This window comes from Balearica regulorum, chromosome 1 (assembly GCF_011004875.1).
Source record: "Balearica regulorum gibbericeps isolate bBalReg1 chromosome 1, bBalReg1.pri, whole genome shotgun sequence".
In the NCBI taxonomy this organism is placed as follows: Eukaryota; Metazoa; Chordata; class Aves; order Gruiformes; family Gruidae; genus Balearica; species Balearica regulorum.
In genome coordinates this window covers 115411411-115555589 of record NC_046184.1, presented here as the reverse complement: position 1 = coordinate 115555589, position 144179 = coordinate 115411411, and the positions used below count along the sequence as shown (strand labels likewise).

General features: G+C 42.6%; 3 protein-coding genes across 8 annotated transcripts in view; 1 reads left to right on the top strand and 2 right to left on the bottom strand.

Annotated features, from left to right (window-relative positions):
• Positions 1 to 61669, bottom strand: part of HUNK (hormonally up-regulated Neu-associated kinase) — a 61714-nt gene extending 45 nt beyond the window's left edge. Inside the window, exons 1-10 of one of the 2 annotated variants that reach the window (XM_075770910.1) lie at positions 61064 to 61669; positions 40106 to 40398; positions 29813 to 29868; positions 24205 to 24340; positions 21619 to 21746; positions 15936 to 16071; positions 10755 to 10923; positions 9569 to 9652; positions 4022 to 4202; positions 1 to 1673 (exon numbers count right to left, since the gene is read on the bottom strand). The exon at positions 1 to 1673 is cut by the window's left edge and continues 45 nt beyond it. In XM_075770910.1, the coding sequence (XP_075627025.1) occupies positions 1027 to 1673; positions 4022 to 4202; positions 9569 to 9652; positions 10755 to 10923; positions 15936 to 16071; positions 21619 to 21746; positions 24205 to 24340; positions 29813 to 29868; positions 40106 to 40398; positions 61064 to 61336 (2103 nt within the window). In that variant the 5' untranslated portion in view covers positions 61337 to 61669 and the 3' untranslated portion in view covers positions 1 to 1026. The remainder of the gene's footprint in view (positions 1674 to 4021; positions 4203 to 9568; positions 9653 to 10754; positions 10924 to 15935; positions 16072 to 21618; positions 21747 to 24204; positions 24341 to 29812; positions 29869 to 40105; positions 40399 to 61063) is intronic. The other variant, XM_075770921.1, reaches the window with a different exon arrangement.
• A 26863-nt stretch (positions 61670 to 88532) lies between these two features.
• SCAF4 (SR-related CTD associated factor 4) lies at positions 88533 to 136506 on the top strand. Of its 5 annotated transcripts, none has more exons than XM_075770593.1 (21): positions 88533 to 88839; positions 100392 to 100475; positions 101081 to 101125; positions 102001 to 102162; positions 104042 to 104177; positions 106686 to 106825; positions 107376 to 107552; positions 107917 to 108017; positions 108513 to 108560; positions 109715 to 109823; positions 110176 to 110343; positions 111777 to 111862; positions 113330 to 113520; positions 115366 to 115466; positions 116511 to 116624; positions 117345 to 117501; positions 119047 to 119201; positions 125209 to 125371; positions 125512 to 125592; positions 125690 to 125878; positions 133739 to 136506. In XM_075770593.1, the coding sequence occupies exons 1-21, from the start codon at positions 88810 to 88812 to the stop codon at positions 134578 to 134580; spliced, it is 3279 nt and encodes a 1092-aa protein (XP_075626708.1). In that variant the 5' UTR covers positions 88533 to 88809; the 3' UTR covers positions 134581 to 136506. The 5 variants fall into 5 exon arrangements, with proteins under 5 accessions (XP_075626708.1, XP_075626715.1, XP_075626735.1 ...); XM_075770600.1 differs by having other exon boundaries at positions 107920 to 108017; positions 133739 to 134946; XM_075770620.1 differs by lacking the exon at positions 133739 to 136506 and adding an exon at positions 127909 to 129266.
• Positions 136507 to 138095: 1589 nt separating this feature from the next.
• SOD1 (superoxide dismutase 1) lies at positions 138096 to 143632 on the bottom strand. Its single transcript, XM_075770626.1, has 5 exons — positions 143478 to 143632; positions 142486 to 142579; positions 141911 to 141980; positions 139569 to 139683; positions 138096 to 138650 (listed from the first exon to the last, which is right to left on the bottom strand). Exons 1-5 carry the CDS (start codon positions 143550 to 143552, stop codon positions 138540 to 138542), a joined length of 465 nt encoding a protein of 154 aa, XP_075626741.1. The 5' UTR covers positions 143553 to 143632; the 3' UTR covers positions 138096 to 138539.
• Between the last annotated feature and the right edge of the window lie 547 nt (positions 143633 to 144179).

The window sequence follows — 144179 nt, the reverse complement described above, 5'->3', positions numbered from 1 at the left end:
ATGGTGCCTTTTAAGAAAGTTAAACTTCACTGCTCATAACAATACCAAATTTTTGGTAACCACTGCATTACCAATCTTGCAGTATAAAATGGCATTGGTACAGGTTCATGTGTCCTTTATTAGTCTTTTTAATTCACTGCAGTCTCTCAGAATAGCCTTCAGGTGTGTCCAGTGCTGCCGTGCTGCAACGGGCTAACGCAGTCCTGCACGTAGGAGCGCCATGGAACTAGTACGGCTGCAAAAATCAGAGGTGACTGGATTGTTTCAACACAGTGTGTCGCAATCTGGATAACTGTTTGAAGCATCCACTTGGAGACCCATCATATGAAAGGAACAGGCCTCTGGTGCAATGAATTTCCACGTGATGAAACCTATGAATCTGTTATTAGCTACTTTATGTAATTAACAGTAAAACCTGATTTGACTTCCAATACTCCCACTTTTCTGAATGTTTAGATCACTTGTGTCTTTATTCAAGCTTCTACCAACTTCATCTTTTTGGCAGTGTTTGTTAGCATGTTGACTCTGGACATAGTATGTTGAGTTTTTCCACTTGTCTAGCCACGTGAACAATGCCCGTAGCAGGACCATGTACTGCATGGCACAGGCAGATGGAGCACGGACAGTCTTACCACAGATCCCGGATGGGATCGGCATTCATGGCACCACGCAGATTATCTTGATGAATCAAATTGTTGATGCTTGCTGCTCTTCCAATCAACCTTACTGCAATACTAGATGAGAGCAGTGAAAATACATATTCACATAGCTCTTTCAAGACATGTTTTACGGTACAGTCAGATGCCAAACGCTAATATTTCTTAACAGCACAAGCAGAGCCCTTTTCTCTGAACTTTAATATGTAGGACAACACCTTCCTTACAAGCAGACCTCTGATTTTCTATGTTGGACCACTGTAGTGTATTACGTAGTGACAGTAACGTGCCTGTGGCTTTCCCTTCTTGTTAAAAGTAAAAAAAAAGGTTAGTTCTCAGAGAACAGCAGTGCAAATCCTGGGATGTCAGACTAACACTGGCCGCTGACAGCATCTGCTGCATTGAAGGAAATCTGCGTGGGGCTCATCTGCTGCAGCTGAGGCATCCTTGCTTCCAGTGGCTTGTCGCTCGCCGACTGCATCGTCTGGTTCCTCTTCCGCAGCATCTGTCCGATCCCCATCATGGGGAATCTACCTCTGCTTTTAACACAGTTAGGGCTGCCCAAGGGGTTGTTGGAAACCAGCTGAGTAGGGGACACTGCTTCTTCCTTTGCTGGATACGCTTTTTCTTCATATGTGAAAGAGACTTGGGTGGGATGGATGGGGGACGTACTCCCTGGCTGAAAAAGTGGGGACAGTGTCCTTTCACTTGAGCTTTTGTAAGGAAAATTCATTGGCGAGCCTAAAATCCTGTACTGATGCGAGGGGGAAACCTGGTCTATTTGGTCCTCTCTGTCAACCGACTCGAAGGAGTGCACAATATTCAGGATGAGAGGGGAGTCCTTTGCCCGGCCACCGATCCGGGCTGGCTCCTGCTGTGGAGACTCCTGCCTCTTGAGGAGCCGAGGTGTTCTGGGGGGCGGCTGCTGGACTTCAAGGTACTCCAGGGAGCTAGAAGTGACGCAGCCCGTCTTGGTTGCCAGGGGTTCATGGAAAGGGCTTACCCCACCGCTGGAGTCTGCAAAGCAATCAGAAAAGGAACCAGAAGAGCAGATTGCATTTAATAGCACTGCCTGCTCTGCCTTATGGCAGACAGCGTCCAACATCACCTTTAACAAATTTTAGAAGAGCGTGACAAATGCACTAGCTGAAACAAATGGTCTTAGGGATATACTCAGAACCTAATTCCCTGACGCTTTTCTTAATACTTATGTTGCTGTTTCATGGGTAATTTATCTGCCCCTTTCCTCAAAGGCAGGAAAAGTGCTTAGACCGAGTAAGACAAGGACATGAAATGGAAAACCACAGATGTCTTCAGCTGTTTGCATTAATTATACCCTCTAAGGCCGTGTCTGAGAAATCTCACATTTCTCCTTTCTTAGCACAACTTTGCAAGGTTTTAACTGGGTCTGCATACTGTATTCACTGACATACCTAGAGACACAGGGGACAGCAGTGAGTTAATCACTAATGTCTTTCCTTGCATGTTGGAACAAGATCTGTTCTTGGTTTCACACATGTAAATATGGTGTAGCTGCACCGGCCAGATTCAGGCTGTTACAGTTGGAACAGATTTGCTGCATCGATATCAGTGAGAATCTTCCCCCAGCAAGGACCGAATATAAATGGAACAATCTTTGCAGGATTTGGCCCAGTAAAACAAAACAGCTCGAGGAGGAGATCTGCTTGGTTTCTACAGGATGCTGGCACTCGCTTATGCCAAGCTAGTTGCAAGAAAACACGTTTTGCTGGCTTTAGGGAAAGCTGTCCAAGGAGCCTACTTTGCTAGGTTCCCCCTAATTAAAAGAATAGTGGACCAAGTTCCCTTGGTCTCAAACCATCTAAAAGGGATATAAAATAATATAGGTCTGCCAGTGCTCAGGTCACAGCCATAAATCTCACATATATTTCTTTTGAAAGGGATGGTCTTGGCAGGGCTTGAGACCTGAATGGATGTACGGGATGAAATAACTCGCATTGAGAGTTGTCTGGGAAAAGCAGACCAGGTTTAATCTCACTAGCTTCTTTGCAAAACTGGTCAAAATTATTTGACCACTTTATTTAAGAAGTGTCAAAACATGGTTTCCATAACTAGAGAAATGCTTTAGCTGAGATCTGAATGATTTTGAGGTTTCAGTTTAAAAAAGGAAAGAGGAAAAAAAGTTAACTAGGTTTGCTTCCCCTGTGCCTCCCTCACAAAAAGAATGACAAATTCTGAACAAAATGAGCATTTTAAAATATTTTTTACACTTCTCGCAAAAAGTACATCCCATTTCTGACCAGCTCCACAGACTACTGCTACCTTGCAGCACAGGTGCCTGTGCTGCCAGACAAACACCGTTTTGACTTTTTTTTTCAAGTAGAAAGCATCAAACGATAACTTATCATGTCATGAGAAAGAGCATAAAACCACCATAAGCCACCACTCTAAATAACCGCCTGATACCACAGTAAACATTTTATATCGCCATATTCCCCCCTCTGCTCTGTAATGACCTCCTTTCGTTTAGCTCCCTCATTTAACAGCCGGCTACATCACCTTCCTGCTCCTCAATGTCTCCCGTCCACGTGTGCGCTACTGACACCCCGTTTTCCCTGCTGACTCCCCTTGTCCTCCACTCCTTTCTTCTGCCTCCTTCTGCGAGCAGCTCTCACCCATCCCTCCCAGGCTGCCTCCTACCCCGTGTGATTAATGCTTTGCTCTCTTCTTGTTTTCTTGTCTTTTCCTTTCCCTGTTAATGCTTTTCCTCCTCCTTTTGCTGCCTGAAACTTGCTGGGGTTGGCAGTCCCACCTGCGTTTCCTCTTGGCTGCCTATTTCCCCTTCCTCCAACCATCAGCTGCTGCCCACTGCTTCTCCCAGGGATGCCACCGTCACCGGCGCTCTCCTCAGGGTCAGGGATTTCTTCCCGTGCTGTCCCTTATCCCCCTCTTAGCAAAACACGTTCCCCAGTAGGAAGAGGCATCTTTACTGGCTTTGGTTTGTCAGTGATCTGGGGTGGGTGTTGATGCTTTCAAAGTGCCAGTGTGAAGTCCAGCTGATTTTGTAGATATAAGTAGATATAAACAGGGAAAGAAAGCTTTTTAAAAAAAAAAAAACTGTGGGGATTCTATCAAATAAAAAGAGAAGTAAAAGTGAGGATTCATGACTGCTGAACATCATCATGGTTTCCTCAGGACGTTTCGTTCAATGTTTGACTACATTATTCAGTCCTCTTTCACATTCCACCTCCAGAGCAGACAGCGAATGCAAGCCCACGACTATTTACTAACGAACACACAACACACGAGACACTCTCATTAATATCGCGCGTACCCACACATGCACATGCACACAGAGACACACCACTGGCATTTCTCCCACTGACCTTTCTCCGGACCTCCAGCCTTGGTGACTTTCCGGTCCTTCAGCAGAGCCTTGGTGTTCTGTATCTGCGAGATAAGACAGGAAGAAGGCTGTCTATATGAAACTGGACTTTTCTCAGTTTTCTTTGGGAGCTGACGGTGAAGAATCTCCCCTTTCTTTTCTTGTTCTTTGAGTTTTTTGTCCTTTAGGTTGTAAAACAAACAAGAACAATTTGGTTTACTTAAGGGACGTTTAAATGACCCCCAGACTTACAAGCACACCACTTACCGAAGCCAAATGAAAAACTATACATGTACAAGGAACTTATCCTGGCTACTCGAAATAACTAAATCTTCCATGTCTCATCTTCCTGTGATCTGCTTGACATGATTTCATGGTTCCCATCTGCTCTGACACTCATGCAGTGTGAAAATTGGTTTTGGAAAATTAAAGGAAAAGGAAAGCTTTCTCTTCAGAGGCCATTTGTCCTAGGAGACCTCGTTGGAGCAAGTAGAGGCAGGTTCGTGCTCCTTCATACCTGAAATTTACCTCCTCATTTAAAGACCGAACAAAGGTCTTTGATTTCTCTTTATTGCACCTCCTCTGACATTTGAAAAGGTGAGCTGCAAAGCTTTAAAGAAGTTTAAACTCTTTGAGTCATTTATCTTCTGCCCGAACAACATCCAGAGGAATACAGCCCTTGCTCTGCAACCGCGGGCTCTGATGCTACGTGCGCGTTAGGCTGCAATGCTGGGGCTGCACCCGTGAAGGAGCGCGAGCCCAGTATTAAACCAACCACCCGGGTCTAGTAGTCTTTTATAGCATCTCTGCAACTGCGCAAGACACAGAGGGTGAGAAACTTACTGACCCAGTCCCTCACAGAGCCCTAACGCCTTTTCGTGCTGGGGAAGGCAGCTGAAGGTGGGACTGCAAATGCATACATCCTAAAAGAGAGGTTTGATCTCCAGTGATGACAGAGGAAAAACAGAATTTGGGAATGTGACTCTGAAGAGGAATCCAATTTTCAAAGCACTGTTTTACAGTGAAAATTCACTGTATCTTTTTTCAACTTGAATCACTAGATTCTGCAAGCTGTGTAACACTTTTTACCTGCCACTGATGTCAGGGAGAGCCAAAAATCTTATTTCGCTTCTAAAATTCAGGCATCGAATTTGTGGCCCATGTTTTGCTATCCCTCAAAGACTTCAAGAATCCCTCACTTTTCCGCAAGGAAGCTGTATGGTCTGGTTTTAGATGTCAATCTCAAAGAAGTGGGGCTTTTGTTTGGGTTGCTTTGGCACTGATTCTTTAGAGCAGCACCTACATGACATTCTTCGTGTGGTTGTAATTCTCATTTAAGCAACATATTTCATTGTGTCTTATTGAAAAGACACCGTAACTACAAGTTTTTATTTTTAAAATGCAGGAAAGTTTTTTCTTTTGAAAGTTCATTGGCATGAAGTCTATTGAAACCCTCAAATGCAAAGTAACGTGCATACGTGTGAGAGAGGGAAAGACGCAGAAGACAACTCGGGTTCTCTCAGGCCACTAAACAGCTCTGGAAACATATTAAGACACCTAAGAGGAAAAGAACCTGACAGCACCCGTTTTGATGATTCCCAGCTCGGACAGAGTCCAGCCACCCGCACAGACGGTGTCTGGGCACCACTGGGCTCATTAACCTTTGAATTTTCAGAAGTTACAGAGTCGGAATGAAGAGCTTCAGTGAATCATCAACTAAGGTTTTTAGTTTTATGACACAAGTGGTTAGGGGAATTGGGAGAGCGAGAACCAGAGACCCTCTCTGACCTCCTCACTGTCTTCTCCTCAGTCTCCCTTCACAAACATGTTTTTTGTTCTTGGCCTCTCTCCATCCGTCCCTTATCGCCTCCAATTTCTTTCCCTTTAGCTAGCTAAAGCTGGCTAGCCCTTCCACAGAAACAAACCAATGCATTAGGAAGCCGTCACCACTTTGCTTGCGTGATACCTCTTTGTCCACCTGATGTCTTTCCCCTTGCCTTCAGATGCTGTAAACACCTCGGGCAACAAACATTTATTCCTCCCTGCCAGTGCCGTGCTTGGAAAAATGCAACATCTGATGGGTCCCAAGCACTATCTTGGCGAGCACAGTCACCACTGACGACGAAGAAGTAATAACAACAGTAATAACAACAATAGCAGTAATAATAACAACAACGCTGTGTGAATAACAGAGTCAGTGGGAGCTGTACAGTTAATTTTGAGCCCACCACACTATTTTTCCTCTTCAGGCTCTGAAACTCTGCTGCCAAGTTCAGCAGAGACTGGGCTCTACTGAGTATCTTTTTTTAAAAGGTACTTGTGAGGATGAGACCAAGTGGTAACTATATTAAGCCTAAAGGAGCTGATCAAGATTGTTAGCGACTTTCTGCTATTTTGGATAGGTGAGGAAAGAATTTGCATGTCGGTTGCTGCAGCATCTGTCAGGATGCAGGACGTTTCAATGCTGCAATATTTTTAGCCTAATGGTGCAAGAGCCAAGCCACAGCTCCTCACCTGCCAAGTGTTCCTGACTTTTTGCCTTCACACTGCTGTAATGTTTTCTGAGCAGCATTAACACAGTCATACTGTACAAGTAAAGCTCCCCCAAAAAAGGAAAATTCAGATATCCGGTGTTAGCAATGAATTACTTTACCCTGGATGAATGTTGCAACTAGTCTTTTAAGTATTTTTAAAATTTACTGATTGTTTCTCTTAGATGATGGTTGTTGAAGGGGAAACAACCAAAATCCTTAAACTCCCAAGGTGCCACATACCATTATATTTCAAAAGGAAAGGACGATTTCCTTCAGGGGAGTTGTAAAAGTTCACTCTTCACTGTACTGTGCGCAGCAGCCATGTAATGGCATGCTGTTGCACAATGCAGGAGTTGTACCGGTATGTTATACTTGAATAGGTTTGGCATTACATCATCCTCTGCTATTTCCTGTCCTGACCTCGACCCGAAAACCTACTCTTAGTCCCAGCAACGGATTTGAAAAGAAGATAGAGGGTATTTGCCTTGGCCGTGTCTAAAACAGCGATAGGAGAATGACACAAGTTCTTAAAAATTGCAAATTCCCCGAGTCTGAGCCTACTGGCTACCCTGCGGGAGGCAGGTACTCCCAGCGCTGGTCCCCTGCATCTGCTGCAGGAATGACCTCCTCATCACCTGAGGCCTCTCCAACAGAAAAAGGAGAGATGGAGAGAGAAAGACAGACTACTGCCTCCCTCCCTCCTCCCTGTGCTGCCCATCCACCCCGAGCACTGAAATGAGATCAGCCTGCCCAACAGCCTGGTTACATAGCACCAACAGCAGCTCTCACCACCCTCAGTCCTGGCTCGCTGATCCCACCACTCCAGGTTAGGAAACCTAATGGGGAAGAGGGGCTGGGCATCACCCCTGCCCATTGCCCTGCTGCCTGCCCCAGCAGCAGGCGGTTGCCGCTGGCAGGTAGCTCCCCCAGCCCGAGGCAAAGTCCTTATTTCACATCGCTGGAGTGAGGTGGAAGAAATTCAGTCGGCTGCTGAAGCTGAAGCTGACCGGCTCTCTCCCTGCTATTCCCATGGCAACGCACAGCTACGCTCTCCGTGCAGCATCTGCCTAGGGACCAGTGCCTCCCAGTTCCCTGCTGGAAATGGGGAGGTGATAAGGCGACTCTCTCTGCAGCCCATGAACCTGCCTGAGCTTACAAAATCCCTACCCCTGAGTCCCAGTGGCGCCCACTGATCCCAATGGCATGAGCTAGACACCAGCAAGGCTGTGTTCCCATTCACATGAAGGCATTTTAGGAGAGAAGTCTACCATAGTTACAAATGGCAGTAGCATCTCAGGGTCTGTATTCACCCACGTGTGCTGCTTCAGCTGTCCTGGTACAGTAAGGGTACACAATCCCCTTGTATTAATCCAGCTAAAGTGATATAAAGCATGCTTTATACAGCTATGCCCATGCAGAAAGAGAATATACTGTATTATTATCGAAGTGTCTGCACTGTGATTGCATCAAGGTAGCTATTTCAAGACAGAAATGACACCCCCTCATCCTCTAAATAGCTACACTGGGACTAACTCCGAGTGCAGGAGAGGCTTTGGAGGGAGCCTTTATCCCTAAGCATGCCTACAATCCAAACTGGGGTCATACAGCGGCGCTATCGTTAGTTTTCAATTACCCTTAGGGAAGTCAAATGTTCCCCTCTAGGGGCGTGGAGATTTCAGGACCACCACCAAACCAGACCATGTATTCCTCTCTCGGCTACACACAGGTGCACAGGCAGGCCTTGCTGCAGACTCCCCTGCATGGGGTAGGTATGCAGAAGCTGTAAGCTAATGCCTGGATGGCAGGCAGAGCACGCCCGTGGCACTCCGTCACTGCACACAGAAGGGACACCGGCAGCTGGTGTCACCACTGGCCCAGGGAACATCAGGGTGCACCATGCAACATCTGCAGCATTCACCTCCAGGTACCTGCCTGCGTTTCCAGGGGAAGGTTGCCCTGCAACAGCTTGAAGTAAGCTGTCAAAGAGCGTTTTGAAATATTATATTCATTGAGTCTACCCACTGCTGATACATTTTAAGTAAGGTGGTTTTTGATTTGTGTAAGAAAAGAATGATAAGTACTTTGCCCTGATATTTCCATCTGGCTTGCAGTTCAACTTGTCTTGCAAGCAGTCTTTACCATAAACAAAACCAGCCATGATACAAATCTGCCCCTGCAATTAGATCATCAATCCAGCGCTGAAGAGTAGCTTTTGAAATAGGTAGAGTCCTCAAGAATACTGCTCTTTGTGTTTGTAAGTAAGACTTGCACAGCTCATATTACTCTTGTAATTTTAGTGCTTGGCAAAGAATCAGCCAGGGAAGAAAAATCCAGCCATAAGAAGACTCCTATAACCTGATATGTATTCTTTTAATACAAACTACCTTCTCTGCAGGCAAAAAGACTGGAGACCAACAAAGAAAAAGGTAACCCAATCAAAACTCTTCTCTGGCCAAGGAAAGTCCCTCACAATGCAGTGAGCTAGTTCTGCATCACTTCTGCTAAGGGGCAAAAAATACTAACCTGGGCAGAGTTTTATGCTAATGCAGTTTCATCATTCCTGGTAGTCAAGCCAGGGTTGGCCCAGGACACCAGGAATGTCAAGTGACCAGGGAAGGTCATCTCGGCTGTGACTCAGCTCTCTGCCCTACACCACCAAGGTCTCGAGACTCAAGGCAACGCAATTATGGTCTTCTTACAACACCAGCAACTTGCGCCCCAGAATGAAACTACAGAGCCCCCGAAGAAGGTTGCATTATTTTGCTAAACAGACCATTTAAAACTTTTAGTTTCTTCATAAAAGCTGAAAGTTGCTTTTACACTTCCACCCTAGGTGGTTGCTATTTGTTCCTTCCAAAAGAAAACTGAGGGAATTATTTGTCCTGCACAGGCAAGACCACAGGTCTTTTTTTTTCTCCACTGGTCAAGAAACGCGTCGCCTTAATCACAATCACCAAGGATCCTCAAATTCAGTCTGCTTTCGAAGTACCTTAACGAGTTTTAGTAAGCTTTACCTCATAGGAGTCTTTATTCACCTTGTATTTTTCTATCTGGTATAGTTGGCTCTTGTGGCAAATATTGTCCTGGCCTTCAGACTTCTGTGGAGAGAGAAGCACAGAAAAGTACAGTATGTAAGATAAAGAAAACTAACATTCAAGTACTGCCTAATGGACTGTATCCACTCTTGGCGTTCAGTTGAGGTGCATCAGCTTACAGAGTTGGTGAATTTGGTCCATTACATTTTAAATATCATTGATGGCATCATCATTAAAACAAGCTTGCTAAAAGAACTGAGAAAAGAAAAAAACCTAAGAAGCTGTTGGGGATAATTTCTCTAAGAAGCAAACACGGTAAGAAGAAAACCCCACACAACCCACCCTCCTGCCCCTGCAGTCACGTAGGAGCCTACAGACCCTCAGCTAGTTAAGACTCCTCACCAGACCACAGGCAGCTGCATGGAGAGGCCAAGGGAAGAGAGCGTGCAGCTTGTCTTTGTGCGCCGTGCCCGTCCTAGCACTTCAGCAAGCACCACGCAGAGTGTGGCCAGAGAGCTCAGCTCCCCAGGGTGTCCAAGGAAGGATGACGTGTGGCAGCAGACTCATGCCCTAGAGCAAGCTGCTGTGCAAAGCTGTCAGCAGTGTTTCTGACCCCCAAGCCGTACTCAGTGGCCAGGAAGGTGGGCAGGAGATTAGGAGACTTTACATTCATGTTATTTCTCATCTAAAACTTTCAGCTAAGTTTTCACTTAAAAGCTAAATAAAATCTTAATAGGTCTTAAGCTTCCTCTTGATTTCCTGAATCAAATTACATTGTGTTATTGATATTTCAAGTGGCAGAATTATCTCAACATACAGACACAGTACACCACAAGTCACAAGTAAGACTCTGCATAGCAACAGTTTGCTTTCTATAGGGTAACTGCCTAGCCAGAGGGGATCTTCTATGGAAACAGGGACTTGTGAGCTACAAAGCCTATCAGCAATTATCGCTGCAACCTGGGGAACTGTTACCTTAAATAATGTTATTACTTTGCAAGGAATACTTCCCCTTCATGGTTGCTGCTACAAAATTAGAAAACAAACAAACAAAACCCCTCAGGTAAAGCCTTGAGATCAAATGCCAGCAAGCAGGGAAACTTTTAGCACTTTTTTTACCCTCCTCACCCACTCATCCAAAGAATCAGCATCAAGCAGTACTTACTCTAAGGCTTGCCAAGTAGCGCTCCAGCTTCTTATTAAGTAGAAAGTAGATGGCAAGCGTGTGACTTGCCCTGTTTGAGAGCACAGTGTTGATGACGTCGCTGTTCTTGTAGCCAAGCTTCTCGGTCATATGAAGCAGCACGCTTTGGCTGAGGTCCTCAAGGTGAATCCTGCACAGGAGAGAGAGGCAGAACACACTTTTTGTACCGTCCTTCCAGCAACAGAGCCTTGCCAGCCATGGGGGATGTGGCAGAGCATAAAGAAGAGGTCTGAAAGGCTCACTAACATGGGAGTGATTAGCTCTCTCCTCCCGTGAGCAGGCATGAAAAGGGCAGACTATTCGGGAACCACAGGCACTGCGGGAAGCCACGACAGCTGAATGAACAGCTCTCTCCCCACCATGTCCTACCCTGATGTGAAATGGCACCGTGATGCTCAGGGCACCACTGTTACCTCACATCTGACCAGCAAAGACCATCAGGATCATCCGGCTGGTTTTGAAGGAAAAGAGGTAAAATCCCACTCAGGTAGCTACATTTGGCTTTCTGAAACGGCCCTTTCCTTGTAATCAAACACCACTGCATTCAGGTTCACCTATTACTTGGTGCGCAGTATTCATGCACTAAGTAGGTAGAGAATTTCCAACTGGAGAAAGGGGATGTACAGCAGCTCTCAAAATGGTTAAACGGCTGCTGTAGTGATGTCAGCTGAAAGCACAAGTACAAGACATGTTTATGTATGTGCTCGTCTATAAAGTCCGTAACAGACTTAGCCAAGGCGAGAAATGGAGTACAGCAGCCTTGTGGAAATGGCAAAGCATCTTCTCAGTCTTAAGTTAAAACGAGATTTTTCCGACAAACTCTGCTCCTATTTAGACCTCTAAATGCACTGGCCGGCTTCCCAGATGTACCCGTCAACTCCCATCCACCTCCAAAGAAATGCTGGGTTTCATTTGGTTTCTAAAGCATATTCCTTGCTCCTAACATCAAGCCTAGTATCTGGCTCAGGCAACTTCAGGGAGCTTAGGTTGTGGGTTTTTTTACAACCTTCCCCCTTCAAAAGGACCATTCTCCAGCTTTCCCACTTCTGCCCTTCTGTTCCCCTGTCCTGTGCATCTGCGATGCGAGGAATGCCTGGACAGCAGTCTGGGTCTGACGTAGAGAACTTAGAGAAGATGTAAAACACAGTCTGGAAAATCTCAAATAACTTTTTTCCTTTATTCGCCATGCTTATTAACGTTCGTTCTGCAGCTAAGGAATGGATGGGGTTGGGTTTTTTTTAAGTTCAAAAGCAAAACTTATCTTGGCCATTGCCCGTTAAAGCATCTAGACAGCAAAAGAAATTCAAGCAATTTCTACTTTAAGTGCTCAGGAAAATGGGAAACTTTTGCTTGCCTTCAGGGAATTTCTTTAATGAAAGCAAGCTTATAAAAAGCCTGGGAGAATATTCTCCTGAAAATGCAGTTTCTCCCGTTCTTCTGCCTTATCTCCATGCTCTCCCTTTTCCTACCAAGTCCTTGTCTTGGTAGCAATGGGTGTTATGCCCAAAATGGTGGAAGAGCACTGCAAGAACATAAGACAGCTTCTTGCTTGTGTTATAAAAAGCATGACTGACAGAGGAAGTAATTGCAAATTCAGTAGTGGATTTTTCAGAACTATTGCAACACATCTTACCCACATCTGCACACTAACAAAACCTTATGAACTTTCTACAGAGTATTTTCCCTATAAGGCTCCAGTATGACAAATTCTAGGTAGGTCAAGCTTGGGGCATCAACTAATTAAACTCAAGAAATATTATGCAAAAAAATGAAGTGAAAGAAAGAATCTGTATGGCTTTTATCCTTTACAGCTTCAAGTAAAATGTGGGTTCAGATAGAAGGAGTATCTACTTTTCTCATTTTCAGCCCAAATGATGAGAAAAGCAGCGCAATGAGAAAGAATAAAGTAACTGGTTTTATTCAATAGCAAAGCATAGCATTCCACACTGATGTTCCCTTTAAAAGCGCTTATAATAGGAAAGGATTGTTATCATCACCATAAACACATGTATGCATGAGTAAACATATGCCCTCTCTGTAGTTCGGCACTGCATTTTCTTCTGTTCTTCCATTTGATTCACTTGCCTTTAGGAGGGAATGATTAATGGGCACTCCAAAAATAAAGAGCATTGCACAGCTCATCTGTCTACTAGAGGCCAGCCTCTTCTGTAAGTCACCTACCTAACTGCACCAATGAGCGGACTCTAGAAGGGATGCTTCCACCACAACCTGGCTAAAGCCTGACAACTGCGAGCTAAGAAGTCAAAAATAGAGGCATGAAAATGTACCTACGAATGCAAAAGAATTGTGAAAGCACATTCAAACCCTATTTCTGTCTTTTTTCCTGTTTTCTACAAATCAAACACACACAGCAAGAAAATTAAATTACCCATACAGCTCTCAGTTACACTTACATTCACTTAACAGATGCCATATTTAGTAGATTGATTAGACTCATTATGACAGTGGTTTCATTAGCTTAATGACTCATTCAGTTTACACTTGTTTTCCCTTTCTTTACCATACAATGTTCATATGTACCATACTTCAGCACAGTCCAACGCACCACGGAAACTCAGATTTCCTTTTGTTGGACAGCACACTAAGCAAATGAACTCAACTGCCCTTAAATTTGGGGCACTAATGTCGAGATAACGTGTCTGCCTGTTCTCATTCTTATTCCTTGTGAAACAATTGTTCGTAGGGGCCATCTTTATATTCTGTCCGCGCAAATCTGGGGATTGCAGACAGCTAGCCTCGCATTTGCCCTCCCTGTTTCAGTGGATGGCTCTAGTGATGCCTCCAGGCATCCAAGCTGCTCAACATCTATCCAAGCATATTTTGAGAGCAGATCTGTTATTTTCCTCCTCAGGTCAAAGAAAGGCATAGTCACAGTGATTCTCCACAACGCAGTAGTTGAAAATTGAGACTCTACCTCTGGAAGGGAAATGCTTGCTGCTGAATTAGGGCACCTCTGTTCACTTTCATTGCAGAGGAAAAAGGGAGGTGACTCAGGTAGGAGCCTGTACCGTGCAGGCTGCGACCCATAAGCCAGTCAACAGCAATGTGAAAGGGAAAGGTTTCCAAAAACTCCTAAAGGCTGTCCCAAGATTCATTTTCTCAAACTCATTTCCTTTGCCCACGTCTCAGCATGATCAAGTGGTGGCAGCACTTGTCACCTGCTTCAGCAGTAAGATGGGTGCTGCAGGTGCCTCTCGGCCCCACCAGGGTTGGACCCATGGCTCTGAAACATACCCTGTTCATCTGGCTAGCAGTGGAACAGAGGAGAAAATGGGTGGGAGGCACTCTAACCAGCAAAGCTGTGACCTGGGCTGAATGCTGAAGGCTGGCTGCATACACGGATTGAGCATATGGGACTGAGTCCTTCAGGGCACGGACACAAAGAGGTGGCCTGGTTGGTGAACACCAAATCATTTTTGGGTGGAGGACAGCGGTTCAGATGTTCAGACAAAAGTCATCATGCCTCTAGGCATACGCTACATCTGGTATCTCGCAACTGAGTAAACTGTATGGGGGGAAGTTAGGATCTTCACTTAGGGACTATGCCAGTTTTGGCTGGGACAGAGTTAATTATCTTCATAGTAGCTAATATGGGGCTGTGTTTTGGATTTGTGCTGGAAACAGTGTTGATAACACAGGGATGTTTTCGTTCCTGCTGAGCAGTACTTACACAGAGCCAAGGCCTTTGCTGCTCCTCACACCACCCCACCAGCGAGGAGGCTGGGGGTCCACAAGGAATTGGGAGGGGACACAGCCGGGACAGCTGACCCCAACTGACCAAAGGGATATTCTGTACCATATGACATCCTGCTCCATACATAACTGGGGAAGCTAGCCAGGAGGCAGGATCATGGCTCAGGAATTAGCTGAGCATTGGCTTTGGGTGGTGAGAAATTGTGCTGTGCATCACCTGTTTTGTATATTCTTTATTATTATTATTACTACTACTACTGTTGTTGTTATTGTTGTTCCTTTTCTGTCCTATTAAACTGTCTTTATCTCAACCCATGAGTTTTACTTTTTCTTTTCCTTTTCGATTCTCTCGCCCATCCCACTGTTGGGGGTTGGGAGTGGGCGAACGGCTGTGTGGTTGTTTTAGCTGCCAGCTGGGTTAAAGCATGATAGGAACTTTCCTCTTAGCAAGTTAGGACAAAAATTTTGGGGCACCATCAAATTTGAAGCACCAAAATCAGGCTTTAAGTTGCTGTCTTTGCCTCAGTGTTGCTTAGGATCTTGGACTGCAAGCTAGTAACTCATACAGTGAATGCTCTGCAGATACTAGATTGTGTATGAGACACAGCTGGAGGTTTTATATGATCAAATATAGACTCTGGCGAATTGCCAGAGTCTCCATTTACAGGCACTGGAGAGGAACTCAGGTCTCCTGGGCACAAAGTCATCCTACTGCCGAATCAAAAAGAAGTTAGATCAATCAATGTGTAAAAAGTGCCCTTATTTCTCTCCATTGACTCTAATGAGAGCCCAGGCTGGCTGGCTCATGTGTTGAAAGTCAAGCAAGATTATTTCTAACCAAAGGAGACCACAAGTATCTGTCTGTCTTTTTCCCTAGATGGATGTTTGACTGGCCATCTCTGTTTGCATTTAGTCATGCATTCAGCATTGCAAGATATTCAAGATCAACAACCAACAAAGCAATATCATTTAACTCTGACCTTTCTCACCACAGTTTGCATATTTACCTCATCCACAGAACCTCACGTATGTATCACAAACAGGCATAGCCTCTACTGAAAAAGCAGCTTGGCTTTTACCAACAGACAAGGAGAAGATCACCACTACCTGTCACTCATATCCATTCCAAGGTCTGGAGCCAATAAATCACATGATCTGCATCCTGGACCACCCTGCAAATAATGCATCATATACCAGCTTCTAATTTAAGGTATTGGTTTTGACCGTTTTAAGCAACACATACTCAATGTGTCAATGTAGTCAACACAATGGCCAATGCTAACAACTTTTAGGATGGAATCACAAAAGCAATCCCAGAAAATGCCGTGGGATGCTGTCACACAAGGAATGAAACTGGAACGCCAAGAGTCATTTACATTTTAATGTATATACACCCTGACAGGCTTTCTCCACTCTTTTACACAGTACCTGTTTGGATATGTGACATTAGGTGGAGCTCTCCCAGGGTAATTCTCATTAAGCCATCGATTTGCAAGCGCTTGCTGGATATTTGGTCTCTTTGCAGGATCTGGCTCTAGTAGAGATCGTAGAAAGTTTATGGCCGCTGTGAAGAAATCAAGAAAAACAACAGCTATGTCATATGCTTTACGACTTAACACAGTAGTTCAGTTACTACAGGCGTGTAGCCTGACAAAGAGTATACTAAAAAGAAACGTTTTCCTTATGGTATGCTCTAATGTCCTTGAGGAAAAGGAAAACTTGATAAGGGATTAGTAAGTAAAATAAACAATGATTTATAGTCACAGTGATTTATAGAGTCATAAAGGAGAGGAGAAAAGGCGCCTTTTGTTTCAGAACTTGTTTGAAGTTTCCAAGCAGGTTAGCCAAAACTTGATTTTTGAATGAGGACAAGAGACTGGAGTCAGGTCAGAGGTAAATCACTCAATCTGTGTGTAAAGTAGAAGAAGATGGACTGGGGGTGAGTGGAGGCACGGGATGCAGAGCTTGGAAGGAAGACATGGAGAACTGGGCTCCCTTTCACATTATAAGGACAAATTCTCTCCTGACTTCCACCCAAGCTACAATCAGTTGCAGGAGGTTTTAGCCAAATTAAAAGAATACGGTAAAATTAATGGGCTTCGTTCTGCTTTCAGATACTGAACCTTCAACTTTCAGTGGCATTCAACCATTCGTCGGGAGTTTCTTGCAAAAACCCTCAGAAGTACTTTTCTGATATTTTGAAGTCATGTGCTTCTTATATAGTTAGGACCAATGAAATTAAGTGATTTGCATAAAGACTCACAAGAAGTGCATATCTGAGCTGAAAATAAACTCTGTTTTCACTAGGTCTGGTCTTTATTCCTCTAATTATCAAGGCTAGATTCAGTTTTTCGGCTACAAGGTAGTAAAGCGTTAACTATGTTCTCTACAATTCCCCGCACAAAAGATAAAGAAACTTAATTCTGGGAAAAACAAGATTGGAAAGATTTTTAGAGGAGATATAGTCAAGTGAGATGATGCCAAATGAATCCCGAATGAAGTCAATGGCAAGCCAGAAGCAGAAGTGATGGCTGCGGCACAGTGTTCTCCAGGTCAGATAGACAGGACCATGGGGGGTTTTTTCCCACCTTCTCCCATAGCAGAACTGAGGTTCCCCTCCTATGCTCTCCAGAGCATGTCGTGTCTACTCATCTCCTTACTAGCGCAGGTGCCCTGGGCAGTGGCAGCACAGGACCACTGTAGCACGGGACGGTGTCCTCTGGGATGTGTCTCTGGGTAAGGCGCAGTACAGCCTTGCCAACACAGCTACTTCAGCTCAGTGCAGGCAAACCAAACCCCTTGAAGGCCTGTGTTATAAAGCTGATCAAACTGGATGTGCTAACACCCCAGTGCTAGAAAACTGAAATTACGAGCCAGTCCTCCCATTTGGCTTTAAAGGCGTTTGGTCCCACCGCCACAGCATGCTCACTTGGCACCATGCCATCCCCTATTCTAAAGCGTCTTCTCCACCAGTAATACAGCGAAACCCTCATGGATCCCCATTCCCGCATCCAACTTGGGAACAATATGCCTGCCCGTGAGGCCATGAAGTCCTCATCTGAAAAGGGCAGAACTGTTTACCTAGGCACAGTGCTGGTGCCCTTCACAGATTCTCCTCTATGAGACTGCTGCCCTCCTTTGCATTTGCTTGGCCATCCCCTCAAGCATTTTTATTTCCCCGAGCTCACCCACATCACCTCCCACCCGCAGTACGGGACGGGACGGCTGGGCTGACGCAGCAGGGCAGGGTGGCAGACGAGGGAGGGAGGGAGGGAGGGAGGGAGGGTTGCTCCTCAAATAAATCAGGGTTAGACCTGATGGGTGCTGACTCCTAACAGCTTGGGTAACCTCCATGTTCAACATCTTGCAAAAGTCAAGTATCAGCTGGAGAGGGCCCTGAGAGGCTATCTGTTTCAATGCAAGCCTACCGTCAAGAAGTTTATATGTGGAAAAGGGAGAGTTACAATTATGTGTTTACCAGTTCAGCAAGGCATTGGCCAGGGTTTTTCTAAGCTCTGTTTTCACAAATTGCTGATTTCAGATACTTTAAATCTTTCCCAACGTTTTTGGTTTTTTTCCCACGACAGCAATATTGAGGCAACAGCAGGAAAAGCCCACATCCAAGTTCATAAACCTGCTGGAAGCTGATGCTATGACTGCTCTCTGCATGCCCTGAGTACCCCCCCATCACGCTTCTTGGGCACAGACCCCCACCGTTATGGGAAACAACAAACTCCTTGTTCTTCCATTTGATCTCCTCTCTCTCCAGTACTTCCCCTGTCTCAGAAACCACATGCATCCCACGGGTTCAGAGCAAAGTAAATAACCCTTTCTCAAACCAACACCCGCCCCCCACCATCACCACCACCACCATCCTCAGTCCTCAAATCAGCTAACATCTCCTTTAAAAATCCTTTTCTTTTTTTTTTTTTTCCCTTGAGCAAAAGGCAAGCTAATTAAATAAGGCTTGTGAAGCACCACAGAGATCAACGGATTGAGACCGGGAGAAACTAATTCTGGAGAGAAGATTCTCCCCCAGGGGGGTCCCCGGCTGGCCAGACCCAGGCGACACGGAGGAGATAAGTAACAGTGCCACGGCCGATTTGAGTTGTCAGATGGTACGGGGAAGAGAGAAGCCTTTTCGAATTAGCGCCGTGGCTGTGGGACACCAAAATTAAGCCCCCAGGAAGCAAACACGGAGCTGCCCAATTGGTTTTGGGATGCACTGCGCCTGAAGCCAGTTCTCCTGCTGCACCAAGTAGTCTGGTGAACAAAGGGCGCTGTGAACCACCCTGCCAGGACCTCATTATGTGAGGCCCTGTTTATGATGAGCTCAAGGACAGTGCTGATCTGATTAGCTGGTGACCTACACTCGGTGGAATTTTGTTCCCATGCTGTAATTTTGGGGCAAACTTTGCTCTTTTGACAAATGAGAGACCGGCGTCATGAGAAACTATATTTCTCTCTCAACTTCCTTGAACGTACTGAGCTCAGTGATGACCAGAAATGGAGAGTGCTTCAGTGGGCACTACAAGACCTCTGCTGTCTTCGTGTTCCTTGTCATGAAGGAAACCAACTTAGTGTCTCACTCACGCTGTGAGGGTGTGCCTGGTTAAAGTGAGGTGTACAGGTGTTGCTTAGAAAACCAGCTGGAGAAAATGCAATGAGGTCATTTCACAAACCACGAGCAAGGTCCACATAATAAAATCCTTCCTCCAAAGTACAGACATGGATAGACAATGGCTCTTCTTCTCATCTCTTCTTCATTTCTCTGCTCCAGAAGGAAGACCACGGAAGTGGTAAATTGAGGATAAGAAAGGAATGTGTGCAAGGTGAATACCAACTTCCTGAACAACTGAACTCTGCTCACCTAAAATCAATAATCAGATAGCTGTGTTGTTTAAGAAGCTTAATGAAAAATGGTTTCCTAAATGGGAAAATTAAACACTAACTCCACATTTTCCCTGTTGCTGCACAGTTGCTTTGGGTGCTCACAGTCACCCAACAATTTAACTAATACAAATAAAATATAACCTTGCTTAGTGATAAGATTGGCTACTTTTACAATGGGACTGTGTGTTCAGTAGCTGAGAAATTAAATATTGGAAGACAATGTACTGAACAAGCAAAACAGACTCCTACAAAAAATCTCTATATGTGAATTTACAGAAAAAGAAAACCCGATTAAAAAATAAGATCCATAAACCTAAGAAGTGAATGAACACAACAATTGGCAAAGCAGAGGAGCAGAATTTCTACCTACTGACCCAAAGCCTAACCGTGGCAAGAACAAATGTAATCTTAAATCACAGTTTGCCATGGCAGTGAACGTGCAAGGCCGCTAACTTAGATCAGGAACTGAAGCGTACCTTTGTTCACAGTGAGTAAAGGTTAACACATTTAAATCTATTCCATTCATTTGCCATCATCTCTGAAAGTTCAAGCTGCTATCACTCTCACGGGATAAACAAAATATCATTTTCCCTGGAGACCGTCGTGTCAGTGAGCTACAAATGCTACAGAGACTCATTTGCGAGAAAATTTGATCTCAGTTATAAAATGGTAGGATGAATGAAACAGTAAAATGAAAACTGTCAAAAATAATGTTATCTTTTTTGCTACCCAAGGTCTGGTCTTCTACAGGCCTTTCCTGGGTGATTCAGCCTTTAACACAGGAGTTGTCCCAGTGAAGTCAGTGAAATCTCCCACTTAAAGACGACTGAAAGAAAACAATGATTGGGGAACCAGCCCATTGGTTCAAAGACACTACACAGCCATCATATAACTGCTCTTTATTGGTAAAGGCCTCACTCAGGGAGGTAAGTTTGGTAAATTTTTTGCCAAACTTGGAAAATGTTTACTATGACATGCAAGTCCCTGAATTTGAGAGTAACTTTGCAATTCATGTAGGATTTGGCATCTAGATCGGTACAGCATGAAGCAGTCAGTATAATCTTTCTTTTAATTTACACGGTGGGACTTTAGAGCATGTGCTAGAACATTAAAATAGCCATTTTATGCAACTGAATCCTAACGGGAAGTCTCCAGAATAGAAATACCAAACATTCTAATTGCATCAAATAGATGGCAAGACTTGCAGCATCCCAGCTCACTTGTAAACCTACCACTTTACAACATGCCAGCAATATGAACTGCTGGCAGCAAAAGTGTACTTCATACAGATGCTGAGTGAACAAGGAACAATATACTCCACTTGATCCACAGATAAGCTGTGTGAGAAAACCCTTAACTACCTACCTCTTCCGTATGCAGGTAAATCGGTACTTGGAGAATTCATCTTGTGACACAACCTCCAAAGGCTTTCTCTTATCCCCCATGACAGTGGTTGCCATCCTTAGTGTACTGAGTAAAAATGTACGCTCTGTTACCCTTTTTCTATTTGCAATCTTTTAATTTTATTGAATGTCCCTTGTAATAAGGAGAACAGAAGCTCTCCATCAGCAACAAATTTAGCGTACAAAAATAAAACCCAACTACAAAATGGAGTTTGTTCCAAATGCTGACAACAGTCTTGCTATAAGCTGAAAAATAATTCTGTTGCCTAGTGACATGGCTTTGAAGCAGGAATTAATATTTCTAATACTAATACATCAACAATTTTGCATTTTGTGAATACACAAAGGTTATCACAGGCCATTGTCCCAAAATAACTTTCTGTGTGCATGTCATTATTCCATAATAAATGTGAGGTCATTTGAGGTAGCTTATAACTCAACCTTAGTCATGCTAATGCCCAGGAATTTGTTATTCCAAAATAATGTGTTCATGCATCTATACCCTACGCTAAAATCTTCTGAACATGCAAAATTGACCAACTACTCTACAAAAGCAATTTCACAGATTTTCAGATTTGTTCCTCTCTCATATTCAGCAAAACTTGGCACTTCTCCAGCTTAAATACAGAAGTCAAAGCAAAAGGAGTTATACTACAGCAACTCCCGCAGATCTTCTGGAGGCTAAAATGAAAAAAAAAAGGAGTATTTTTCCCAATTAGCGTGCCATGTCGGCAGCGTGACTCACAATCCAGAATTCAACGCAATGGTTCTGACCGACTGGATCTGAAGAGGTCCCAGCACACTCCCTTGATTACCTGCAGAGAGCTGGGTGGGAAAAGGGTTCATTTCTTTGTCCACCATTTTCTGGTATAAAGCTCTCAAGCTGAATGGCTCCACGGTAAAAGGTAACGTTCCAGTCAACATTGCGTACATGTTCACCCCACTAAAAGAAAACATAGAGAAAAACAAACCAAAATGATTAGGAACAAGGAAAAACTTAAGCTTAGGTTTTAGTGACTGTACTTCATCTTTAATGTCTGACAGCTATAAACCAAACTCTTTCTTCCATTGCACACGATGATTTGGGTAAGTATTCCCAGAGGTTTGCTCATGGAGGGTCCCACAATGTGCACGGCATAAGCTGGGAGCCACAGAACCGAGTCCAGCTCTTAGGCAACTCCTTGGCTAAATGCCACACCACAATTAAGCCTCTCCTCAGGCTGCATAAACATGCCGCTTTTGGAGGCCTTGTCCTGGTGCTGCCCTTGGCTATGGAATGGCTGTCCGCACCAACGGGGACATCGCTGGTCCTGGTTCAGTGCCCAAAGGTCACCTCCACGGCCTCTGGTGCAGCTCAAAGGTTAGGTGTGAACAATTACATTTTTTCAGAGCAGAAAACTTACTGCTTGTTTATGCCCAGCAAAGTCAGCGATGAAAAGTGGGTTGGGCACTCTTTTTCTCTTTTTCCTCTTAAAAGGGCTTTAATTTCAGTGGAATTCTTCCCTTTTGGGAATTTGTTTCCCCAGACTGCTGAATACATGTATGTGAACAGAAAGAAACTAAACTGGTGTGCTATCACGAACTGTGACCACAGGCATAATTTGTTCAGCTATGAGGAAGTGTAAGAGTTAACTGTATTTTTTTTTTTTTTTAATTAAGAAAAAGAGCAGGACATTATTACTGGAGAAATTTAAATGGTTTACAATCCAAGGACTGTGCTCTGTTTGCCTGCTGTCCTGGTTTCAGCTGAGAGGGTTGATTTTCTTCATAGTAGCTAGTGTGGGGATACGTTTTGGATTTGTGCTGGAGACAGCATTGATAATATAGAGATGTTTTTGTTCTATGGACCTATTGTTGAGCAGTGTTTACACGGGGCCAAGGCCTTTTCTGCGTCTTGCACTGCCCTGCCAGCGGGATGGCTGGGGGTGGACGAGAAGTTGGGAGGAGACACAGACAGGACAGGTGACCCAAACTGACCAAAGGGATATTCCATACTATATGACGTCATGCTCAGTTTATAAGGAGCTTGGGGGAAGAGAAGGGGGGGGGGCGGCGGTGTTCGGAGCAATGGCGTTTGTCTTCCCAAGTAACTGTTACGCGTGACGGAGCCCTGCTTTCCTGGAGATGGCTGAACACCTGCCTGCCCATGGGAAGTGGTGAATGAATTCCTTGCTTTGCTTTGCTTGTGCGTGTGGCTTTTGCTTTCCCTATTAAACTGTCTTTATCTCAACCCACGAGTTTTCTCACTTTAACTCTTCCAATTCTCTCCCCATCCTAATGGGGGGGAGTGAACGAGCGGCTGCGTGGTGCTCAGCTGCCAGCTGGGGTAAAACCACGACACCTGCGTTCCTCAGGCCTTGTACTCTCTCCCTTGATGTGTACAACTAGCCCACGGCTGGAGTGAGAAATTCAGTAGCCATACAATGATTTAGCTGTGGGTCCCCTCAGAGGACAAACTGCAAATTAAGTTTCAGCAGGGGAAGTTCTACAGAGCCTTGAAGTGCAACAGGGGACCCACTGAGTCAAGCTGAGAGATGAATTTGACCCAGGTCCTAATCTAATAAATAAATTCTGGCCAGTCTTTCTTAACAGTAGTAGTGCTTATACAGTACTTCACATTTTCCAAGCATTCCAAATACTTCAACTTGGGAATTACCATAATTCTGTTATTTCACTGAAATTTATACAAATGTTATTATCCCCACTTGGTGAGAGAAAATCTACTGATACTAAAGCAAAAGCTAAAACTCAACTGATTTCAGCTAATTCCTCTCCAGGAGTGACAAGGATAACCAACACCATGTCCATGGCCAACAGGAGGGTAGTGGGAGTTGCACAGTCTACAACAGTACTGCAGACAAATTCATTGACTCCAAAACATCATTGTAGCTTCTTCCACTTCTGGCACCAGGGACTTCTGTCTGTTCTTTTGTCTGAACACTAGTACGCTCACAAAGGCTCACAATTTTTCTGGCCGTTTTTATTTCCCCTTTAATGACTGTGCTTTCTATGTGATGACTTGACTCGATATCATATTTCCGGTCAGACTTGACTGTGGACAGTGCACAGAACCCACGTGAATGCTTGAGGATCCTTCAGGGAAAACAAAATAAAAGCTGTTTGCCCTCTTGTGCCAGAGCTGTGTCTTCTACTATGTTTGAGCACCACTGATCAACAGCTGTGCTTTACTACAATCTCTCTACACTGTATGTTCTAGCAATCCATATACAGGTACCTAAAAGATCTATTTCAGAACAAAATATCTGTGCAATTTAGTTCAGAGTCTCATGCTAATTAAACATATTTTCTTGCTCAGAGTAGCCAAATAAATGAATGTTTCTCATTTGAGCAATGGGTAACGATGACAGTAATAACAATTATAAACTAGAGAAGTAACTCACATGGACCAAACGTCTATTTTGGGCCCGTATTTTTTCCTTGCCAGAAGTTCAGGGGCTGCATATGCTGGGCTCCCACACTGGGTGCTGAATGGATCAGAATAACCCAGGATGCCTGCACAGTTGCTCAATCCAAAGTCTGTGAAAGGCACAGAGATAGAGTTATGAAAGAGACAGATACAGTAAAACCATGCTAGAACACAAGGAAAAAAAAAGCACATTTTTTTCTCAAAGCTAAGCAATGAACTGCCTAAGAAAAAAATCATCCACATGGAAAAAATTTATATAATTTGTTTCTCTGAGGTGCTAAATAACCAGAGATTTCCACAAACAATAAAGTCTTAGAACATGCACAATTATCAATTTCATACACAAAGCAACTACATTTCACTGGGAACTGGATGGCAACAACTGGAGTTGAGCTTGTCCCAGGCACTACGTGACGTGCATGGGGCAGAAAGCCACCTCAGGTGGTCATGGATTCCATACTGCTGCATTATGTTATGTAGAGGCCAAGTTTGAGTGGGACTTCTTTAACATTTTCCTCTAAATTGTGTAAATGAGCCATCAGATGTAAGGGGCGGGGGGGGGAGGGTACTTTCTGGGACTACTGTGGTGATGCACAAATGCACCGGGTTGCAGAGTCAGCATTTCAGCTCTGAAATAACACAGGGAGATCTTGGAGCAAGAAGGGGAATGTGTTGATTTGGCACCCCCTCCCCAACTTCTGCCTCGAATTATTGTGTTGCTGGCCCCTGGGTGTATCTGACACTCTTTCACTGGCAATACTACCACGGGATTGGCAAAGGTTGGCACCATGAGCTGACTGGAGACAAGAGGCAGCCTCTCCGCACTGAAGGAGGCTGCAGTTTCCCAAGGGCTCACCATCAACGCCAAAGGGTTGGTATGGCTGCAGATTGAGCTGGGTTTAGGGAAAGATCTTAAAAGTTAAACCACTAAGCAAGGAAAGAAAGGCAGAGTCGCACCAGTGGCAGAAGTGGCTGGGGGCAACATGCAGCTAGGCGAGCACAAGCCCACCCTGTCTAGTGGTAGCCCACACTTGGCTTGGGAGAAAGCGATTATGAAACCACAGCTGACATAGAAAGTGAGGAGAGGTTGCAAAGGGTCTTGAGAGTGAAGTCAAACAACTTGACGTGGTAAAGGGAAGAAGCAAGATAAGCTTGCAAGGAGGAAGATGACATGGGGAAAGCTGACAGGCAGGGAGAACGGCCTTTGCTGCAGGGCAACATATCCAGGAGTAGCGGATCTAGGGAGGTCACAATCAAAGATGTTCCCATTTATTAATAACCTGCTATTGATGACAGCTGCAACAACAGAAATAGTGCTGTTAAGAACACTGATATCTGTTTTGTTCCTCTTTTTTTGATCCAGTCTTCTTAAAAATTCCCAGAATGCATGTGTTTTTAAAATGAAAATTGTCTTATACATAAATGGGGCAGCCAAGAGAAGCAGACCACTGAATCGTCTTCCTATAGACTTGTGTCTTGCATCCACGTGTCTTGTAAAACACCATAGTTCTGGGTGTGCTACCCACCTGTCTGGGTGGGCTAAAAGCCCATCTTGCAATCCAAATATAGCAGGCAACTGTTGAGCCCACTCTCTCTCTACAGAGTCATTAATTTGGGTCTCTCTCCCTTATCTACCCACTTATTTGCACAAGACTTGAAGCAATGGCCTGCCCTTTAGCTTTTACCCCATGTTAAATTTGGCTGAAATCAGACAGGAGTTCCTCAAGGTATTAGAACTGCCCTGACACGGTGGTCACATAAGCCTTTTACCCTTACAAAACCAGGCGAAAAAATAATAATGCTTCAAAAAATGCAATTATAAAGATGACTATGTGAGCTGGAGTGCCCAAATGACTGCACAGGGCTTTCCACTCGACTGGCTGCATCTCCGAGAGCAAGACAAGTACGAGAGAGACAAGAATCACCATATTTAAACAACCAAAGAGGCTCAAAGGGGTTTTGCTGGAGAACATTGTCAAAACGGTAGGAAGGATCAAGACAACTTCCTTGCCTCTGATGGAAAACAATTGTCTCTGGACACTGCTTAATCATCTCTGCTTGATATGTATTAACCCTGGGGCTTATACAAATACTTTTGAGGATCCACTTACTTAATTAACATATTTATTAGCTATGGGTTATATCAACTGTAAAATACTTTTTTAAACTCCTAGAAATAATACCCCCACACAGTATTATTCATGGTCTTTACCCTACTGTGTCATACCACCTCAAAATTAATTGACTGTAATATAAGGCTTTACAATCAAAGTATGTAAGGGCTATATTCTGCGGTGGTGTAAATCAGCATCCTTTTATCATTATTAATGCAGGTATACTCTAGCAGAGGTTTTAATTATCTTATTTGCTTAAACTATAAACATCTTATTCACTTTTTCAGCTCATTCATTTAATCTAGGCTGGTATACTCTTTTTTTTTTTTTTTCCCTAGTGCCTGTTGAAATGCAGAATGTGCACAAACACATGCAGATTGAGGACAGGGATTTTATGGCAAAAGAAACAGGAATATTGTTATTAACACTGTGGCAGCACATCGAGATCAGAGTGTGATTTTTATTAAGGATGTGCTGCTGATTTGATAAGAATGGTATTACCACCAGCATTGATAATTTTCACTGCCATTCCTGCTTCTTGGGTTTCCTTTCAATAAACCGAGCTAATTACAGAATTCAGATCAAAGGCCACACTTGGATTTCCAAAGTAAATATTATGACATGGCAATTCCACCACCCCCACTGCTCATACTATCAAAGTATTGCATTACACTACTACTCTTTAACGCCTCCAGGAAATCAACATTAAGCTATGGATATATAGCCATCTCTGAACCTGTGACAGTTGGAAGATGGAAAGATTATTAAGTAACGGAAGCCTTAGCACCAAGCAGGAGCTCGTGGACAAGTCTGACCAGCAGACCACCACAGACCTCAGCAGAGCTGGCAGGGTCCTTTTGGTGCCATAGGTCCTTGAGCAGGATGCCAAGAACCTCGCGTGGCCCGTGAGTGGCTTTTCACAGCATCTTTATCAGACACCTACCACCACAGGCTGGTAGACGAAGAGAAGTGAATTATTTCCAGCATTTCCAATCCTGATGTTCTTAGATTTGAGACTTAACAGGCAGCTAAGAATAAGTCCACTTAGCGAAGAGAATTTCTCTAATAATACTATCTAAGAACATATTATAAGCCACCTTATCACATAGCTAAAAAGAGTAACAGAAGCAAGGTGTCATTAAGCAGCTGGGTGAAGGGACTCAAGGGATTCAGTTCTCACTGAAATGCACGAACAAGTAGGGAGTTTCAATGTAATGTCACCTTTTTTTTTTTTTTGCCTTTATGGTGGGGTTTGGTTGGTTTTTTTCATTTCACAGTTATCACTAGAGCAACATTTTTTATTAGATACTAGTGTGTTTGCTGCTGCGCAAGACATGGAGACCAAGCTCCCACCTCAATGTTAACACCACAGTTAATGTGATCTGGTTTTATAGGTCAAAGTTTCTTCTCCCAAGCATGAAAAGCAACACATAATTTCTCAAACCATGCTCTTTAATCCTCGAGAACCTTCCTGTGATGACACAACCGATCCATCACGTTCCTACAAAGACAGACTACCTAAAATATTGCACTAAGTGCTGAATGAGCTGAGTGAAGGAATAGGAAGGGAGGAAGAAGAGGAGTAAATTGTTTGGTCTATAGATTATCTGGTCTATCCACCAGTCACAGACAGGTGCTGAAAAACTTCCCTTGTCCTGGGAAGGCCTGGTGGCAACGGAAAGCTATGTGGCAGCTCAAGCACTACTTCTGCTACCACCGGGAAAAGAGGTGTTCGTGAGGAGAGGTTGCCCAGGAACCTGAGGCCAGTTTCTGCAGCCCCCTCTCCAGCTTTCCCTGCAAGCGCAGCAGACAGAGCATGAAGAATGGAGGCACTGCTTCTTCAGGGTGAACAACCAGAGATCACCAGTGTCACTAGCGAGATATGGCACGAGCTGACTCTGATACTAAATCTGGTTTTACTTGCAGCAAAATTATTACTAATAAAACAACCTTTATTTGTCTGTAACATACCCAGCTGGACGGTGGGATTTAATTGCTTTGTTTTAAAATACGCACTGTGTACAATCTGCTTTGCTTAAAACATCAGGCTGCAGACCTGAGGACAATTTATTTCAACGGTAGCAAGGCTGCAGAAGATCGAATTGTCTCTTTTCTCTATTCTTCCCACACCACCCACTGCAAGGAGACCTTTCTATGCAACCGAAGCAAATGAAACTGCAGGAACAGTTCTGAAGTAATTTTTTGGCATGGGAGTTTTAATGGTACACATATCATCTGATTAGGTCTGGGTTTGGATGTCAAGTTCACATACTGTTGTGTAATCAAACACCAAATAACGGGAAAGTTATAAGAATTTTTTAAATCTATCAGATGTTCATATAGCACTGTTGCAAACCATCTGGTCTCAGTTATCTGCTAAATCAAGATAATGGGTGGTATCCATCATTACTGATGAATGATTCATGGTAACATATCAGTATACTCTTGACCCGTAGCTGAGGTAATGCAGAGTTCTCTTTTGCTATTATCTTCCCAGAGTCGGTTGATTCGCTACGGAGTAAAGAGTAAAAGTCATGGTAATATTTCCAAAGACTGAATTCCCTAAGTTAAATTTTGAGTATATTTCAGATTTCGTTAACCATCCTCCTCTGGCTTGTTTGGAGATGCATGTGCTTTACACGTTACAGTGACTGTCCATTTGACCTGAATGTTAAGTGTTTTTCATCACTTTTCAGATCATGAAACCTTTTGAAGAAAGTCAGTCAAGTTTTTAAGTCTGCAACCACAGACACTGCTTTGGCAGAAGTGTAGGCATGGAGATAAATATAAACAGATGTTTGGGGTTTATTTTATGAAGGGAATATTTTCTTTTCAATGCCCACATTAACATTAGTGGGAGTTACGCAAAGGCAGTGAGAGACTATACCCACCGATGATTAATCTAAAATGTCTGCACAACTTGAATGAATCGAGCGCTGCGTGCAACTGATACCCGAATACAATCAAGACTCTGTCATTGATCTTTTTTATTTTTTTAACAGCCCTCCAAACCAATTTTGTATTGGGTGCTGGGAGCAAATGTAATGAATATAAATACAGGACCAAATTTTGCCAGCTGCTAAAAATGCGTGCAACTCCCACTGACTTCAGTGGAAGCATGTGCATATGGGGGCAGAATCCAACCCTTAGTAAATATGAAATGATCAAGATAATAAAATAAGTTGACGCTGTGGTGTCAAATCTTTAATTCTTTTCAAAGTTCTTGATTTGAATATGAAAGCTGCTGATTAAAAGATGCAGGATTATTCCCATACCCAGTTAAAGCTGAATTATTTGGAACATTTTTTTCATAAGATGCTGTCAGGAACAGCTTGATTGCTATCTATACTCTCTCAGCTCCTCTCTGAAGCAACATTAGCAGTTGTCACATAGAGGATTATGAAGTCTCAAAAACTCTTTATAAAACCACCAATTTCAATTACTGGAATTGCCAAACTAGTTTCATACCAATAAGCTTGATATTGTTGTCTTCATCTAGCAACAGATTTTCTATCTTCAAGTCTCTGAAAGAAATAAAATATTTTGAGTGAGCCTCCAAAATAATGAAGCAGCTTCCCATCACTCTCATCAGTGTATTTACAAGATTCATATATAATAACATGTATAATGCAAGCAGTGCACACAGTTCCACATTCAAAGCAGAAAGCCCCATGCATTGTCTCCTCTCCAAAATTACCAGTGCTTTCACACACAGTTTCACACCTATTCTTCAGGCACAAAATGACTTTATAAACATTCGTCAGAACATCCTGTAATTAATCAGGTTCTTCAAATTTCTCATGTACTTAAAAGTTTGCAGAAATCTTATAAATTGGAAACATTTCAAAAATATGTTTTTGGAATTGGAAATCACTTTCTCTTTATTCTTCACAACCAAAGGCTCTTCACTGGCCGCAGCTGAAGAATAAACCTTCTTCTGCAGAGACCCGAGGAGTCAAAACGTCTTTCTTCCGCTGTTGTCTACAAGGGAGACCAGAATCAACCTTCCCTGGGGATGAAGCATCCAAACTCCTTACAGAGGTGGTCAGCATTGGTACTCCCATATGCTACAGATGAAAACTGAGGCTGAGGGATTGAAACGACTTGCCCAATACCAGTCAGAAGGCCAGTAACAAAGCTGAGAGAAGCCACACAGGTTGTCTGAGTGCCACTTTAGTGCTTTCTCCACTGTGCCTCCCTGCCCGACCCCACAGAGCCCATACAGATCAAGACCTGGACCAGTTTTGAGAGAGAGAGGATAAAAAGAAAATGGTCTCTTTCTACAAGACGACCGGCCCTTCTTCTGATAGGTATGTCAGCACATTGTTCACTTCACACGTGCGCTCTCATCATTTAAGAATGTGGTTGCGCTTTCCTAAATCATGTTCTACCTAAGAAAAATATCCCAGAGGTTACCCCCTCCAAAACCACCCCAAAACATCAAACTGTACAGACTAGGCATTAAGTATAACATGAAAAAAATCCATTAAGTTGCTACACGACTTGTCCATGACTCCTAGCAGTTGGCTGTGTCTTTATCACAAGAATTCTTCCCCCATCCAGACTGTGGTGGGTTGACCCTGGCTGAGGGCCAGGTGCCCACCAGAGCCACTCTATCACTCCCCTCCTTCTATAGACAGGGGAGAAAAAGTGCAACGAAAATCTTGTGGGTCAAGATAAGGACAGGGAGAGATCACTCACTAATTATCGTCACGAGCAAAACAGACTGAACTGAGAGTAGGAAATTAATCTAATTTATTACTAAGCAAAACAGAGTAGAGGAATGAGAAATAAAATCAAATCCTAAACCACCTCCCCCCACCCCTCCCATCTTCCCGGGCTCAACTTCACTCCCGGCTTCAACCTCCACCCCCCTCAGCGGCACAGGGGGACGGGGAACGGGGGTTATGGTCAGTTCATCACACATTGTCTCTGCCGCTTCTTTGTCCTCAGGGGGAGGACTCCTCTCATTGTTCCCCTGCTCCAGCGTGGGGTCCCTCTCACGGGAGACAGTCCTTCACAAACTGGTCCAACGTGAGTCTCTCCCACGGGCTACAGTCCTTCGTGAACTGCTCCAGCGTGGGTCCCTCCCATGGGGTGCAGACCTTCAGGAGCAGACTGCTCCAGCGTGGGTCCCCCACGGGGTCACAAGTCCTGCCAGCAAACCTGCTCTGGCGTGGGCTCCTCTCTCCACGGGTCCACAGGTCCTGCCAGGAGCTTGCTCCAGCGTGGGCTTCCCACGGGGCCACAGCCTCCTTCAGGTGCCTCCACCTGCTCCGGCGTGGGGTCCTCCATGGGCTGCAGGTGGAATCTCTACACCCCCTCATCCTTCCTCCATGGGCTGCAGGGGGACAGCCTGCTTCACCATGGTCTTCACCACGGGCTGCAGGGGGATCTTACTCCGTCGCCTGGAGCACCTCCTCCCCCTGCTTCTGCACTGACCTGGGTGTCTGCAGAGTTTCTTACATCTTCTCACTCTCTCTGGCTGCAAAAGCGCTCTCTAAGTGTTTTTCTCTTTCTTAAATATGTTATCACAGAGGCTCTGATTGGCTTGGCCTTGGCCAGCGGCAGGTCCATCTTGGAGCCGGCTGGCATTGGCTCTATCAGACCCAGGGGAAGCTTCTAGCAGCTTCTCACAGAAGACACCCCTGTAGCCCCCCTGCTACCAAAACCTTGCCACGCAAACCCAACACACAGACATAAAGCATTTCTAACAATCAGCATGCCGGGCTATCAATAGCTCAGATGGGCAGCGATGCTTCTCCCAGCACGCTTTGGAAAAATCTGGATAATAAAGCCATCAGCTATAATTATGGGAAGTCAGTGACATCCATGGTATTTTGCCTTTGTAAGGCAAAGGGACTAATGAAGGATGCCTCTATTACAGATGAAAATATAAAGCTTAATAAAATAAGACAAGTAAACCAACCAAACCAAACAAAGCACTTCCACAAGAAAGGATCTGGGAAAGAAAGAAAAATAACTGTGACCAACTCCAACCTTTTTTAAAACGTTCCTCTCCATTTCATTTTATGCCCATGCTGTGTCAAATTGACCTGAGGCAGAAGAGTACTTGCAGGTAGGATGCCACTCACTTCATCAACACGACCACAAGGACCTTCTCCAAACAGATGTTTCTACACTCCAGTAAGCATTTCTTGCACATTTTCCTTGCTTCGCATGTGAAAAGAAATAGGGGAAATACTATATAGATCTACCAAAGGAGAGTATTTTGCAAATTTCAAGTATTTGGGGCAATACCCAGGCTTTCCTAGAGCGTTCAGCTGAACATGAGGCTTCCCGAGGAGAGGACTGCCTTCTGCACCAGTCCTCTTTGCGGGGAAGCAACGTAACTCGGTCAATAAAGCACAAGCCTGAGAGACAGAAGGACGGGACCCAGTGTGTTAACTTGAGGAAACCAGCCACATTAAAAGTGACAGCTAATTTCAAATACCACAGGAAAGATGTAACCACATTTGGCCGTGTTTTGACTAAGACCCAGCCTACAAAGAGCCTACTCTCCAGCCCTGCTCCCGCTCTGAGGGCGAGCACCAGCTTTGGGCCATGCACCCCATAAGCCTGGCTGGCAACCATGGCATCCTTCTCCTCATCTGCAGGAGGCTCCATGTGCCACGACGGCGCTGCAGATACACCGCTCTGCGTCCTCCAGAAAGAGCTTCCCTTGTAGGGCAACCGCTGCCACTGACAAATGGCTTCCTTGTAGGAAGATGTGCCCTGCCAGATGGATCTGGATCAACCCACTTTGCTTCCCTCTACTGCCAAAAAAGGGCTTATTTCTTCATGTCTTGCATCTTTATTGCTTGCAGGTGGAGGTTTTCACAGACAGCACGATTAGCCTTTAGAAAGATATCAGGGCCGGGAATTTAACAGGAGAGACTGCCAAAAAAACATTATGGGAAAGAGGAAAAAAACAAACCAAACCCCACAAAACTGAACTGAAATCAGCAGAAGCACATGGAGCTTCAAGTCACACACTGCAATGCTCAGTATGATGTCTCAAAGCAAGGAGGAAGATCATTGGGAAGCTCTGAGTATACTGAACATTAGCTAAGAAGAGGTAAGACTTTAAAAATAAAGGCAAGGGAACAGAAAGATGAAAGCTGTAAGTTGAGGAGAAGAGACATGCAGGCAATTAGAATGATAAATGAGTGACAGGAAGGCTAAAAATAAACACAAGAAAAGATATTTAAAAGGATTCAAGGTTAAAAAAATAAAACTAAAGGTAAATATTACAGGGCATTTTAAAGCTAACAGAGGAAAAAATAAACATTTAAATATAGCCTCAGTATAGAGTGCAATCAGACCTGGTTAATTAAAGATGTTTACCCATATGTCTATTCTCAGCAGATTTGCTGGTAAGTGGTAACTGATCTAATGGTCCATATGCACCACATTTTTTTCAAACCATATCAATACAGAAGTACTTTTTCTTTTGGTCTGACACTGTGAGCTAGGACAACAGGTTTTTACTCCTTGATACAACCTAACAAGAAGATTCCACGCAAACCAGCCTTCGAAATGCAAAGCTAAAGCCGTATGACACCAAACCAAAAATCCCCAGACCAAGCCATAGTTTGAGAACTGCTGCTACACAGATGTGGACCTTAGGGTGGGCACCGGGCAGGACCCCTGGGCAGCCTGATCCTCTGCAACAGGCTGGCAGTGGGGCACAGAGATGGCAGCGACCTGCAGCCAGGACAGAGCCCGTGTGTCTGGACAAGACCCACTTCCATCAGGACAGAAGGGTTATTCAGTGAACACTTTAAGAGACTTTAACAATGCACCAAATTACCCTCCCTTTAACAAAAAAGTGCGGTGGTACAATCCAATTATGTATCTGCTCATCCTACGGAGATGATCGGACAGGACCGATTTCCTCAAAGTTCTTAAATGCTTTGGCAGTTCTGTCCAATTCAAATTTAAATTATTTTTTACAAAGAGAGGCTCACCTGAGTTGCTGCTTTGTTTAAATGTTTACATTAACTCATTGTAATGGAAAAAGTAGCACCATTACACCCAAAAGTGTTAGGGAACCCTGACTTTCATGCACTATATTATAATCATAGAATCACAGAATGGTTTGGGTTGGAAAGAACCTCAAAGATCATCCAGTTCCAACCCCCCTGCCATGGGCAGGGACACCCTCCACTAGACCACGTTGCCCAAAGCCCCATCCAGCCTGGCCTTAAACACTTCCAGGGATGGGGCCTCCACAACCTCTCTGGGCAACCTGTTCCAGTGCCTCACCACCCTCACAGTAAAGAATTTCTTCCTTATATCTAACCTAAATCTGCCCTCCTTCAGTTTAAGGCCATTACCCCTTGTCCTGTCGCTCCATGCCCTTGTAACCAGTCCCTCACCATCTTTCCTGTAGGACCCTTCAGGTACTGGAAGGCAGCTAGAAGGTCTCCCCGGAGCCTTCTCTTCTCCAGGCTGAACAACCCCAACTCTCTCAGCCTGTCTTCATAAATGGTTTAACAAACAAAAGCAAACACTCTGCCTTATTTATTTTAGTCAGCGGAATTTTTTGCATGTTTTTAATAGCTGGAGAAGAAATGTAGTTGCTGGAGACCTTAAGTTTCCCTCCTCGAGGTAAATCTGATCTTCTTCCTTACTGTCTTGGCGCCTCAAAAAATAGGACTAAAGGATTTATTTTTTTTTCCCCTTTAGCAAATTTTTGGCATTCATTGCTGAAACACTTCAAAATACCAGAGTGCACCCTCAGTGATTAAATATCAGAAGAACAAAAAGGTTTACCTTTTTCTGAGGGCTTAGCTCCATGACGTTGAGAGCGTTTAACTATGGTACACGATAGTCAAATTTATTAATACTGAAGACACTCAAGAAAGATCAAGCTGCATTACTACAACATGAAGAATCAGCATATATTTATGCCTTGTCAGTGTGCAAAGCTAGCAGCATACAGCCATCGTTCCCCGTATTTGAAATCACGCCTTCTTCATGGGATTGCTTGTTTGGGAGTTTGTTCTGCTGTTGATGGGGCTGATTTTTCTCCGGCTTTGCTCGGAGTTTCAGAGACCACTTTGGAAACCCCAACTGCAGCCGGTGACTCCACCAAGCAACACGAGCCTGCTTCACTGAGTGAGCTACCCCAGGCTTCCGCTGTCGGCTCAGCGTGCTTTGGAAAGAAGCTTGTTCAGTGCCATTGCAGGCATCAGGCAGCAAAATTGAAGTTTTTGCATTTTACATTTTATTTCTTGTCTGGGGGAGCAGCGATGAGAAGGAAGGTTTTACCAGCAAGCAGCTGCAAAGCAGCAGTGGTTGGCTGCTGTCTCCAGCATCTTATTTTTAATCATAACAGCATCATGAAAAATCAGTCCTTAACTACCAACCCACAAGCCTGCTTTCTAGCCCCATGTAAGAGCTGGAGGTGAGCCGGAAAGGTTGCAGAGATTTGGGTTCATCATCACATCAGTATACATTTCATAGGCTTTGTTATCAAAATATTCTTTATATTCTGATTCTTTTATCAGTCACGACATCACTGAATTCAATGCAGTTGCTTCTGCAAAAGAGGAATTCAGTCCATTGTCTTCACTAAAACAATGTTTAGTTTGTTTACAGCTGAGTACTCCAAGACAGAATGCCCAAAGGTAATTCTGAAATCTGACATAAAATAGAAAGACAAACCAGCTTTGCACTTCAAAAGGAGACTTTGTGCTGCAGTGCAGGATCTGTCATAAATATTGCATCAGCAGACAGACTATTGCCACTTAAAATTAATAGGGTGGAAGTTATCAAAGCTAACATGTCAAAGTAGCAGATACCAAGGCAGGAATCCCGTAGCACCCTGAGCAACTGGATCATATGGCACCACCTTACTCTGCTTGGGAAAGAGATCATGGGAAAACATACAAACTCCGCGCAAAATCTCAGGGGGTTTTTGTGTCTTTCAAACTCCTGATCTGCTTTTAAATACAAAACGGCAGTGGAAGGTATGAATATGCTGCCACGAAGACGGAAAAAGGGGGAATACAGAGAGCTATCTTTGCTACCAATACATTATTAAATTCTTTTCTTTGACATCCTGACAGTAATTGCACTGAATGCAATTGAATTTTGTTAAAATTACTTTAAAAGGGTTGTTGAGAATTTCCTGTGGGATGCAGTGGCAAGCACCAAGGCTTTCACTTCATTTTCTCTGTTGTCCTTACGCTCCCAAGGGGCTTATTGTTCATCCGGCTTTTTGACAGCATGAAGGCCTATGTAAACACCCTCTGAAAAGAGAAAGCTTCACCAGATACTGCCATTTGGGTTTGTTTTCCTCTGTCAGAGGGAAAGATAAATATTCCTACCTGATTCACAGCTGAGCTTGTTGCAAGTATATTTTTAGCAACCAACCAGCTCTTCTGATAGAAGGAATGAAACACAAATGATTACATGAAATGATATTTAGAATAGCGGCATTTCTTTTTTCGGCGAGCGGCCAAGGAGTTCTGAACCCTGGACACCCCTCACCAAAGATGTAGGTTCTGCACTCAGGAACTTGCAGTCTTCATCCATCGTGGGAGATTAAATATTTGTAATTTAAAATACATCTATACAGTCAAACATGAGGTTTTGGGCTTTTTTTACCTCTCTAAATAAAGTGAGGTTTCTTGGAGTATTTTAGTTTTAGGCTGTTTGCACATGAGTGCCTCTTAACAGATGCATTTCCATTGAGTTCTGGGTCCCAGCTCTTGTCCAAAGCTCAGAGTGCTTTTCTGCCATGCCAAGTCTTGATTGTAAGTCATGAAGCTTACCAAGTAATATTCATCAAATAACGTAATCAAATTTCATATGACTTATTTCATCTGGCTTTTTTTCATCCTGCATTAAACAACAGGGCAAGTCATCTGTATTACTCCCTGAATAACGCAGACAAAAACGCTGGTAATAAAATAAGTCAGTGAACACTTTTCAGTGTCCTGCCCCATTCAACATGAACAATGAAAGTATTTGGAGAGAGACAAACAGCAGACCATTTTCTGGTCTAGGATGCCATGTTTTGTTCCACACGCAGTGAACGCGAACACCCACAGATCACCACATAGATGAAAGTGCTGTTATTTTTACCTGCTTTAAAAATAACAACAATAACAACAACAGAACATTGCCATTTCATCCAGGGTGAGAATGAATCAGATTTCTGCGCTATTTTTTCCCCCCTTTTCAGTTGCCGATTGAGTAGTCTGTTTTTAGAGTCGCCACGGTCAAATGCCAAGATGCTGAAGGACAACTCCTGGGGTAACTATTATTCTTTCTCCCTCTCTTGCTCGCGGAGAGCCAGGAGAATAAATATGGATCACACTGCCAGTGTTTTTCCTGCATCTCTACACTGCTCTACATACCTCGCTTGCAGAAGAAGTCAAGACATTGAGTGCTTAAGCTAAAGAAAATAGTTGCCGATATACTGCCTGTGATTCTGTCAAATTTTATCAGTTTAAGCAGAATTGGACCTGCTCATTATCCAGATGGAAGACTCCCAAGAACGAGCTCTGTGCCATGCTGTGATTTGAGAAATGGAGTGGATGGAGTACGCTGCCTTCGGGGTAAGGATTAATCCAACACCATGGGGCTGGACGGAGAGAGCTCAGCTGCCAGATGCAGCAGAGCATGTCAGTATTTGCAGGGCTGCTTCCTTCCTCCGCTCACGAAGGTCCCTCACACTTCAGTCTCTGTGAGCTGCGCTTATGGTCACAGAGACAGCAGAGAGAAAGAAGGGGTGAGGGCTACATCTGCTGCAAGAGTGCAGCATCCATATGGGAACTCGTGCTCACATTCTCTCCGGACCCCAAAGCCTTGCCTTCTTCCCACCACAGTAGCCTGTGAATTCTAGCTTGTACCTAGAGAATGAGCTATTTTGGTACAAACTGTGGGTTTGAGTCCTCTCTGAAAAAGAAGGGAATCAAAGCCAAACCCACCAACCTCCCATAAGTGCTTCAGACACTACGCAGAGGGGCAGTTTTTCAGGGAGAGGAACTGCTGCTGAACTCAACACTGCCGTTAAAAGCTAAATGCATTCATCTTGTTCCTGCCAGGTTTTCCTCTGCCCATCTCATAAACTTTGACCTTTTTCCTTCCTCTCTCTCTGTATATACCGGATATCAATTGATCCCTTAAAGCAATAAGTAGACTTCTTCCTTTTCCATGCTCTAAACTGTGGGGTTAATAATTTAAAGAGGTCAGCAGTTTATCTGCTGATAGCGAACCTGCAGAATAGACCTGGTGGCTGCTCAAATATTTATACTACACTGATACCAGAAATTTAGCTCGAGATAAGACCTCAGTACAACCAAGGTTGTATGTGCACGTAGCACCTATCCCTAACAGATCACAGGGAACATGCAGACTCAAGACAAAAAAAGCAGTTTTCAGAGCGCATGGAGTTCCACCAAGCCAGATGCACCCGACAGTGCTGCACAGCGGTAGGCAGCTCAGCGCGCAGCTGGGCACAGCTGGAGGAGCTGGCTGTTGGCTGCCTTCAGGCAGTCTGCCAGCTGCCTGCACAGCAGCCCTGTGGACGGGTGTGCACAACAGCTCTCCATCAGAGAGTCATACAGAGTCAGCACAGCCAAGGAAATTAAGAACCAGATCCTCAGAAGTATTCAGGTGTCTAGCTCCTACTATGTGCCTGCATAACCTCAGAGGATGAGGCCTACACAACTTGCTCATCACCATATGGGAAGTATGTAGGAGTCCAGACTTAGCACCAGTTGGCCCAAATTTAGAAAGCGAAGCCTCCTTCTTAGACACCACCCTATAAATACACCTAAGACAAGAAAAGGAGACATACTGGCTCGGACCAAAGGTCCACCCAGCCCACTGTCCTCCTGTCTCCATAGCAGCCAAGAACACGTAAGCGGGGAAGGGAACAGGGACAGGCGATCATGTGTGATACCTCCACCTGTACTCTCCTAGCCTCTATCACTTGCTGCTCAGGGACTTCAGGCAGAGGCAGCTACTCCTTATTCAGCAACTCTCTGCAGACTTCTCTCTGATGAACTTGTCTTCCTTCCCGTCAGCCCAGGTAAATCTCTTCCTCCTGCAAGGAGAGCCACATCCTGCTTGTACACTGATTGAATGAAGGTCCTAAGGAAAGAAAGTGATGTATCACCACAGCTCTGGATCTCTCCTGAGATAACACTGTGAGATGAACTGAACAGTTGCATGCTCTGCATTGTACTTCACAGTATTCAGACTTGTGAGGTCCTGTTGGGGTGATATAACCAGTGGGAAAAGCAGAAGAGCAGAAGCAAGGGACTTCTGTGGTTCCATTCAGGCTTTGTCCCAGCTGTGTCTCTGTGAGGCTTTGGGCAAATCAGTTCTTCTCCCCATACTGCTGTATTTCCACCAGTAAAACAACAGACGCAACCACCTCCTCAAAGAAATAGTGAAATGATTCATTAGTTAATGTTGGTACAGTGCTCTGAAGAGGCAAAATAGTGGAACTTGCAGGGAAAGAGCCCTACTTTTGCAAAGCGCAGGCTTATCTTTAAGGACATGGAGTCAGCACAGCTGCTGTGCGCTCACCTGAAGTTGCGTGCTTACTTAAGTGCTTTCTGCAGATACTTTCTAATGTCTACAATAGGAGCATTTAAACAATATCATGAAGATTAGCCAAAAAAGCTGTCAGGAATAAGATTTTATAAGGAAGACTCCTTACTATACAAATAAATGCCAAAATACCACTTAGATGCTCTGAGATAAATTTTAACCGGAGAGGTTTTTTAAGATTACCTGTGAACTACTCCTGCCCGGTGAAGATGTTCAACTGCCAGGATAAGCTGCCGGATATATTTGCGCGCTTCATGCTCCTCAAGTCTTTTTTTCTCATAGATCTTATGCATCAAGTTGCCACCAGGGCACAGCTCCATGACAAGGTAGTAGCTGTTCTCAGTTTCCAATATATCCAGCAGCTGAGCAATATTCGGGTGGCGGATCATTTGCTGGATCTGCCCTTCCCGTCGCAGATTCTTGGTGACATAGGTGTCCTTTTTGGCTCTTTTCTTGTCAATTACTTTCACTGCCACCTAACGAAAAAATAGAGGAGAAGGGGTTGTTAGCAGTCACACCGATGATTTATGGCTTTAACCTTGTATAAACAATGTCATTAACCATACCCAAACACTTAGCACACTTAATGGTGGACAGTTATTTCATTTATTTTCTCAGAAAGTCTTCAGGCTGGCATTTAAAAGTGTCATTTTTGGCTGTTCCTAGCTTTCGACATGAGACTTGAGATAATATATTTCTCAAACTAGAGCCAAATGTTAGTTTTGCATTATTAAAAAGAAAAAAATAAGTAAGAAAACCAAAATTATTTTGGTATCACTCTCCCGGCACCTTTCTTTTCCTTCTTTTAAAACGTACATGAAAGACAACCCCCCTGCTACTTCTAGAACCGAGCAACTCTGCAAAATTCAAGAAGGCAAAACTTTTTCTTTTTTTAATGCAAGTTCTCAGTGGCACATCTGCTCAGATGTCCAAGTCAGCTGCAGCCCATCGTGAAAGTATGTAATAAAACTAAGGAGGCTCCGTACCACAACCTACAACACAGCACGTGCTAGGGCCTATCCAAGTGCTTTCCTTCTCATTGCTGGTGCACAACGCCACGTGAGAACAAAAGGATGGGACCAAGTAGGATATTGCTCTTCTCTAGGCTTAAAGAGTCTGGTTCCTTTTATTGTTTTATTGGATTCCCTGAATAGGCATAATAAAAGTATCTGCCTTTTTCTGCCTCAAATTTATAGGCATTTATTTCTTTATTGAGGTTTCTTATTTAGACCGGGTGCTGCAGACTTCCAGGTCATCTGCGCCGGACAAAGATTTAACAGCTTGTGCCAGCTGAGCAACAAAAGGCACCGCGAAATCCTCCTCCGGGCTCCTCCTTTCCTCAGAGCTCTGCAACAAAGGAAGTCCTTCACCGCACACACCCCAACCCCGCAGCTCGCCCATCATTACCCAAGTGACAGCTGCTTGTTTGTCAGGATGAGGGCGGGGGGGAACGGTGCTTGGTATTTCTGCCCGACACTGAATTTTACGTGATGTGAAAGTGCCTTGTTTGCACGGGTATAGGTTCAGCAAAACGCACAGAAAATGCCATGATCCCTCTGCCTCCCCTACCCCCACATGGAGGCACAAAGATGCTGCAGCTGCATCTTTGCTGTTTGCCTTGATTTGGGAGAGTCTCCTGCGTTACCTTACTCCGACAACAAGAAGGAATAACAAATGTGGGGAAAACCTCAGAGTTTTACTTACCCTAGCCTTAACACCCAGGCAACAGCACAAGCCCAAGAGGCTTCCCTCCATCTCCGGCTTGTACAACATCCCTTCTCACGGCTGACGAATTAACTACTCGCAGCAAAACTCACTTTCAACTACAGCCAAGGACATCGTTACAACCCACAGCACTGTGGGCTGGTGGGCTTCGGCAACAGGGAGACAAACTTACTCAAAGCATAGCTGGCTGCCTTCCTAGCTTGAGAAAGTGCCAAGCACACGTCAAGCACATGACAGCTCCCAGTCTGACTAGCCTTACCTTTATTTTTTCTGCAAGCAAAGGAAAGGTTAAATTAGAGAACATCTGGGTTTTCCTTTAGAGAACAAAAGCCATGAAAAATATGGTCTGGAAATATGACAACCAAAATAGATCCAGACCCTTTGACACGAACACCTTGAACCAAAATCAAGTTTTATCAGCAGAGGAACTGAAGAATAAAACTACAGGAGCTGGGGCTTCATAGCCCGACTTAAGGGCCAGAAGTCAGGATCGCTGAGCATGTTATTAGCTGGATACATTTCTGCTGCTAAAAGATCATTCTGATGAAATACCCTTGATAAAGAGATAAGGCTGAACACCACACACGAGACAGCTGCTTGGGTGAAGCCCAGAGCAGCATCAGGACCATAAATGCCTGGAAGCTACATTCCTGACTAGTCACATTAGAGAAAGATCACTTAGTCTTAAGATAAAACAACAGGCAAATCAGAGCTTAACTTCACCATTTTTGAAAGCCTCAGGTGATTCACCAAGGAAACAGTCTTAAATTAGAATGTTCTTCCATCTAATGAGATAGGACCGTGAACACAGAGGCTTGCATAGATTATTTAGACTGCAAACCACAGAAGTTATTCTGGTGAGGACAAACAAATTCAGGGGTTACAGAAACATGAGATGCCAGTTTGTTTGCTGGCAACACAATACAATCTCTGCAAAAGTTTTAAAAAAAAAAAAAAAAAAAAAAGCTGATATTTTCCACAGCTGCAGGATACAAAACATGGAGTATTAACAGTATGGAACAGTAATCTGTTATCCATATCAGTAAGTCATCCCTGATTCATTGACCTTAAACCCCCCCCCCCCCCCCCCATTACTAAACACAGGCCTGTTTGCTGCCCAGGCTGAGCATGGCTCTGGGGAGCAGGGGCAATCACCTGAACCCAGGAGACAGAGCCAACTATGTGACTACTTGATGACTTTTCTACTATCACAAAGAATTAGCTTTCTGTACCTTAAGGACAAATTTTCTCCTCAATTTTGACAGATACTTGGTCAGGCACCCTATCTATCCCAGCAGAGAAGCAAAGCTGCTTTCAGACCCACCCCTGACTCCGAGGTACCTTTCCCCCTTCAACACCTTCGGCATCAAATCCGAGAGACCCACCAGCACAGCTGACAGAGCTGACAGTTTTGTTTCAGCAACAACTTTGCATAGGAGAAAGAGAAGAGTAAAGCACTAGGTAAGACTACGGGACACTTGCATCGGCACAGGAGAGAGGCAGGAAACTAGCTTCAGCGCGATAGCGCTTGCTCCTGGGACAGATGCACGTGGGACCTTGCCTCCTTGCCTAGGTCTGTGCTGCAGGACAGGGCATCCCGGCAACATCTCAGACAGATGCTCCTCTTCTTTGCCTCAGGAACTACTCAACAGCCAGGGTCTTTAGAGAAACCTCTATATAGCTAAAGAAAAAAAAATTGTAGTTGACCCGAACACACAAGCAGCCTATCCACTTTCATATGGATGTTCTCCGTAATAGCTTTTAGCTTTTGTTCCTCTGTTCCTCGTGGGTCTTTTTCCTTACTACTCCTTTCACTTACTCTCCTGTCCTCCTAGGCAATGCCCCTTCTCTTGCACTGCTCTTGTTGCTTTTGCTTTCTTGTAGGATCGCTCTGCTTGACTAAATGAAATGCACCCCACAGTACAAGGGTTGTGCAAAGGGGTGAGCACTCTCAAGCAGAGTCCCTGTCAGGTTTTTTTTTTAGCTTGTTTGGGTTTCTTGGATTTTCCTCTGATTTACAATTTTCTCTGAAGCATACAGAGGAAATTTAGGGATCAAACTCTGCATTCAGTTACTCCAGGGTTGACTTAGTTCAATATCCCTGATTTTGAGTTCATCCAGAGTTAGACCAAGGTAAATGAAGATCAAATGTGCCCCAATGCATTTAATATACACAGCCTCCTGTACGTGTATATGTGTGTGCATACACCTGAAACTTTCATTCATGCAGAAGGAAAAATCATTCAGTAGAGAAAATTCTGTAGATGTTAGGTAACCATAAAACAAACACATTCGAGCTTTCATAACCTACTCAAGACATACCAGTTATTCGGTTTTGCTCTCCCAAGTTTTAAGTAGGGGCTCTTTGTCTCTGCATCGTGCCTATCTCCTGACTTGAACTCTTGACCAATATTGGCACAGAAATAAAAAATAAATGACAAAGCAAGTAATTACTCTGAATATGTAGGAACAGTGGCTCTTGACATTCAACACTTTGCTTTTGGCTAAACCTTTGCTGTGTAAATAAATAAATGGTTTAGGTTATTCTGTGTCATGAGCTACAAAGATGAGTAATAGACCATATTTTTGGTTCCCGAGTCCTACAATTATACCGTTGGAATGAATTACTTTCCTGAAGTTTATGGTGTGACACATCATATGAGCAATTGCTGCTTCTCTCGATCGTTGCACTAAAATAGCTCAGGTTGGGCTAAAGCATAGTGGAGCGGAGGTGAGGGGGAAGTGCAAGCACCACTCTTCTCCACAGATCCTTGGAGGAGACGGTGACATTGCTTACAGAACCAAGCAGCTAAAACACCATCAGCAAATACAGGCACGTGTCATCACCCAAACAAAGGCACGTGTTTGACACACACGGGTGGAAGATTTTTGCCAGCTAGTGCTTCAGGAGGGTTTGTGAATTTGCAAGAGAGAGGCGGGGAGGGTGGAGCTCACCGGCATCAAACTGCACAAAAACAGTCACAGCAAGGCCCTGAGAAAAAGCAAGAAGAGCTAGCTTAAAGGACCAAACGTTGGCTGAAGAGATCTGGGAGCCAGGGCTTCGGTTGCTAGATCGCTGCTGCATCCACAGAAAACACATTTTGCATCCTCTTTGCAAACAGTCGTGCCTCGAACTCTAAAGCTGCAACAAAGCATGGAAGGTGGCTCACACACATCCTGAGTGTGCCCCAGTGTAGCATCTGTATGTCCGTGCAAGAGGCACGTTTTGCAGTGGGCAGTTCCCCAGACCTGCACCCCAGCAGCACGCTGAGCCCACGGAGCCGGTGATGGGTCTGCTGTGCCAGGCAGGAGGAACCTCCAGGTGCTCAGTGGGCAGATGTCAAAGTCGTCTTCTCGCCCTCCCCTTCTGCTGGCTATTTATAACCCTGACAGTGACATTTGGAAAAATCACAGGTCAAGAAGTAGTGCTTTTGTCAGTGAGGGAAAGATGTTTGCTTACCCAGCGGACATGCAAAGGTCTACTCAGATCATTGCCCGACTGCTCCGCAGCAGTGTCGTTTTGTCAGAGTGTGGCTCTGTCTGAGACATTTTTTTTTTTTCTTTGGACCAACCCTCCGTAAATACTCTTCAGTGATGGAAACTTGCTTTGAAATTTTGTATTTTTCAGCTTCTGTTGTGCTTCAATAAGAAATCCAAGGCATGGTATGCCTGCAGTGTACTGCTGATGGGAAACCAAATGTTGGATACCAGGATGAAGCTAAACACAAAAACATAATAATATTGGGGGGGGAAGGGCAGATCCAAGCCTGCTGTAGAACCTATTTTCAACTGCATACAAAATTGATGGAAGGAAATCAGGTTTCTGGTTTTTGGTTGTGTGTTGTCCCCCGTCCCGTCCCCCAGCTGCACAGACCTTTATTCAAGCCATGGTTTTATAGTAAAAACATTTATTCCTCGACCTAACTTTCCCTGGTGGATCTCAAGCTTCAACCAGTTAAGACACACCACGATTCCACTTGAATAAAAAGCAAGTAACCGTCTGACCAGCAGCAACTTCAGTCACACGGTACATTAGCACTCTGGGAACCCAGGTCTGAGTTCAGCCTCCGGCTTCTTGCTTGCCAGATCGGATGTCTTTGCACAGGCCGTCTCTTGGCAGAAGGAAGCACCTCAATGGCAGCAAGCTTTCCTGTTTGCCAGAAAACGGGTTTTCTCAATGGCCTGTTTGCCGAGTCAAAGTCAAGAGGTCTTGAACAACACTCACGTCAGACGCTTGCAGTAACACCTAGAAAAACAGCTTCACAGTAATGACCCTGCCTGGCAAATAATGTTATAACGTGTTTAACTTTACAGAGAAGAGAAGATTGCACGTGGCCTTGCAAAATCAGGGTATGACATTTTGAGGATTTTTATTTAAGAGTTTTCTCCACTTACCCAACCACTTGAATTGCTTCCTTCTGCAAATTCTCTCCTAACTTTAAATAAGAGGAACTCAGTTACTGCAGACCTCTGCCAAAGGGAGCTCCAGCTGAATTGAGAGGAAACTGGACTGAATAAGAATCCAGCAAGCACCATGGGATTTGGCCAGGAGACCAACATAACACAAGACAAGCAACTTCAACTATTGGAGGGACTATTCAACTATTAGAGGGACAACCCCCTGCCTTTTTTTTTTTCTCCTCCTTTTTTTTTTTCTCCTCCTCTTTTTTTGCCAGAGTGTACTTCCAGCAGACCTGCTGGAGATGATGCCAAGCCAGGCAGCAGCACCGACTCTCAGCACCGTCCTGGGCCGCGGGCCATTGGAGGCCTGATGCACCCTGACCATTCAGATGAAGTTCAGAGCCACAGGCTACAGGGTGCAGCTGGGGGTACAGTCAATGGGAAGACCCGAGACCTGGACTTCTGCACCTAAATCCACAAACCTTTACTGTCTGGTTTAAGCTTAGCCAGGAGAACGAGACGATGAGCCAGACCACGTAGATATTTTATAGCCATTGTTAGTGCAAGCCCATCTCCAGCTCTTTTTTGAAATGCCTAAGAAGGCTCATGCAATGAATTCATTTTCTTTTCTTCCTTCCTTTCAGTGATAGCTTTCTGGCATCACTTGTAGCTTGCTTTGCATTTACCACTGTTCTCACCACAAAAATCTGAGCTTAGTTTTCAAAACCGGCTGGTGATTTTGGGTGGCCAATTCAAATCATATTAAACAGACCTAACTTTGAAGCCTGCGCAATTGTCAGCACAGTCCTGAAAGCAATCCCTTCAAGAGCACCTCAGTTTGGGCAACCAACCAGCCAGGCATATAACAAGCTGTTTTTTACAACTGAATCCAAGGATTAGAAAATGCCAACTTCATTCACTGGGTAGTGTTTATCCTTTCCTTTAGCTGTTACAGCTTAGCAATTTTTATAGTACAGCAAAAGATTTAATTTTTTTTTATATAGCAAGTTCCAGTATCTTAAGAAATAAAACATTAAAGAAACGGATCATCCAAGCAAACACATACCAGAAATCAGTAAACTGTACACCTTCAGCAAGGACCACACATGTCCCCGCTCAGGATAGAGAGAAATCACAGCTCTTCCGTTCGGACTGTCAGACACAGATGAGTCAAGACACCACCACAGAAACGCAAACTTAACTTCCACCATGCGACTGAACACAGTGAAACCATAAGAAAGGTAACACACTTGATGTTAAGCATTTGCCAAATTACCTTGTGGCCCATACCACCCAATACAGAGAAACTGTCTGAAGAGGCTCCCAGGGTGGCATTTTGGTGGGACTCCCTTCAGCTATCCTGCTTGGCTTCCCAGTTCCCTAACAAATGTTAGAATCCCGTTCACCTTTCAAGAACTGCTTTCAAAGAAGAACACAGAGCACTTCTGAGAGTATCACAAGAAGGTAACCACTTGCTAAACATTCTGCTTACAGCTTAGCCATTCACTTCAAGGAAGCCAGCAATCGTCCAAACCCACAGCAATGTGTAAAGGCAGACTCTTCCAGAAGAATAAGGCCTGTCCTATTTATCAAGGATAGAAAAGGACAACCATTCAGTGATGGCCATCTGATACCTTTCATATTTGCCTTGTATGCTTGCTACGAATGGAATGGAGGGACAGAGGTTGAGTTAAACATGTGCATGCACGTGCACATGTATGCACTGTGAAAGGTGGAGAGAGACTGTTTATCAGGGAGCGTAGTGATAGGGCAAGGGGTAATGGCCTTAATCTGAAGGAGGGTAGGTTTAGACTAGATATTAGGAAGAAATTCTTTACTGTGAGGTTGGTGAGGCACTGGAACAGGTTGCCCAGAGAAGCTGTGGATGCCCCCTCCCTGGAAGTGTTCAAGGCCAGGTTGGATGGGGCTTTGGGCAACGTGGTCTAGTGGAGGGTGTCCCTGCCCATAGCAGGGGGGTTGGAACTAGATGGTCTTTAAGGTCCCTTCCAACCCAAACCATTCTGTGATTCTGAGGCTGCTCAGTAGCTATACAATTAGAGAGGCATTAAGGTTTTCTTAAACAAGCAGTATCGTCTCTTTGCTTCACACTTGAGCGGCAATGTTCAGTCGTTGATAGTTTTTGTACCTGCTTTTTGTCAGACAGCTGAATATGTAGTTTTTCTTTTGTATTTGCTCTGACATTAGTAAAATCAGCAATCAGAAAAGGTAGAGAGGAGTCACTACTGTTGAAGTATTCTCTTTTCTTCTGAGTCTCTGACAGTGTAAGCCAAGAGTTTTCAGCTTAGCAATACATAAAACCAGCTGCTGTAGAGACGAGTACAGGATAAATGTCTCAGTAGGCAGGAGGCCACTCTCTCTGTTGGCAGACTAGACACAGTCAGGAAAGCTTGAAATCAGCCCCCGAAGAAATATAAACTCTTCTAAATAAGAAAGTAGCTCTGAGTATGCTCACTCAAATACTTCAGATTCAAGGTAGCTTGAACTGAAAGAATCAAATCGCCAGGGGATAAAAAGAAAAATCTTACCATTACCTACAACCCAAAGACGACAGTATCCAGCAATGCAGAAAAGGATTCGGGAGTACTTTAGATAAGCAAATGAACATAAGCCCTCTTGATGCCACAGCCAACTTAAACATAATCCCTCAAAGCATAAGCCGGACGTATTTGTTAAAGTAAGAAAAGGTATTAATTACACCTGTCCAAGGCACTGGGGACTATTATTACATTACCGTATCCAGTTCTGGTGCCACTAATTAAAGAATGATCTTAAAAATTTGGAAAGAGTTCTGAAAAGGAACAGTCTGAGGTCCAAGAACTGTTTGTTGTAGTAACTGACTGAAGCTCAAAATATTTAATTAGGAGAATGTTAAGCACTGACTTGATGATTTTCTGCAAGTACCTACACGAGGAAAAGACTTCTGATAACAGAAAGTTCTTTAATCTAATAAAATAAAAATTAACTTCCCAAAAGGTAATTTGGGCAAACTCAGGCTATAAACACGATCCACGTTTTTTTAGGTGCAGTGAAGTAATGATAGAAACATCTTATCTTACAAAGATGAATGTAGATTTTGCATTTTTCCTCCCTCTCTTAAAAGCATGCAATAGCTCAACAAAACATCAATACAGATATTCCTGAAGAGAATACTGAGGCTTGCCTTCTGTAGGAAGTCAGGCTGGATGATTGCTGTGATCCCTTTGGGCTTCAGCGCCTGTACATATGCAAAGAGTCTCTGGTCCCTGCAGAGAGCTGCAGGGGACAAGGCACAATGCAGGAGGATGGGGGTTGACCTAGGCAAGACGCTCTGGGAGCCGTCAGCAGTCCTATCAAGGGATGTAAATTTTGCAAGCTCTCTCTGACATCCTTCCTGAAGCTCCCCAGAGCAGAAGACATGAAGTGTCACAAGGAGTCATGCAAGTACCGATGCTGCTGCAGACAGCCCAACTCACCCCCAGCTCTGCTGCCAACTGTATCGGCACAGTTAAAGTAGCGTTTCCATGCGGAGACGGAGTTTTCATGTGTCAAGCCACCGGTGTTTGTAAGGACATACTATGGGGCTGCTCCTGTTATGCAAGGGCAGACCACATGAAGGTTTTAAGGCTGCCAATATTGCAAGGCTGTGTGCACAGGCTCCTTGGGGCTTCCTCACGCTCTACCTTAGCACCCTTCCATGTGGTACGGCATTCCCCGTACTTCTGCAGTTCTTCCTTCCCTTTACTCTTACTTCAGTCAGGAAGCAGAGGTAATTGCTGATTTAACACACGACTAATGCCTTGTCCAATGTGGTCCATTTCCATAGAGCAGCTCAGCTTCACTGGAGGAGAGCCATTCTTGGCTGTATTTCTCTTCAACATGCTTTTTACTTCACATTTTATTTTTGGGTAACTTCATGCCATACTTCATGGGCAACTATTGTTATCCTCTCCTGGACATACTTTCGCTTCGCTGTTTCCACAAAGCCGGCTGCCCCCTTCCCTCTCATCTTCCGCTTCACTCCCTTTTCAAACAGCTGACAGACAGACCTATTCTTATCTGCTAGAGTCTCTGCCACCTGAAACGGCCAGATCTTTAGAACACAGTGAGCAGCAGAAGATGGTTTTGAAGCAAGGGGAGTGCCACAATTCTGCCCCTACCCAGCCGCTCTGAAAAAAAACCTCCCACGAATTATGTTTTAACTTGGTGTTATAGGTCCAAAGCAGCAGGATTTGTACAAGGCACGGGTGCCACAGGGTCAGAGCCCAGCCTGGGAAGCAGGAACCTGCGCGGCTACAGCACAGCCCCATCCATGGGAAGGAACGCATGGCTTGTCTTAAGCGGGTCATGGAGGGGATCTATCTCGCCTTTGGCGGAAAGAAATTAATTCCAGTGACCTTTCAATGCTCTCTTGGTAAACTAATTAATGGGGTAGCCATAACTGCATTCCCTGAGAGAGAGGAGCACATTTTTACCTCCTTGGCCTCTGAAGATATCTACACAAGTCAAGAGAGATTACGCAGAGACTGATGGAAGTAGTGGCGGCGGAAAGCCAGACTCAGAGATACATGAGGACGCTCTAAAGAGGTTCCAAAAGAAATCCTTATGAGCTTGTCAAAACCAGCCTCTGGGCCAGAGACATCCCTTGCAAGGAGAAAGCATGTGTCTAAATGCCTGGGACAGATGGGTTTGCCTTGCCATTGACATGTAAAATATTCCTCCAGTATCACTTTCCAAATATTAGTTGTTTTTCAGAAAAGGGCTTTTTGACCCCAGCTCATAAGGTAAGACTGACACGCTGAAACACCGTCCAGCACTTAATATGAAAACTCTTAGAACTCAAGGTATAATCAGCAAACAGGAAAGACATTTTTCAGAGCCCGTGACACAAGCGCGTGGGGACCCTGACGTGCAGTCAGATGGAAAACCTGTTCAGACCAGCAAGGCCCTTACTTGACATCGACGGAAGTTGATGGCTACTCGCAACTCCTCCCGGAGGAGGCCGGCGTGACAACTGGTGGAAAACAGAGGTGCTCTCCACCCAGACCTGGTCCTAATAAGCTATCAGGACAAGAAGCAGTCACAAGAAGCACAAGAGGCACAGCAAGGCACAGTTGATGCGAGTGAACCGTATCCCATCCAGCTGTTTCTGATAAACCATAACTTGCCTTCTTCTGTCACAGTGAGATGGATGAAGATCTCAGGTTACGTGTGGGGAAGCAAAAGCAGAGGAGTGATTCCAAATGACATTCCTCCAACATCGATCCCTACAGGAGAAACCTAGCGGCTAATGCCGCTTCCCATTTTCCTGATCACAGATTCGTAATGTGTTTCATATTAAACAGTCCCCGTTTCACATTTTATTGATCAAACACATGACTAGACTTATGGAAGACTAAGTGTTCCTGATTTAAAACGCTTTAATACCAATATAGCTTTATGGCTTTAAGGAAGAAAAAAACCCCCAAACAAACAAAAATCCAAGAGTACTGCTTTTGAGACCGAGGTAATACCCTCCTTTGTAGTGATTTAAAACAGAGTAGATGAAACATGTACAACTGTTGGGAGCCGAGAAAAAGGTGTCTCCAGTAAAGTTTTTATATATAAATAATATGTTCTCTCCCTTAGCTCTGTGGACATTATTCACAGAAAATAAATTTATTCTCTGGGAAAAAAAAAATGTTTCCATGACAATCTTCCACAACAGGCAGAGAGCAAAGGAACTTTATTATATATAACTTATCTTTTTTTAGTTCTCTTTGTTGCAATGATTTTTCTTTTAGCACTAGTAGCACTGATCTTGCACTGCAAATGAGAAGTAGTCTGTTGGGCTGAGCATTAAAGGTGATGGACCTAGAGCTCGGCAGTGCAATACTAGAGTAAAGCATTGACAGCAAAGCAGACTTTGGTCAGAGCAGCATCAGCTTTCTGTTCATTTTTTGCAGGTGGTCTCCTTGGGGGGCCACGGTAACTCCTCCCAGACTCTTTCTGTGAAGATGAGGTTTGATCCTGCTCCCTGCAAGCACTGGTGCTAAACACAGATCAACACACAGGTTTGGCAGTGATTCACCTCATCAGCTTAGAAACAGGTACCTCCACCGTAGTGAGGGCCCCAGAGCCATGCTCATGATGGTGGCTTCTCTCTCACTCCAGTAAAGCTTACTGGAAAAAAATCTACCCGGTTCTCTTTATCAGCATGACCTCCATCAGCCCACCAAAGACAGTGGCACCACGAGATTCATACCCTCGAGGAGATCAGCCAACAAACAACCCATGGGGGAAGCACAACAGAAGTTTCACAGAGCCACTGAGTCAAGAGGTTTGGGTTTTTGGCTCTTTGTCTTATCTGAAAATAACAGCTAAGCCAATCTGGAATGGGAGTAATGCAAATTGTGGCTATATGGCAAGCAGAAGAGTACTCGAGATGGTCTGAATCTAGCCAGTACTGGTTTGCTTTGGCTCAGTCATATCCCGTGCTGCTAGGTGAGCACCAACACAGCAATCCACCTTAATTCTTCTTCTGTCCGGTATCTACCCAATCATTGGCTTTGGACAGCTTTAGATGCTTCTCCAAAACCTTGAAGAGTAGCGTAGTCAGCAGTAAACTCTCAGCTCATTTTTATACTGTTGTTCATACAACACAAGAGCTCGATTTTAGACAGACTATTACAACTCAGTCACCAGAAGATTCTCACAACTGCTTTCCTTCAGGGGTTATATCCTTGTGAAGGGTAAGTGCTGCTCATTAATAACCTCCATTTTCCCCGAGTGCAGGCTAACAAACAACTCCCGAGGGCAGAGGGGCAAAGATGCCTAATGTGTTACGTCCACTGGAATGCATGAAGCTACGGCAGCATTCTCCAGCTCACTGGTGCAAAAGGAGATACGGCAAACTGCAAGATGTAGAAAGCAAGACGTGTTTTAATTACCAAGACATTTATAGGTAACACATGCCTAGAAAAACAGGCACACAGCTTTACGCATTGTTAAATATGTTAAAAATACAAAACTTGCAAGTACAACAAATACAAGGATCCAGATGTGAGCGTTGCATAAGAACTACACCTGGTGTCAATTCAACCTAAACACTCGGCTTCCCTCAATCCTGCATATGCCACTAAAATTATAACAGTCTATACGAAAAGCAGCACATTGCTGACATGCACTGTTAGTGACATCCTTGAAACTGCTGAATGCAAACTTGAAAGCAGATTATCTCAAGTGGATAAGCAACTGCCACATGTGCATTAATTCAGCTCATTGCAGAACAAGTTGCAAGCTACAGCTGAAAAATATTAAAGCAATCTTCCTAGAAGACAGGCTGCACCGATGAACAGGCTCTCTTGCCTATTAAAGCCTATTCCTGCTTATGCCCAGCATGCAACATAGAAAAAGATAGAGAAAAGAGCGTGGCTTTGTAACAAGTGCCTGACGCAACTAGTTATTCTCCAGATGAACAAACTGTTAGCAGGTGATCATATAGCAACCTGAGCAGGTAGGTGCACATCAGCAGTTTGGCATTTATTCTGCTTTACGCCTAAATTCTCACACGCTCCATAACACGTATCAGGGAATCCTGTGCTGACACAGCAACCAACCTTCTGGTCCTGCTTCCAGCCAAGTCCTCACTGATGCCATCGCAAGCATGATACTGTCCTTCAAATAATTTTCTGAATTATCGTACGTTAACAAAAGCATATGTTTAGTAGCTTAGATACAAATTATGCATCTGTGCACACACAAACCTCTCTGAGAATAGTGTCAAAGCTGTGAAAGCAAACACTTAGAAGTAAGGAGATGTCAAAATTCAGGCTGCAGAAACACCCTCATTTCATTCCCTTGGTTCATGTAATTAAGAGCAGCGTATCATCCAGGTGCAACAGTTGGCAGCTGTTAATAAAAGTGAACAGCATCCTGGGAGAAAGCCACCGTGCAGATTTTGCAGCAAGCACTTTTCAAAACAAGTTGGTTGGGGTTTTTTTTGATAGAGATAAAATTTAAAAATATGTAGAGGAACAGGTAAGAAGAGAACTACTAATTAAATGCTTATAGTGAAAGAACAAATGCTTCTAGGAAACTGATATACAAGTATCACTAGAGGAAGAACAAAAAATAACAGATCAAATTTCAAATTAAGATCCTGTGGCTTTACCCTCTGAGCCACTGAAAGCAACAAAGGTGTTCCAAGTTTCACAGTTTTACCTACAACCTCATATTTGGGGGAGAAAAAAGGAAAGGGTTGAACTGAAAAACTAGTGACCACCTTAGAAACTCAACTTTTGTTTGCAATGAAGTAACTTCCCAGCCTATTTGGTTGCAAGATTGTTTGAAAGTGAACACACACACACACTCACAGCCCCCCAAACTCAGAAATCAGACACAGATAAAGATCCTACGACTACATATGAGTATACACCAAATTTCCCAGGTTTTAAGCCAGTACTACAACTACTTGGGCAAGCCTAGATCTTGAGATACGGACATGGTTGACAATGGCAGATCCCAACACAGAAGCCCTCAGTGGAAAGCCTCCACGAGTGTTGGTTTCTCTGATGAAGAGCAGCAATGTCACAGGGGGAGGCCCAGTTACCAAGGGCAGTAATGGGGTGTCCTGGTTTTGGCTGAGATAGAGTTCATTTTCTTCCTAGTATAGGGTATACTGCTGTGTTTTGGATTTAGGATGAGAATAATGCTGGTAACACACTGGTATTTTGGTTGTTGCTAGGCAAGGTTTACACCAAGTCAGGGACTATTCAGCTTCTCATACTGCCCCACCAGCGAGAGGGCTGGGGATGCACAAGAAGCTGGGACAGAACATGGCCAGGACAGCTGACCCAAACTGGCCAAAGGGATATTCCATACCATATGACGTCATGCTCAGTATATACTTGGGGGAGGCCAGCCAGGGGTTTAGACCGAGGCTCAAGAACTAGCTGGGCATCAGTGGTCTGCAGGTGGTGAGCAACTGTTCTGTGCATCAGTTGTTTTGTATATCCTATTATTATTATCTTCCTTTTCCATCACACAAAATTGTCTTTATCTCAACCCACAAGTTTTACCTTTTTTTTTTTTTTTCTAATTCTCTCCCCCATCCCACTGGGGGAGCAGGAAGTGAGCAAACAGCTGGGTGGTTGTTTCAGCTGCCTGCGGGTTAAACCACAACAGGAGGCAAGATCTCACCTGCCAGCACACCCAAAGGCTTTTGGCCACTGTTGTGGTTTAACCCTAGCCGGTAACTAAGCACCAGGCAGCCACTCGCTCACTCTCCCCCCCGCAAGGGGACGGGGAGGAGAATGGAAAAAAAGAACTTGTGGGTTGAAATAAAGACTGTTTAATAGGATAACAAAGGGAGAGAATAATAATAACAACAATAACAACAACAACAACAATAATACAAGTGATGCACAAATGCAATTGTTCACTGCATGCAAAAAGAAAATAAAACAACCCGATGCCCAGTCTGTTTCTGAGCAGCAATCCCACCTCCCAGCTTGCCTCCCCAGTTCTATCTGGATCATGCCGTTCCATGGCAGGGAACATCCCTCTGGCCAGCCTGGGCCAGCTGTCCTGGCTGTGCTCTCCCAGCTCCTTGTGCACCCGGCAGGGCACGGTGAGAAGCTGAAAAGTCCTTCACTTAGTGTAGGCACTGCAACTGCCTAGCAACAACTGAAAACATCAGTGTGTTATCAACATTATTCTCATCCTAAATCCAAAACACTTCTACTAGAAAGAAAATTAACTCTATCATCTCAGCCGAAACCAGGACAGCCACCAAGTTCAGTCTCCACTCTCTGCAGCGTATGGTGGAAGACACAGGAAAACAGCCAGTTTACTAAAGGCAGAATTAACACCATGACATCGTGTATGGCATCATAACATCTGCTGTTGTCTACTGGCACCATTTTTGTCCATGTTTCTCTGCGTCCGCTTGCCTATATTCTCTTCAACAGTTGCTAGAAGACAGAAATTGTGCGTAATGAGTCGCTCCAGCCTTTGCTTCAGGTAAGGGGTCCTGACGGGCTCAGATGAGAGCTGCCATCTCCGTCCTACCTGAGGAGAGGACGGAGGGCTCTGCAGCGGGAGGGGGCCTGCAAGGGGAAAGGGCAGGGACTGATACCGCTGCATACGGACTTCTCTGTACTCTCACTTAGGTGAACGCTGCTTAAACTGACAGCCCGTGCCTAATCACGGGAGGCATTTTAGGAGGCTCGGCTGATGTAAAGCAGTCACGTAACCCGCCCAACCACCGCTCCATCTCGCACGGACTCCCTGGCAGCGCCTCCAGCCCCAGTCGCTCCACACCCTCCGAAAAGGCTGCGGAGCCGCACCGCTCCTGCCGTGCTCACCGCAAAGCGCTTCAGAAGGCAAAGGCAGGGCACGAAGTTCACACAGAAACGCGCCCCGGCGCCGGCGTATCGTTTTGCAAAACGCGTGCAGCGCAACGTGCCGATAACGGGTGACAGCCGTGCAGGCGCCCTTCGGAAACACCTCCCTCCTTCGAGGAGGGCGCGACGGGACGAAAGAGGCTTTTCCAGCTCTCTGCAGGGAGGCTGTTCGCCCCACCTACCCACCCCAGCACCTCCAGGGTGCCCAAATACATTTTTCTTTTTTATTTTTACTTCTTTAATACAGAAATGCATTCTGAACACAAACCATTCTGTGAAAAGGCCACTTGTAATATTCATTGCTTTGCTTTCATAGAAGAACCTGGTACCTTGTATTTTTAGCCCCTGCTTCCCACTGTTGCAGAAAGCCACTTGACTAACTGTAACTAAAAATGTACCTTTATCAAGCTTCATAATAGCGCTAAGGAAACCGATAAACCCATTTTTTGGTGGATGAGAAATCAAATTATTCGATTTGCCTCAATGACTCTTTTTCATAGTGTTAGAGATTGTACCTAAAAGAAGTTAAATGTAACTTCGGTTCAAGTTTGTTTATAAGAACTTTGGTTCAATATATTGTCAATACATTGTCACTTCGTAACGTTACACGGAGTTATTCGGACATTTCATCGGGGTCCATGGCAGATAACACAATCTATTTGGTCTATTAATAGAGCCTCATACCACCCCCACCGCAGTGATGGCAACATAATCTCGGCTGTCTAAAAATGCAAAAAATCATCATCTTGTGATATCTGCCCTTGCCCAATTCCCACCGCCCCGCTGATTGACCCTTCTGAGCCCCAAGCAGAAGGTTTGAAACAATGAGACTATATTGTGCACAGGCTCCCAAAGTTAGCTGAATAACAATACAACTAACTCAGCGGGGTTTCAGAGCCACAATTTAAAGCTAAATTGGCTTGCTCTTCATACAGGAACTAGGTTTCCTTAGGATTAGCAATAAAGACTGCCTGAGCTGATCTGACAAATCAGCCTTTTACCCAAAAATGTCAGATTATAGGCTGCGATATTTTTATTCAAAAGCAATGGAATGAATAATCTGTTCAACATTCTCCTGCGCTCAGCTAAAATACACTTAATTGCATCAGGCACCACCAAACGTTTTTCAAGCCCAGAAAATAATAACATGCCTGACATGATGGCAACATAAACCACAAGAAGTACCATAAAAGATTTGATTTAAAGTCCAACTCTAAAGATGTTCGTGGGGAAGGTTTTTAGCAATTTCACCTTAGCTCACCCTCTTGTGCTTAGGTGCTGGAAGGAGCTGCTGGTTCCTGTCCCACACGGGTCACTCAAAACGCATCGTCCATCAAACTGCCCTCGAAGCAGCTGGTAAAGTAACTAGCGTTTGGCCGGCAGTATATAACGTCTCATGCTCTCTTCGAGACCTCTTTAGCTTCTAGCAATTTCAGGGTGAGGTAATGGCAGATTTTTGGCATCCGTTCCCCACTGCCTTGATTCTGTACAATGCATTGTGTCAGTGCGATGGATCCGAGCCTAGCTGGGGGACTCATTAATCCACAGATTTCATTTCTAAACACACAATTTTCTGAAACAATAATGCGCATTAACTCCTCCAGAGTTGCTAAAGTCTGCTGCAAATCAAAACCTGCTTGGGCTCCCCTTACTGAAGTTAGACATTTCAGTGACCATAAGGGCCCAGCCTCTGCCAAAACAGCTACCAGGCATTAGTAGCAAGACCCCTACTTTACACTATTATGGCAATTTTATTGAAATTTAGGCAATGCCCTTGCTCAACAACAGCTTTACAAGACAAAAATCAGATGCCAATTATTTTTTATTTTTTTTTGCTTTCAAAATACATGCAGGCACTAATCCTGGAATAATAGGCTCATAAAACATCAGCTTAGAAAAATGCAGCAATTACACTGATCCAGCGAACTGTCCACGGGAGACGGCTTTGTTTCCACATTTTGCTTCACTGAACTCCACTTGCAAGCGCATTAAGTATACGCTCCTGCAGATTAACTTTTCCTCTGCAAGTGAACGGACTGGAAGACTATACTCGGCCAATTTCTGGCTCACCTCATGGAAGGGGGGACAACACTGTGCAGCGTCAGGCCCTTACGGAGCAATCTTCTCCCCAGCCTCCGGAGGAGCACAGTGTCGCTCTTGGGCCATTTCCCCCCCCCCCCGAGACAAGACAAGTTTAGGGCTGGAGGTGGGTAGGGAGAGATGACAGGAGGTAACAGTCACAGAGGGCTACTGATGCCGTGTCTCAGACACCTCCGTTCACTCCAGCCTGACTTTGGCCACCCAATGTCTGGAGGAGGAGGTCTGTGCTGAGCGTCGGTGTCACCCGGGCTCAGCTGCTGGCACCGTTGCAGCCAACTCTGCAGCACCTGGCCCGCTGTTCACTGACATTTCTCAGAAGGCACAAATATAGCTTAATGAATGGGTCTGGCCCTTCATGTATCGGGATGCTCTTGTGGAAGTACTTTGCCATGGAGATAAACCATTTCTTATGTAAAATATCCTCTTCCCACAGCACATCCTCCCATGACCTGCTGCTGCCTCGTGGTTTCGTTCCCGATCCCGTTCCCACCCTTGCCAGCCTCAGCCTCCTCTCCGGCACAGCCTTGCGCTCCGAAAGAAAGGAGCCCGAGTAAGCAGATGTTTTTCTTCTCTCTTCCTCATATCACAGGCAGAGCTCAGTCAGCCGTGGTGGGCTCCATGTAGGCAGAGCTGCCGGCAGCTGTGAGGCAGAGCCAGTTTGGGCACATTTCAGCTGCCTTTGGCTGGAGGCCACGCAAAAGCTCGGTAAAGGAATATGCCCAGAAGAGCTGAGTGTCCATCAGCTTTCTACTCGGGGTGAAATTCTCACGGGGGTCACGCTTGGGACGGAAAGCATTCACTTCTCCAGTTAGAGGGAGGAACTTCGCTGAGACAGGACCTCACCTGAAGCAAATCATTAATTACTCTTACCTCCTATCCATTAACTCAAATTGCTTATCCATAAATACCTGGAATTAAATAGGTGGATTTTCTGGAAGATGGACCTTTGATTAGTCAATTTGTAACTATGCAACTGATCTTTCACCCAGTGAAGTCAACAGCAAGAGCCTCCTTTGATCCCATGGTACAAGATCAGGTCAGATGGAGCTCAGAGATCATCATCCCTGTCCGCTAATACGGATGCGGTGGCTCAGCAGGAAGGAAGTGTGATTCTCCTAGAGTTTCTGCTTATCTCTTTGTCACAGTGTGTGCTATTCCAGGCATTGAGGGGGAAAAAACAAAAAAAAGCAGCAGGCCGGGAGCTGAGACAGAGGGGTGTGTGGTGGGTCTTTTTATTTTTTTCCCCTCTTAACAGACTGAGATAAATGTAGCAATCCAAAAACGTGGAGGTGGGAAGGACGTGTGTGTGCATGTGCCTTTTATCAACTGGAGGATCATTGGATGTATCTGTTACCAAGGAGAAGCACACGCTTGGTAACAGAAGAGAGCAACATTATTTTTTTGCATTCCTATATGATAATAATCACTAACCTTATCATTTTTCTCATGATGAAATTCAGAGCCCTATATTAAATTTCACTCTGTGACAAATTTACTGGAATGAAAAAAAGAAAAGAAAAATATCTAAGAGCGCAGGAATGCAAGCTACCAAGATGCAATCATAACAGCAGCACGTTTATAGTGCTGCGAGAGCTGGAGGAAATTACACTGTACTCAGCCCCACTGGTCCAAGGAGCTTTCAGTAACAATAAGGCGTCCCGCTTTGGGTAGCCCTCTGTTAAGGATCTGGTAAAGCAGAGGCAGAAGTCAGACAGCTCAAACAAGAGCAGCGCAACTCCTCATCCAAATCCTCATCAGAGGGCTCTAGCGGGCTTGTCCTTGCTCTGTTTACCACCCAGCCAAGCCTCTACTACTCTTCATAACGTTGTGACGTATCCTGATTGATGGGTAAGAGCCTCCACCGAAGGGTTCCAGATAATAAACAAAAAGCAGAGACCCTCCGCGGACTTTCCTTACCAGCTCCTTGGGGAAAAAAAAAACCCCAAAACATCCAGGGTGCATCTCGTATCTTTTGCCGAGCAGTGATATCAACAACTTCTAATCGCCGGACTGTACCCCCTCTTGCAGACACACGCAGCATCTCCTATCGCTTTGATGAGCAAAGAAGTACCTGTACGTACCTACACGCGAAATGTCGCGACTAGACCGCACACAGTGACTGGTCCTCAGCAATACAAGTCTCACCGTTAAAAACACATTTCTGACCAAAAAAATAAGCAAAAAAACAGGTAGGAAAGAAAAAAAAAGACGCCTCAAGGCAACTTAAGTGAGGAAAGCAAAATTACAGCCACGGAAATCTCAGTATGCGAAGGGGAAGCGCCGGCAGCGCTGCGGGGAAGTTGGCAGACGGGCGCCGAGGGGACCCCCACGCCGCCCCCGGCACGGCGCCCCCCGGGCTCGGTCTCAGTCTCGGTCTCCTCCGTGGGGCCGATCCTCCCGGCCGGCAGAGACCCTGCACACCCATCTCACACCGCCAGCCCCCCCAAACACACACACACTCTCACACCCTCACTCCCCGGGGTGCCGGCAGCCACCCGCGGGGTGCCTGGCGGCCCCGGTCCGGGCGCGGTACCTTCTCTCCGGTGAGCACATGCAGCCCTTCGCGGACCTTGGCGAAGGAGCCCTCTCCCAGCTTCCTGCCGATCAGGTAGTTGCCGACCCGTTTGGTGTGTTGGAAGTCACGGAGTCGCTCCCGCGGCGCCGCCGCCGCCGCGCTCAGCCAGGCGGCCAGGAAACTGCCCTCCGCGCCCGCCGCCGCCTTCCGCGCCTCCCCGCCGCCGCCGCCGCCGCTGCCCGCCACCGCCGGCGGCTCGCTTAGGAGCCCGTCGCCCGCCGCCGCCGGCATGCCCGGCCCTGCCGCTGTCCCTGCTCCTGCCGCGCCGCCTGCCCCCGGCCCGCGGGGCGGTCACCGGGCGGGCAGGAAAGTTGCTCCGGGGAGAACGCCGCCGGCCAGGCTGGGGCGGAGGGGCCGGGGGGCGGAGCGGGACTGGCGGGGGGCCGGGGCTGGGGCGAGCCGGCGGCGCGGTGCCCTGGGCTGCCGCCCCTCATTGGATCCGGCGCCTCCCCTCCTCCCGCCCGCCGCCGCCGCTCTGCCCCGCGCCGGCAGCGGCTGCGGGCGTGAGGCTGCCGCGCCGAGCGGGGAGGAGGGGACCGGGGGAGGGAGGGACCGGCGGAGGGAGGGGGGAAAGGGCTCATTCAGTTTGAATTTGCGGTAATTTAATCCGCTCGCACGCGGCGGGAGCAGATGCGATCCAAACCCGGCAGCCTGGGTGTTTTCAAATCCGGCTGGCCCCTCCTCCCCCCCCGCCCGGCACCCCAAACCGGGGGTGGCAGCGCATCCCTCTCTGGAATTGAACCGAGGGTCCCGGCTCCCGGGCAGCGCCGTGACTTTGTCTGCGTGTGGCCCTCTTTATTGCCGCCCGGGAGTATCTTTTGTGCTGCTTTTCCCCACCTTCCATCCCGAGCACGCCTGAGCTTTCCTCACCCCCGTGTCGGGGAAACGTGCTACTGCGACGCGATCGTGACCGCCCCGCCCGCCGCTCCCGCTGCTCCGGCGGCGCCGGCGGGCTCCGCTCCCCGCCCGCTTCTCCATCTTATCCCTCCCGGCGCTCGGCTCTCCTCTGCCGGCGGCGTCCTCCTCCTCCTCCTGATTTACAGCGCAGGGTTCGGGCCGCGCCTCCCCCCCCCCCCCCCCCCGCCCCGCGGTCTGCATCCCCCAAATGCTCTCCGAGGCTTGGTGGACCGGGAGAAAGGAGGCGAACCGGGCACCCATCCGCCGCAGGCTGCGTCCAGGGATCAGTCCTTTCCCAAGCGATCTCCCTCACCTCGTGGAGAGGGAGAAGAAACGGGTAAATTGCCATTTTCACTGCCCAGCCCCCTTCCACCTAGCCGGAGGTTGCACTGGCAAACGGGAGGCGCAGGGAGGGGAGATGAGGCAGAGCTGGCAGAGCTGCTTTGAGCTTCCGACGGTCAGGGATGCTCTACCCTCCTTTAAGTTTCCGACGGTCAGGGATGCTAGCAGCCTTCGGCTCATGCTAATAAAACGGTTAATTCGTTGAAATGTCTCAGGACTCATAAGGATTTTAACCTAAACCCTGTCTTTAGCATGGTATCAGCTAGAAAGTAATCAGAGACCCCTGTTTATCTTTAAGCTTAATCTACGTCTTCAAGTTTTGCCCGCGTAGCTGTGTTAGTTAATACTTTGAAAGAAAGAAATCACGCGCACCCTAGCAGATGCGAGCTATGTCAGCAAAGCCTCCCATGAAGATGCAGTTGTACCTGATAAAAACCGGCTCAGAGCTTTGCTGCAATCACACTCCCGCCCCATGTGAAGCTGGTTTTCCCACTAGAGGGCTGGCTCGCACTGCTCTCCCCGCACACACTCTGCCGCCTCTTTTTAGGCTGTTCTTTTACTCCTGAAAAATGTCAAACCCATTTTACACCACGCTGCCCTCCATTAGCCTTTGCTTCTGTCTCGACTCCACTTGGATCACTTCGCTGGGAGAGCTGTACCGCTCTGGTCCCTTCCGCCAGCGTAGACTAACTGCGTTGCTAATCGGATTTTAGCTGGCACAGGTGTTGATGAGCCATATGCTCCTTCCACACCACCTTTCGTTGACATCACCGCTTCAGTAAAACTTCCTAATTTAAGCCAGAGCTGAGCAACGTCATGATTTTACCGTGTCAATTGTAATGCATAACAATTTGTAGTCTCCGCCGTGTCAGTCCAGGCTTCCCAGACAACTGATAATCAGATTAAAACAAACCTGTGGCTTCAAGCGAAAGGTGAGCAGCTGCCCAGGGAGGCTGGTGGCGAGGAGCTCTGGGCTGGCCAGAGGTGCTGAGCCCTGCCACCTCCTGATGACCCCACGGCTGGGCCTGGTCGGGGTGCGGCTGGGGTACAAGCCCTCTCCAGCCACCTTGTCAGCCCTCTTGGCCCAGCCATGTCAGGAGTCATGGCAGTCTCCTCCCGCACTTAGGAGCAGTCCTTATCCAGACCCCTTCTCTTTCCTTGCAGGGGAAGAGAGTGTCTAGTCTGCTGGGAAGAGAAGAAGAGGAGATGGAGGGAGAGGAGGAGATGGAGGGAGCACATGCTCATGCTGCGTGGAGGTGGTGGCTGATAGCTGTGTGGGATGAAGGCCCTTACTTCAAGGTGGAAGGAGAACTGGGGAAGAAGACTCACACTACAGATTTCTGGAGCTCAGCTGGCCACTTTCCACCATCTGACTTCAAGTTCCCTGAAACTTTTACTGACCCCTCCAAAATGTATTCTCTATGGCTGAATACAGAGCAGTTCCATTGCCGAGAACCTTGGGACCAGCACCACCACACTCAATGTTATATATGTTTTCAGATTAAATTTCAAACAAAACAGAAATCCAGCACTGTCCTAGTAGGCAGAAATTGGAGAAGTGAAAGCTTCAAAGCCAATAAATAATATTTTGGTTTTAAATTATACAGTCATCCCATGCTCTGGATACATTTACAAATATTACAGTACACAGCCACCTAAAACAAAAGTCGGCACATTCTCTGACCTACCACTATCCCGGGAGCAGTTCGGTGTCCCGTGAGAAGACGTAGGGACACAGGACCATGATGCGCTGCCTGAACTGATGGCTGCTGTGCTGAAGTTCTGCTCCTCGTAGCCGGGGTGCACTTTGACATGACACGTCCCGAACAGCAAAACTGGTCCTGCCACCGATCTCCTCCACGGTGCAGAGCTGTGCCAGCGCGTTCATACTGCTGTGCTATAAACAGCGTTGGTGAGGTGATCCAGTCTTTTTAAAAGTGTCGGGAAGTTTAAGACAACTCCTCTGCTGACCTGACCACCAAAGAAACATAAGGTACAGCGAGGCAGCGCAGGTACACCTGCACCACGCTGTGTCAACATCATCCTCAAATTACCTCCGTTATCAGACCTTCCTGTCCCTCCTGATTCAACTGGGCTTGATAAACCTGGCTCCCACCAAATCTGAATGGTCCAGGAGAGAACTTTATTGGTGCTTCCTAAATCAAAGCTGGAAGTGGGAAGATGCCGGGAGCATCCTTGTGTGTTTGCAGGGAAGGAGACCCAATCCTTGCACAGGTCAGGACAGTGGCAAGGCTAGGTCGTTCAGTGGTGAGCCCAGGCTGATGTCAAAGACTTCTCTGGTCAGTGTGATGTATGTGAGATTTTTAACAATATTGTTGTGTGGAGGCGGGGGTGGGGAAGAAAGAGCTGTACTGCAGTTACATTGGAAGAATAAAAAGTACACGTTGTTTTCCAGTTGTGGAAAGGCTATCTGCCATACTATTTAAAGATATGACAATTCTAAGAGGTTTTGCAACGATATTTGCTGTTCTTGTAATGGACTGAATACATGTTTCAGACAGCCAATGCATAAATTCCTAAGTGTTTCCTAAGCAGGAAACTGGAACAAGGAAATAGAAAACGTGGCCGCGCAAGAAAATGCTGGAAGTCGTGCTCGGATGCAGCTTCTGGCTAATCCTTACACGCAGCGATGGAGCGCAGAGGAAAGACATAGCACTGTTTCAACAGGGGCAGCGTGCCCTTGGGTGGGAAGAGCCGTAAGGTAGGAACGCGTTCGTTAGCAGCAGGAGACCAGCTCACAGTTCAAATGGCAATACGCGCTACGTAGCAAGAGATGCTTAGCATGTGCAGGCCCACATCTTCCGCTCCCTGGCTATAGAGCCCGTCTCAGCCACCCCCCGCCGGCCTCTGCGTCTGTGTAAGCATGGATGCCCAAAAAGGGGTGCACATCAGCATCAACAAATCCTTACTGGCATAGGAGAGGTGAGCTGAGACCCTGTGCCTTCATCGTCTGCTTCCCTGCTGGTGCCACCTGGGGAAGGGGGCAACCTCACACACCGCGAAACAAACCGGACCCTTCCCTTGCCCAAAGGAATATGCTTTCAGACAGACGGACGGACGGACGGAGGTATGTGCCTTTGTTTAGGCTCACAGCTCCCACTCAGCTAACAGAAACATGGTTTTGGCCACCGTGATGATTAAACAGATGTTAATGGTATGTTTTCCAGTCAAACACCTGAAAATCAACTTCTTTTAAAGATAAAACTGGCAAGAAGTGTCCATTGCAGCAAACATTAGGAGAGCTCTGAAAGAACCCAGTGAATTATTTTTTTTTTAATTGACTCAACTTGAGGACTTAATGAGTTGACAGTATCCTTTTAAACAGGCGAGACTGCTGCCTTCTCACGATTTCTATCCTGTCCAGCTGTGCCCATCAGGGTGCAGTCTGGATGGAAGGGGGATCAAAGGCTGCATTCATTTCTGTCCATGCTTTAATTTAAATTTAACTCCAGTGTGCTTTATTTTGAGCTGCAGTCTTTCTAGGTAATGACATTTTCTGATTAACTGTTGAAATTACTAATGAATTAAAGGCAGTAGTCTGTCTTCAGGTTGCAAAACCTGTAATAAAAAGCTACTAAAAATAATTTAGAGCTTGATTTAAAGCCATAAAAGCAAAGAAATTCAGAGTTACCCTGACAGTATTGTCCTTTGCTATCTTCAGCATTTTAAAATAGGGTAGTAAAACGTATTATCGGCTCGCAGACTGGGATTTCTGCAGCCATGAGGAAGACCGAGGCCCCTGAGCCCAATCCCCGATGTCAAGGTCTACCTCAGCTGAATCCTTCAAGGGGTCAAACACCGCAGCCACGTTCCCAGGCTGCAGTACCACGTCCAAGGAGGATGTGGCTGGGGACAGAACTGGAAAACGCTGGTCCAGCAGCAGAACGTGGCACTGCAAAGGAAACGTTTGCGAGCCTGAGAGCCCGTCAGCAAAATGCTTGGCCTTACCGTGCTGTTGCCTCCCCTGGTGCAGCCGGTGGCGGCAGCTTTCCAAGCACTTCTCGCGGGAAGCACGCGGCTGCCGCCTGGGATGGGAGAGTTCTCCTTCCGCCTCACCTGCCCGTGCGATTCACGCTAATTGCTCTCGCTCATCTTTCCGAAGAGATCCGAGGTCCTTGAGTGAAGGAACGGTGAAATCTCAGCTCTCTTCAACAGGATGATGGTAAATGAAGACGCAGGTAAACTCGTAATCATGCTGCACAAGGGCAATGAGTAAATTCTGTTCTAGTCAAACTAAAAGGGGCTAAATTACTGTTTACCTGCCACGTCACCGGGCCCTTTGAAGGCAGTGGTTAACTGCTGACTTCAGGCACGTTGTAGGAGAAACCCTGACTTAGTACTGATATCTTAGGTTAAAAAAAGTCATCCTGTTATCGCTTATGCTCTCTTTGGCACTTTGTTCTGCTTTAAAATAACTGGGGTTTGGGGGGTTTGTTTTTTACAGCTGTCTAGTTTTGTAATATTTGGGTTTCAGATATTACAGGGATAATAATTTAAACCAGTTGGCTTTATTATATTTTTTGAAGTGAGAATGTATTTGTATTTGTTCTTAAAGAATTTATAAGACATGTTTTTTTATAGTGGTTAAATCCCAGTCAGATTGGTTAAACAGGTTAAATCCCCGTCTGAGTTCAGAGTGACAACAACCTAAATTTACTGGCACTTCCACGCTAGCAGATGATGCACCCTGAACAGCCAGAGTGTCTTTTCTCCCCTGTGCTGCAACACGGATAGCAGTGAAGATGACAACCCTTTCAGTACGACAGTCATGTCCAGAGTCAACTGATGATAACGTTACGACTTACGTGCCTACATATGGGTACTGCAGATATCATTCAGCTGACAGTGACAGCGGTATTTCTAAATCTATATATTCTTGTGATCATAGAGAATGAATGTACTTCACCTTTGAATGGCTGCTGGACAAGGACTTCTACAGTTAAGCTTTCATAAGCTTAAAACTTGTACTTGAAAAAATATTGAACAAATTTTATCCTCAAAAATATTCTGAATATATAAATATATATACATATGCAAAAGTACCTACATAAGCATTGAAACTATTTGATAACTTTTACAGACATATGTTGGCAGTGGGGTTATCTGTCACTGTCTGTCCGAGCCCCAAAAGCTCTGCTATTCCCGTGCTCCCACCAAAATCTCCAGTTTGCTCTCTGCCCTGCAGCTTCTGTAACACAGTTCTCTGCAGCCAATATAGACATCGAGAACGCGTGATGACTTGGAGGTATCATAAACCAAATTGAATTTAATATCAAAGTAAATAGCAGGGGGTTGCTGTATTGATGTTATTATTCTTTTTCACATTTCATTAATTAAGATGTCCAATTTTTGAATTTAAATTAAACTGCTGTGAAACCCTCCTTGTAGTGCATGGTGTCATAAAATTTAGGACCTTGAATTTAAGTTTCATTTACATATGACGGAACACAAGAGTATTGTATAATTATGCCTATGTGAAATACTTTGTATTTTCAAAATTTTTTAGATATCAGTGATGGATGACATTTAAAGAAAAAGGAAATCAGAATTTTGTGAATTTCTGGAATTAGTGTATCACGCAGAAAAAGGCGTGAGGTATTACCAATGCTGACAAAGCCCCTTCAGTGAACTTCTTGGGTCACTCCATGGTGCCACACTGGCACATTGTTATTCTGCTCTAAAAGTGATTTAAATGTGTAATGACAAAGAAGATGAGTGTGTATTTGAAATAAAGCTTTACATTCAAGTAGGGACTGATGCTAGTCCAAACTATCCTGCTAACATCATGCCAGACAACATTCAAGGAAGTAACCTGCCACAATGGAAATTCAGAATTAAGATGCCCTCAAGCTGTAAGATCGTACCTCCTTACTCTTCTCCTTTTTCTTGGTGATAAATCAGAAAATATTCCAGTACCACAGGGTCTAATACGGGACTGGTGGTTTTCCTGTTGTTGCTGCAGGCTGAGCACCATCAGCCCGTGTCTGCTGCGCGCTTGCATCTTTAGTAATTGTTTTTTCAGTCAAAGCAAGCCAGCTATTTCAACGCTTTCTTGCAAAAAATGTTCCAAATGCCTTGTGCTAAAATGTGAACAAACCAGTGATTCACTCCTGAACGAAAACTTTTATGTTTGGTTTACGCCTGAAAGAATTTTTGATGACTGAACGAATTGTTGGAAAGCAGAGTTTTACAGGGGTAAAAGTACGCTTTGCTCCGTCACAAAACTATCATCTCAGATACATACGTTATACCTACGGGCTGCGGGAGGGCGGCTACTCAGGGACGAGATCTGAAGTGCTCAGGTCAAACCGCTCACTGTCTTTTCTAGCTGTGCTCTAGCCCTGCTGCAGGCTTTTCCTCCGCGGACGAGAGCAGCAAGTTGTCTACCCTCGTCAGCCAGATGTGCGCGGGGACTAACTCGGTCGTGTTCCTTCCAGCTCCAGCCCTTGCTCCTTCCTTTCAGGCAGGTACAGACCGCTGCGCAGCGGGGTACAGCAGGCGCGGGCACGCAGGGCGCAGTCGGCAGCACTGTGTCGAACGCCCGCTTACGGTTCAGCTCAGACTGCCTTTAGCTTCAGTTACCTGGATGTTACGTACAGCGGCTCTGCACATCTCGGCTCTGGACCAGGCTTCCTCGGTTCTTAATAGATGCAGAGAAACAGCTCCTCTCCAGACTGTCAATAAACAGGTTCCCGCAGGCTCATAATATACTAGGTACGTAGCCTGCTAACTTGGGGAGCACTTCACCTATGAAAAATATAAAAGGAACGATACATCTTCCCGATTGCATAGCGTGGCAAGGAGAAACAATAAAAAAGTTCAGCCAGCCATCATTCTGACTGCTGCACACAAATCCCATCATAAACCTGCTACAAATACAAATCTTGTTAGTATATTTAGTGTTAATTAGAATTTGGGAACCCTTATACATTTAATTAATAAGATTAAAAATCTTGAAGTGATTGCAATCCTGTAGTAAGCTATGAAAATTCATCCTGGTGCTTTGCAACTGAAAACATTCATTTTCCAAGTGTCCTCCTCTGTGTACGGGTAGACTTGCTGCCTGATTACTGCAAATCTCATTTGCAAATCATGGTTAACTTGCCGCAGTCATGTCTCTGTATGCAACTTCCTTTTAACTATTGAAACCACATCAAAAATTCAGAGCTGGGAAACCCAATTATGAAGCGCACAATTTTTTTACAGGTGAATACTTTGGCATAAATTCAGGACCCGGCATAGTCCTGAAACATTTCTAAGGTGATATGAGCCTAATAATAAATGAATTCAATTTTAAATTATGAGTCCTGTTTGTGTGATTTTACCTAAATGGGACTCAGTATCTGAAATCTCTAACAATTCACAATTAGCATTAAAAGAAAGGGATGCACAGCGTTCTGCAAACGTGAAAGTAAGTACGGGACCGATTCCCAGGTTCTTTGTTTATGAGATTTATGTTTTAATAGGACAGCTCATGCAAGTAAGAAAGCAAAGATCTGGGTTTTGATCCTTGCTTCCAGAGCTTTGCAAACATTGAAAGGCTGAAGCAGGTGTAGAGGGAGAGCGGCGGAAGCAGAAACGACGTAAGGAAGGATGTCACGCTGCTGCACAGGAAGCAGGCAGCCATGCCGAGCACAGGTGAACGGAGGGATGATTTGGAGGAATGCATCCGATTTCAAGTGGAAACATGATTATGCAGAATCAGAGGTTTTTGGTTGGAACATAGTATGATCCCTTTGTGATCTAGGGTACTTTCTAACAAGTTTTTGACATCTAATTCCCACCAGACTTTGTACCTATGGCAAAAGCCTCTGTGAGTTAATTAGTACCCATTTCCCACCCTACATTTAGTCCGTAGATATTCCAAACAACAGGTATTTCAGCTTGATGCCAGCCTTGCAGACTTTTTTCCTTTGCATGCTTAAAAGGACTAACTGGGCTGAACTAAAAAAAAAGAAAAAAGAGAGAAGAGAAAGAAAAGAAGTGTGTTTCTTTGTTACCTTGAAATTCTTTCAGTGTTAATAAGGGCTTTTTGTCACATGGGTTTCTTCTGTTTAATGATTCAGTGTTGGTTTAATCCTGAGCATATAATATGTGCCAGTCTGTTGTCATTGAGGTAGCTGTCACACACTTTCTTTGCAGGATCAAGAACGGATGGTCTGGGAGAGATCACTCTCTCACTCGAGCATGAAGAACCCTCATAGCACAGTTACCAAAATCCGAGAGGTTTATTTATTTTAAAAAAATTATTTATTGTAAGGTAAAATGATTGCGTTTAATTTCCCTGTAAAAGTTTGGAGACATATACATTGTTTAAAAAACCAGATACATATCAGGCTGGCCACTGTTATCTCGCACAGACTCCCACAGGACAAGTTAACCATGAGTCTCCTTGCCAGACCCTCCAGCAAAAATTTCAGAAAACAGATGGGCCTTACATTGTGCCCTGAAGGTCAATGGACGTCGGCTCTGCTAGGCCACTGGGAGAAGTAAATTCCTGAGCTGAGGATGTTTCACAAAGAAAGCAGAGCTTACACTCTCCAGATGTTCAAATTCAGGGTGTGTCAGTAAAAGCTCTCTGGCTGGTCTCAGCTGTCAAGATAGGGCTTAAAGGAGGAGAAGAGGAAATTCCTCGGGCAGCCTCAGTCCAAGCTACGCTGTTTCACTGGTCCAAACTGGTGGTCTTGGATTCGCAGCATCAGAAGTGACGCGCGAACTGATGCCTGGAAACAAATGTGGTTTGCAGGTACTGTGTATTTCATAAGGAACCTCTCTCTCAACAGTGTAGCTCATACATGACATTCTTGTGTAATTATTTCATAAATTACCTGAAAGTTTCCTGCTGTATGATTTTTTAACCTTTTTTTTTTTTTTTTTTTTTTTTAACCACACTGTTTTGGTTTTCCTTCCAAAAGCCTGGGGATGCACTGTGCAAAGCCTTTCTTCCAAAGCTCGTTTGCATCCCACCCGTGCTTTAGTCCACAACTGAATCTCTCAACGTCGCACTGTTCCCTTTCCACATGGCTACACATCGCCCTCAAATCCCGGGTTCTGGCTTGGGCGCCTGAGACTGCCACGCCGTGGCAGCAAGCAGCAGCTTCTCCAGAAGCCGCCCCCAACTCCCTCACCGGGAACTTGGCCAAAACGAGCCTATCTGAACGATGCTCGCTGCATACTCAAAGGGATGTTCGCTCCCATTCATTTTCTGTTTCTCTCCAGGTTATTTTTTCTTGCTTGCTTATTTTTCAGTCTCAGAAGTATTAGCGACAAGCCCAAGTCCTCTATCATGTTGGTTCAGACAAAGAACACAAAATAGGAGGAGCTTGGACTACTGACGGTTTAGACCATTTGCCCATGCCTTCAACTTCCCCCTCAAAAGGAAAAACCAAACCCAAGATATGTTGGTGAAATAACCTTTTCCACAAGATTTCGTTGCCCTTTCTGTTACTGCTGGCCTCAGTACAGAGATGGGTTTCTTGCCCCCAGCTCCCACTTTGGCTGCTGCTGCAGGCTCTGGTCCCAGTGATGCCAGGGGAGGATTTGCTTCAAACGCTTACAGAGAGATAGGATAGGAGTTGGCCAGTGTTAGCAGAAAGAAAGTTCCCCAGACTTTTAAAGTGTCTGGCAGACTACCAAGCTCAGCAGAAAACAGCAGTTTCTTCAACAGTAGCCTGCCTGGCAGCTGTAACTGCAGCCGGTTCAGCAGGACACGGTGCTCAGCAGCTGGCACTGCACAACACTCCCCTGCTGCAACTCTGGGATCTGGATAAAGCGTTCAAGAAGCCCTAGATCTGGCATCACCACCAGATGCATCTTTTCAAACCCTTCAACAATGGGCAGCTGGCTCTGCCACCAGACAGGCGATGTCCAAACCATCTTCATAATCCCGGGCACCCCTGCTGCAGTCCTGAACCTCCAGTCTACTGAAATAAAACTCCCGAGCCTCAAGTCTACTGAGATAATGGTTTTGGAGAGGGCTTTGTTTGGCTCCAGCCTTGTCTCCACATGAAGATCCTGAAGGTGCAGACCAAACCCAGCCTCGCACCACCACTGGGAGGGCTGGCTTTCACACTCCCATCTGATTCCTCAGCCAGCTCACCTGCAGAGCCTGTGCTCAGGAGGCCCTCATTCAGTAACGCTAATCCGAGCATCTAAAAATCATTACTCATGCCTCCCAAAACCCATGAAGTTGTCTTGAAAATAAGTCTTAGCTCTTTTTCCTTTCCCTTCTGGTTTCTGGCTTTTTTAGGTTAGTGTTGTACAGGTCATTTAGTCGAGCTCTAAGCACACGTGGTCTCTCAAACATTTGTTTACATAGGCAATCCATGCTCAAATGAACACTCCTGTTTAACAAAATCAGACTAGTCCTAGTGAGGAAGTTTTACAAATTTGGCCCTAAATACATATGGAATCCATTTTGGGTGTAGAAAGTGCTATTTAAAAATTTTCTGCAGAGAGGTTACAGTCAGCACATCCTCGTAAGTCCTCCAAGGGAAAACTGGAGGTCAGTTCCTGCTGGGTCCAAATAAAGCTTTTACATTTTTTACTGGCAGACTTTCTAGAGAAATGGAGAAAAAAATTACAGATAAAAAAAAAAACCCAAACCAGTTCTGGGTTTGTATATTTATGTGATTACAGCATCACTCAAAGATGTGGTTGAATATGTCAGGATATCAGGTTGATTATTACAAAACCCAGTAGGTTATTAATTTCTGCACCTGTTTCTATAGCAAACACATACTTTCTCCCTTGAATCAGCACTGATTTATCCACCTGGTTGATGAACATGAAGTATCATGAAAGATTTGGCAGGGAAGGGGAATTATGACAACTTTGGCTTTGGTATCACTTTCAGATCCTACTACTCCCTGTCTGCTCTTAACTTAAACGGCCAGAAGAGATAACATGACTGAGGCACTGGGTGGGTATTCTGCCTATCAAAAAGAAAATCTCAGCCCATTTAAAACATGGCCCATCAATACATACACAAAGGAAAGAAAAAAGAGTAAAGAAAAAAGCTGCTAAATGATCAGAGTATCCTGTACTCTTGTAACCCGTATCCGGAAAACTGCATCTGGTTCTGCTCTCCACAATTCAAGGAGTAAGTTGGTAAACCGAAGACAAGTCAGAAAAGAGCTATGAGAGTGAAGAAAGACCTAAATAATACACTTTACAGTGGAAGAACTTGGTCCTTTTAAGCCCAGCAAAGGGAGGGGGTGATTGCTCATAGTCTCTATGTCTAAGTATGAACACAGGCTCACAGACAAAGCTATAATGAGATCCAGTGGTTGGGAGCTGAATCTAGACAAACTCAAGCCATAAAATAAGACCCATATTTTTAACAGTGAGGGTAATTAACCACCACAGCAACCCAGCGAGGCGTTACGGCAAAGTTTCCTCCTTTGGAATTCTTTAAATCAAAATCAGATGTTTTTCTAAAAGACATTGTATTTCAAACAGGAAGAAGCCCGATGCTGTGTGTCAAACAGGAAGGCGGGCTGGAGCATCGCAGTAGCCCATCTGGCATTATGAACCATAAACTAGAATTATCCTTTCGTAATGAAATAGATTCTCTGGGGAGAACTGGGAGAAAGTTTTGCCATCAGAATTGGAAGTTAGGTCGTTGGAACAGGGAGAGCAGAAAGGGGAAGCAAAGCATAATTTATAGGGAGAGAAACTATCTTTTATTCAATCAACTGATACAGTTTGATCAGCTTTCACTAGCTTGACTGGAAGTTTTTCCAGCTATAATCATTCATCTAATAAAATATTTTATCTCCTGACAAACCCAGCTTCATGTATCGTGGAAGGTGATTGAAGGACTAGTCACAAGATTGTCATTAGGAAACGCAAAGGGAGAGAAAAGCAGACTTACAATGAAGATGAGAAGAAGCTGTAAGACATGGAAGGGTGAAGGACAAATGAGGCAAAGTTGTGTTTATGTGATGAACCTGGTGATATATTCAAATGCCTAGTGATTAGCTGAACAGTCAAAATGCAGAAAATCCTGGTTTACACATTACAAAGGTGCTGAGCTCCTGAGTGTGTGGGGAATTTGGCACAAAAATTTAGAAAAGTGACAATGGTTCAATTGCTTTATCTTCCTTTCAATTAGGGATATCTATCTCATTTATGGAAAATAAGTGATCTAACCTCTGATGACCTTGTACTCCTCTTTACTTACGTATGTTTTGTATGGCATTAGGAGGGGCCTGGCAAATCGGCTGGAATATCTGCTCACCCTCTCAGTCAAGTAATTGACATTTCACAAATCCTTAGATGCAGTGACTTCTGTAATACAAACCATCAGAGCATGGAAAGGTGTTAAGCTGAGTGGGCAGCAGAGTCATAAATGATTTACAAAGAGAAACTACGGATGGCTCCGTAAAACATAAGGCACACCCTATTTTTCTGAGGCAGAGCTCTCCTGTACCCACATTATATTGCGTGAAATTCCTAACGCTTCAGAACGGAGACTACCACGGCTTAAAATTGCTGCTATGGTACGAGCCATAGTGTGATGAGTGCAGTCATACTTCTCACCGTCAGCTTGCTTCTGATGCCAATAATCCTGCAAGCCCCTCACATAAACAGCAAAGTGTTTTACTGTGCCAGGCAGTCAAAGTGGGTATGAAAAACCAATCAACTGACTGGCAGACAGTGAAGATTATGTAGCAAGAATATTATAATGAAATACCTAGTTCTTAAGTGCACTGCAGCATTCTGAATTACTTACAGTTATGATATAAGCACTCCTTTAGTCTTTCCCCTAAAGTACAATAATATAGTATAAGAAATAAGGCAGATGAAAAAATAGATCTTTGTCTTGAAACAAATAGAATAAGTAGTTTTAAGTGGATCAAAGCCATTCATAAATATATTTAAAGCAGTCTTACAGAAGTTTATTTTTAGAAGTAACCCTGTTGATATAACAGGATGATTTTTACATATAAGGATTACTACTTGAGGGGGTTAAAGGTTTTGACTCTCAACAGCCAAGGTTTTACCCAATCGGTTAAGCAATAACAACAAATACAAATACGTCATCCTGTGACAGATTAAAGCCTGGCTTCTCAAAAACCCAGAAGTGTGTACAAAAACCATAATTACATGAGCTTCATTTTCTTAGGATTCTAAATAAAATGCTACTAAACTTCATAGTCATTCAAAGCATAATGCATACATCTTCACCACACATGCCAAACGCATCTCATTTCCAGTTGGTTGTTTTCCAAATAGTGTAATATAAAAAATACAGAACAGTTCTAAAAAACCTTTCCAAAATATCTGAAATAATTACTTCTGAAGTATGTCTCAATCACTGCAATCAAGCAAATTATTTAAATAAAAGTCTTTAGAACTACATGTACTCAACATTAGTATACGTTTCCAACTATACCTGTATGCTTATGACAAGATATTTTTCCTATAATCCACCATAAACTTACCTATATTTTTACAGCATATGTCATATTTGTGGATATAGATTAATTACAGGAAGACAGAATAAACTAATGAATATATCAGAAAATATCTTTGCAATGTATGTTTCTCATCACACATAAATCCCCAGGCATGTAAACATTAGTAAAACAAAACACATGCATACACACGTGCAGGACAAGGATCACGCTAATGAAGGCACTGTGGCTGCAACTAACTTATCAGTAGAGACCTTGCAAATATATTAAAACTAAAAGACAGAGTTATCAATTTATTCTGGTTTAACTTTAGGATAACATGTTTTACATATTATGCTTCTATTTATCTACCCACTTATACAGTATGTCACCAGAAAACAATGCACTAATCTCAAATAAATATTTCACTTATGCTAATACATTAAGAATCCTCCTTACGGAAACCCCTTAGTGATACTCCAGAGTACGAACGGCACCTCTAGAAGTGCAAAGGATATTGCGAATGGCCTGAAAAAAGATGCCACAAGCCAGAGCCCACCTGGAAATGCCGGACAAAAATGATGGAATCAATGGCCTAAGGGCTGCTTCCACCTCTGAAAATCCACCCTGAGGATTGCGCTACCCCCAAAAGGATTGCCAGAGAGTTACATGCCACAAAAACACCCTTAGATTTCACAAGTGTTTGAATTGCCAATGTAGTGTCCCAAAAATTATTGTTTGGTTTTGTTTTTTTTTAATGTAGCCTTCTAACTTTCAGTTGTGTATAACGGCTCATCATACAAATCTTTGGCCACACTCACATTTTATGTCCTTGAGTGTTTTTATGTTTTCAGTAAGTGAGGACAACCTCACAGCACTTACACCCCATTTCTGCCAACGTTCAGTTCTTCCATGCTTCCCAATACCAAACAAGAGTAACTCAAGAGGTAAGCAAAGAGGAGAAGGTTGGTTGCGAACAGTCACATCACCAGCTACAGCTGGCACTAATTCCTGCATATTAATATCATCTGAAGAAAGGGTCATGCAAATTGCTGGTGGTGGCTGGTCGCATAGCAACAGCAGAGCGAGTGCAAAAACCCAAATATTGCCAGGCTTGGGAGCCACGGGAAGCTCTCAGAGTAACAGGACAAAGTAGAGGAACACTGCTCTTTTTAACAGGAAATTAAAGACAAAAATCTGGAAAAAAACAAATTACTTCTCTGCTTCTATGAGACACAGGAAGGTTTAGGGCTAAACACCATCTGCACTCGCAACTGTCGATGAGCTGGGCTGCACCCGGCCAGGAGGGTGATGGAGGGAGGGAGGGAGGGAGGGACTCTGCAGCCACTCTCCCACTGCCACGCTGCCTGTGGAGCCACAGGTGGTATTACCAGGTGGGTGGCACTGGGATGTCTGACAAGGCTCCCTCTCCCAGATGCCCGTCTTGGCTCCCCATACAGGGACCTGGGCACAGACACAGGGCATCGTGTGGCCACCTAGCTCCTGTGGACTCCTCCGGGACGCAGTCTTCTGAGGGTTTTCATAGCTTTAGCAAATGCTTTGGCATTTAAGTCTCTGCTGCTTTTTGAGGAGAGCTTTGAGACTGCCCTCAAAAATAAAGTTTACCATCCCTGTGAACAGCAAATGCAGCTGAAGGGCATCCTCCAGAGTTTCTTGCACCCTGCAGGCTTTATCATGCCTGAGAGCTTAATATGCTGCCACTCAGGCCTGGGACGGTTGCCTCTAGTACCTGCACAAAATAACCAAGGATCACTCTACATTCACAGTAGGATTTCAAGAGTGTCTTCAACTATTTTAGGAGCTTCAGCAACCAAAAAAACACCTTCCTAACTAGAACCTTCTGGTTGTCCCAGCAAAGCACATAGGCTGAATTTCCACCTCAGCCACAGTGACAGGACACCTAGGTGCGCTATGTGACATACTGGAAGGAATTTATGCTGACGCCAAACAGTCTATTGCTTTTCTGCAGAAAAACACAGGGCTTCCATCTGCAGACCTGATCGACAAGTACCCTGCATGAGTGAGTGCTAACTTCACATGCACACAACGGGATTTTTTTGTGTGTGTAAGTAAAAACAACCTACGTACGTTTTGTAGGAGGCTAAGCAATTAGCTGAAAATTTCACCTCAACAGTATATTGCTATTTTGGTAGACTTAACTTCAGTTAATGGGTTCAGAAGCTGTTTTTCTCTACCCAATGAAATGTAAACATATCTCATTTCACTTACTGAAAACATATTAAGCAGAGTCAAATACAAACTGATATGTATTGATGTTTCATGTCCTCTTGTTTTGCAATGGACTGCTTAAAGTCCTTTACTTGCTTCATAAATGCTAATCCACCCGGGACCTGAAAGCAAGCAGTGACTTCTCCTGAAAGGCACCATCACCCACATCTTACAGAAAGGGTGCCACAGCCAAGCTGCTGAACAGCATCACAAGGGAGCCGTAGGACGGCTACAAAAAGAAGCCAGGTCTCCTGACTCCCACAGTACCTTACGTCCAGATCTCAGTTATCTGCAACTCAGGCTCTTACAACACCCCCTTCCTAGTACTCGGGTTTTCAAGAGTAGCACATGAAACAACGTACCCATCATATAACTCGTTTTCTCTCTTTAAGTAGGGGAAGATTCGCACAAGCAGAAAAACGTTTATTTTGGCAGGGTCTGCTTTGCTAATTATTTATATTTGAAATGACTGTATTTTGACTTTGCCAAAAAACCCCAGTGAGTTTTGCAAATGAAGCATGTAACAGTTCAACTAACAGTGCACGGTCAAAGAAGGCACAGTATTACACATGCATTTAGTAGCAGGTACGCTCACACTGCCATGAGCTGCTCAAAACCTCTGACCCATGCAGTTGGACAGAACAGCAGCAGAAGGCTTACATCTCACTGCCAAGCACCTGTAGCCATCCAGTCAAAGAACTACCGAGATGTCGTTTCCATACAAAGAAAATAATAAATGGAAGCACGCGATCTGGATAACAACTTTGCCTTGTTCCAGCGAGGACTCTGCTCCGGACAATCGGTGAGCCAGGGCTCCAGCACTTACACTGCAGCCTCCCCAAGGCTGGTTTGGATGCAGCCAGCCCACCCCCAGTGCTCCTTGCGGTCCTTCCTCCTTTCACAGCTCCTAGTCTTTTATCTCCCGCCAGCAGTCAACTATTTGACTTTGGCATACAATCGACACCAGAGGTATTTTCCAACTGCTTTCCCTTCCCAGACTGTTGATTGCAGTCTTAAGACTTCATAAGGCCCAGGAGCCCCTTTTGATTGCTTAGGGGCTTAGCACTTGGATTTGGACCTTCCAAGATGGGGTTGAGGTTTGATATGGCTTAACATGGTCTTGAATCACAACAGCTACCACCAGATCCAGGGGATGAACCATCCTCTGCAAGGATCCTTCTGCATGCAGTGTAGAAAATAATCTGGTTGTCAGTGGCCATGGTGCAGTTTGCATGTGTGGGGGTGTGTGCGTGTATATATACATATCATGATTTTCTTACCAAGAGACATCTGATGAAAACACAAAACAGGTTTTCAAGTTGTTCTCACACTTCGTTTTTTGACTGAAACAGGACTCAGGGGCTAGGGAAGTTTGGATGCAAGCTGGCAACTCCCCTCTACAATGCTTACTGCTTTTATAGAGAGCAAAGCAAAATGTCTGGAAGTGAATCCTGAAAACAAATCAGTCATCAAAAAAGGTAGTGTGAAGAAGGCTGTGGGCAACTGCAAGTGAAAGGGACAGAAGGTCACAAAGAGTTAGTGACTGTGGCTGTCGGTGTGATGAACTGACAACAGCAACAAATGCCTGACAGACCCTGATAAAAGGTTTATTCGAAGAGCAGGGCTACAGGGGGGCTGGATCCCAACCCCATGAGAATGCCGCAAGCACAAGTCCAGGGATTTTAGGCAGCACTACCCTGTGCACAGCAGGCCAAACCACTCTAGTTTCTGCTCCAATTTAGATGGGCCCCATGATCTGCACAAAAATATGCTGACAGCCTTGGGAAACTGCCTGGATGAATTGCAGCCACTTTATGTCCTCCCCCCGCAATCTCTTACGTGCAAGTTAAGTGTTCCATCCCTCCAAACTTGGCCACACAGAAGAGCTGCATTGTTTTAACAAGAGTCATTTAGAGCAATATCCCCGATGTTTGACAAAGTTATACTGGGATAAAAAGGTTCATGTTGAGATGGCTTATCCCAAATGGGTATAGGAAGTTAGTTATACTGGAGAACAGTACAACCCAGTCTCTGTGAAGGATATAAATACCATAATTTGGGTAGGAAGGGCAAGTACAAAAAAACTTAGGTGATAAAGCTTTTCCAGAGGAAAGTAATTCCTTAGACAAGGCCTTAATGTGCAGCACAAAATCTCAGCTGGAATAGAAAAAAGTGCTAGAAACTGCTTTTAGATTCTTCTCCTTTAAAAGAGCAACAGCCAAGATTTTTGTTTGATGGCTGCCTTCTGAATTCAGGGGCATATCAGATCCTTATTACTGAATAAGGAAATAAAGAGTTTCTATGTGGAGTAACAAGTTCCTGGACTTTGTTCTTGAATCTGTGCCCCTCATGTGCTAAGAGATCAAAGTGATCTTTTATCCTGTGAGTTATCATTTGCCCGAGATATTTATTGCCATCTCACAGACACTATTTCAGCAAAGATAAATTATATTGGTCTTATTTACCCCTTCTTAGTGCGTACATAAGTGCCATCTTCTGGCCACAACAGGGACTGTAAGAGAAGCAAAAGAGAAAAAACAAAACCAAACCAAAACCAAATCAAACCAACTGGTTTTAGACCTAAGGTGTCTGTGAAGAATTACTTGCTCCAGAGATAGTATTGGAGAAAGAACAAGTACATACAGATTTAATGTGAAGGAACTTAATCTGGAAGGTGAAAGCTTCTTCCTAAAGTTCAGAACTTTTGACATTTGCAAACATCCTAATGTTGGTAGAGTGGGGAAGGATAGACACAAAGCTCTGCGTTAACCAGATAAAGTCTTTTGCCTCAGTTGGAAGCAGCTGCAAACAGTGGCCCAGAAAGTCCTTCTTATCCTGCATTCCCAACATCAACATGCTGGAACCTGAAAAGCTAAATAGATGCTGCAAACGAGGATTGTGCCACCGCAACTTCTCAATAGTACCAAGGAAAAGCATTCAAATCCCTCTTAGGGCACTTTAGTGGAATTTCAGGGAATCTGATGTTTGTCACCCCTGTACCGTGTTGTTGGGCTGCAGCAGTGAGACAGAACCCTGCTCAAGTATGCACCTGAATCAAGGGAGTCTCAGCCATCTGTCCACGCATCACCCATGAAGACTGAGACGCCTACTTATTGCCACATTTTATAAACGTAGGCATGAATTGTTGTCTCTTGCACAGGCTTTCTTTCTCCTCCCTCAAGCATAACCTGACTAGAAATTCTTACCAGTATATTGCAAAAACAAAAATGCTTATAGTTACGTATTCCTTCTTAGTCTTAAACACTTTGTGGTTAAACCCCATAGTAAATCAAGCATCACTGCTAGTACCCAGAATTTTATTGCACCCCATGACACTTAGCTGCCTTAAAATCCCACCCTCTGAAGCAGTGACTACCTGAACATCTTGATGTTAAAAAAACCCTTAATTTTCTTATCCGCATGAGGAAGAAACACCAAAAAAGCCAACTTCAAAAAGCTAGAAAGCAAATAATTATGAAACACTTCTACTGTTCTTGGTGATTTTTAAGTCTCCTTCAGTACGGGGGAGCAAAAAAGGACTGAACGTGGTTTTTTGAATGCCTGACATACACAATATAAAATAAGACATGTTAACACAGGTTCAGCAGAATGGGTTACTGTAAACATAGATTATACAATATACTGCAAGCAGATTATCCAAATATATATATTATGTATATTAACAACTTTAAAATCCAGAACCCCTTTTGCACTAGATAAGATGGAAAGGAGAAAGGCTAAAAGGAGCAATAGGGAGCTATTTACTGGTTCTGTGCAAGACATTTGGCCCAAGCTTTTGAGACCTAAAGTGAGCTTAATGGTTTTTGTGATCATCACAAAAAGACAAAGCCCCCAATGCCTCAGACCTACTGAAGGAGGCTAAGTGCAGACTAAGGGAACTGAGGCCTGCAGTAGCATACCACCAAAACCCACTGCAACCCGTTGAAGACTCATCTTGGTGAAATTCAAAAGAACAGAACTGAAATAAGGATATTCAAGGTTTGATCCTATTTAGAACTGATTTTGCAAAACAGGTACCAGTGCTAGAAGAGGTGAATGATCCCAGGTTTTACTCACAAGAAACACAGTAAATTGAAAGCTGGTTTCATAGAGACAGCATTTTCTGCTTCTGTTGACTCTGTAATCTGTTTTTTCTTCTCCTAAATAAACAAGCAAACACAGAAAACCAGAAACATAACTCCTTTCCAGTTAGACACAAACAGCTTTTTGTTTCTTCTCAGCTCACTTACGGAGGGGGTGGGAAAATCTCTCTGAAGTCAAATTTAATTGAATCCAAAATAAACTACTTTGTTTTAAAATACCTAAAAAAAAAATAGGATAAAGAATTAGGACCACAAAGTTACCAGAAAGAGACAGAGGTTTTACAAGTGGTGAACAGTTTCACATTTCTAAAATTTTTATTGCTTTTGGCTTACATACATGCCTAGAAATTAACTTAAACTCAGAATGGTGACTGCCTTAGAAGTGCAGGCTTTTTTTCAAATAAATGACTCACTAAAAAATGTCATTCATGATTCCCAATTAAAAAAAACCCACAACAGTTTTTCTAAAGCACTGAATAATTAATTTTAATGTGATGATGTGAAGACATTTGTAACAGTTGTTCTTATAAACCCCATATTATGCTAGAGAGATCATCACATATATGTATTTCTGTATGTTTCCTTGCCTCATGTCCTAAATTCCGAATGTTCACATGATCTCTTAAGCCACAGTTAAATAACTGAATTTTTCAAAAGAATTACTTAGTCTTTGTTTAATGGCTGTTAGCTCTCAGTCGTCTCTGTGCCTCTGATGGACACAGGAACAGCAGTACCACAGCATTACCAGAGAAGGAAGTAATTTCTGACATACTTTGATCTTCAGTCTTGCACCTACAATAAAACCTTGTCTAGTCTCATCATCTTGCCAGCCTCCACATCAGACCAGAAAGAGGATGGTTAGGTAACTACGGAGGAACAAAACGGGAAGTTGTTCTCATGCGTCTACTGGCAAAAACAAGCCTAAATTGCACAGAAAAACTAAGCGGTGGTTTATCTTCTACCAAGTTAATAGTCTACCCCATAAGCTTTCAAGTGCAAAATCTCCATCCACTTAATAAGGAGTTGCACAGAGATGCTGCAAAGCGGGCTCCTTATTATCACTGTCGTGGTTTTACCCCAGCCGGCAGCTGAGCACCACGCAGCCGCTCGTTCACTCCCCCCCATCGGGATGGGGAAGAGAATTAGAAAAGTTAAAGTGACAAAACTCGTGGGTTGAGATAAAGACAGTTTAATAGGTAAAGCAAAAGCCGCGCGCACAAGCAAAACAAAAGCAAGGAATTCATTCACCACTTCCCATGGGCAGGCAGGTGTTCAGCCATCTCCAGGAAAGCAGGGCTCCGTCACGCGTAACGGTGACTTGGGAAGACAAACGCCATCCCTCCAGACGCCGACGCCGCCCCCCCCCTTCTCTTCCCCCAAGCTCCTTATAAACTGAGCATGACGTCATATAGTATGGAATATCCCTTTAGTCAGTTTGGGTCACCTGTCCTGTCTGTGTCTCCTCCCAACCCCTTGTCCACCCCCAGCCATCCGGCTGGCAGGGCAGTGCAAGAAGCAGAAAAGGCCTTGGCCTCGTGTAAACACTACTCAACAATAAGTCCAGAGAACAAAAACATCTCTATGTTATCAACGCTGTCTCTGATACCTGTGAATATTGAAATATTAAGATCAATTCAAGCAATTAGAGCCATTGCTCAGTACATGTAACCAAACAAAAGGGAAACCATTGTAACTTAGAAAATAATTAGTTGTAAGATAAGAAGCTCTGGAACAATCTCATTTTAAACAGCTTGGCCTTGGAAGAACAGATGCGCAAAGATAAGAAAGTCACAAGGCGACCACAAAACCAGCCTTGAGGGATAAGGTATATGTGATACCAGGACTGAGTCTGAAGACCCCCGAGGACCACCCGGAGGTGCCAACAAACATGGGCGAAATACATTAGCGTATGCTAACGAGTTCCCAGAAAATCCATGAATGTGATAAGCACTACTTGGAAATATACTGAATATGTATATTAACATAGCATAAATACTTGCTAGTTTTGTCTTTTAGGTGTGCACATTAGGTGGAGTTATCCCCGGTGCACCCAGCGCTGCAATAAAGAATGCCCGCTTTCTAAAACTTCAAAATAAGTCTTAGAGAGTGAATTATTTTGCCGCTTTCCGGTAACATCTCCAGCACAAATTCAAAACATATCCCCACGCTAGCTACTATGAAGAAAATCAATCCTCTCAGCTGAAACCAGGACAATCACCTTGCTGTAGGATTTGGAATCTCTGTAAATACTGGAGTATGTGCAAACATCCAGCTGTCTGCATCAGAGGGCTGCCTGCAGAATGATCTTATTTCATTTTGGTCACTTATATCACTCCAACAGCGCAAAGAAAGAGAGTTAACCTCTAAGGTCACCAGCTGTTAAACTTTACAAGGTTTTCTAGGTTAGAACCCAGGACACGAAACTATACCTGTGTACTTACGGTGGAATTTAAAACCAAATTGAAAGCTAGCTCTGTCCAAAGCTTCTGCACACTGATTCACTCCACTAAGCAGGCAGGCAAAATGCTCCCTGTCCTAAGAACTTTCCAAACAGATCAGCAACCATAAACACCAGTCTAACTCTCAAGTATAAAGGTGCCAGACCTACAAGTTTAATCCTGCCAGAGTACAAACAGTGAGGGAAAGACAAACTCTTCCTTCAAAGATTTATTGATTTCAGGGATCTGATTTTAGCGTGGCCTGCATTTGATGCCAACATTTAGAGAACAGTAAGTAAAGCCCTCCGCCCATGATGTGAGGCAGAGCTACCAAGAGTGCCAATCACATTGCAAATACTTATGAATCATGGTAAAGACATACAGTAGTATTTTAATACAGAATATAAAGCCACAGCAATATATTGAATATTGCAGGAAAACCAGGCTTGCTTTCTACAGAACACAGGATTCCAGGAAATTCTAGTAAAAAAAAGTTGCCCCATAAGTTAAATTACACCAGTAAAATAGAGAGTGAAAATGTGCAAGTGATAACTAATCCTTATCAGATGAGTCAGAGAAACACTGATGGGCAGACAGAGATAACCAAAGAACAGGGAATATGACATTTTTATGGAAGATTGTTGTCAATCATTCTCTTTGTCGATAATGATGCATAATGCTAATAATAATTTAGGAGACTGAGCAAAATCTAGGATTCTTAACATCTTCAAAGATCAAGACAATGTTACTGCAAGAAAAAGTGACAGACATATTATTATGTAAAACTCTTAAATGCTTAAGCTAACTGAAATTCAGTTAAACTTGTATTTCATTATGTACAAAATGACAAGGACTATACTAAATTCAAAAACATTTCATATTTCAACAAGCTTGAATAAGACTTGCACATGTATTTCATCAGCTGGTACAAAGACAAAAAGAATCATTACATCAAGTAACCATAATTTGTTCTCAATAGCAATTTCCATACATTGCTGTGCCCATTTATTGCCCATCTGTCAGAAACAAAAGCAAGCTGAACAAACTAAACCCGTGCACCAACACAAGTCATAACTGTTAGACATGTGGAATAATATGGAACAATATTTTAAAATATACATTACACAAACAATACGAAAGAGATTAGATGCTGTACGAGCCACACTGGATTGCATGGTCCATCCTTTATATAGAACAGATATTTAACACAATGCTGGGCATTGTACACCATATATTTATACAATGCCTAATGTTGTTATAAAAGCAGGTTTAACTAACAAACCTGCTGCGAGCTCAAGTACCTGCAAATGTAAAACTGACTAAACTATAATGAAAAGAACATGCTTTTAATGAAAAGTTACACGATTGTCTCCTCTCTCTACAGGCAGTCATAATACAATACAAGCAATGGCAAGTTTTACTTCAAAAATCACTGAGCGTATTATCTCGATGAAGTGGAACTGCTTTGAATAGCAAAGCCATAGCCTAGTAAAACCCAGACTTAAGTCTAAAGCTGCAGTAATTAACCCACTTCAGCTCCTAACACTCAGCCCCTGAGGAATCAGAATTTAATTCTCAATGAACAAAAGTTGCCAGGGATAATTGTACAGACCTTAAGGATTTGCTTGTAAGGATTCTGCAGGCAGAACCAGGACCATGTTATAGCACAGACACAACCGCACCAGATTTTAGCTTGAAAGGTGAATGGGCACGGACCTTTGCACAGCAAGGTAAGCACTACCACATCCAGCCCATCGAGCACCAAGGCACTGCAGCTACTGGCACCTGTACCAGACAATTCTGAAACACACTGGGGTACACCTACATTATTCACCCCCACAGGTTACATAAAGTCCAATTATACAAAAAGTCTGATCAGAAACATCCTATAAAAGCAGGTTTTTTAAAAAATAAGATTCATAATAAAACAATAAATAAGTAGCAATGAGGAAAACTCAAAGTAGGTAACTTTGTAACTCCTCCTGTTTTTTAGAGGAGTCACCTGTAGTGACACACTGTGAAAGGCAAATATGTATTATATATAACATATAAAACTTAAAAAGTTTTAATAGGCAAAAGAATTCCCAAATTTAATGTGAATTTCCAGAACCACTGGCAGCCTTTCCTGTCCTGAGAAAGTTTTGTTTTTCTGTACAAGCTACTAACGTGTGTTGAGAGAGCAATATAAAGTATATACTGAAAGGAACATGATGTCAGGTACTCAACATTATAGAAACAGCTGTCACCATTTAACACTTAGATTTCAAACCTGAAAATTAATTACCAATGCAGGAAGTCCATTCTCACTCATTATCTGTCTCCAGGCCAAGAGCCCTCAAAGAAATCATTCTTACATCTCAGAAAGTTTTTTAGCTGATGCAAGAACTGGACAGAGTTAACTTGCATTTTTTCAGCCTCTCACCACATACTCCATGTATACCTTTGCTGCTCAGATCAGGTGGCCAAACGAGCTACCTCTTGTGAATTTTGGGACAGTGACATGAACAAGAACAGTAGTAAAAGCTACATATGAAGTAATTTACCACGTGGAAACTGGCAGAAATCACAAAAAGCAAAGACACCAACACTAGATGAACAATTTTTTCCCCCTCCACTCTTCTCTTGCTTGGCAGCTTTCTTTAAAAGAGAACTATGAAAGCTTGTTTGTTTATTTTTCCCCTGATAAAAGATCAACCTGTAGGAAGAAATTAATGACATCTGGAAGAACTTTCCACTTGCCACTAGAACCTATTTTAAAAATTCCTCTGAATATCAGCCATATAACTGCGCATTAACTCCTCCTTATGCATTTCATAATCTGAGTAGAACAAGACTTCTTATTAATCTATCAATATTTTGAATTTCAATATACTTGTTTTTAAGGAGTGCTAGTTACTGGACAGCCATATATTGATGACAGGGAGAAGAGATTCCTGAAAGTAATCTGCATTAGATTAATAACTCAAACATACCAGGCACAGAGTTTAATAGAACACAAAATAAAGCCAAATACACTTTGTGAGATTTCTGTAACAGTGTGAGTCCCCTCTTTCCAATTTCATCCCTTGGTGATGTTTAACTAGATAACGAAATTTAAGTTAAAACAGTAACATTTTGAACACACCGTATAGCACTCTGCAAGCCTCAAATCGCTAGGATTTGACACTGATATCAACACATTACTATAGCACTTGACAGCATATTTCAGAAACGCGCTCTTTAGTAGATGCCAATAGCCAGCTAACGTCCTTGAAACTATACTTCACAGTATACACGTAGTTTTGTCACAAACATTGATAGTGTGAACGTCGCAGTAACTATCTTCTTTACCGGTGCAAAACACTCGACTATCAGAACAGCCTTTCAGTTTTGCTGGCTTATATTTAAGCAACCAACGTAGTCTCCTCCACCGAGGCGGTACCGCACACGCTAGCTGTCAAACCTACTCCGGTGCCGGTCCTTCGCTCTGGTCTGAGCGGGGTTCAGCGTGTGCTCTGTGCCACTTGCGAGACACGACTACGGGGAATTAAGAAAACGGCAGTTTTTAAACGAGAACAAGGAAGCGAGCACCACTTTCACCCCAGCCCCCACAGCTCCTCGGCCCAGGCGCGCACCTCGCCCCACAACCACTCCCCAGGGAAGGGGACCGAGCCGAACCAGGCCCCGGCCACCCCCAACAACGCCACAGGAGCTGCGGCCTCCCTGAGGGGACAAGTCACGAAGCCTCCTGGCTCTGCCCTGACGCCGCTGCCCACCCAGCAGCTGAAGGAAGCAGACTACCGCCCCCAAAACGCTGCCTAAGCGGGCACCAGACCGGGCGGTGGCGTTACCCCCGCCATTTCCCCTCCCCGGGGGCGGGGCTGGCGCTGACATGGCGGAGCCCGGGGAGTAACTCGCCCCCGGGTCACGTGGTGCCCTCGCCGCGCCGCGCCGCGCGCGCTCCCTCCCTCTCTCTCCCTCCCCCCCCCCCCCCCCCCACTCCTGTGGGTGGCGCGGGGCCGGGAGGCCTGTACGATCCCAGGGTGCTGTGCGCGGCGTGGGCTCCGCCATCCCGCTGGGAGAGACGGTCTGTGCCGGGGCCCTGCCAGCGAGACGCCGCACCGAACGAGCGACCGAGGGAGAGGGGAGAGCGCGAGCCCCGCCACCGCCAAACGGCCATGTCCGCGCGCAGCCCCTGAGCGGGACCGAGCTGCCCCTCCTCCCCCTCCCCTCCCCCGCGCGGGCGCCCGCCCGCAGCAGCCGCCGCCGCCAACATGGAGGCCGTGAACGCCTTCAACCAGGAGGTGGGAGCCGGGGAGCGGGGGGGAGGGGAGGGGACCGCGGGTCGGGGGGCCGCGGCGGGGCAAGGGGGCTCACGGTGGCCGCCATCGCTGCCCCCCCAACCCGCGCTCGGCTTCCGGCTCTGGGCCGCGCGGGCCCGGTGCGGCGCCGCCAGAGGCCTGCTCTGGGGAGGGCCCCGGCAGCGCTCGGCCTGGCTCGGCCCGGGGCCTCCCGCCGGCCCGAGGGGAGAGGAGGGGGGCGGAGATCGGGTCTTCTGAGTAAAATGGACGCAAGCGGGGTCAGGCCCACCGCGGCAGTTGCAACGGCCCGGAGCGTTCCCCGAGCGACGGCGCAGCCCGGGTTCCCGCACGGGCAGGGGCGGGGGGGGGGGCGCTGAGGGGATCTTCGGTGTCCTCTCTCTGGTCCCCGTGCCCCCCCCCCCCCAGTTTCCTCCTCGCCCCACTGGAGAGCGTCCGAGCCGGGATCCCAGTTCCAAGGCGTTCCCGCTGCGTGTGTGTTGTTAAGGAGGGGGAAGCCGCGTTTCAGGGCGCGAGGCACTTTTTATTTCCTCGCAGTGGTTTGGCGAGAGACCTGCCATGTGAACAGGCGGCAGATAGGATAGGCTGGAGGTTGAACAGAGAGGGAAAACTGCGAGGGGGCTTATCTCTGTATGGGAGCGACGCCTGGGTATGGGACTAAGGGATCGACCCCAACACTAGGGATGTGGGAGGTAGGTTGGAAAGCGTAAGGCGTTCAGTCTCCTTTCATGCTACACAGAAGGTCCTTGTCGTCATCTTATGATTTTTTTTTTTCGGATTCCTTAGTCAGCTAATACGAATTGGAGACAAAATGGACCGTGATTATTTTTTGCATAATATATAACAAAATACTCTAGCCTCTACTTTATAAAAAGTTTTTGACACATGACTTAAAATGATTCTTAGATTAGATGACGCTCTCACCTCAGTTTGACGATCTGGCTTTTGCAGATCCTGTATGGACTGTAGAACACGCATATTCTCGTTGCAGATGATCAGTTAAGACTTACCCAGAACCTATTCCAGAATGTTTAATATGTTTTGAAGGTTAGGTTGCTGTGCATGTTTGCTGAACAGAAACAGGAAAAATGGCAGACTACTCTCATGTGATGAAGTCATGCTGTGTAAAGTTCACTCTCTGCAACTGCTTGTCATACACACACGCAACTGAATATCTACTCATCCTTAATAAAATTATAGAAGTACAAAATGAAAAGTAGATAGCTTATGCCTGCTGTTAACAGTTTTATTTTTATTTATTTGCCCATGTTATGGGTGCATTCTGCTGTTTTGAACCAGTGGTACGGAACAGTACAAAGCAACCTTCCCAAATACGCTAAAATAGAATGGCACGCGTGCGGCATTTTCGGTTTTCCTGTAAACAGAGAACAGAAATATTCTTACCTGCCTAAATATAAACAGAAGTTCTAGCAGATGATTACTTTCACTTTATTCATTTCAACATGTTGCTACCTGATAAAGCTTAATTGTACAGACAGTGCTTAGTGTTTCTCAAACAATAAAAACCACTTCTTTTGCTGATCTGGTGGTGAAAGAATGTGTGACTTTAGTGAAAGCAGTATTTCTTGTTATTCTGTGACTAATCTTTGTTTTAGAAATAGGGATGTTTTGTTTCCTATGCCTTCCTCTCAGATGTAGTAGAAGCGTGATGCTTATGTTTGATACAGTCAGAAATAATGAGTGATATTCTGATGGCTGGCCACTGGCAGTTACAGGGAAGAAAACTATACTTGCTAAAATCCCTGTTCTGCAATCATTTGTACGTATGACTGTTTCCGTAGGACTACTTATGTGTAAGTAGTGTGTTAATAAATTCAGGTTTTGTGTAATTGCTGTCCTGTTCTCAGAAGGCGTGTTTATGATACTAGCTAAGAACATAAAGTCCAGTTCTTTAACTGTTCTCTTAACTTTTCAGCACGTGTTGCCTGAAGCTGTGCATGCAAAACAATACGTACTAAAATAAAGTGTGAAACATCTCAAACTTTTTTGAGGAGGGTAAGATTTACAGTCAGATATTGTTCCATTTCTGGGCTTTCTCAATGGAAGCAGAGAAAGTGAAAGAGCTGTTTTACAAAAGATCTCAACGTTACTCACAGAACGATGGGAATAGCACAGGCTAGTGTGTGTGTGAGGACTCATTTTGTCTGTAAGACTGTCTTATAATGTGGACACTTTGTGAGGACTACAGAGGTACCAGTCTCTGGCTGAATAGTTAATTATTTTATTGAGAGTGGAACAGCTTCAACAGCGAAGATCGGGGTATTTACAGAATACCCTGTAGGTCAAGAATTCCTGAACTTGCTGGCTGTACAATACTTTTATAGACAGAGAATTGCAGTTTTATAATGGCAACTTTAACTGCAGCAACCATGAGTTTTGTGCTGGACTTCCCATGTATGCTAGAGGTGATGCACTTCTGCATTTACCATCTCTTCTTCTGTGGAGGTGGCAGCTCTCAGCTCTTTGCCAGTCTACATGAAGGAGGAGATGCCACTTAATACTTCAGTTGATATGATTATTTGGGATTTTTTGGGGTGAGTTTGGTGATTACAGGAATTTCTTGAATGGTGGGAGGTCCAGGTTCAAATCATGGCTGTAAATTAGGCATCCTCTAGATTGGTATCCTATTCTCAGACAAAAGAGCTTAGGGAGGAAGAGAAGAGCACCAGCAACACTTCTATTTATGCAATTTGAACTGTTTTGTTTTGGCTGAAGCTGTTCACCCATTCCAGTAGAAACTATTAGTAGTTTTGGCTGACTTAGGTTCCACTTGTACTCGGAAGTTCAGTTTCTATCTTTGGGTTATAGGCTTCTGACGGTATTTATGATTATGTTGCAGTGAAGTAACAAGTTTTTGCCTGTCAGCTAATGGTGATAGCTAATTGTGATACGCATGTGATCTTAACTGCCCATTTGAATTGTGAAGTAAAACTTAAATACAGGGGTTTGTGCTAGCACGTTGCACTTAGCAATTGTGGCTAGCTGGGAAAGAACACTTAGAGTCAATTAGTTTGGCTCTGGCAATGGGTGGTAATTTACATGTGTTGCGTAATTTGATCGTGTTTGATTGTGTTGCCCATTCCCTTAGTCCTGTTCTTTGTATCTATATTTTGAATGGAAATTTACTAGTAAATGTGCCTCTTAAAAATTCTTATTTTTCTACAGGAGCAAGCATGTTTTTTGTATTGAACAAACATGTTTGCTGCATTATTTTTATCCAGCTGTACTCTGAGCAGGTATTACCAACTGAATAGGTGGGATTTGACGGTTATGTAGTATAGTATATTTTCCCCGAGGAAATTAGTTCAAACTGTATCCTGGAAGAGTAAGTTAGAATCCGTGTACTGTTAGGTGTATATGTTGTGTTAAATTAATAGTACAGTGTAAGTAAATCACAAGAGGTAACTTGATAATGGTGCAAAACTTTGTTATATTTTTAAGAAAACAAGTAAACATCTTCTTAAAAAAACCGCACAAAACACCACCAAAAACACACATCTGCCATGGTTTATAAAGGTTTTAATCCTTGTCGTGCTTTAATTCAGGGGTATGTGTTTCCGTCTCTTTAATCTGAAAACTTGAGGGATAGTTTACTGGCTATAAAAGTTAGAAATAGAGATTTCTTCACAGTCTTGCTGCTGGAAGTAGAATAAAGTAAAGTTTCCTATTTTGTAATCTTATATTTGTATTGAGTAATGCAGCATATTCACTTAATCGTGTGTCTCAGGTTGGTAATAGTTAATCTGTACCACTGAAACAATTGATACCTCACTTAAGTGTCTCTAGATCACAAAGAGGATAGATATTGTGGGCTGTTTCTTTAAAGTTATAGCTGCAGCTTTCTTCTTTACTGTTTATTCAGTGAACTGGATAGTTGTATTTTTGATCTAGTATAGCTATCTTATGCTAATGGTAAGACTTCATTTTGCATGTTCTATTACAATCTGTTGCTCCCAGTTCTTCCCCTCCCCTCCCCAGGTCCTATAAATAGAGGTTGGCAGGATATCCTTCACAGTGGTTCTTCAGCAGCTACTGGAGCTCATGAACCCCAGTTAGATTCCCTCTGTCGTATGGCAAAGCAGCAAGGACGCAACTACCAGTATCTGTAGTTGGAGGAAGGATTAATATCTCTTGTGCATTTTGGCACCCTTTGTCTCTTTAAAGACAGCTGCTACCTGTTGCAGCTGACTAAAATGATTCCCATATTCCAGTAGGTGCAATAGGCTGTATTTGTAAGTCAGTGCTGCCTCCCACATGTCCTGGGAGAGAGCTTAAGCAGCAGTTCAAATGCCATTTGGGTGGGGTAGAAGGAGAGAAAGATAGGAGAATGCTACTAGAGTTTTAGTGTGAATTTAGTCCCTTTTTTAAACTGTGAGACCCAGACTGAAATTAGTGCAGAAGTAGCATGGAGCTTTTCTGGGATGGAAGTTGCTTTGTTGCTTTTATGACTGCATCACAGTAATTGAAGGATCATCATTGTTTTCATCCTGAAAGAGCTGTATCTCGTACTTCTGGACTGAACTGTTTCCAGGAATATTGAAAAGCTGTGGCATTCTAGTAGAGATTCTCGGTAAGAGAAGAAATGAGATGAACAGCTTTTCAGGAGACATGCTGGACTTACCAGCACAGCGCTGATCCTAAGAGGCAGCTAAGTTTCAAAAACATTTGTGTAAAAACCAAAATTCTATTCTGTGTACTTGTATGATGTCATTTTCATGTGCCTGTCTTTTGTAAAGATGTTTCTCCCCAGTGATTCAGAATTTGTGAATGGTCTTTCTAGGCCACAGAAATAGCTTAGTTGATAAAGTATTATTTAGCTTCATTGCCTGGGGTTCATATCTGGTCAAATTTAAATCTCACTTTATTTTCCAAAGAATGTAGCCTGACAGCCATGAATTTTATGGTGGTCTCTTACCTTAGCAGCACCTGATACTTGTTATGCTTCACAGCTGATGGTCAAGGATTTAAAACTTACATTGATCCTGTGAGACATAGCTTAGCAGGAGAAGTTTAGTAGACATCATTATCTTTCTCCTTTTCTTAGTAGCTCAAGGAAGAGTGTGGACCTGAAGAGGAAAGGAACTGATGAGTTTCCTAGGGGAAGGAAAATGTATGCGGCTAACAGATTTTTTTGGACCTGTGTGTATTTCTTAAAACATCTGACCTTTTAAAGATCTGATCATGCATTAATAGTAATGGTGTTTTGTTAACAAAATAGTATAGTATCTGTGCTTGTTAGTCACATCCTCCATAATATTTTATTTTTTTTTCTGTAGGCATATGAGCAAATAACTACAATTATACATCTATAAGTGACTCGTAGTGTGGCTGTATTAGGTGGTTTCTAAATGCCTAAATCAAATACAAATTAAAAAAATAATAATGTACAGAGTGCTGACTGTGTCATATCTGTGTATGGAGCCTGCTTAGAGACATGTTCTTGGACACAAAAGACTTGATGAAATTGTTGAGGGCGTGTTAGATTGCTGTGTGAAAACTGGAGAAGGGAAGATTGAATGAGAGTATTGTAACAATGACCTGAGTGCTTGATATCCACTAAACACTGTGTTTCTTTCAGTACATCGTGCTTCTATCTGTGCTTCTTTTCTCTGGGTTTTATTTAGTAAGTTTATAAAACAGAGCTGTACCTCTTTATTTGTAAATAAAGAAACCTTTTTATGGCAAAGAAACTTCAGCAAGAGAGCAAAGCCAGGGAAGTCGGTTCAAGTCTTAAGGTATTTTTACCTTCCTACTATGTTATCTCATGCTTAAATAAATAGACTTAAGATCATACATCAAGCTTGAGACACCCCAAAGGATATAAGCCTGATCTTTTTCATTCTGTGCCAATGGGATATCTTACTGGATGACACTGTCTCACTTCTTTGCTGGTGGTTTCATGTCTGGAAAGTGTATAAGCTGCCTTTTTTCCCTGACCATGTGTCTTACGTTTTTCCCTTGGCACCTCTGTTCCGTGTCTACTGGCATGCACACATCACTGTCTGTTTTTGCTTTTCTTGTAATGAATTCAGTAACAAAGTGAAGCTGATAATATTCCTACATTTCAACTTGCTGTTGTTCTGAAGACATGTTGTGCCCAGACATGCTGTCTTTTTAGGATTCTAAGGTAAGGCTGTGCGCAAATTTGAAAATAGCGATTCTCCCCTTTGCTTCAAAACCACATAGTTCTCAAGTTTTTGTGTAAAATAGACTCTCAATGGCATTAACTGTAGAACGGCAGAAATAAATAACTTGCTACTTGACAGGCTGAAAACTAAAGGCCATCATCCTATTCCTTCTCCCATTACCTACCTCTCCTACTACTCCTCACGCAGGGCTTATGGACTGGAGCAGGTTCTACAGTTTGAGTTGGAAGGCCACCTTAGTTCACTCCTGTCATGTGTTTTCTATAGTACTTCTGTACTTTACATTGAATTTTAATTTGGGGGTGGTTACTAGTTTGCTCTTTAAGTAGCAGGCAGTATGGTTAGTCTCCCTCTTGCTATCTGCTGTGGTTTAATGAATGGCTCATCTTTGTTATTTAATTGCGTTTATTAGCCTGAAAATGTGCAGGTGATTTTTTTGCCTTTGAGGTTCCTGGCTTTATAGATCCTTTATCCTGTATTTCTGTACTGTTGTGAAAAGTGTGGAGAAATATGCTTGAATCAGTATTTTGTATTGTGGCTTGAGTTTAGTAGGCTCTTTAATACCTCCACTTTTTTGTAGAACATGGGTTGATAGGGAGCAACAAAGAAATGATTCCTTTTAAAAACATGGTACTTTTAAAAACGTGCAGCTGCAGTGCATGTACTTTCAAATATAGGGAGGGAGGTTCCAGAAATGCTTGGAAATTCTTAAATTGAAATTCTTAAATGGAAATCCTAAGCTAGAGCTTCTGTAAAACAAAGTGTGGTTTTTTTCATGCTACTTCCAACAGGTGAGACTATTATAACTGAAATAGGAAAGTTTTTCTTATGGCCTTTACCTTAATGATTTTGATAACGTTTTGTGGTTAAGCCTTTCTACTATTTTTTCTACCTTGTTTTTTCCTTGTGTATGAAAGAATTCACACAGAAAGCAGGAGACAATTCTTAAACTATGGAAATTATCAAAACTGACTAAAGATATGTCTTGAATAGTCCTTGGATTAATTAGTTCTTGCATAAAAGTAAAGTTTCAATTAATTTCTTTTTGGTTGTGCTGTCTTGCCCTATGGTACCTCCCCATCCGAGTGAACAGGATACCATGGGTGGTTTTCATTGCCAAATTAATTTACGGGGGGCAGTGGCCAGTAGAAATAGAGGCAGAGATAAACTGCTTTTCTCTTTAGCCAGTGGTGTCACTGTATGGGGAAGGAAGGTAGGGATCAAATAGGAGCTGTTTTTTTTTTCTCCAAACATCCAGTTACGGTTGGTAAAAGCAGCAAGTCATTTCTAGCAGGTCAAGCTTTACAGCGCAGAGCATTCCAGGGACAGGCTTCTGTTGTGAGGCAGTACATTGGAAACATTTTTAAGCTGCAAATTATCGTTGCCTTTGTTACATCCATCACATTTCTTTTTTTCTTCTTTTTTTTTTTTAATGTAAGTTTTTGTGTCTAGGTTGTTTCTTGAGCTAATCATGGTGCCTTTTGAGCAATCACATGTATTATTGGAAGGACGGTCCTCTGAAAATAGGGGGTTTTGTCATATAGGTTTGGGAAATGTGTATGAAAGAAGATCCAAGTCTAATCGAACATATGTAAATGTAAAGTACATGGGCATCTTACTGAACAGTTTCCCCTTCTAACAGTGAAAATCCACAAGGAACTGGTAAGGTTGTTAAATTTTAGATTTACGCGTCTTTAAAACATAGTTTTGACACATGTAACTATGATACTGAAAATTAACTAAAAATCAGTTTTAAAATAGTCATTTGGTATTCTAAATTCTTACGAAAATTTAAAAAGGCAACAGTTTTGATGTGCTATTCCAAGAGATAGTGATGGGGGTGTGTGTGAAGAGAGGGCAGAATACACACACATATATTTATGCACGCACATATATATACATACACATACACGTGTATATATATGTACGTGTGCATATATATTTATATATAAAAATATTTGCATCTTAGTTTGATGCATGTTTCAGCTGTAGTTCATCCTGAGCTGGAAATATCTGTGTGTACTGACCTCATTGCTTTTACTATGTTTTTGTTGCGGTTGCCCCGAGAGCTGTCTGTAACAGCAAAGGAACAATTTACAGTGATCTGCTCAGTCCTGTTCTTCCAAAGCTCTTGTTTATTCCTGCCTTAGTAGCCTAAGTTTCAGCTTCTCCTGTTCTTATTAATTAATGACTTCTCCAAGCTACCATATTCTTTATTGCATCTTCCCTGGCTACTTCAGTGCATCTAGCTGATTTCCCTTTTTTCTGCCCTCTGGCAGTTTCTTTTTCCTTGGATTTTTTTTTTTTTTTTCCTTTTTCTCCCAGTTGCAATGGTCATTCTTGGGTATCTTTTAAGACTCCCAGTTTCCTGGTTCCCTCCTGTTGTGTTCCTGAAATGCAAATGCTGAAGTGCTGCTTTCACATCAGCTTCTTTGTATTGTTATATGGGACTGGCTCCTTTTTCTGGAGGACCAGTTGCCTCTTGGTGTCTAAAGGAAAGGATATGGAGTGCCTGTCTTAATGTTCGCTCCTTTTTTCCTCCTTTATCTCATTTTCCAAGCCTTCTGGTGGTTTGTTTGTGGGTGTTGGGTTTTGGAAAATTCTGGTTTTGTCTTTCATTTCCTCTTAAAACAGATTTTCTTGAGTTTTAATAATAGCATTGACTTTGTTCATTAAGAGTCTTTGCACTTACTCTAAAGAAATATAATTTGAAATTGAAATTAAGCTTTTTTTAAAAAAAACAAGACCACTCGGACACCTCTCTCCTTCTGTCTTTTATCTGACAGTTTTTATTTGTCCATACTGTGATTTCTCAGCAAGCAGGGATGTTAGCTGAAGTAACTCTTACAGCTTGAATGGCTTGAAAAATCAAACATTCTGGCACTAGAACTTGCCTTTTGTGGAGATTAGTAATGAAGAATCATGGTCTTGACTTGATGTTGGTGTTGGAAAAGGTTGGAAAAGGCTACCATTGTCTTGAAGGACAGTTTTTCCTCTGTCATATCTCCTGGAATAGGAATTGAATTAAGAAAGTCAATACCTTCTTGCCTACTCTTTGTATTTTATTGGTGTAAGGCTTTCATTTTGTATTGCTGAAAGTCTTGTTATCACTTTACTTGCCTTTAAATATTTGGCCAAATTTTCTTATCTTCTGCATAGTTTTTTTCCTTAACTGAGATGGTGGATAAATCTCTGTTAGTTGGTCGCTTCGCAAGTGTCTTGGAACTTTAAATTAATAGAAAAATAAGAGATAAATTTTTAAATGACATCTTCCTTTCAATTACACTGTCAGATGAAGATACTTTTATTCTCTTAATTTGTTTTGTGGCAAATAATTGATTACATTTTTGGCTAGTGTTCAAAGGCTCTTTTTTTTTTTCTTTATTGTGAAGAGCAAAATCAAATTATGTAATGCAACCCCCCTTTTTTCTTTTTCTATGATTTGTGGGGAATATTTCAAAGTAAAAATGATTGTGTGTAGGAAATGTTGAAGGTCTCTGTGTTTTTTTGCACTACACAAATCATGACAATAAAATGATTCTACCTTTAGTAAGCCACAGCTTAAATAGGAAGTTAAGTTTATGGGAAGAATAGAAAATAATATTTAATGACGCAGAACACCTAACCATGAGCTGTGATAGAGAAGGAAGAATTAAAAAGTAGTACTGGGATGTCCTGGCTTCTGTTTCTGTGTGGAAGACAGGAAGGAAGATTGGAGAAGAGAGAATGGTCCTAACAAGCCAATGTGGATGATGCTTCCAGGTGTAATGACTAGTAGAACAGAAGTGTGCAGAGTATGACACAAAAACATAGTGTAGCATACAGTGTAGTTTTTGCACCTGGATATTTTACAATGTGAAATCACAACAGTAGCTTATGGAGTACATAGAATTAACTGTAGATCCAGAGTGGGCAGAGTGGTCTGGAAAGTGGCGAAATGTGCATTGGATTTTGGAGTCTTCTGGGGTGTGTGTGTGCATGCATACTTGTGAGTGTCAGTCTGTAGGACTTATTTAAAAACAAACCTCCCCAAATCCCTTATTTCCCTGTTCTCTTAAAAAATGTTCTACAGGAAGCCAAGTACCATGAGAAAGTCATGCTGTTCAGGTGGTGCTGGGGTTCAACCCTTCACAGATGTTTCATCAGCTCTGATAGTTCTGTGTGCAAGCTTTAGTTTTTCCCTGTTTCTGAAATGTGAAGCTAATACTTATTTTCAGAGTTATGGTCAAGACTGGTAGAGAGAGCAGTGTCTTTTCTGAATGCCTAGGTTCAGGACTTTTTGAAAGTGTTTTGTAATAAATTTCCTCACACATGAGATGTAAATCATGGTGATGCTATTTGTGAAAATGAAGTTTGGGGGTTTTTTGCTTAGAGCCGCACTTTCAGATTTGAAGAGCTGAACTTCCTACCTGTATCCTACTACATGTTTTGAATATAGAGTATGCTTCCTGTGAATTCGGACTTTAAAAAAAATTTAAAAAAAAATTAAATCTAGCACTGCAGAATCCCTTTTTGTGCTTCATGGTCTTAACAGAATAGCACTCTTAACTTCTGATACGATTAAAACTCTTTGAAATAGTGTGCCTGGGCTATGTTTATAGAAACAAGATCAGAATTATTCTGTAAGCTGGATTCACAGAATGCCTCAAACTGTCATCTATAAAGACTACCAGCTTCTGGAAGCTTTGTCCTTGAGGAATTAACTTTTCAACTGGGTGACATTAGTATGGAGAATAATGCAGGGGATTCTCCAAAACAGTTGGTGCAGTTAATAATAATATGGTATGGTCATAGCAAATGAAATGGTAAACATCTCTGTTAAAGACATTTACAGTGCTTGTATATAGCGGGATAATTTGAAAACTTAGTATTGATTTGATCACCTTGATGGATGAAAGTTGTCATGTTTTATGCACATTATTTTTAGATAATAGGATTATGTCAGTCTAGCTATCTGTAGGACCGTCCTAATATTTCTATTTGGTAAGCAGATACTCAGGCTAATTTAAATCAAATTGCAGTTACTTCTGTTTTATATTGTTTTTGTAAAATAGCAAGTTCCTATACCATAAGTTAGCAGTGTCTGTACCATAAGTTAGCAGAAACTAATTCTTAGACACAAATGGAACTTCGACAGCAGCCATATCAAAATCTGGTAAATCAATGAATATGGGTTAGTTCGCAAGGAAGATAGCTTTGAATATTGCCTAGAAAGATCTCCCTGTTAGTCTCTTTGTTTCGAGGGTCACCCAGCGTTGTGGCAATACATAGTATGCAATGTCAGTAATCAATCAGTTGTCTGAAATGTTGTCTTTTTGATTAACTGCTTAAACTGCAGAATACATTTTTAATATTGTTTTCTGTGTTTAGCTCTTTTCACTGATGGAGATGAAACCTCCTATTTCCCGAGCAAAAATGATTCTCATCACAAAAGCTGCCATTAAAGCTATTAAGGTAAAGTACAATAGAACAAACATAACTGTAACGGTAACAATATTATTTTACTTCTAAGCAAATGTATCTCTGGATTTCCCAGTCTTTGCTTCATGGATGTTTTGTTCTAGTTGGCATTAAGAATGTTATCTAGAAAGAAGTGGGTGGTGAATATCATCTCTTGGTTTTAGACTAGTAGCATAATGCCAGCTTGATTTTTTTTGAATCATTGCTTTTTAATGCTACACCCACTAGAGTGTTGTGATTTCTGTGTAATACAATTTTAAATGTTGCAGGATGCAACTGCACCTTAGCATATTAAAACATAGTGGACTTGCTTAGAAAGTAACTCCAGGAAGCTCTCACTAATACTCTAGAAGCAGTATGTCTTTTGTGTATACAGTGATACACTTCTGACAGAAAGGATGGCTTGTTTCTGTCCTCCCCCATGAAATCTTTTACTGTGCTTGATTAACTTCACTTGATAACATACTTCTTTTTAAAATGTGACTACAATATTTAGTAGTCTTTCCTAAGTGATAGTAATCACAAAGAGTTAAAATACTTCTAAAATGATGTGCCACTGTTGAGTAGATGATAAATTAACTGCTGCATTTATTTTCCAGCTCTACAAGCATGTTGTCCAGATTGTAGAGAAGTTTATCAAAAAGGTAAAAAATAAAAAATAATCTACTGATAAATTGTCTGCATCCACTACTAGATGTTATCAATGCTAGTAAATAACCAAAAAGGCTTCTGTTATTCAGGGAATGAGGGAGGATATTGCGTTGTTAGTATTTTATACATTTGGTATCTGTCTATGCCATCTCCTCATTTTAGCTTTCTGTAGTACATTAAGGAGGAGAGGAAAAAAAAATTGTGAAATTCCCCCTTTCTCCTCTACCCAGCAACTGAGGAGGAAACTGGATGTACTGAACTTCAAATTAATTTTCAGTGGCTAAGATAGTACATGTTTTCAGAAAATACAGTTTTCATGCTTGCCTAGGCACGTAGAACAACAGGCTGGAATGTAATACTTGCTAAAAGCAAACTATCGTGATGCCTAAAGTAAGTTCCTCTGAGTGAACAGGAAAAACACTCTTTTTCATCCTGAGTCCTTTAGAGACCTCCAAAGAGAAGGACTTTGCATTAAATTCTGGAGAATAGAGTTGATGGAAGTAGTTCAGTGCATTGAGTGTGAGGTAGCTTGATCGCAGAGTTGTGACAGTCTGTACTGTAATGTAGTAGATCTACTGCTGTGGTCACGTGTTGTCAAGCTAAAGATACTTTAAAAGCCATGATTGAGAAAATAAAGGTTGCTTCAAGATATCTAGGTATATTTACTGTGTCGCAAATGTTAAAGCAAGTTTTTCTCCTTCCTTTTGCATTTCAAACAAAGCAAACCAGTAAGAGAATTCTACATAAAACAAATTAATTTTTTTCTACCCAGTTATACCAAGTGTAGATTTTGTCTGAGGATCTAAGGTGAATGCATGTTACCTTGTTAATATCACTGCATAATGGAAAATTATTTTTATGTTTTCAGTGTAAACCAGAATATAAAGTCCCGGGATTGTACGTTATTGACTCTATTGTTCGTCAGTCTCGTCACCAGTTTGGAACAGACAAAGATGTTTTTGGGCCAAGATTCTCTAAAAATATTACTGCCACATTCCAGTATTTGTATCTCTGTCCATCTGAAGACAAGGTACATCTATAATTTCTCAAGTGTTGTTATGAATTGATAACAGTGCTTACCTACATGTTTCCACATACATGAAACCTGATTTATTGATTCTCTATGTCCATGGTAGCATATTATTATATGAAATAATAAAACATGCTGAGAAAGTTTAGCAAAGGTGATAGCTAAATGAAAGTTCTAGTTAAAATATTTATTTTACCTAATTTCATAAGCTTTGTTTTGCCTATGCAGACACTTCAACAGTGTGTGTAACTGTGCCAAAACTTTTACTATGGAAGGCGGTGTCTCCTACAAAAAGTGTTACAGCAGAAGATCCAGTGTTGTAGGCAGTGAAAGTTCTGTTCCCAAATTTTCTGCAAAAATCATCATGTTGATTTCTTCAGTCTTTACAAATCCCATGCTTGAGAATTTCATTGCATGTAGTTTTCTAATGGCGAACATTTCGACCTTTAGGCATTGAATCTGATATTCTGGAGCTTCTGGGCCAGTACCCTGGTGAAATAGAGCAGTCCCTTCTTTCTGTCTTTGTGGTTACCATTTTGTTCATCTAAATGAATTAGGCTATCTGTCTCCTTTATGGAACTAACTGATCTCACTGCTAAAATAGACAAGATGATTTCCAGTAGGGGAATAACACTATTTATAACATACTTGCATTAAGGAATTTCCAATACCTAAACAAAATACCTGATCTGCAGATACACAACTGCTATGGTTAATATCCAAAGAGAATGATATTACTACTTTTTTTTTTTTAAACAGCCTTTCTGTAAGATTAATATGTGACTGAAAACAAGAGTATTAAATTTATTCTTTTTTTTTTGGCCTTCATGTTATTTTCAAGTCTTCTGGAGAGATAGAATACCCAAAGCCAAAAAATGCTGCTGTTTTAAAGTTAACTGTTTTTCACACTGAAATCTAATTTAAAAATAGCCATTTCAGGTTTCTCGCTAATGTTGTATAGAAAACATTTTGTGAAATTCTTTAATAGCTTAGCTTATGAAAGTATAGGTGGATTTGCATGGGTGTATACAACTGAGTCACAGTAAGGCACTTTATTGTTCAAACAAGAAGGAACAGAATTGATTTTGTTTCTTAGCAGCTACAGTACAAGGAAAAAGTACTTAAAACCTGTATGTCTGCAAGTCAGATTACTAAGTATACGAAAAGGACAGGTATGTCAATATAACATGTATTCTGGCTTTTACCTGCTTGCATGTTCAAACTGAAGCAGCACATCTAGTTAAATATTATTGTTTAATACTGGGCTAAAGAAGGAAAAACTGATTTCCAGCTTGTTCCTGAAAGCTTAATTGTTCTTAATGTTTAAAAAAAAAAAAGAAAAGAGCTTAAAATAACAGCTGACAGTCAGAGGTTCTAATTTAATCTTTCTGCAATGATCTGTTAAAACGTTTTCCACTTGCTTTCCTGATCTTTTGAATAATAGAGGAGATGGGTCGTCTTCTGTCAACATAGAATTGGTTGGATTAGTTGAAAAAAATTCAAGCAAGTAATCTTCTATCTAAAGCTTTGTTCTTGTGTTTTATATCTAATTGCCCCTCTTTTCATTAGCATTTTCCAGCTTGTCTTCATTTTCTTTGTCCATCTTGTTGCATTTGTTGTTTGTGCCACCTCTTTATGACCATCTGTGAAGAAGTGGTGGCACAAATTGCTTTTTATTAAAGCGGATAGTAAAATAAATTGGCAGTTTTTCTTTTCTGTGTGACCTGTATGACCTAGGGAGTTGTTAAATAGGTATGCCTGATTACGTTGAACTCCTATACTGTTCAAACCTTTCTTCTCAATGTATGGAAGGTAAATCTGGAGTTTGTGAATTAGGAGAGCTGTTATTTCATGTTGATGCTTGCTTTTGTTTCAACAGAGTAAAATAGTCCGTGTCTTGAACCTTTGGCAGAAAAATGGAGTATTTAAAATTGAAATAATTCAACCTCTTCTGGATATGGCAGCAGGAACTAGTGCCACAGCACCAATGACAGAAAATGCTACTAATAATGAAGGTATGAATGACATTATAACAACTTCTTTTAAAAGGGGGAATGATAATAGCTTGTTTGCTTTCACATTAAAGTGCCTACTATTAGTTTCAACATTAGCGTATTAATAAACTCAACTTTGTTGTCACAATTATGTGGAGCAGCTGAACTCATTCTAAATAAATGCTGATACTGTACTTCAGAAATTATCAGAATGTGAACACTTACTTGCAAATACCTAAAATTTATATCGTGTATGCATATATACATACATATGTGCATACTTTACTTACAGATGACTTCAGTGTCCCCTCTTAAAAAAAAAAAAATCTTTAATTTTTTTTTTCTTTTGGTCTGAAATATTTTTCTGTTGTTTCTCAGTTTTATAGTTCTGATGTCATTTTGGTAATGTTAGAATCTGGATAACTAAAGAGTGATCTCGCACATTGAGCTTGATCTTTCTTCGAATTAACTTAGTATCTGAAAGCAGCAGCTGCCAGTCTTTTTCAGTATGCAGCCCCGAAACATTTTAACTGGTGTTTCAAATCCAAATTCTTGAAGAATAAATTTATGCCTGGCAGTAGACTTTTACACGGGCTACTGGTTGAAAACCGCTGACCTAAAGAGTAAAGCAATGATGGCCTGCCCACAGTATTTTCACTGACCTATTTTATGCCACATAAAAAGCTGGTAGTGAGGTTACCGAATTGTGGATGAGAATATGCATACCACAATCCTCTCTTTCTCTGGAGGGCCGCCTTTTTTGAATTTGCACTCTGTATTTCAGACTTAGCTTTAGTAACCTTCTTGTTTATTGCACTCATGTATGCTGGAGTTGGACTGGCAAAAAATGTAATGGAATGAGTGAAGTGTGGTGAGAGACAACAAAATAATGATGCACAATAGCATAAGTAAAATCACCTCCAGTGGTGTTCAGGAAAGTGTATCCTATTGGCATGTTTTATAAACACAGCAAGGCAGGGGGAGAGATTGTCTCAGCCATCTCAGCTTGGGTGTAGACTGGTGGCTGTACAATTTCATTCTGATGTGACAGGTGAGTGGCACTGGTTTTCTATCTCTGTCTCATTGCTAGTAGATAACAGGTTGGGTGCCTTCTGCATAGATTTTCATGTACAGAATTACTGATTTCAGTGAGCTTATTCAGATGCACCAGAGGGGGATAATTTGACCCTGAAATAAATATGCTAATTAATAATAATAAATACATGAATGCGTTATGTGAAATAGCATTATGAGCTAAACAGATTCTACAAAGTCTGTTCAGCCAAAAAAAAAAACAGAGAGAGAGAGAGAAATGCAAATTTTCTCCCTTGAGCAAGCAGATATATAGAGGAATATATATATATTTCTGAATATATACAGGAAATAATCTAGGAGTTAATTTATATTTAAAAACAATCACGTATCTTTTGCAGCATTTTTATGTAGTATCTGACTTCTGGGAAAATATTATTCAACACATTTGTCTCTGCTTGCTGCATGTCAACACTGCAGTTATTTAAAGTGCAAACACATGAATGGCTTTAAAGAAGTTGTTACTGTGAGGCAAACATATTTGCTTAGTATCTCAAACTAAAAAATATTTCTATTTGTGGGGTTTTTTAAACTGTAGCTCCTTGTACAGTTTTACAGTAGTCCATTAAAATATATTTGCTAAAGAATAGTTACTTGCTCACCACGTGTAGGAATCAATGGTATTACTGCTAATTTGCTTTTTACTGGCAAAATGTTTATTTTAAAAAAACCCAAAACATTGTAATCTGAAGCAAAGAGAATGGGAAAGCTGCATGACAAAGCTAGTGGTATGTCTTAAAATGTGATCTCAGTTTTAGTAAAGCTCAGTGGAAATGGGAACCTTTTCCTGGAAGAGTTAGTGAAAATTATTTTTATGGTAGGAGGATTTATCTATCAAATGCAGGTTGTGCCTATGCAAAAGTGGCATGAGAACAAACTTTATCAAAGAAAGAGTTTCTTGTGAATTAATTTTTAAAAACCTTTAATTATTACCAGACATTTCAGCAAAGGTCAGTTACTGCTAGAAAACAGAAAATATTAAGAGAAACTCAGTTGCTCTTAAAATGAACCATTAGATGATTGATTTGAAATATTCATCTGAAAGAATGAATCCAGAACTTTGTAACCAGAACTAACGTTTTAAGTGTATTGATATGCATTGCTTAACACTGAGTAATATTAATTTTTCCTCTTAAATTTTCTAAAATTGTACAATTACAAACATTGTGTTGTGATCTAAAATATCTGCTGGACTAGATTTCAGATAGGTCATTTGTCTTTCTTAGTATGTATAATGTGCAGATGTGAGCACATTGAATGGAGCAGTTGAAGGCAAAGTGAATAGAATATGCAATTGGGGTAGTTTAGATAGGACTTCTTGGGTTAAATAGAGTATCGTAGATAGGCACTTGTTTTGAGGAGGTAAATGTATGCACTGAAGAGCAAGATGAATGTTTTGGAGTAACGTAGCACTTTCTCAATTCCTGTGAAACTCAGGTTCGCCGCCCCCTCCAGCAAAGGTTCCTTTGGAGCCCCCTCAAGTTACTGCTAACTCAGTACCTACTGTGCCACAGTTGCCCAGTTCTGATGCCTTTGCAGCTGTAGCTCAGTTGTTTCAAACAACGCAAGGACAACAGGTAATCTGTTTATATTTGGTTCCCTTCTAACTTTGCTTTTTATATTAAATCGGGAGGAAAGTGATGGAAGTAATAGCCTTGATTTGAAGCAAAACAAAGAGCCTCCATAAAGTCTTCAGTGGAAAACTTGTGAGAGTTAAAGTCAGTATTTCAATGATGTATGGCCCTTCTATCCACTAATTATGGTATTTGAGGAAAATTCACATGTATATTCCTAAATAATTAGTTCTGAATTGATGCAGTTACAAAGTTTCAAGAATAGGTGGAATATGTAAAACAAAATGTTGAGTTTTATTGTTTGGTCTGCTTAAACACTTGCAGTGTTGAAAGGCCTGAATGCTGAAACTTTGGGATCTGCTGAATTTTGCCACTCAAGTATTTAAAAAGTGACATTTGGTCTTGCTGAAAGTTCTCCATAGTTTAGTCAAGTTGTTGTTGGTGTTCATCCTGTGCCATAGTCTGGTTTGATGTAAAATTTATATCCTACAGCTCTTTCAATGCTGTGAGTTTATGTAAGAATATATACTTAACACTATATATGTTTTTGTAGCTTCAGCAAATTCTTCAGACTTTTCAACAGCCTCAGAAACCCCAGTCACCGGTCATAGATAACACTGTGATGGCTCAGGTTCAAGCTATTACTGCTCAGCTGAAAACTACAGGAGCACAACCACCAGAACAAAAAGCTGCTTTCCCACCACCTGAGCAAAAAACATCATTTGACAAAGTAAGTCTTCATTTGTTCTTTGTGTTTAACTTTTTCAGTTCAGCGGAAGACTGTTTGATAGGTTCCTCAATGTCCTCCATTTGTTAGGAGAAAAATGGTGCAAATCTTGTTCTCTTTCTGTTAGGAGATCAGCTTCCTGTTTTTACAGCCTTTGCATTTTCTGAAGATGAATAAAACTGGGTTTGGACAGTTTCTGATTCTGTATTAGAATATAGATTTGTGGTTTGTTTTTTTTTTCCTGATTCTAACCTTGTCTTTAATTCCAGAGCTGTTAGATATATAGTAAGACTTGGATAATAAGGATATTTTGGCTGCCGATTATATGATACAGAAAAAATAGTTGGCTCAACATAATTTCTTTCAGAAGCTGCTAGATCGGTTTGACTATGATGATGAACCAGAAGCAGTGGAAGATTCAAAGAAAGAAGACTCAGCTCCTTCTCCTTCAGTTTCTCAGCCAGCTTTGTAAGTTTTGTGTCTTAATAAAATTAACAAAGCTTTGTCCTAAAAAATCTTTAGGTTAGAAAGCTGATTAAAATTCCAGATTACTTCAGTGCTTAACTGTTATAGTCCAAAGTTAAAACGTTGTTGACAACTTCTGAGGTGAGGTGTTTTTTTGGTCTTTTTACTTTGGTAATCTGGTGTAGGTTTGGCATGTTGCATCATTGATTGAGGAATGCGTTCTGTAGAGAAAAGCTCAGTTTTGGTTTCCAGATGAATTTGTGTTTTTATTGCACAACTGAGTGTCTCAGGGCATTGTCAGTAATCAGCTGGATTGCTTTGCTGGCTGGGGAAACATTGTGGTAGTTTTAACTATTTAAAAAATTAAAATTGGCTTTGCAGCTTTACATTCTCGGACATAAAATACTCACGCAAACTAACTCAGACTCCTGTTTCCCTTTTGATATGCGTTATGATAAAGTTTTAAGTTACATGATCACATACTAGTTTTTTCCACAGGACCTCTCTCTCATTCAGTGCACAGGCTGGATGGTGCTCTATACCTGGGTTAGTCGATATTTCTTTTTTCCCTGCTTCAGTATGTGGCCCCATGTCTTACTTTCTGTATATGCCATCCAAACCCTGCTCTCAAAAACAGAATCACTAACTTTGTCATCAGCTTTCTTACTGTGTTTATCACCTTGAGCACTTTAATTTTCCATAAGAATTAGTTAATTAAAATGCCCTTTTAGTAAATTGGTAGTATATTCCCTGTAATACAGATGGAACTCTGGAGTACAGAAAGATGAGGTAGGTCAAACACAAGCACTGCTTGTGTGTGCCTAGCTAGAGATCATTGGACTGGACTTTACAGCATGTTTATGTTCTGTTTATAGCACTTCAAAGCCTCTGTCGTTATTACCTTATAGTTGTGTAAGATGCCTCTGAAGATTGGATTCCAGTAGTCTCATTTTGGGCACACAAAATCACTAATACTCTAAATGAAAAACTGATCTGTCCAGAAGTCTAAGAATTGTATGGCACCTGTGTCTTAAAATACTGCAAAGTTCCATTTCACATCACCATGAAATTCCTTTATCTTTCTGAAATCCTATTCAGTTTCTTACACAAACTGCATCCTGTAAACAGGTCCTGTTAACTGCATAGACATCGTTAATTCCCCGAGCACTGTCCATTCTGTGTGTTGAATCAGGAAGTGAATGGCATTACTGTTATCCTTGTGTGATATACATATCCCTTTCTCCTCTGTCCTAAATTCCTCCCGAACTAAAGGATTTTTTTCCCAGCAAAAGTATGGCCAATTTATTTTCCCTGAGGAAAAGGTTTACTTCTTTTGTTCCCAAAAGAGGAACAGGAAAGGAAGAAAGTTAGCATAAGGCAGACAACCTTCACGAAAAATTTCCATAGACTGAGATCTTTAGCAAGATCATATAAGTATGGGGGGAAGAGAGGCTTAAACCTTTATGTAGCTTTTCTTTAAATGTTAAAGTACTACTCGTACAGTGGAGAAAAGATAAGGAAGCCACTCTTTCTCCTTGTTTTGTTTTCACTTTTTAGAGAGGAAATGAGATAATAATGAAGATAATTTTTCTGTCTAAATTTGAAGCAAGAATCTGTAAATGTACATAGAAATATGTAAAATAAAGGCAAAAAATCTGTGTATCTATTGACTTGTCTCACCAAAATATTACTGGTTTCAGTGGGTTTCCAGGAGAAGGTATTCAACAGCCAGTATTTCCTCAACTCCCAAATATGGATCCTTTTCAGCAGCGAATGATGGGCATACAACAGGATCCAATGCGTCACCAGGTAACTTCAGTGCTTTCCCTTGTCCCTCTCTTGTGTTACGGTTTCTATCTTTTGTTGTTTTCTTTGGTGCAGAAGTAAGGAAGTGGTGTTCCTATTAGTGAAGGGTGAATATGGCTTAGCCCTCCAACTTTCCCAAGAAACATATTTTTGTTCTCTGTTCTAGTCAAGCTTTGAAGAACAAGATTTTTATTTTATACACCTAAAAACTTGACCTACTTCATCTTTCTTGGGCTTGTGGTCTTTTATTGTGACTTTTGAGCAGAGATACAATTTTAACTTAGCAAACTGGGAAAGCTAATGTAATTTTTTTTTTTCCTAACTGGAAGTTTCCATGTTTTTTTCTTCTCCAAAGGTTCCACTTCCTCCTAATGGGCAAATGCCAGGTTTTGGTCTCCTGCCTACCCCGCAGTTTCCGCCCATGGCTCAGCCTGTGATTCCACCAGCAGCACCTGTACAGCAAACCTTTCAATCACCTTTTCCAGTACAGAGTGAATCACACATGCAAAAACCACATCAGCAGGTGAGAACCGTTGCAGTAAACAAACTTAAATGCTCCAATACATGTCTTTCTCAAATGTGTATAGTTTGTTCAGGAGAGGAAATTTCATGATAACCATGGGCAGAGATGGCTGTGAGGGTAGCTCATCTGAGAGAAAGTTGGATAGCTGCAGTGTTACTTGACAAGTCTCATATTTCAGAAGTCTAGCGAAGCCAGCATATGTGTGCTTAATGTCTCCTTTTGTGAAAGATGTTGGATTGCATTTTGTCCTTCCACTTCTCACTTTCCCTCATCCTCCTTTTCCTGTCCCCATCATGTTTCAGGAATATTTTGTTCCTTGGATTTCTAACAATGCAATCTCATTGTGGAGAGAAACTATCTTGAAAAGTTAATTTTTAAGGGCCTGGTAGATCATTAATACAGTGGAAATGGACTCAGAAGTAAAAGTTTTAAAAAATCCAAGTGTATGTAAACACTTCTCTCTTGTTCCTAAGATATTGTTGGTTTGGTAACTGGTTGCTGTTATGAAGAAATCAAAGAGCAAGTCTATCTATAAGCTTGTATTCAAATTAAAAAAAAAAAAAAAAATATATTTGCCTCTTTTGTTCCAAGAAAAGCAAATCCTGAAATGAGAAATAGAGATAGTACCAAGCTGTCTTTCTGCGGTGCCCTGTGATGTCACAGATTCTAGAAAGAAGTTCTTGCTTTCCACTTGGAATAAAGGGTCAATTCTCAAGAGTATCTTTGTAATTAGTTTTTTAGTCTTGAATTCTGTTGAATCGGTACATTTTGAGAGATTGCCTGTTTGGATGTTCCCTGCCAGGGTTACATCACGATGGCTACTTAAAGTTTAGGCAGGACACAGTATGTTCTAGATGGGAAGCTGTAGAGCATTTCAGATAAGAAAGAGGGGCTGTGTTAAACTTACTGGGGGGGGGGGGGGGGGTTTAACAGGTTGTTGCATTTTATGTATTGTTTTGATGACTTACTGCTTCATTCTTCAAATTTATTGTATTGTAATTTGCTTATATATATATATGGCTTAAAGTAGTGTCCTATAATATCTTGGAGAAAAGTTTTCTAGTAGACATTACTTTTCCTGTGATTTTGGTGACAGATCCACTGACTAAGGAATATAATCATATTCTGTGGAAGTATATGTGGTGCTGAAATTCACTAAAATGTGGAAAAACAATAATTTGCAAATTGAAAATGAGAATTTTGTGTAAATTATTTTTACTGTGTTTTTGCAGTGGTTATTTAATACCGGACTGTCTCCTTATTAGTGACTACGAAGTAGTGGTGAAGCTTCTGAGGAGAGTTGCATTACATTTTAATTTGACATATGAATATTCAGTATAATTTTAGTACTGTTATGTAATTTAGTCTGGGTATAAAATGAAATAAAATACTCGCGCTACTTGCCTGTAACACCAGTCAACTTAATATTGTAGGATATGGAAGTGGAACAGCCACCTATTCAAGAGGGAAAACGGCATGTTTCTGACAACAGAAAGTCAAGATCTAGATCTGCATCAAGGTAAATTAGTGAAAGTTCTTTTAGTGAGGGTATATATTATATCAAGTAGTAGATTTTAACATACGGAACTTCAGTATGTCATGTCCAAAGACTTGAAAATGCTTTACTAATTCTGTACGAGTACTCAGGAAAGTTATGCTGATTATCTGGAGCTTAGAGAATTTGGTGCTGTGCTGACAAATCTACTGTGAGGGGTGGTAACTTCTAACTGAGATGACATTAAATAGCTGAGAGGTGAGCAAACTAACTCCATGAACTATTGGCAGAGCTCGTTTCCAATGCCTTACAAGAGTCCTGTTACCTGTATTTCAAGTTGGCTCCTTGGGTGCTCCGCTGAGCATATTTCCTTTAAGGTTGTTTCTTTTATGTGCCCAGTTGTACTGTACAAGTTGGATTCTATGACTAAGTGCCAAAAGACACATTTGGCAAAAGAGTCCATTTCAATTTAATCCAAGAATTAATTACAAGAAATTACTGTCCGTGTATTATTATCTGTATGGACAATGCTAGTGAAATTTCTTGGTGACATCAAAACTGTCAAGGGCTTTCTTTGAATTCCCCTTCTGGAATAGAGAAGAAGAGAGCCTTTCAATCTCTTACCTCTGAGGGAAGTTGTGTATAAACACAGCTAAATGTTGTATGTACTTCAATGCAGTGGTAACGAGAAACAGATTAGTTACTCTTAAGACTTGTGGACCTCTGAAAGTCATCTACCTTCTAAGGAAAATCACATATCTATACAGTTCTCTTTTATTGGTAGAGAGTATCTTCCATGCCCATCAATACTGGGTAAATTTTAGGGAAGCAGAATATGATAGTTTAATTTTGTCTGTGCTCTAAAGACACTTATGAAGAAATCTGTGATCCAGTGTACTATAACGGTGAAATCTATGATCCAGTGTCCTATGGGACATTGCCTGTCACAGAGGCAGTATTTCACATGTCTCAGCTGACCTGACAAATCTGACTCCAGTATTAAAGCAAAGCTATCTACTTAGTTAGGACTCTTCTCCTTTGCCAAGATTCATACAACTTCTTTGAAGGTTTACTTTGTCTTCCAGACCTTGAGTGGTTTAGAACTTGAGCATGATGTAAAATACAATTTCACTGGCAGAATTTATTTTTAATCTCTTTTGTAGCAATCCTTTTGTAAAAGCAATAAACATTTTCCTCAGTTAAGCAGATGTATTTTTTTACTATGTTAACGTGGACATAGTTTTGATAGTCAACTTCAATACAAAATTGATAAGATGTTGAAAAATAATCAACTTCAGCTGGAGTGCTTTAATAAGCTATTGTAAAAAAACCATTCTAGTTGTAAATGTATGTGAATGAACTTGGATTTACTTGGGTTTTTTATTGACTCAACTCTTGTCTGATTATTGAAACAGATATCTGAAATAGTTATTTATCTGTCAATGTCTGGGTCAGAAAGACTGAACGTAAATGGTTGTTGGTTTAAACTAGGTCACCTAAAAGGAGACGTTCGAGATCTGGCTCCCGATCTCGACGGTCACGTCATCGTCGATCTCGATCTCGGTCCAGGGATAGACGCCGACACTCTCCCAAGTCTCGGTCACAAGAAAGACGTGAACGTGAGAGGGAGAGAGAACGCAGGTCAAAAGGTCTTCCTCAGATCAAGTCAGAAACTGTTAGTGGTAAGTTTATTCTTTCTCTTTATTGTTGATGTAACTCTGCAAATTCTTGTAATACCGTTTTTCAGATCCTCAACATCTCCCTGGTTCATATATGGATTTTTTTTGTCCATGCCCAGTATTTTCTTTAATGAACTTTAGAGTTCTGTGAAGTTGAAGATACTACAGTAGATATTATGCCTATGTAAAATGGAGTACTAGGAAGACAAACAGGTATTTTAGAAAACCTGTAAACGTCAAAGAAATACACTTCTTGAATCTATTAGACTTTTTTTTTTAATTTAATGTTGACAGGTCCACTTACCTTCAGGATGGGATATCTGCTCAGAATATCCCAGAAGAAAACTCTTAATCTGATGTGTGTTATTTTTTTAATTTTTTGTTCCTTTTTCTTGGGTTTAATGCTATTTGATGTTCCAAGACTCATCCAAACAGAATAAAAGTACACTGTACTGTGATTTATTTTCTGAACTGTTGTAAAGCTGGTAAGAATTAAATTCACCACACATGCCTGTACTTCCTCTACTCATAGTAGACATGTTGGCATTTTTGGAATATCCCCAAGTCAGAAATATTTTGGCTTTAAAATGAGAAAAGAAAAAGCTGTTTTTCTTTTCCTTTCTTTGAGACATATAAGGTAAAACAGATTGAGGAAGAAGTTGTTGAGCACATTATTACGATTTTTCTAATGATTCAGTGTTGTGTGTGTCTCAGACCTGGAAGGGAGCTTTGACCTGGAAAACACACAGACTAATGTTCGCATTTCTGAAATAATCCTGGTTTGCCTGTGTTTGTAGACAAAATGTAATAGTTGCCTTCTGAATATTCCTGGGGAGTGTGGAATCTTCTCTGGAGTCATCAAGTAAAATGAGAACATTCTTTTTTTTTATATGAGGGACAAAAACTAAAGAGTATTAACTAGCCAAAACCTTGTGAATGACAATACCATTAGTTTACAAGGACGGCAAAAACTTAGTATCTGTTCATTAAAAGCTTACTGGCAGTGGTGCAAGATACACTTTTGTCAATCTCTCCCAAATTCTGCCATGTAGTGCTTTTTAGGTTTGCAATTTTATGTCATTTAGTGGGGAAAATGTAGATGAGTATTAAATGTTGCTGCAGTAGTCTTCAGCGAATGTGATACTTTGAGCTCATCTGCTGATTTATTACCTTGAAGCATGAAGTGAGATGAGCATGTTGCTTCCTCTTTCCTGAAAGAAAAAACTTGTGTCAATAATTTTTCACTTAACTGTAGAAAGAAATGGCATTGAATAGTTAATAAAGAGGTTTAAAGTTTGGTTGCTCATTGTAGTTGAATTGTCATCACATTCTGGAGGAAAATCTTGCTGGTGGTGGGAGTATCACCATAAACAACCTAATTATCATCTTGCCAGTAAGTACCATCCATACCTTGCAGTGATGGCCCGTAGCTTGGATTTCATACTAAGCAGAGTGAGTTACCTTGTTGTGTAATGTCCACTGTATGATTTGGGATATTTCATGGAGCACTGTTAGCAGCAAAGGATATTTTTCTTTTTTATGATGATTTGCAGAGCTCATGATCATCAGAACTTGCAAGTCACTTCAATATTAGTTACCTAGAGAGCTGCTTAGTGAGTGCATTCTAACAGAGATTCTGATGTATGTGCTGTGGTTAACTGTTAACGCAGCTCTAGGCAGGCAAGAAAGAAGGTTTGTCAAATGCTCCTGAAGATTAAAATGTATGTTTCAATACTAACTGACTTTTTCATTTGAGTAACTATTTTAAAATTACTGTTTTGACGTTCTGGCTTGTGAAATGTATATTTCCAAGAGCTCTTACAATCTGCGTTAACTCTTTGATTGTAGTTTGTAGTACTACGCTTTGGGTAGGACAACTTGACAAAAGGACAACTCAGCAGGATGTTGGAAGTCTTTTGGAGGAGTTTGGCCCAATTGAATCAATAAATGTAAGTATAAATTGTGCAGTGCAAGCTACTTTGATATGCTTTGATTAAAAAATGTCTTTTCAGACTGTCTTAAGACAGCTTTATTTTTGAATACGTTCAAAAGAGTCAAGAGCTCTCATTTCCTGTATGATTGTGTTTTCTAACGTGTAAACTCAATTCATTTGGCCGCTTTGTAGAAAAACAAGAAGGCAGTTGCTTTAGTTTCTTGCCATTTAAAAATGCTCTTGGGGGTAATACAGATTATCCCATTTTCATAAAAATCATGCTTTCTCTGGAGAGAATTGAATGAGATAGGGCTGTTGAGGAGTTAGAGTTACATACTGTTCTGCTGAGTTCCTTGTCTGCTCCATTTTGATTATAGAAATGTGGACTCTCAGCTGGTGTTCTTGTTTCTTTTGCTTGTTTCTCTTCTGTCATTTTAGTCATAAACATGGAGAATTACTGTTATGCTTTGCTGTATTCAAGGGTATTTTTATATATAAATGATAGCTGTTCCAGTAGCCATAAAATTTCATTTAAACAAAAAGAAGGAACTGTAATTTTCTTCCTATTCCCAAATTTTGTAAAACAACATAGAAGTTTTTTCTCAAATGCATTACAAATAATAAAAATTATTACAACACTGCAGATAAAACTGAATGTGGAGGTGCAGCTGGCAGCTTGTGGTATATGGAATGAAGTGGGGTATTAGAGGGTCTTGTTTCTTCCAACAAAGTAACTAATTGCCAGACCACAGCTTTTACATGAGCACTACTGTGTAACAGTTTTAAAGGATTAAATATACAAGTCATTCATATTCTCACACAGAATGGAGTTTAAAAGGTTCCACTTAAGAAGTTGCTTTTAGTTTACTAGAAATTTGTATTTCCAAAAGATACTGGCTATCTTAACCTCTTAAACTAACATTCTCTTTCATACTTCCATAGCCCTTTTTGAAACAGCTGCTGGTGTTCCAGCTTAATGTAATTGAACACTTGTATGTTGTTTGTTACTTTATTCATGTGCTAGCAAAACCATTTTTTTTTTTTCTTAAAATACAAACAGATGATACCACCTAGAGGATGTGCCTATATCGTAATGGTTCACAGACAAGATGCTTACCGTGCCCTACAAAAACTGAGCCGAGGAAACTTCAAAGTCAATCAGAAGTCTATAAAGGTACTTCTTGGAAAATGTCAAGCTGTTCTAAAGTTACTGTAATTACTGTAATCCTTTTTCCATCTATTTTAGACTTATGGATATTTTAGACTTTTATGTATTCTGGATATGATACTGTGTAAATTTATGTGAACAGACCACTTTTTTCCTTGATAAGTATTCTTCCTGCTGTGTAATGGGACTAGTGGAACTTGTATCAGTTTCCTTGAATGATTGCCAGTAATTGTCTATTTAACCAACAAAAATGGTGTTCTTTTAGTCATCACAGTGGACTGTAACTATGTTTTTCATGTTGCTGGTTATTTGTCTTATAACCGAGTTTTATTATACATGATAATCCTACAAAGAGTACTAATAAAGAAGGAAGAATGCATTCATTAGTGAAGTTCTTCCTTTTGTAGAACATTGTATTCGAGTGTGACACTGTCCTCTGAAGGGAAATAGAATTAATCTTGGTGACTGGGGAACGTTTGAAGAAACTGCCTTTATACATTTTTACAAATTGTGTACAAAAGTCAAGCCAAGAAATAAGAACTAAGTCTACTTTTAAAAATCCCTCTTATTGCAGAGTTTGTAACTAACCTATTTTTCCTGCTGTTTCAATTAGAGTAGTCTTTTTACATTTTAGCATCAAATGATAGTGCTGTTTTGTAAGAACTAAATATTAAATCCATTAAAATGGGAACATTTTACTGACTACATGTATTTTTTCCCCCCAAGATTGCATGGGCTTTGAATAAAGGAATAAAGCCAGATTACAAGCAGTATTGGGATGTAGAATTAGGTGTTACTTATATACCATGGGACAAAGTGAAACCTGAAGATCTTGAAAGTTTCTGTGAAGGAGGAATGTTGGACAACGAAACTCTTAGTCCAGGTAAAGTATTGCTACATCTTTAAATACTTTTTAAAAGCTGTCCTTTGTGCTGGTGTACTGAAGTTGTTGTGGCTGACTGTTGTGACTCTGAGGTGCGTATAAAATCCTTGACATGGCTAAGTACTAGATTGGAGGGAGTTTGTAAGCAGTTAAGGACAGTCCCTTGTCAGGAGTTGTGCAGCTGTGTTACGGGAGGCAGGTCTAAAGCAGGTAGATACCAGCTGACCTGTCAGCTGTGCTGGTGTTTGCCCTGGATGGTAATGCGTGATGTGTGTTGTACTTGTTAGTCCCAGAGCCAGCTTGGCGTGTCCTGCTCCGCACCACCCCCTGCCGCCCCAGTTTGCGCAAGTCACCCCTAGCAAAGGAGCCTGCTTTTGGAGTACTTGTATAGCAGCTAGCCTGACAGCAACTTTATAATTTCTATTAAAAAAAAAAAAAAGTGCTTGTAGTTTTCACACTTGTGACATGTTCAGTCTCTTTAGCAAGTCTCGTATTTATAAGGACCTAATAGAATTCTTGTTATTTTGTGTGTAAGCAGTAAAAATATCAGGCTTCTATGGTTGTATTAAGACAATGACACCTGTTAGAATCAGCAGCTTCAAATAAATTACAGGCCTCAATATAGAGTTGCTAGTGTGCTGGCTGTTGTGATTTTAAAAATAATATTAAATGAATGCAGTACTTGATTGAAATTGCCTTTAAATTGGTACTCTGGACTACTGCGTTGGTTTTAACCATTGTGTGGTGTGCTGTCTAGTTATTATTTCCAGGTTTTGAAGTTCCGTCTAATTTGCCATAATTAGGTGGTGGTTATTCTGAGTAGTAGCAAAATACACAAAAATAAGTTGAATATGTATTTTAAATGGAAGTCTAATGAATGATAAACATAACCTCAATGTGTTCCAGTATTCTCAATGCTTTTCTCTTTCCCATAATGCCTCTTCACTGATCCCTTTTTTCTGCTTAGCTGTCTTTTCCCAGGAAGTTCTGACAAACAATAGGAGCCATAATTCTTCTGTAAAATGAGTTTAAAAGCTATATTTATGTTTCTCTATTTTACTGCCATTCTTTATTGTTGTATTCTCCTTTTCCTTGTTTAAGACTTGAAAATGTTGGGGTTTTTTTCAGAAATGACTTCTCCAATTAGTGAAAAAGCTGGCGCCTTCTTGCTTGAGAGCAGTGGCATGAAACTGTTGAAAGCTTGTGCCAAAACAGCCTTACTGTTTTTGTTACAGATAATGTGTTTCAGAGTCCTGGGCATGTAGAAATGCTGTCAGTGCAAAGATTTGTTAAATGACTAATGAAAAGAATAAATTTACTTGCTATGTTTCAGTGATTTGCTGTACTGTGTTTAAAGTAATTTGGAATTTTTGTCAGAAATATATTTAAATGCTTCTTAGCTCTGCGCTTCTTATTATCTGAATATTTTTAAATTATATCATTCTTGTAAACTTCACAAAGCACGATAGTTTTACATGGTGGTGCTTGACTACTTGTCCGCTTCTACTGAGCTGATACATGTATGTTTGGGTTCTTTTTGTATAGAGTGGAAGGGGATTCCCAAGAAATCTGAAAATGAAGTAGCTCAAAATGGAGGTGCAGAAGCTACACATAATGAACCGGTGTCACCTATACCTAAAGCTTTACCTGTTCCAATTCCCGTTCCCATGCCTGCACCAATAACAGTACCTCCTCCACAGGTGAGAGTTGCTTCTCATTTGCTCTGGATATATAAACAAAATTTTTCTGTAAATAATAATTCAGTATTGCAATACTTAAAGAGAGGGAGAAAATACGGTGAATGGTAACCACTTGATTTAGAGTGCGTGTGTTTGTCATCGTGTTGTCCCTGGGTAAAAATGCTCTTGTTAGCAGACTGGCTGTGCTGTCAATTTATAGATAGAAGATAACTTTCTGGTGCCATAAATTGATTATATATCTGAAATCCATTATTTGAGCTTCCTCAAGTAAGAGCAATACAGTCTCATAGAAGAACATTCCTTTTCTGCTAAGTTACAGTGGCAATGGAAGACTTGAAAAAAACCCTGAACCTATTAGGGTTTGGAGCATGTTTTGTGCCCAGCGGGAGCAAAGCATCTGGTTTGATTTCCCTGAAGAGAAATGTAGTTTGCATATACCAGAACGGCCCTGGGAACTGAGTCAGCACGTGGTTAGTGGGAACGATGGAGGATTTGCTCCAAAACCTTGTTGCTACTGTAATGCTAATGTAGACAGAGCATATGTGTGTCTGCCAGATCTTTATTTGAAGGATTTATAGGACTACTAATATCTGTTCTCTCAGTCCCAGATAAATTATTGCAGTAGATTCTTTTCATTAATGGGCTGAATTGCATCCTCTCAGTTTTATGATTGCATTTTTTTTTCCGTTTTCCTAATTAATTTTCCTCACACTTGGCTCAAATAAGCTGTAGACCTTCTACAAGAAGCATATTGCTTTCATGTTTGTTCATATTGTTTATACTCTCTTTGAACAGCCTTTGGGAATTCAATATTAAAATTTTATACTCTTCCTTTGTTATGATGATTCTTTACTCAAAACTGATATGGTATATTCATTTGCTAAAAGAACACTCTGAAATTTTACCATTAGTTTAAGTAGCGTGCAGTAATAATAATTGCTCCCTCTAGTGTTTTATAATCTGTATTTCTTTTAGCTTTACTTCTTGATAGACATGTTACTACTTTTATAGTAATAGATTCTTTCTTGTCACTGTTAAAATAGTAGTATACCTTCTCCCAAATGGGAGGAAGTGTGAGTAAAACTATTTTATATCTTGAGAAAATGTGATTTATGAACAACAAGATGGCAGACACTCAGGAAAGATCAAGAACTCAAATTATTTGAAGACATGTATAATTTGGCCAATAACGTGATTTGAGAACATAGTATGTTGAATTTTGTGTTGTTTTGACACGGAGTTCCTGAAATGCTATAAGGTATTATTAGTTAACAAACATGTGAGTCAAATTACTAATTTCAGAGAGTTTTAATAGCCATTAGCTATATTAAGTAGTAGTAATTTTGTTTGTTTTCCTTAAATCCATGCTGAAAAGAAAGTGTAAAGAAAAAAACCCAACCAATGTAGGAATATCTTGAGTGTGCTGATGGCTTGTTTCAGCCTCATCAGCTTCAGGTTTTTTACTATGGCAAAGAAACTTGTGTCTTCACAAAGATCAGAGAACTGTATTTAGTCTTCATCTTGGCTTTCACTATGAACTTTTTTATGCTGTCTTATAATTGACCAATTCAGTTGTTTTCTCTGGCCATAAAATTACAGTAGTTCAGTAATTTGTAAATAGTTCTTAAAACTTACAAATGAAGTTCAGCTGTGATGATGTTAGTGGTGTTAGTAGTAAAAGTAACAGGTTTTGTAATACGCAGATGTGACCTAATATGTAAAAGAAAAATCTCAGTATATTCCACTACTTTTGTTTAAATAACTTCAGAGAGTACCATTGCATTTTAATTAGCTGATGTATTTTTGTCCTCTGATAGAAGCAGAACTGCTTTCATTTGTATTTGGCTTCAGTGTTTGAGACTGTAAGAGGTGGGGGGGCAGTTGTTATGAGTGCTGGGCAGCTGCTGATGCTGTCCAGCCTGGAATGGGCATTGGTACAGCGATACCAAGTTGCTCGATCTGTCCATCTGACTGCTCCCCTGTTAGCTGTGGAAGGCACGCTGCGCATCCTGGTCCCTCTGACTGGAGAAGCGGGTTTGATGCGTGTGTTATGTCAGAACAGGCTTTATGCATTGTCCTGATTCAGGCTGCAGTGATCAAGCATAGGGCTGCCTGATAGATAACGCCAAACAGCTTTGACTGCATGATTTCCATAACTTACTCTCTTTTCTCACTTCCTGACCTTCCTTTTTGTTGTGCTTTCTCTTCCTTTTCTCCATTCAAATCTCCTCCCAAGTAACTGTCTCCTAATTATTTTTTTCCATGTTGGTCCCAGTTTTGCTGCATCCCTACCCAGATCTGCTGTTATGATACGATTACCTAAGTAATATTGTCCTTATACGGTATTCCTGGATATGGTTACTTACGCACTGTTGGCCTCACAAGGAAGGTCCTTTTCCCCGTAAGATCCCTAGGGCTCCTTTCTGGTTATCTGTGAAGTTTGGCTATTGTTCATGAAGTACCCTGTTAACCATCTGTAAAATCCAGCCATCCCTTATGCCACTATCTGCAACTTGTCAGCTTCTCACATTGTTATCTGTCATGTCTGGCAGTTCCTTGTGTGGCATCCAATAGCTTCACGTGCCCTTAATGCCCCTTCTCATGAAGCTTAACTTCAGGCCAGGGCCCAGTCAGCAGCTTTGTGATCTGCCCACAGCCCTAACAATCCCACGCTTAAAGGTAGGATGGGAAGGAGCTGCATCACTCCTTTCTCTGGTAGAGCCTGAATGGGCCTTCTGTGCTACCCCCCTGCAAGGGCTGGACGTGTAGGGATGGAGCCCTGCTCTGCTGTAAGAGGTGTAACTGACTGCGGACTGACTTCCTGTTATTGCCAGTATCACCTTGACTCATGAATGCAACCTCTGTGTAGTAAGGCACTTAAAATCAATAACGTCCTCCTGAGAGCGATAGCCTGCCTAGGTAAGTCTGGTTCTTTGGCCTCAATAGCGCACAAAGTGTCTTCTGAGCCACAGGGTCCTGGGTTGTTGGCAAAATAGGTGGAATACTTCTGTTGTGTTGTGCCGCTGGAGTGAGCCCTTTTCTTGCCTATAGATTCAGATCTCTGAGCTGTTGCTGAATCTGGTCCCACTCCTGCAGGTCTGAGTAACCCACCTCAGTGGTCCGCTCTGAGGGTAGGTCTGTGTTTATTTTTAAGTCATATTGTGGTATCAAAGATCAACTTAAGTCTATTTCTTGGTTATTGAGAATTAATTCCAGTTAATAGCACTTGGGATATCACTTGTGTTGCGCGTTCATTGACAAGGTTTTGGGCAATTGGTGTTCCGTTCTCCTGGCAAAGCTTGGTGTTACCTTACCAAAACTGCCATTCTTTTGTAGTGAATGATGGCTCAGGCTTTGCCAGGGGTTATACATTGAAGTCCAGGGGGTTTGCTGTGGCCACCCTTTTTGTAAGTTTCCCGATCCAACCCAAAATCCCATTTCTTCATTTAATGGGTTTTCGGCCAGAAACCAGAGTCCAAGTTGAGTGTGTACCTCCCAAATTTCCTGATGTATTTCTCAATCCCACATGCTCCTTCTCCCTATAACTAGATGTGGGAGTTGTGCATTGGTCCTATATCCATCCCGTACCCTTCCTATTGAAACTGGCAGACTCCTCCTTTGCAGTCTTCCTGCTGGAGACCCCAGGTGCGCTTAAGTATGTATTTGTATTAAGTATGTACAGGAGCACTGTAGGTAGACAGTTTAGTTCACAGGGCCAATGATTCTCCTTCAAGTCGCAATTGGAGAGGTGTGCAGTAAGAAATAATTGTACCTAGACACAGGCCAAACCCCAAGGCATGTTCATTGAGATGCACCTGGTAGTCTGCATTACAGTTATTGGAGAGGTTAGTTATTCCAGTTTCCAATGTTGCTAGTAAAATACCAAGTTTTCCTAATATCTGTTCCCCCATTAATACGGGATCTCTCCAGTAACATTTCTGTTACCTGGATAAAACAAACTCATTAGCTATTATTCTGAAACTGTTCACCAGTCCTCTGTGTGTGTTATCTGTCAATGTTTATTAGTCATTGGTTCCATCTCTTTAACAAATAGAGAAACTTTATACTTCAAATTGTATTTTAAATTAGATGTTGTGATGTTTGTGCACAGATTTTTATTGCCTTTTTTCTTTCTGCTTAAAGGAAAGATTTTAATGTGTTACTTACAAGTATGTATCAGAGGGTTAACTTTTTAGAAAAAATTAAGTACGGCAGTTAAGCTTGTATAATTAGGGATGAATATCCTCTAATATGTATCTAAATCATCTTCCTTTGATGTTACTTCTAGTTCCATCATAACGTTTTACTATTCATTATACCTTCTCAAGCCATTGCGTAGACATGCTTTATCCAGAGTTTTCTCAGCTTTTAACTACTTAGGGACTGACAGCACTTAGCAAGTTTTCCCTCTTTTTTACAACTTTTTGCCTTCGTGATACCCTTCCTCAATTCCCTCTGCTACGTGCACACTCTGTACATGAACACTTGCTTCACAGAACATTACTGCGATCAACAGATCTGTTGCTACGTCTAGCTGATTTTGTAAGTTGTTGTCCTTTGAAGGAGTGCCCTGTAAAACAAAAAAAAAGACCTACCGAGACTATTAGATTACTGTGGTTTTGGAGCACTTTTTCTAAAGCTTAAACTGTGATTAATGGAAACACCTCTAGGGTTACTCAAAGTTAATGTTCATCTAGGTAGTCTTGGCTTTATATGGTACTCCTAGATATGCTTACCTATGCACTGTTGGCCTTGCAAGGTCCTAGTCCCTGGAAGGTCCCCAGTGCTCCTTTCTGCTTCTCTCTGAAGTTTGGCTGTTGTGGATGTAAGGCCTCCTTAACTACCTGCAAAATCCAGCCATCCCTCATTTTGCCATCTGTAACTTGTGTCAGCTTCTCACATCGCTATCTGTCATGGCTGGCAATTTCTTGTGTCACGTCCAGTAGTTTCTCACATCCTGCTCAGTTAGCTTAACTTCAAGCCAGGACCTAATGAGCAGGTTATTATAAACTAATAAATAACCAATTTAAAACTAAACATTAAAAGTGATGGTCTAGGCTAAAGCCTATTGTAAGTAATAGATTTTGAAAATTCTAGTAGTACAAGGTTTAGTGTGCCTCAGCTTACTAACCTAGCCATTGATAAAGAACTTGGAACAGAAGTTCGAAGTGGTATCAGGTGCTTGGCAGCTTTAGCATCTTCTCCAGATCTAAGGAGAATATTTTGCTTACTTTGGTTTAATGCTACTTCTTTTAGTTATGAGAATAAAAGAGTACAGGCTTTTCCTTCTGTACTCCAGAAATAAAAAATGAGTTATAAGGGGTCTTGATGTAGTAGTTCTGAAATTTTGATGATCATGGAGGTGAGTCAGTTATGATCACTTGACTATACAGCTCTCCGTTGCTTTAATAAATCGATTTTAAATGCAGACCGTAATCAAAGATTAAACTCTTTTCCTTTTGATTCCCACACATTTAATGTAGTTTTTGTAGAAAGCTCATAAATACGAGTCTAAGGACCAACTTAATCAGTTTTCATTCAGAGCTTGATATAAATCAGAATTAAAAAAAATTAATAAGGAAACAGTAGTCACTCTAATATAATACACAAATTCAGGTAGTGAGAAAGAAAAGAGAAAATTTTTAATTGCTCTGAAGTTGTGTGCAGTATAGAGTGTCATGCAGGATGGTAAAATTAATTCTAACTACTGTGTAAAGGGTATATTTAGGTGAGTTATCAGCATGCATTAATATCAGTTTACCACAGAGAACAATTTTTTCTTTAAGAATGGAAGCAAACAAGATTAACGTTGATATTTTAAGTTGTAGGAATTATTTGACTGCTAGTTAGATCAGTTATTTAAGTCACCTTGTTGCAAAGTAATTAAAGGTAGCTTAAATTTTCTTGTTTTGTTGGATGAAGTACAGAAGACAGCAGTCCACAGCTGAACAACAAATAATCAATTCAGCCTTGAGGTAACGTGTTTTTCCCCTTCCCTTTTTCTTAGGTTCCACCACATCCATCAGGTCCTCCTGTGGTTGGTGCACTCCAACCACCTGCTTTCACAGCACCTTTAGGAATCCCACCTCCTGGATTTGCTCCTGGAGTGCCACCACCGCCGCCGCCTCCTTTTTTACGACCTGGTTTCAACCCAATGCATTTACCCCCAGGTATATTTATATATTTTCAGGAATACTAAGTCCTTTTTTTTTTTTTTCAACAGTATAGCAAAGAAAAGTGTCTGCATTATAAACTGCACAAGTATGTTTTGGTAAAGTGATACTCAGTGTTAATACATACTTTTTGATAGGCTTTCTTCCTCCTGGACCACCACCGCCTATAACTCCTCCAGTATCTGTTCCTCACACTCCGGCAGTAAACATCCCAAACTGTAAGTGTTTAAATCTTGGGCAAGCGGCAGTAGAAGGAAGGTATCGCGCAAGCAGAAAAGCTGACTTGTTTTAATATGTCAATGCATTGTTCCTTAGCTACAGCAACTGGTGTAAATGAAGACACTACAAAAGATTCATCTGTAGGAAATCCCATCCCGACAGTGGTTTCTGGATCCAGAGGGAATGCTGAAACAACCGATAGTTCCAAAATATATGGGACTGTTCCACCTCCTGTAGCACCTACTAATGTACCTGCTCCTGTCACCCAAGCTATTCCACTTCTCGGTAAGTTCCTTTTTGTATATATTCTGCAGTTTTATCGTGCCCTGAATTTAAAATATGTTTTTGATTTTGCTGCTTACTTACAGTTTGTGGGAAATTAAAGCAGCTTTTTTCTAAACTTGTTGAAATTTCTGCCTTTCTGTTGCTTTTAAATAATTTTTGAGGCTTGATTTTGCACCAAAGGAGCAGTACTTTTTTTATTATTGTTGAAGATCTGTTTTCTGAAGAAAGAAAAAAGCTGTGTCAGTTACAAATTCAGGACAGAACGAAATGCTATCTACTTTTAAGAAATTAAAGTTTAAACCATATAGAAAATTAACTTACAACAAAAATCTGTATGACATAAACTATATTTTAGACTCAACTATTACGTGTATAAAATTAACTTACCGAGAAACGATATTTTTTTAGTGTATTTTTTAAATCTGTGAAAATATGGTATGCTTTTTCCATATGGAATAAATTATTTGAATAAAATGAAAAAAAAACAAAAGCTTTTATTCAGCCCTGCAGTATTACAGGTTTTGAAACTTTAACAGCATGTTACCTTATTGAAATATTACAAATGGTATTTTGACTAGTAAAACCAAGCTAACTTTGGCTATCTTACATAAACGACTTTTTGCGATATGATATGAACTCAGTCAGATGTTTAAAGAGAGTCTATACTGTTTAATGTTACAGAGGTCTGTTAAATATTTATTTTAGGGTGGTCTTTTATGGGTCACTGTCAAGAATATACTCAAGAGACTTTTTTCCTACAAATTTTAATGAGATTATTACATTTATGGGATTTCAGACCTCTAAATGAGACCCTAACAAGTGAATGAAAAAGATAATTTTCAGTGTGTTTCTGCCCAGAACTTTACAGTGTATGCTGAAAAAAACCCCAGAGATTTGTCTACCTGAGAGCTTACTGCTCTGTTGGATTCGATGACTACATTTTCCAGCCATGACTAGTGATTTTTGGATCCTTCATGTTGGAAACTCGAAATGAGACCCTTTTAAAAGGCGTTTTCCAAAAAGTGGAGGGGTGCTTCTCTCTGAAAATCAGTCTGCTGCTAAAAATCCATCAAACCAGATATGCAAAGCCAGCAGCTAATTGTTTTAGAGTATCTCAGATACTTGGCAAACAGAGAAAAGCTTAAAAAAATTTGTGGTCACACCATGGATTGAGAGAATTTTGTAGTGATAAGGATTATCGGACTATACATTTAAGATATTCACATCTTAATCATGAAGTTACTTTATTACCTTTACAAAAAGTGTATTACCAGATTTTTGAAGTTTCATGTTACTATGTCTTTTACAGCATAACTTGAACTTTTTATTCCAAGCCCTTGGAATATATTAAATTACTCTGCAGTTTGCTGTATCGCTATGTGCATAAGAAAAAGGTTTTACAAAATTAAGATTGGAGAGAAGTAGATTACATACCCACATTAGATACTTCAACAGTAGCAGGTTTTATTCATACAAATTCAAGGAAACTGAATTTGATAAATCTGAAGATCAAGAACTTGCCTTTGTTTTTATGAAGTTGTTTACTAAATAGTTGAGGCAGATAAAGTTGTCCACGTGGTCAGAGTGACTTCTTTCAACGTTCAGTCTCATCAAGAAGGGGATAGGAGAGGTTTTTTTCTTTTGATGAGATTGCACGTGTGAGCTTACAGAGTAGTCCTGAAGTAATAGCGTAGAGATATGTGTGTTTACTTCCGTACTAGCATTTTATGTTGATGAGTATCTTATTTCAAGAAGTTATTTATAATCCCGGAGTTACGTAAAATTCTTCTATCCTGACATTTCGGAGGGAAGGGGGACTGTTCACAATCTGATATAAGATACAAGAAAACTAGTAGAAACAGATTTTAATATTTTACATGATTAAAGATAAAATACCGATATCAGTTGTCTTTGCTTTTAAAACTTTTCAGTAAATTAACACAAATGAAACTTTTCTTAAAACCACTTTGATTTGCTTATCAGTTGAGCTTAGCTCTGTGTGTGAGGGTCCAGATCTGGTCTCTCCTTAGGCTGGAAGAAAAACATGAAAGAGGTGATGTTTTCCACCATTCACGCTGATCTAGGTAGCAAAGAAGTGTCCCTTGAAGTCTTGCCCTCCCCATCCTCTGAATTCAAGAGCTGGCTGGGCTGCATCATCGTTCCTTCCTTTTCATTCTGTGTGTCAGGTTTCACTCCTAGGGAAATCAAACCATGGGAAATGGAGTGTGCCAGGGTTTCTCCATGTGTGCGGACGTGAGATGCAATCTACATACGCATCCCAGTCCCGGAGTACTTGCAGGCGTGACAATTTAAATGTAGCCTTAGCGTCTGACCTACAGTCTCGTGCAGGTCAGACGCAAATGAAGCTGACAAGGTAAATGAGTAGGTACAGCATTGCCCTCAGTTAGCCGTGGGAGAGTGCAGACCAGGGAAATCAAGTGCTTCCGACTGAAGGACCTCATGTTCACAAGTACACAGTTTAGCAATTTGAATAGATGACTGATCGTGAGACTGGTTTCTCGTGAAGTCCTCAAACTGCTCGTTAAACTTTCTCATGATGTGGCTCTCCAAGCTGAGATGAGAAGGTGGAAGAAAGATTTGTTTGACAGCATCATGAAGCATGTCGTGAGGACTCTGCTGGGGGAAATAGGGATGAAGGGGCTTGAATAGTTTAACGTGAAGAATGAAGAAGTGTTCTTCGGCTATTTGGGCAGGATAGAAGAACTTACTTCAGCAGGCTGAATTGAAGGAATGAAGATTGCTCTGAAGAGACTGTCATAGAAATCTAAACCTTGCTTGCGAACACCTTATGTAACCTGTACAAACACAGGAGCTCTTTTCTAATTTTTGTAACTTCAAAATGAAGCTTATCTATCTGTTCCGTTTTTATATGGAAGATATGTTACAAAGTAATTCTAAATTGATTATTGTAAGATTTCATATGCTTTCTTAGTAATGTAAGTTACATTCTGTTTCATCTCCACTAATTTCATTCGTTCCTCCAATGTAATTCTTTCATCACTTCCAACAAAGACATGTCTGTGCTTCAGAGGAGTGATTCCTCGTGGACATTGTTTCTGAATTTTTTTGTGCTTATTTCTAAAAACCACCCTCAGGTTGTTTTGATTTAGTTGTATCCATGATCATACTCGCTGCTGTTATAGCTTCTTGTTCTTCATTTGAACAAGATTATCCAGACTGTAACTGGTTTTATGAGTGTGTGCTCATATGTCATTTTTTAAGTGATCTGCAAAGCAGGTATTTTTAGACTTTTACATGTGCATATTGCAGAAAGTGACAGGCTTTTAAATCATTTTTGATTTGCCAACTTGTTCTTAGTGTTGAGCAAATGCTGTAATTTGGGCCAGTAATAAACTGCTGTTGCAGATGCTGTGTTTTTGAATATTCAGATTCTGTGATCTATTCTCTTGATTAAATACACCATATTGCAGTTTGTAGGTTCTGGTCTAGTGCTCTTTTTAACAAAATTTGTACAATGATAATTACATATTATCAAACATTAATTATACTGTAGTTCTCTTCGAACTTGGTATTCATTTCCTGTTGACGCATACTGAATTACTGTTCTTTTCTCCCTTGCTGGTTCTTAAGTAACTACATGGCCTTTTTATAAGCTGCATTAAATTCTAAAAGACGGACTACAATATTCTCTGAGCTCATCAGAGTATTACTGGATTATAATGTGGATGCTTCCTTCACAGGAAGGATAAGCTTTTTTATTCCTACAGGATATGAACAGTGATTAATACATTTCCAAATTTCTTGTAATTGCCCATTTTAAAAGCATAACAAACACCGCATGTTTGCTAAATATATATATGACTGTTGCTTTCATAACGCTACTGAATGAGAATTCAGAGGTAAGGGAACATGAACTCTCAAGCACCATTCATGGAATTCAGTTTTGCTTTGGTGATTCCCTTGACCTGCATCAGTTTAGTGTTTATTTTTTATAAAGCAGGAATTTTAGAAGTCTTAATACCGATAACTGACACTGTACATACAACATAACTTGACTCTCACATCCTTGTTGAAGCATCTTACGTGAATAGGAGCAAGCTCCTACTGGCTTCGGTGATGGACACCGACTACCCTGAAAAATGTTGGTATTTATGGCAAGTTATTTAAGCTCTGAATCGGTATTTAGGCTCTTAAGTTTAGGCTTTTTTCTTTAGTCTTGGCCTGGTCTAAAGGATTCTGTATCAGACTCCAGAAAAAGACACAAGATTTAAAACATTGTCCTCTTCCAAGAATTTCCTGGTAGTATTTAATGTTCTAGTTTTACGATGCAGCATTCCCCATGGGAGAATGATAGGAGAACTAATATGGCATGCTAAATGTTGCAGAATGTCAGCATCAAACTCAAACTGTAAACCTTTAGTCTGTTCTGCTGGAATCAGAGGCTTTTGACATCTTCTTCTCATATATATTTCCATCAGACTTGCAAAGGAGTTGTATTTAAAGTGGGATTGCTGTGTCACATGCAGGAAACACCATTCCTCCGCTTGCTTTCTTGTAACAGCCCAGCTGAGAAGTAATGTAATGGATTATGAGAGACACTGTAATCACTTACGGAGCAAAGTTCAGTTTAAAAAAAAAAACAAAATCAGATGCTACACTTCTCAGTTATGTTAGCATTTGTAACACTCAGAATTATCACAAGGGAACATGGGCTTTGTCCAGCCAGAAGAGAAATCAGATGTGGAATGACAGTGACACAGAAATCTGGCCTTTTACCTGATTTATCAAAACAGTAAGGGGACGACTCCTGTGACCTCTCTGGATGGAAGACACTTCTTCAGGACAGCTATAGCATTTTGGGCTATGTCTTGCGAGTAAAGTGAAATTATGAAACTCTTGACACTGTGTGATTGTTCTTGCATCTCTGAAACACCACTTGTGGTTGGTGATGGGTTTTCCTAGCACACTTGCATCTGCCTTCATAGTAAACACTCTCCGTAAGTTCTGAGGACCTTTCATTATGCATCACTGGTAAAAGTTACAAATAAAAATAAGTTGTGAAAGCAATCTATATTTTTTACACATGTGACCAGAATAACATATTAGGTGTAAGGTCTGAGGATTATATCACCAGTATTAAATGCCTTGTCTTGTAATAAAAGCCATGTCTTAACCCAGTTATGCAGAATAAGCAGCTGGTGAAAGGGATGGTTCTATTTCATACCCGTAAGTAAGAAGACAAGGTTAGCTGCTACAAAAAGGCTTACAGTTACAGACAAATGAATAAAATACAGGCTGGGGCAGATAAAGTCCGTCACTTGTCTGCACAGGTATGAGATGGTCATTCAATCACTTGATTGTTTCTCTAGGAGCTCTGGCACTTGTTTTCAAGTTTGACACACTATTTAAATTCTTCATGCTGTCTTTCCCTATATAAGACAACAAAGGGCTTTACATTTTCCTAGACGTTCCTCGTGCAATCTGTACTGCTAATTTCACTGAGTGTTTTCAGTAAACTTGGAGTGTTTTTCCGGACAGCTCTTTGAGAGTCAATTTTGAGTTGGTGCCTGATTTGTCATGACAGCAAGGAAACTCTCATAGTGTACCACTGTCTACTTTGGCCTCAAAATTTGAGTGGGCTGATTTAAAATAAAAAGCATTCATCTCCCCTGCTGATGCAGTCCAAATTGAAAGAGCATGAGTTTCAGATACCCTTATGCTGCTTCTGTGCTGCATTTTGTGTAGCAATAAGCTTGAGAAATTAAATTACTCCTACTGTTAAATTTAAAAAAACCTTTAAACACTTGACCTCATGTTCATGCTGTTGTAACCCACATCTGCTCCGCTGCTGTAGAGCAGAAGCACATGCTTATCCACTCCAGCTCGTTAGATCTCAGGTATTCTTTTCTGCCTTATTTTTAATCTGCTGTGGAAGAATTTACTTATCAACAAATATATCCCCAAACCTCAGAAATCAGGAAAATAATATTCTTGGAAGGCATCATTAGCCATATGTCTGTCTGGTCAGGTCTGTAGTGCTAAGTCATGGGAGGAGTTTAAACTAGGTGACTTACAGCCCTGGTTATGAACAGGAGGAGGGGGAGGGCTGTGCATTTTAAAGTTAAAAAGGGGGCAAAGAAAAAAAAACAAACAGAAAAAACATGCTGTTGCTGCTGGAACATTTCTTTCAAAGAGTGTGATCTATCAAGCCGTGTCTTAAAAGTGACTGCTTGGAGGGGAAGGTAAGATGATACCACAGACTGGAAGAATATTCACATCTTTGTTACCCGAGTTCTCCTGATCAGCAAAATAGAATTTCCTTCCAATCTGAATATAAAGAGCACTCAGATAAAAAGGTTTCTGTTAGAGATGTTCATCAGCAGAAGAAGTGGTGTGGTGAAAGGGCGACATAAGGTGTATGTTCTTCCAGAGGCTCAGGTATGTTTAGGATAGAAATGCTGAATAAGTCAGATGGAGGAAGAGGGAAGCAAAGGTAGCTGAAGGGAAGGTTACTTGAAGATGTCTGTTCCACTGTGCTCATTAAACTGAACTCAAAGTGCAGTTTTCATGACGACACTGCCAAATACTTAATTCTGGTATTAATTTACATAGCTATTTCACATTCTAGTTTTACCCAGGGCAGGAGTTACAAAATTGTATGTAGGCCACATGCCATTTGTATTAATACACGTGGAAATAAAACATTACTTACAGTCTCGCAAATTTATAAAGGAACACAAGATGGATTAGGAGAGGTTTGTGCTTGTTCTGCTGGCAACTGTCAATTCCTTTAAATTTCAGTTTGGGAGTTTAAAAAAACAACACATGCTTTCTCAGATAGGGAGCTTATTTTGAGGTAAATAACTGGTAGTGAGCAGAAAGAGCGGGAACAGATCCAGTACGAAAGCTACAGAGAACACAAGACGATAATGTTACTAGTTCAAACGAAAGGAGGCACGTGAGATAAGGCAGACACTTATTGCTATGAAGTGTCCATCTGGAGCTCGGTAATCCTCATTCGGTTTGGCTTGTTGTGTTGATGTCAACAAGCTTTGGGCTGAGCTTTCTCAACTGGTATGGTTTGAGAGTTAATTTTTTTTCCTCTTATGAAGATCGTGCTAAAAACAAAGAGTCCAGGAATAAAAATGGAAAATAGTTGGTGTTAGATATGTGCTATAAAGGATGGACAATTGTATTAAGAAAAATAATAATCTAGAAATTACCTGTTGCATTTCCTTTTAGTTGACATTGCAAGGTTTATTCTCCTAAAATTAAACTTTGTTGCATCGTCCCTTTTCTCCGGAAGGGTAACTTGACTTCTCTGTGATGTCCTGCTCCTCCTCCAGCCCTGTTCTGTCCTTCCCTCTCCCTTCATAGCTTACTGTATCCTCTGCCGCACATGGGAGGTTGCTGAGGACCAGTTGAACTCTCAAGCATGTTAGCCAGATACGAGTTTGCTGATTGTAATAGAGGAGAAATGTTAAAGCTAACTACGGGAGGTGAGGTGTCTTTAATTAGAAGCCTGGGAAGGTGCTTTGTCAGCAGTCAGTTGACAAGCAAGACACTGAGCTGGAGATCAGGAAGAGTTCCGACCTGCAAAATGGTGACAGCTTCTTCACAAAAGGAAGCCTTTGGGATAAGCAGTTACTACCATGGCAATAGTAATTACTTGTGTTTAAAGACGATGCTCTCCTTGCAGCATGCAGACCAGCACAGGAAGCTTTGCAGGCTGCTCTCTCCAACCCCCACCCTCAATTTTAGCATTGCTCATTTCATGAGATGATTTCAGAATGCTCTTGAAACGATGAAAATGCCTTCCCCCCCTCCCCCTCCTGCCAGCCTCTGATTTTACTTTGTGCGTGTCTTTGTTTGTTTCAGGCACTCAAGGAGTTGCGCCACCCCCGCCAGCCCCTGTTGTTGGGTTGCAGACTCCATCCACTGGGCTCTTGGGTGCCCGGCCCGGTTTGATACCGCTCCAGCGACCGCCAGGAATGCCACCCCCTCCTCTGCAGCGGTTCCCCTTGATGCCGCCGCGACACATGCCTCCCCACATGATGCACAGAGGGCCCCCGCCGGGACCGGGGGGCTTTGGGATGCCTCCCCCGCATGGAATGAAAACCCCCTTCCCACCACCGGGTCACTTTGTGAGACCTGGGGGGATGCCGGGAAGCGGGGGGCCAGGTGGACCCGAGGACAACCGAGATGGGAGGCAGTTCAGGAATGACCGGCAGACGTTCACGCCTAACAGAGACCAGGAAAGATTCGGAAGGAGATCTTTTGGAAATCGGGTAGAGAACGATCGTGAGCGTTACGGTAACCGCAACGATGACCGAGATCACGAGCGACTTGGTAATCGTGACAGGCGAGACTGGGGACGAAGAAGCCCCGAGCGCGATAGGCACAGAGACTTGGAGGACAGGAACAGGCGGTCCAGTGGCCATCGAGACAGAGAGAGAGATTCAAGAGATAGGGAGTCTCGTAGAGACAAAGAAGAAAGTCGAGGAAAGGAAAAATCGGAGATGACAGACAGGGCAGATGGCGACAAAAACCATGAATCTCATGGCGGCAAAATGGAAGACGCAGACGTTGTTTCAGAACTTGCTGCGGGAGAGTCTGACCCTACAGGTGCAAAACCTGTTGAAGAGTTGACATCCGAGGCTACCTCATCCGTGGAACAGGCGGAAAAGGATATGGGTGCAGTGTCGGAGGCTCCTCGCTAGAGACTGGAAGTCGTCAAAAGACGACAGTGACATTTGTTGGAGTGTAGAGCTTTAGAGTTGTACAGTCTGCTGTATTATATTTGCTTCTGCTTATATCACAGCCCCTCAGTAGTTGGTGGGGAATTGTAAGCAATTTGATTGCTTCCCTTCTATTTAAAATAGCCACAACATAACATGAAATACTGAAGATATGATTAAAATATTACCCATTTTTGCTGTAACTTTTTTAAAGTTTTGACTTTAAAAAGTTTACAAATCAGAAGTAGAAGTGCTTTCTATTTTTTTTTTAATTTAAGAAAAGGTAACGGTGAAAGCTCCTCAAAACAATAGGGATGTGTTTTTAATAAACTCTATTTTCGTAACAAACTTTAACGTGTGCTATTCTTCCTACACTGCACTGAAGTGGAAAAGGAGTGTTCAACATCTTAAAGTTTGAACTGTTAATGCTGTACTGGAGTCTAAATTAGACTGTTTTGTTTATATTTGTTAAAAGAAATACATCTGTTTGTGTAGCTATTCACAGAAGCAAATTTTTATTTGTAACAGTCATCTTGATTTTTAGGTTGCTGCATTTTAATGATTACTTGACCATACTAGGTAAAAGTTAGTGGTTTTAAAATGTTAATTGAAGAGTTAACTGTTTAGTGTTTGCAATGCAATCAATTCTTTTTCTTTTTGCTTTCTTCCTCCTCTCCCCCCCAACTGGTTCTGTGGTAAATGTTGCCCTAATTAGCCGTTTTTTAACAAAGTGGACACCTTCAGACATACTTTGTCTGCTCTGCTTGCAATGTTATAAAATTACTGTGTGCGGTGGGCTAGGAAGCACACCACTTCAGCAGCTTTTGTACTCGTTATTCATTGATGCTTTTTTTTTTTTTTTGAAAGTGAGGTGAAAGAGAAATCAAAGACACCAAAACACAATATAAAACGCTAACTTTTTTTTTTTTTTTTTTTTGAAATGGGGCTGGGAAAAGGAAGGGAGGTGGGAGGGTGCACAAGGATTTTAAAATGCTGCCTCTTCCTTCACGCAAATCCAGGCTGCTACTGTAGTCTGTGTTAATGCTGTTTACCTCCTGTAATCCTGCAAGAGGTAGGTTTAACATTTTTACCCACCTGGTGGTGTACCTATCAGACTGTTGGACAAAAAAAGCATGTTTTTTTCTTGTAGTTGTGTCAGTTTTACCATCCTCTCACCGTATCACTTAAGTAATTTTATCAAACGTTAAGAGGGCAAATACTAGTTTTGGGTGGTTGGCCCCCTCAGGCACAAACAGTTCTGGGACGGCTGTGCTGTGTCAAGCTGGGTCAGAGCCCTGGCAGTTCTGCCCCGAAAGGCACTCACCCTCCATCAGCTGCACACCAGGCTAACAGGCTCCGGGGCTCCAGCCCTTGGGTTGAAACTTATTTAACTCCAGAAGCATAGTGGAAAAATTGTATGAATCCTGGGCATATTTAATCCCCCCCCCCCTTGGTAGAGGTGTGTTCTCAAGTTGTTCCCCTGCCCCGCCCAAGTGAAGGGCAGCTGCTTGCTTACATCAGTACTTTTTCATAGCTGCTCTGCAGCAGAGGGAATTTTTTTTTTGGGGGGGGGGGGGGGGGGGGGGGGGGGGGGGGGGAAGCAAATGCAGAGTTGCAGGCTGGGGAGATGACATATTTTTATGTGCTTGCAATAGCAGAATAAAGAGAGGGGAAAAAAAACCCCAAACTGTTTACAAACTTGTAGTGAACTCAACTTCCACATGTTAAAACTTGTGTCCTTACTGTTTGTTTCATGCTGGGCCAGTGGAACTAACTTTTTTCATACAAAGCCAGACATTTATGTCTTATGTTTAAGGCTTGTCTTAGTAAAAACTGCCATAATTCTGTAAGGAGGTAGGATTTTTTTTTTTAATGAATACACTTTATTAAAGGATTTGAAGATAAGAATGAAAGAGACAGAAGACTTATCTGTTCACACAAATGCCACCTCACATTCTCTGTATTTCCCTTCGGAGGAAACAGAAAACAAAAGCCTAGGAAGACACTGGATGTCCCTTGCAGAACAGTTTCTTGCTGCCTTCTGAAGCAGTAATTGTACAATTAACCTACTGGGGACGCATCATCTTCACGGCATCACCAGCATAACCGTATCTTACCCTTGTACAATTACCAAACTTCTGGCTTTAAAAGATGATGAGCCAGAAACTGGTCCTGAAAGATTAAGTAGCTCAGTGCAAGCATCCACTACAGTGCTAGCAGTGAATACCTTGGTTACAGAGCCTGTGCCTGCCCATCACAATGATGCGTGTGTACATAAAGCAAGTGTTCCTTCTATGTCCAGACACATAACAAGAGAGGAGAGATCTGAAAGCAGAGATCTGTGTATTCCAGGCTTCCAAAGCGGCCAGGCTCAGCACCAAGAGCAGCCAGGAGAGGTGGCAAGCAGCAGAGCTGCCAGGGCTCTCCTTCCACCACAGCTCAACCTACAGCTGCCAAGTGCAAGTACTTGCCCTTTTCCCCCCCTCAGGGAAAGTGGAAACAACATAACTGAGCTCTGAACTTCTGAAACGCAAAGAGGTGATGGTGGTATTTGTGGATGTTCAGTTCCGCATCACCCGATGCTTGAGCTGGAAGGGGCAGTCACTGTCTAAACTCTGCTGCAGCAGCCGAGTCAGAACGTAGAGTGAGCCACTGGAACAGGCAGAGGTGGGTAAAGACTGTACGCACAATTGTTTGCCACCTGCAGTGAATGCAAGTTTAACATGGTTTTACAGTCTTCCTGCTATACTGTCAAAAGCCATTCCATCTGTAACATGCTACACTGGAATGCAGGTGTCTAGAACTACAACAAACTGCTTCCATGAGTATCTTTTATGTACAGGATAAAGGAATGTTGATACAAGTCTTCATTAAAATTAAGAATTCTCTATTAAAAGACTTGGAAATCTGTGTCTAACAGGTACAGCTGGCACTAGTACAGTGATTACATTGCTGAAAAGCTTTATGAAAGTAAATACAGAACTTGTGGCTGTGTATATACCTTTTAAGGAATATACACTGGACACTCCTGCACAGCTTGTAAAAAAGTCACTTTCACCCCCACCCCCAGATGTTCACTGCACACCAGCCCAGAACAACCCAGAGGTTCTAACATGCATCCTTGTGCCTGGCCTGGACCAGACCAGTGGATGTGCTGAAGGCTTCCCCATACACACTTTGCAGTCATACACCATCAGCTTTTACAGCCAGAAGGTACTTGTGCAAAGCAGTTGTCCCTCAGCACATAAAACCCCTGGCTGTAACAGGCAGAGGTTGTCAGGTTATTGCCACAGAACAGGGGAGTCTGTCACAGGAAAACAGATGACATGCTGACCCATCTCATATCTTACTTGTTCGGAGTTACTGGCTGGAAGCAACATGGATGCTGTTGGTGCCTCACAAGTTAACTACTGACATTGCAAACTCCTCACATTAACGTATCAGCAGGTAGGGCCCCATTGTGCCAGTTGGTTGTTTTATAGACAGCAAGACCAAGGTGTATTTGCCCAGCAAGTTTATTACACAAGTTTGAAACCTACAAATGCTGCAACTTTGCCAGGAGGAAGCCCCAATACATACAGTGCTACTGCTCTTCAGTGACTAGCCTTGCTACAGCTTGTCAGGCTAATCCTCCAAGTCAGACTAGAAGTTTTGGTGTTCAGGATGTGATCACTACTAAACATCTTCCATTACACAGAACAGGAGTTCCAGTTAGTGAAGATTATACTTAATGGTTACAGCAGATGCTTTAGCAGAAGACTACAGAGGCATTCCATCGGGGTCACTTTAATTGCAATATACATCATACAAAATCAAGTCAGTCTTGCAGAGTAGTAATGAAGTGATAAATCTTCTGCTTGCACAAAGAAGGGCAAGTACAGCATTTGCAGTGACATACAGCCCATTTATCACTGTTACCTTAAGCATTTCAGGTACAATACTTAGCTCTTGGCTATTCCAATTACACCACAAGCTAAACGAGGTCCAGCATTTCCAGTTAATTTGCTCTCATTATCTCCCCCTCTACCCAGGTCATCACGTTTTTCATGGACCTAAAAAGAGAATTGAAGATACCTTAATTCATGTTATTGCATAACTAAACATTTTTCACTACTCATTAGTAGCAGCAGTGACAGGCAGTATTGCCAGCTACCAGCAGGGTGTGTTACACAGAACCTATTGTATTTATGTCATGCTGAATGCTGAACTGATAACTTAGGGCTAGACTTGCCTAAAGATGAGTTGCCTTCAGCTGAATTTGTTTGAACTGCAAGTCACCCAAACCCCCATGTTTCAGAAAGCTATTGCTAGTCCCAGAGCAAGCTTGTACTTGACATTCATGTTCACCCTTCTGACCCAAGGCTGACCACTGCACTGCAGGTGCAGTGCCTTGGCCACACCACCCACAGTACTACACGACACACCTCCTGCTCCTTGGCCATCACTCCAAGCCCATTTCATGCAGGAGTATGGTGATCTCAGCAGCACATACTGCAGTCTCGAGGGAAACAAGACAGGCTGCTCATCTGCAGCCCAGTCCACCCAGCCTCTGCCTCCCTCTTTCCCAAGGAGGCCATGGCACCAGTTACACCAGCAGCCACCAGACCAGTACTAGTCAACAGTACTCTCCAGTGCCCACTGCCACACCTTTCAGTGCCAGATTGCCAGTGCCTTCCCCAAATTAGGTTGCTTTAGTCACCCACAGCTGGAAGGAGCAAAGTTAAGCAGAAAGGAATATCTTCAGGGCAGCAGGCAGAAAGACAAGTTCTCATGGCAGTGAAATACCATACTATTACACAAAGGACTTTCAGGCACGGCTTCAAACAACTCCCCACTCTGGAAATCTTGCACTCCCAAGTTCTATAACAAACACCAGAGACTGGCCCCCAGCATCAAAAAAAAATCTCCACTCACTGGCAACTCCACTCTGAAGTTCCTTAAAGCATCCCAGTAGGCACCGAAACACTTACCACCATGGTACGTCCAATGATGCTATGTGGCCCGCTAAGAGAAATGATGGGATCTTCTATTTCCACTTCTGCCACTCCACCTTTAGCAGTCACATTGCCAAGGTCACCCACATGCCTACACAAAGATGCAGAGAAACTCATAGAAAGCTTGGTTAAACTGAAAGCCCTTCTAAGTGATGGCCTGGACAATAAAATACCCACAGTTACTAGACTCAGGTACTCCACTGTCTTATCTTAAAGATCACACATCCTCATTTACCACCACCAGTCAATCTTGAACACTCCCACTGTTTTAACTCCTTTAGTTCAAGGGATAATTAAAATTCAGTCCTAGGTAGAACTTGAAACTAGAAGGTTAATCAACTTGAGGGAAAGCAATGCCATTACTCCCTAGGAAGCCAAGCCAATAGTGCACAACTCCTAGGTAAGAATTCCTCCATGCTGATGGCATTTCCCTTCTGCTCAGAAAGTCTCTTAAATTAGGCAAGAGAACCTTTCCTGCACATACAAGGCTTGGTGTAACACTGCCACTATTCTTAAGAGCTTTTAATGTATATCAAATCAGCTATTCCACAAGCAGCTGTAGGCTTTAGGTTTAAATAGGACTAGCAAAAGTAGTTTGTCAAGTGACAGGTCAAAGGGGATGCATTAAGTGCTAGCAAAGTGCTAATCAGTACCAGGGATGACTACTCAAGTTCGCTTGGTATTTTCCTATACACTTGGCATTATACTCTACCACAGAGTTTTGATCAGAGCTAGTTCTCTGCTAGGACTTCCCGTAAGTCTCAAGCAGTTCAGTTTTCACTGAACTTCTAGGCATTCCAGCATATTGTTTCCTACACATCTGCCCCAAATAAACCATTCACTCAAAAGACAAGTTGAAGATATCCTGCAAGACTTTTCTATCCAGACTCAGAACCTCAAATACCAACTCATTTCTAAACTCTCCATGCATGCAGGGTCACCAGCTCACTCAAAGCCGACTACCCAGCTTCTTAAACAGCATTTAACCACATTTTTAACCAAATCCTATAGAATCAGGTCAAGAGCAGTTCTCCCTGTAGGAATTTGCTCGATTTAAGCTTGAGTTCAATTGTTTCAACTCTACACTGATAGGAGCATGATCTAGTTCTCATACCTTCCTACAGAATTCCCCAGCCTACAGCTGCCAGAGCAGGCAGGTTACACCAGAAGCAGAATTTGACAAAGCAGAACCAGCAGAAGCCATGATGTTCATGCAATTTTTTTTTGACCTTTAGCACTGGAGCAGTTGGCTGCCTCTGAAGCCCATGAGCACACCATTTCATGCTGCTCTCATCCAGACAGCTGGCTAGCTACCAGCTTGCTTGGTCTGGCATGCAACTGATCACTCAGGTATGAATTTATCAGTCACAGAAGGTGCAGTTACAGACATAAATGTGAGCACTCAAAAGCTAATCAAAATGCCAAGTTGGTCACAATGCCAGTCCAGACCCTACCTGTGCAAGACCAGCCTATCTTTTACACTTGTTTCTAGCTCCTCTTGCTACCACACTGGCCTTCAGCTCTTGTGCAGCCCCTTCCCAGCCCCCAAACCCAGCCAGCATACTATTTAAACCAGTTGCTCAGACATGCAAGGGTTCCCTGAAGGTAACTGAACTATGAAACTGCTTCCAGGGAAGAACTAGGCCTCAGCTCCCACTGATGTACAGAGATACTCAGCATAAGCATCAGGCCCCGCACTGACACACAGTACACACAACCCCTGAGGGGTACGTACTGTAGGTAACACGGTACCTAAGCTAACAAGCTAAAAACAGCCCAGTACACCCCATAAAAAGCCTCCATGCCCAGGCACACACAGCTTTGTACTCATCTCGCAGTCTCCCCTGAAGCCTCAGCACCTTCCACTGATGATCCACATCCGGCACATGACAAGCCTGCATACAGCTCAACAATTGACAGTTTAGGGCCCCTGTTGTGAAAAGCTGGCCCCAAAACAGAAGCAAATCACCTCTGACTAAATAAGGCTTTAACACATGAACTCCCCCCACTCATACCCTGAGGAACCTTCACTCAGTAAAAGCCTTTATTTCCTCTTCCCCCCATGCTACAATAAAACCAAGACTATGTCCCAAAGACCACATTTTACCCACACTCTTGGAGCCAAGGTGTCTAACAAATCCCCATACAGTTATGAGAGCCTTTGTTAAGTGACCCTAGAAGTTTTCCTGGAATTACCAATTTTCTTCTGGTATTGTCCTAGCATTATTCATGAAGTGGCCTCCCAAGCACAAAATAGCACTTAGATGGCTGCTGCACGCAGTAGCTACCCAGTAAGAGGCTGGGCACATTAAACTCACCTTTCTGCATCACTTGGTCCACCATGCTGCTTGCCTTCAGGATTGAAATGAGAACCTGCACTGGTACACCCTGAAACAGAACACAGCCATCAAAAGTAGATTTGATTTTTTTTTTACAATAGCCAGTTAATCTGTTGCTTATACACTAGACCAAGGTAGTCCTCCTGTAGCCAGAGAGAGGGAATTCACTAATGATGAAATAGGTACTCTCTTATTAGATGTTCTACTAATCCTTTGGAGGTAATCAACCTACTACAGACTTACAAATTCAATTAAGTAAGACTACTTATTCTAGAACACTCTGGGCTCAGCTGAAAGCTTTCTGGTTTCTTAACATCAGGTTAAACTATTTAGGTTAGTGCTTGGCACATCAGATCTTGAGCACCAGCCTAAACATGTTCAACGTATTAAATGGGAAGCAATTCTTTAGGAAATGTCATCCTTTATTAAAACAGATTTGCAGTCATGAGATCTACTAAGTATACTTATACCAGTTGCTGCTGCAACACTAAAAACAGCTCTTTAAAACTGAGCAATCACATTACAGCTGTAATTCAAAAGCTCAGACATCTTACCATTTGTATTGTCACCAAATTCATGGACATGGAAGCCATGATCTCCATCAGCCAAGCCACTGATTCTTCCAGTAACTTTTACTGGTCCGCTACCCTTTAATGAGAAGAATTTATTATCAAAGTGACTACAATATTAAATGGCCTTGTGTCAAGCAAAGCTTCCTAACTCAACAGAAAGCACTAGAGACTCCACTACAAGTTCAGCTACCAAGACATGAATGATTACCCTCCTACACTAACATTACATGTGGCAATACAGACTTTCACAGAATAGTTGCATTTATGCAGTCACCTAAAATACACTTTTCTTATTATATATCAACAAGCAAACAGAACACCTTTTATCAGATTACTTGCTTTTGAGAATGCTTACATACATCCATTTGGAAGCATAAGTAATTCTAAAGTAATTTCTCCTCTACAGTATTGCCCATATGCAGTCCTGGCTTCTTCAGCGAGTGTAAGTGACTTAGGGGTGTTCTTGGGCTCTGGCCATTTGGCAGTTAAAGCTCCGTTCAGCCCCACGCTGGCAAACAGGTCCCGCAGTAAGACAGGCCGGCTCCAGCACCAGGCTCAGCTGAACGCCCCCGAGCAGGGGGAAGCCACACGCCCGCCCCGCCAGTGCGCTCTCTCTCCCCCACCCCTCTCCGCGATGCCATCGGGCACGCAGGGCGCCACACGGTGCCTGGGGCGCATTGACGCGCCCAACGGCGGGCTGCCCCGGGCTTGCAGCAGCCGCTCGCCGCCCGACCCGGGGTACAACAGCGACAGCCCCGGCCCTTCCTACCACCGCAGTGGCGCAGGCAGACGGGGGCGGGGGGGGAGGGCGCCGCGGCCCAGCCCGAGGCCGCCCAACACAGCTCCCACCGGCCTCCGCAGTCGCCGAGGAGGAGGGGAAGGGAGAACCCAACCGCACCGCCCGCCCCGCGCAATGACTCAGCACTACGGCCAGGCGAACCCCCGGGGAATCTGCGCCCGCCGCCAGCCCTTGCCTGCTGCTGGAATTGGATGACGCCATGCACGGGGCCATCCCCCTTCATCACGCACACGGCCTTCAGCGTCGCCATGTTCCCGCGGCAGCCGGAGAGCGGCGCACAACAGCGACCCCGGCACCCAGCACCTAAGGACTACGGGTCCGCCTATCCCGCCACCCTTATATAGGGCGGGCCGTCAGCGGCGCGGCCAGCCGCGGCCAATCGCGGGGCGCTCGCGGTGCCCCTCGCGCAGTTATTACGTGAGGCTCGGCCAATCGAGGGGGTTATCGCGGCGCGCGGGTGCGCGCGCCAATCAGCGGTGCCTGCCTCCTGAGCTAATGGGAGGGTGAACGGCTGCTCGCGGGTGGGGGCGTTATGTAACGGTAGCGGCCGCAACGGTTGTGGTGGGAGCGCACGCGCCGCAGTGAGGGCGGGGGGGAGCGGAGCCTCGTGAGCCCCGCGATGAAGCAGTGCCCGGGCCTGGGGGAGCCGGGCAGCAGGGTCGGAGCCAGCGCTTTGGCCTACTCCGTGTTTTTGCTCGAGAGCCTGAGAGAATTTGCTCCTGCGTTTCACGTCGTGGTGGCCCTTGGCCACTGAGGAGACTGTGTGCTTTAAGTAGTCGTGTTTTAAAGGTTTTGCAAATCATCGGACTTCAGTTTCTCAGTCTTCTAATGTTATGATTTGACACAGGCATAAACCTTTTTCTTCAGGCATGCCCTA

Excerpts from the sequence above, each read along its gene's own strand:
- SCAF4 (XM_075770593.1), top strand. The coding sequence starts at position 88,810 with ATGGAGGCCGTGAACGCCTTCAACCAGGAG. Across the intron at positions 117,502-119,046 it reads CAACGAAACTCTTAGTCCAG|AGTGGAAGGGGATTCCCAAG; the intron begins GTAAAGTATTGC and ends CTTTTTGTATAG. Across the intron at positions 125,593-125,689 it reads GGCAGTAAACATCCCAAACT|CTACAGCAACTGGTGTAAAT; the intron begins GTAAGTGTTTAA and ends ATTGTTCCTTAG.
- SOD1 (XM_075770626.1), bottom strand. The coding sequence starts at position 143,552 with ATGGCGACGCTGAAGGCCGTGTGCGTGATGAAGGGGGATGGCCCCGTG. Across the intron at positions 139,684-141,910 it reads GGACCAAGTGATGCAGAAAG|GCATGTGGGTGACCTTGGCA; the intron begins GTGAGTTTAATG and ends ATCTTTGTGTAG. Across the intron at positions 138,651-139,568 it reads TCATTGGACGTACCATGGTG|GTCCATGAAAAACGTGATGA; the intron begins GTAAGTGTTTCG and ends TTCTCTTTTTAG.